At 37.8% G+C, this 144,179-nt stretch overlaps 2 protein-coding genes across 6 annotated transcripts; one reads left to right on the top strand and one right to left on the bottom strand.

The window, feature by feature from the left end:
- Window positions 1-27,238: 27,238 nt before the first annotated feature.
- On the bottom strand, window positions 27,239-36,806 carry TIGD4 (tigger transposable element derived 4). 2 transcript variants are annotated; one of them, XM_044224863.1, is made up of 3 exons: window positions 36,631-36,806; window positions 30,271-30,355; window positions 27,239-29,935 (listed from the first exon to the last, which is right to left on the bottom strand). In XM_044224863.1, the coding sequence occupies exon 3, from the start codon at window positions 29,472-29,474 to the stop codon at window positions 27,939-27,941; it is 1,536 nt and encodes a 511-aa protein (XP_044080798.1). In that variant the 5' UTR covers window positions 29,475-29,935; window positions 30,271-30,355; window positions 36,631-36,806; the 3' UTR covers window positions 27,239-27,938. The 2 variants fall into 2 exon arrangements, with proteins under 2 accessions (XP_044080798.1, XP_044080799.1); XM_044224864.1 differs by lacking the exon at window positions 30,271-30,355.
- A 228-nt stretch (window positions 36,807-37,034) lies between these two features.
- Window positions 37,035-141,770, top strand: ARFIP1 (ADP ribosylation factor interacting protein 1). 4 transcript variants are annotated; one of them, XM_044224861.1, is made up of 10 exons: window positions 37,158-37,285; window positions 64,929-64,970; window positions 68,626-68,727; window positions 87,032-87,140; window positions 92,067-92,162; window positions 93,738-93,850; window positions 99,740-99,961; window positions 108,129-108,286; window positions 115,527-115,701; window positions 139,876-141,770. In XM_044224861.1, exons 3-10 carry the CDS (start codon window positions 68,635-68,637, stop codon window positions 140,029-140,031), a joined length of 1,122 nt encoding a protein of 373 aa, XP_044080796.1. In that variant the 5' UTR covers window positions 37,158-37,285; window positions 64,929-64,970; window positions 68,626-68,634; the 3' UTR covers window positions 140,032-141,770. The 4 variants fall into 4 exon arrangements, with proteins under 4 accessions (XP_044080795.1, XP_044080796.1, XP_044080794.1 ...); XM_044224860.1 differs by lacking the exons at window positions 37,158-37,285; window positions 64,929-64,970 and adding an exon at window positions 37,035-37,150; XM_044224859.1 differs by lacking the exon at window positions 64,929-64,970.
- The last annotated feature ends 2,409 nt before the right edge of the window (window positions 141,771-144,179 follow it).

The raw sequence follows: 144,179 nt of genomic DNA, 5'->3' as shown, positions 1-144,179 counted from the left end.
AAGCTTTAAATACTGAATGGGCATAGGATCAGGGGGGAGGTGTTTGGGAGAGTAGATAGAGCCTCCTGATGGTGACTATTAGTAACAAGGAAAATGAAAAGTGGTATTAATGGAAGGCAGAACTTCTAAATCTTCACTGAGGCAGCTGAACCACCAACCAGAGGTAAATAGCCTCTTGCTTCTGAGGAATCAGAAGCAGCATCCCAGGGGGACCTGCCACACACTCAAAATTTCTTTTAAGTGTTCTGCTTAGTCTTTCAAGTTCTTGTGAACTTAGTATTCTTGTCTATAATATGTTTGTCTTAACATAGAACTTAGGTTACATATTAATTAAATTCTTTAATATTTTCCCCTCAAAGCTTCAAGAAAAATATGTGACTTCACACATCCCCACCTTCTCTCCTGCTCTCCAGAGGGATATGCAAATTTTCAAGCATTCATTCAGCATGTTGATTACGCACCTTCTAGGAACCAGATGCCAGTATAGAGACATGAGTAATGACTAGCAATCTCCCTTCTCCCTCATGGAGTGGTGGTCTCTATCTAGTCTAAGTAACATAAATCCTAGCAGGCTGAGAACAAACATGGGTGAAGAAATATGGATGGAATCGACTTAACAATCACTAGGACTTAAAGAAAAAACAAAGTTCACACCAAATAGGAGAGGCAGACAGGAAATGGAGAAAATTAGACCCAAAAAGTGGGCAGAAAATACATAAAGACAGACCATATGTATGATGTAGCTCTTAATAGACATAGGTCTGAGAGAGAGCAACAGCAGTAATGAACTCCACAGGGGAGATGTTGCCCTGAAGAGGGTTTTACAGGATGACTAGGAGCTGACAAGGCAGACAAGAAGGGAAGGGCATTCTAGGCAGAGAAAGACTCAGTGTTGAGAACCTGCCTGGTGTGCTGTGTGTCTTGAGTAAGGAGGGAGTGGAGAGAAGCTGCCTGGAGAGATGAGTGCAAGCCATATGTGGTCCCATTGTCTGTCTGTCACATTGGTGCTGGGACTTTATCTGAGTGCAGTGGGGGAGTCACCAAAATGTTTTTAAACAGGAGAATGAAAAAAATTAAATTTGTTTTCAAGAAGCAAAACTATGGAAGCAGGGGGTAGGTTAGTCTCAGGATGGCTGGAAAACAACTTCTGAGACTAGCCAGCTAGTCAAGCAAGAGATAGGCAGAGTCAGAGGAGTGCTCTGCATTGGCAAGAAAAATGCAGGGATGACCAGCATGTGGCTGATGTTTAAATCTAGGAAGCTAGGTGAGATCAGAGGGAATAGACAGAAAAAAGATGGGGTCCAAGGGCAAAACCCTAGGCATGCTGGCATTCAGTGGTTGTAGGGTTGAGGAAGAAGAAACTATTACAGGAGATGAAGACGGAGCAGCCAGCAAAGGTGGGAGGAAAATGGCACAAGTGTGCTGTCCTTGAACCAAGTGAAGAAAGTGTTCTAAGGAGGAGAGTGACAAGCCACCAGACAATGCTGCTGATGGATAGAGTTAGATGAAGATTGGGAAATAATTACTAGATTAAGCAATATGGGGTCATGGGTCCTGTGTTCAGAGCAGTGTCTGAGTGGAGATTCAAGCTATGATGGGAGAGAGAAGTGGACATCTGTGAGTGTAGACCATTCTTTCAAGGAGTTTTGCTCTAGTGAATGAGCGGAATACAGCAGTGCCAGGTGTGGAGCTGGGATCAAGAGAGATTTTTCTTAAGATGGGAGAAATAACATGTTTGTAGGCTGATGGAAATGACCTTGTAGAGATGGAAAAACTGAAGGAGAAAGGAGAGGAGAATTTAGTAGTGAAAATTCTAGGCTCTAAGGCACTAGAGGTGAGTTGGCCTTAGCTAGGAGCCAAGTTCAGCAGTAGAAGCAGGAGAGCACACAGAGAACACAAGTCCAGATAGGGGCTTCACATTTAATTAGTTAAACATTAAATAAAATTTAAAAATTGTTTCCTTCAGTTGCACTAATCACATTTCAAATATACAGTAACCACTTGTGATTGAGGCTACCCCATCAGACAGAGTAGATAAAACCTTTCCATCATGGCAGGAGGTTCTCTTGGACAGTCCTGGTCTAGGGTGAGGCCCTGGGAATGAACGGCAGAGGTCAAGTGGGTAGAGGTCAGGGCCTATGGAAGAGAAGTCAGGATGTTCGAAAGCTGATCCGTGTGTACCTTGAGATGGCTAAGACTCAAGATGGAGTAATACTGGGGATCATGAAGGTGAGATAGATATAAAAAGGTGAGATAGATATTAAAATTCTGTTGGTAAGCAAATCAAAGCTGAGCAAGCATGGTCTAGAAGATGCAAGGAGGAGGAAGATGAGCCCATCCCACCTCCAGCCCCTTGGGAGAGATCCAGCCACCACTGCAGGGGGCCCCGGAGAAAGGCATCGTCCCTAGGGTACAGAGCCAAGTTTCAGTTAGGGAGATGAAGGGAACATTTAAAAGAGAGGCAGAATCAAAGGAATATTTTGTTAATGACTGACCCAGGTTTCAGAGGGCAGGAGCTGGGGAGGAATGTCAGATGAGGTCAGGAAATAGGGTAAGGATTAGACTCCTGGGGATGAAAGGTGACCCGAGAGTCCTGGGTCTTGTGAGGCTAGGGGACATGGTGAGGTCAGTCCTGATATTCAGTTGGCAGATTGGGAGTGACCCCAGGATCTTGACAGGAGTTGGACAGGCTCTAAGATGCCCCTGGATGGCTCCTGGAGAAGGCGTGATTCTGGCACAGACGTGGTGTAGCACCGGGACACTCTCCTGGCCACTGTCTAATGGGAGCCTTATTCAATCCTCACAACACCACTAAGGGAATACAGTTGTTATTCCAATTGTACGGAAGAAGATATATTCAAAAGGCAGGTAGGATGTAAAATCAGCAGGACTTGGTGAATGGAGAGCCTTAATTTGCGGGTTGAATCTGGTCTTAGTCACCAGTGAGGAAGTTGAGAAGGGAGTCTATTGAGATGTGACATTGGAGGAAGCGGATTCCCAGATTCCCGTTGGACAGGTTTTTCAGTGGCAGGTGCAGGCAGGGGGTTGGACCAATGGAAATGAGTTGAAGATGCTCAGAAATACACAAGGAGTTTTGGCTCACAAGGCCGGGCAGGAGAAGTTGATTTGGAAGTCAGCAGTCTGAGCCACAGCAGACTTCTCAGTCTCAGGGAGACTTCCCAGGTAGAGGTCTTACTACTGCAGGGAAAGCGGAATTGTTTTCTAGGGGTGAGAAACAAGAAGAGATTAGAAGTGGATTTCAATTTAGGAACTTGACAAAATCCCAGCTGCTGCCCTCAAACTACCCGTAGAATGTCTTTTCCCTTGCCGTGCTCTGAAGGAGTCTTTCTCAATTTTATTGCTCATGGAAGGCTGATGCTTTAGAAATATTGCTTTAACAGTGACCTCTAGTGTTACAAAGAGATCTCTGCTAACCAACTGAGGCAGGCTGAGAGCAAAAATTCCTTAACCTTAGAATCATTGCATAGGTTCATTTTGCCAGAAGGTACCTTACTAAATTATTCAATCCAGCTTTCTGCCTTTAGGGAGGATGTAGCTTAGACAATTCCAGGTCACTTGCCTTCAAGGCAGGTGTAATGGAGTTTGAGAAAGTTCAGAGAATGGTAAATAGAGTAAAGAAGGGGGGAGATGTACTTTCTTGCGAGAATACATTTTTTTTTTAAGATGAAAAGGAATAGACCACAAACTAGAAAGTTGACATGTCTAAAACACTGAGCTAATAGAATGAACAAATCTCCAAGTGCACGATCTAAGAGGCATCTCTTTGAAACTACAAAGAGGTCACTTTAGCACAATATTGGCTACTACTTTGGGAAATGTACTTTGTACTAGGGAGGCTGACAGCCACCCCTAAGGTAAGAACCATTGTTATCTCCATTTCACAGATAAGGAAACCAATGGAAAGCAATCAGAGCAATCAATTAATTAACCAAGGCAACACATCTGGAAGGGGGCAAAATCAAGATAGAAGCCTAGGCTTTTCCACCCCAAGTCTGTGCTCCCAACCTATAAATGCAACAACCCCTTAATAAATAAGAATGCTGATTTAGATATCGGATGCATATGAATCAGTAAATTGGCAAAGGCTAACAATGTAAATTGATTCAAGAAAAGTGTGGATGTGGACATGGCGGTTTGGGAACATAAGGAATCTTTTTAGGCACGGGGGAAGAGAACATTCCCTTCCCTTTCCCACCCAGAGTTCCTCAGTCCCAACAAACCCCTGATTGGACCCCATGTGCTGGTTCTCATGTCCTTCCTTACTAAGTACCACATCTATGGACCTTTGGGGAAGAAACTCTGTGCAGACTGAGCCATGCGTTCAATGTTTAAGAATCCTCACTAGCAGAAAAAGCCTTGGTGTCTACTCTAAATCCCTTGTGTTAATGCCCATTTTCTTTTATTCTGTCATCAGTGAAGATGGAAAGATTTGACCATAATCCTGTCTTACCCTTTCTATAGGTAAGCACCATTATTAAGTCACTCTCCAGCCTTCTCGTCTATCTGCCTTCAATATCCATAGTCCCCATCCTCTTGACTATCTCCACAAGTCTTGTCTATATCTTGAGGCTCTTATGCCTCGTATGGGAGCATTTCCAATCTTAAAGACATGCTTGTGTGTATGTATTTAATAAACCATAAAATGTCTTTCTCCATAATATTTATACAATGTTTCTCATTTTCAGAGGACTTCGATATACCTTCTGTCGCTTGATTCTCACTTGTCTGTCCCTGTTTAACAGAAAAGAAGGTGAGCCTCCAGAAAGTGAAATGATTTGCCCAAGGTCCCCTAAGGGGATAATGGAAAAAATAAGAAGGTTGTCAAGAAAAGATGGTGCTTGTTATCTGATGACTCAGAAAATTTTTGGAAAGCATGTAAGGGTTGAAAAAGAATCCTCTTTGCCTTTTCTGTTTATTTTGGTAGCTATCAGCATGTAGTAATATAAAAATCCACCAAACCAGATGGAACCTAAGCATATCCCTATCTAGTCATCCTCAGGGCTTTCATCTCCAAACTGGAGCCCAGAGCCTCCTCTTCAATTTCTAGGACTTTGTTAGCCACCAACCCAGTGTCCCCTAATGATTATCATGGTGCCAGTCACTGGTTCGATCACCCTACCTATACCAACTCATGTAATTCCCACAGGACCCTGTGAGGTGGGGGATCATTTTACCTCTCATTTCACAGATGAGAAGACAAACACAGAAACATTAAATAATTTGTGCAAGGTCATTCGGGTGGCCCTGGTACATATAAAGGTAAAGTTAAGTAAAAGTCATTTATATTCTGCTATTAAGCCGTAAATTGTCATTACAGACTATGACCCCTAATAACGCTGTGGGGAGGCGGGACAAATACGCTTCCTTTGACCATGAGGAAGTTGAATCTCAGCGAGGTTCAATTATTCAGTGTCTGTCGCACGGTGGGGCAGGGCCCATATCCATTGGCAGCCTTGATCAATTTTTCTCTATGTTAGCAATGGCTGCTGCCCCAGCTCACCAAGAATCCCTACCACCCCTGCTGCCCGGAACCCGCCCCTGCAGGCCTTCCATATATCCCTAACCAGGCAACTCGGTGTGTGTGTGTGGGGGGGGGGTGGTCCCTGCTGGCTTTGCTCAGCCCCAGCAGCCCAGCCCTTAGGAAATGGTGTGGGATGGGAGTGGCCTTCGGAGGACGGGCTAGGGGCCAGAGAGGACAGCTCAGGTCAGGAGGCTTTAAGGTGTGTCTGCCGCATAACCGGTTTCGCTTTCCTTCTGAATTAGCATCCAAGAGACAAAAATAGGGTTCAGGAACAGCAGAGAGCATATTTTCTGCTCTGTTTATACATTAGCTGGAGAAACTCCAGGTGTCTGAGCAAGGGAACAGCCCTGTCCATGAGGAGTGATGGTTCCCCAAGGGATTTAGAGGGCTAACATGTGGGGAGAGCCAGAGGGTTAGAAAAGAGGACAAAGGGATTGCCCTCCTTTCTGTTGGTGGATATGTGATGATTCACGTTCATGAACCCCTCCAGTGCGGTGCCAGTGCTGAGGCCTTACCCTGCGCTCAGGTAGTATCTGTGTACTTTCTTGACTGATTAAGGTAAAATGTAGGCTGTTTTAAAAAGAGTGGGTGAGAGTCTGCCTTCAGCCTTGAATTTAGTGGGGGCTTACTATATTATCTTACATGTTTCCAGATCGAACATGCAGGGGCCAGGGAGGGTCACCAAATAAGGAGACACTTTTTTGGTTAAAAATTTTAAAAAGAGGGGTGCCTGGGTGGCTCAGTCATTTAAGAGTCTGCCTTTGGCTCAGGTCATGATCCCAGGGTCCTGGGATCAAGTCCCACATCGGGCTCCCTGTTTGTGGGGAGCCTGCTTCACCCTCTCCCTCTGCCTGCTGCTCTGCCGGCTTGCACTATCTCACTGTCAAATAAATAAATAAAATCTTTAAAAAGTAAAAAATAAATTTAAAAAGAGAGAGAGAGAATCTCTGAAATGGGCCAATAATTATAAATACCAGGGGCAAACGCCTGTAGACTGATGTAAGAAGATGAATGGTAAGAACATGACTGTCTTAGAAAAAGACCTGAACGAAACTGATTCTTCCAAACGGAAATCCACTGAGTTGGCTGGGAGCCCCCTCACGGGCATTACACGTGGAAAAGAACAGCAGACGAGGCACCCATCTTCCTCAACAAACACACTCCTGCTAGTTCCCTGGGCACAAGGAAGCCAGCAGAAGCAAAAAGCAGGATGAACGGCCCAGGGTAAGGAGTCAAGATGATGAAACACGACCAACAGGCAAGAGCCGGAGAACCAGCAAGGGGTTTGCAAAGACATGTCCCAAGGTCGACAAAGAGATGCCAACCAGAATCTCTTGCTTAATGTGATGACCTTGTTCCCCACAAATGCTATCAAAGAAAGGGGATTGAGTCATAAAAAGGTAAAAGATGTTTGTATTACTTTCCCAGGTGGCCTGTCACTGGGTGACTTAAAGCAACAAAAATGTATTGTCTCCACGTTCGGGAGGCTGGAAGTCCAAAATTGAAGTGCCGACAGGGCCGTGCTCCCTCGGAAGGCCGTGAGGGAGGGTGCTTCTTGGTTTCTTCCGGCCTCTGGTGACTCCTGCCATTCTGTGGCTTGTGGCAGCATGACTCCAATCTCTCCCTCTGTCTTCACGTAGCCTGCTTCCCTCCATGTCTCTTTGTGTCCTTGCTTCTTTTTATAAGAACACTGGCCAATAGATTTAGGGCGGCTCTAAATCCAGATGATTTCATCTTAAGATCCTCAACTAATTACATCTAATTACATCTGCAAAGACCTATTTCTAAATAAATCCACATTCTGCAGTTTTGGGTGAATGTGAATTTTAGGGGGGGAATGATTCAACCCTCTACAATGTATGACCCATAGCATAATATGGACAAAGGGGGAGCTTATCCATTTATAAGACAGAACATTTATTATTTTTTATTAACCTGTTATTCTTACTACAGCTAACTCTGTAATGATGGATGACAATCAAAAGCAAACTTGACCTTTATCTGTATCCTGTGGGATGGTGGTTCTCGGGTGAAGTATCACAAAACAGCATTGCTCAAAGGAGTTTTCACAGGCCAAGGCATCTTTCCCCATAAAGTCTGCAGGCTCTGAGTTGAGACACCCCCCGATCCTAGGGCCTCTAGCTGCCCAGCCTCTGCTAAGAAGAGACATTGAGTAGAAACTTCTTTTAGGTATAGGATTCCACCCCCCAGAATCTTTAGGGCCCAGAAATAAAGGCAGCCTCAGAACCATCAGTGAACAGGCTTTAGTTTACAGGAAATATTCCAACTTGAGGGAAATGTCATTAAGAGGGTTATTCCAGGGGCACCTGGGTGGCTCAGTGGGTTAAGCCTCTGCCTTCGGCTCAGGTCATGATCTCAGAGTCCTGGGATTGAGCCCCGCCCCGCATTGGGCTCTCTGCTCCACAGGGAGCCTACTTCCTCCTCTCTCTCTGCCTGCCTCTCTGCCTGCTTGTGATCTCTGTCTGTCAAATAAATAAATAAAATCTTTAAAAATAAATAAATAAAGAGGATTATTCCAGTTTTGTTAACAAATATATGAGAAACAGAGTTTACTAGAAAATGAAAAGGTGAAATATGAAAATGAACATTCCTGCTCCATTTTATGGTATCCCATTGAGTATGTAACCACAAGCATCCAACTAACAATTATATACAATGTCATATTGTAAAATAAAATTTCAGGTTGCGATTCTTCTGAATGCAAAAATGTTGTATATATCTGTAAGAATTTATTTCTTCTGTGCTTGCTGTCAGACTACCAACTGTCCTTGATGCTATGCCCTTTTTACTGTTTGGAGGTCAAATTCCTAAAGTGCATTTATAATATGATTTCATTTTATACTTAAATCCAAAATTTCAAGAGTGCAGACACTTTGCAAATCAAATTGTACCCCCTCTTTTTTTCCAGAGGCAGCTGTCAGTAGGCAAGATATTCCAAAGGCACTTTAAGATCAGGCGGATAGAATGAGTGCAGAGGTGGGAGGCATACCCGGACTAGGCAAAGTCATTCTGCCCAGGACACTGGGCTTTCTTTTTCCTAGGCCTTTACTCTGATTGACGGCCCTGTGACAAAAGCTGATAGCAAAGGCAGGGTCAATAGATTGTTATTAAAAGAGCTTTCAAATGTCAAAGGACCTGTCTTCCTCCAGATGGAAACCCTCACCCCTGTCACTTCAAGGAAGTCTTGACTACTGTCTCTTTCCAAGGTGCTCCAAGGGGAGTGGCATACGGTCTAATCATGTTTTATTTTCATTATGTCCTTGACGTTTCTCTTATGTAATTTGCTTCTGCGCTTCCTTCCCTGCACATTTAGGGAAAAAAGACAAGTCTCATGTGCCTTACTGGTTTTGTAGGCTGCTTATCATTAGAAAAGGATTATGTCAAGTTGTCTTCTAATCATTGTTAATATTTCGAGCTTTTAGAAAGCAAGGTCTTATTCATTGCACTTATAATGTTTTCTAATTATAACCAGGGGCCTTGTTTACCAATAACCCAGTACAAAGTCATGTTCTAAGTAATATTTATGTGGCTGACTTGCTTTCCAGTCAACTCTCATGGAAAGTTAAGAGCACACTTCCATATGTGGGCACAGGCACATGGGTATCTCTGGCTGATTCCCAATGACACTTTTTATCTGCCTCCACGGGGACACATAGTTTAACATCTTGCATCATACTGCCTGAGCCTTGCAGTCCAGAGAAGGAGTTGGCACAGACACAAGGATGGCAAGAGTCTAAAAAAAAGAGAACACTTACCAGTTTCTCCCTGGTCTTTCTTGTGCTTTTGCATTTCACACACAAAATATATTACGTCCTTGGAAATGTCCTTTTTCCCTCTCCCCTCCTACCATCGTGTCAGAGTGTAATATATCATACCGTAAGCCAGATATATAAGCATCCTTGTGGATTGAGCTAGCCAGTAAATTAACTTATGCTAAACGGCTGTCTGCCCATGACTGTCAGCCCTATCATCCTTGTCTGTCTTCTTTTCCCTTTCCCAGACACTGCATTTCACCGTGGATGACATTTCATTTCATTCTCAATACTGTTTCATCTCCTCGCAATGTATGAAATTCTTCACTGAACTGAACACTTGCTGACCCTTCTGAAAGGGACAAGGATACATGCACACTCCAAATAAGTTTGTAATATAACACTGTTCGGCTTCCTTTCCAGGTTCTCCCAAGCTAGTCTACTCTTCAGAGTTCTTAAAAAGCATCACCTGCCCCACCTGGGCTTGACTTTCAAAACTGGACTTAAGCCCTCATTACTGATGCCCACCTGCAAGGATCAGCGGTCACATGAAAGTCCTTAATGGGCTAGAGAGCAGAGGTCATCTAGGAATGAGAAATCAACAGAGATTTCGTAAGCACGCACAGTGTGACCTTAGATGCTGGGCATGTCTCAAAGCTCCCTTAGGAGCACGTGATTACTATGTGCTTTATGATAAGAAGAGATCCATATTCTAAGCATAACAACTTTCTGGAGGTCTTCTATAAATATACAAGGGTTCTAAGTTCTCCCTAGCTCCTCAGATAGAGAATCACTTTTTCACACAACTATTTATTGAAGCCCTACTAAGTGCCCGGGTATCTGTTAAATATTGAGAATACAATTGCTGAAAAGGTAGGTGTGGCTGGCGATCTAGTTAATGTTTCTTTGGTGCAATTGCTTTGGCACCTCTCAGAGCTTGTAGTCTGGTGGAGGAACTGGAGAGAGAAAACTATTAAGGAAGGGGGATGGGAAGTACAGAACGCTGTGGGAGCGCACAGAAGGAGGGAATTAGGAGAGCTTCTCGGAGGAAACACTATCAGAGCTGAGACCTGAAGGGTGAGTAGGATTTAGATTAGGGGATCATGAGAGGGCCATGTGAAACTCGCCTGGGGATTAAACATTGGCTAGGGTTACTGCAGTAATCACTCACTTACACACACGTACCCACATGGTTCTCTAAGTATAATTGACATCTTACTATTCCATGATCTCCTAAAACCTGAGATGTAGCTGCTGGTCCTATCACCCAGCCTCCACAGCTCAGGCGCATCCACATCCTCTCCTGGCATCATAGACCAGGAGCTCCTCGGAGGAGAAACATCGAACTCTTTTGTAGAGCTACAGTTAGCAAAACGCCAAGAGCGAACACCTATAATAGTTTCTAAGCTGGTGTAGGACTCATTTCATTGGATCCTTGCAATTTATTAACTCGCTTAACAGGTAAAGAAACCAAGGCTCAGAGAAGTTAACTGAGCGGACCATAATCACTCAGCTTGTAAGTGGAAAACTGGGACTCAAATCAGGACCTAAGAGGGGTTAGTATTTGTAAAATGCTCTGGATTTTAATGTAAAACATCTGGATCATAGTAGGTGATACACAGGCAGGAGTTAAGGAAATCATGAAAAATGTTAATAAAATAGGCTTTCTGACTCCAAAAATAGAGCTTTTTCTCTTGATCACAGTGGCTTCTCTTGTGTCCTGTGGAGTAGTAGAGTTCTTTGGGGGCTTATTAGGGGTTACTTTAGGGACTCCAGGAGAAGGCAGAGAAACTGGGGCTTGAGACCCATCCTACCCTACCCCATGCCCACAACCGGAATAGTTCCCCAAATAGTTCATTGCTTGAAGACTTTCCTGTGGGGAGGAAGGGAACCACCTCACGAGGAATACAGTCTGCCTGTATTCTCTAAGTACTCTCTGAGGCTGACAGGGATGCGATTGGGAATTTGTAACCCAAATATGAGCAAGAAAAACAACAGCTTCTAACTTCCAAATGCATTAAGTCCCATGGGAGAGAATAGGTGCCCGCGGGTGGATCGCAGACAGAAGTAACCTCATTTCCTGGGAGAGAAAGACCTGGGACTTTTAAATTCGAGAGAATTCTGTTTCAGCCTTAAACCTTTCACTGGCTAACTAGGTGAACCCCAGTTTCGTCATCGGTAATAATGGAGCTAAGAAATCATCTTTACAGGATTGTTATGACAGAGCCCTTGTTTTCAGCTCGTATCCCTGATGCCCACAGCAGTACCTGGCATACAGCAGGTGCTCAGTAAATATTTGTGGAATGAATGAAATGACATCTGGCTCATGAAAGATGCTTTATTTTCTTTCTGGGAAGTTGAATCAACTGGATAAAGACCAAGAATGTCTGGGGGGGTGGGGTGGGCAGTAGAGAGAAATAGTATTAATAACGATCACTTACTCTGTGTTCGTTCAGGTTACGACTCTACATGTTCATATATATTAACTCTGTGCCCTGAGGAAAGTTACTGAACTTCTCTCTGCCTCAGTTTGTACATCTGTTTAATGGAAATAATAGTTGCAACCTCATAGCTTTGCTGTGATCATGAAAACAGTGAAGCCATACGTTAATTCGTAGTACAACTCCATGTATGTGGTAAGCACTCAGGGTGATTTGACCACAATCAGGTTGTGAAATCCCAAATACTCCATGTTTTACTAATGGGCTGTTCTCCTGAGTTCAATAAATAAATGCTTTATTCTGTGATGAGATCAATATGGGCAGTAGGAGCATTTATGAGAGGATGCAGGATTTAACTGGGTCTTCACTAAATTTGATTGGGCAGAGTAGAGGGGGCAGGGCATTCCGGTAGGAGAGAGATAGATAGCCGGCTATGGGGTTAGACTCATGCTCTGAAGTTATGCTTAAATTCCAGCTCGCATATTCACTAGTTTCCTCGCCCATAAAATCAGGATACTATTTGCCCAGGGTAATTACTATTCAGACGTTATCTGAAATGATGGACATAGAAAGTGCCTACCACAGTGCCAGGCACTCGGTAAGCATCCAAGAGAGCTATCATTATTATTCTCGAGGAAAGAGAAGGGCAGAGATCGAAGTTTGTGAGACCGTGAGAAGACTAGCTGATTCCATCCAAGAATTCAGCTAGCCCCTGGATCGCATTAACCTCATTAACTTAGTGACATTTTTTCACCTGTATCAGACCCTATTTGCTTAGCACAAATCTGGTTTAAGGGACGCCTGGGTGGCTCAGTTGGTTGGACGACTGCCTTCGGCTCAGGGCGTGATCCTGGAGTCCCGGGATCGAGTCCCACATCGGGCTCCCAGCTCCATGGGGAGTCTGCTTCGCTCTCTGACCTTCTCCTCGCTCATGCTCTCTCTCACTGTCTCTCTCTCTCAAATAAATAAATAAAATCTTTAAAAAAAAAAATACAAATCTGGTTTAAGTGGAACCTCAAGTTTTAGTGGCTTGGATTTGTGGAGTCTGGGGAGTGGGAAGTGATTTTGAGTATACTACTTAGGATAAGGGTTGAACTCAAACTCGTTAATGTTAAAGTTACCGTGAAATGGAATTGCTGGAAAGTAAGCCAAATAGAAAGTTTAGTGGAGAGGCCGTTCGTTCTTGGTTCACACCCTTCAACGTAGGCAGAGCTGTGTTTCTTTGAGGTCACCTTGTGGCTGGGCGGGGGGGTGGGCAGGCAGCAAGCAGTAACAGGAGCCAGCTTACTTTCCAGCCACTCCTTAATGTGCTCGATATAAACTTCTAGCTCCCAAAATAATTTCCTTGACCTCAGTGTTCTCTTGGACTCTTGGTGTTCCCTCCTGGATCCTTTTCATGCTAGCTACCCCAGATAGTCGACATTCCAAAGCACGAGTTCAGGCCCCTCTGACTTTTTCTTTGATGTTTACAGCAGGATTTGATATTTTAATGATCTGTAAAAGTTTCTTTCTGAGGATTATAGGCACATTTAGAATGGAAGGGTGATTTTCGATTTTTCTCTTTGGAGCTTGGTGCAATCAAGGGCGGAGGTTGTTGGCTTTATCTGCCGCCTGCACAAGCCCTAGGTGAATCAAAAGACTTTTCTCCCGCAATCCAAATTTGGAAACAATGTAAATGGACATTCTTTATATTGACGTGGAAAATATCCCAACTAAAAACCTTCAGTGAGGGATGCCTGGGTGGCTCAGTGGGTTAAGCCTCTGCCTTCGGCTCAGGTCATGATCTCAGGGTCCTGGGATCGAGTCCCGCATCAGGCTCTCTGCTTGGCAGGGAGCCTGCTTCCTCCTCCTTCTCTCTCTACCTGCCTCTCTGCCTACTTGTGATCTCTCTCTGTCAAATAAATAATAAAATCTTAAAAAAAATAAAAAATAAAAAAAAATAAAAACCTTCAGTGATTCTTGCAGCCTGTGTTTATTACCCTGCACTTCACCCGTCCAGGGCTGAAGCCTTCCTGGATGCCTGTAGTTCACGCCACACTCTTCTCCACATTCTGGCAATCCTGTTGTCACAGGGACTGGAAACTTAGCATGTCGTGGCTTGTCTCTTCCCGTGTGTTTATTCCTTCTTCCCAAATGGATGGCAAAACCCAAGGGCAGAGACCAGGTCTTTAACTCTTCTATGTCCCTCCCCACAACCTAACCCAAGACACTACAGAGAAGGCTCTCAAAATAATATTTTACCCCTATGTGACATTCTTCCTCCTGGTTCTGAAATAGCTCCGCTAATAATATGTGTATGACTGAATCATTATTTTCTTTGCTCCAGAAATAGAACACATGTCATTCCTGGGATGTTGGCTTGGAGTCCGTAAGTCTCAGTGATTGAACCTTCTGTCTCTGAGCCTTGAGTAGATGATACTGTCAGAGAGTGTTGCAACGAGCGAGTCCTGGTTACAGAGATTCAGCCTGCTACTCATTCTGGACTCCATGTTCTGCTTCTAGAGAGCACAAGTCCTCAGACTGTTTTATTTATTAATTGGATTTGGCAAAAGGAGTTAATTCCTTGTTAAAAGAAAAAACAGCAGCAAGCGATTAAAAATAACATTCAAAGAAGACAGCTAAAAATAATGTGCAAAAGAAGAGTAAATTGCTTAACTCAGATGCAAGTTTAGAAAAAGAATTCTATTAACATTTCTTTAGGTATTTTTTGGAAACACTGGAGTGTTTAAAAAAGAAGAGTCAAATGTGGGATATGAGCTCAATCTCCTCTGAGACTGAGGGTTTTTTTCCCTTTTAAAAAGTTTTGTATGGCTTTTAATGATGACAACTATAAATAGTGGGAAGATGAAGCAGAGGTTCTTTTCTTTTCTTTTTAAGATTTTATTTATTTATTTGAGAGAGAGATAGTGAGAGAGAGTCTGAGAGGGGAGAAGGTCAGAGGGAGGAGCAGACTCCCCATGGAGCTGGGAGCCCAATGCGGGACTTGATCCCGGGTCTCCAGATCATGACCTGAGCTGAAGGCAGTCGCTCCAACCAGCTGAGCCACCCAGGCACCCATGAGGTAGGGCTTCTAAATAGTCAATCTTCTGGCATTTTAGGCAAGTTTTATATACATGTCTTTTTCTGAAGAAAACCTGAAGTTTTATTTGGATTCTCAAAGGAGGCTATTAATCAGAAGAGATCTAAAAACATGGGTAGGGATGCCTGGGTAGCTCATTTGGTTAAGAGCCTGCCTTCCCGCTCAAGTCATGATCATGAGATCCTGGGATGAGTCCCCCAGTCGCTGGCTCCTTGCTCAGCAGGAAGCCTGCTTCTCCCTCTGTCTGCCACTCCCCCTGCTTGTGTTTCTCTCTCTGAAAAATAAGCAAATAAAATCTTTAAAAGAAATAATAACAACAACAAAAAAAGGGTGTTCTTCCTATGCACTACTCTGAACTTAACAGGAAGGATGAAAACGTTTCCAAATTACCTTTATTCCAAGTACCTCTCAAGTCTCGATATATTTGTCATCTATTTCAAAGTAAAATTTTAAAACCTCTACCTTTAACAGTCTCAAAATGAAAAAGAAAAAAAAATCCACAGGTGGTATTTATTCAAAGGCTAAAGTGTGTAACGATTCCATGTGCCTGTTGAGCTCCACAAGGATTTCTGGAGTTGTTCTTGAGAGCTTTAAACACCTGGAGCCCTGTAGGAGTGGGACTGCTAAGTCACCAAAAGGTGGTGGCATCTTAGCTTGCCTGATTAAAAATGCAGTGTCATCGCCCCTAGGCCCCACAAAAAAAATCACTTGAAGTGCGTGACAGATTCCCACTCAGTGAAACCATTCTCTGAGCCGTTAATTAGGAACTGTGCCTTTCCTAGGCTCAAAGAAGGTCTCAAACTGCTCAGCATAGTGTGCCTATTACACACATTATTGACAGTTTTTTGTTTTTTTTTTTTTGGCCTGAACTTGTGGGGAAAATTCTTACAGAAAATAAAAATCAAAAGAGCCATCCTCCACCCAGGGGCATTGTGTAGAATACAGTTAGTTTTTAAGATGTCTGGTTTCTTGTTGGGACGCCTGGGTGGCTCAGTTGGTTAAGCAGCTGCCTTCGGCTCAGGTCATGATCTCAGCGTCCTGGGATCGAGTCCCACATCGGGCTCCTTGCTCGGCAGGGAGCCTGCTTCTCCCTCTGCCTCTGCCTGCCTCTCCGTCTGCCTGTGCTCGCTCTCTCTTCCTCTCTCTCTGACAAATATATAAATAAAATCTTTAAAAAAAAAAAAAAGATGTCTGGTTTCTTGTTAATTGCATATATGGGAAGTGGAGCCATGGAGAAGAGTATGTTCTCAGCGGAAGTGATTTTAAAGACTCGTACTCCTGTGATGTGTTCATGGTAAAGCAGTGAATGACACTCCAGCTGAGATTATGGTCACTCCAGTGACAACAACAGAATTTGGAGAAGACAGCAAATAGTTCTAAAAATATTTTTTCTAAGGAAAGAAACTTGCCTTATCTGTGCTAAAACACACTTTTTTCTATTCCTTCTTTTTTTTTAAAGATTTACTTATTTGACAGAGAGAGAGAGAGAGCAAGCACAAGCAGGGGGAGGGGCAGTGGGAAAGGGAGAAGCAGGCTCCCACTGAGTAGGGACCCTGACCCAGTTCCTGATCCCAGGACCCTGGATCATGACCTGAGCTAAACGCAGATGCTTAACAGACTGAGCTGCCCAGGCATTCTTTTACTATTCCTTATACTCCAGTCTTTCATATAGTATAGCATATCTTATTACTACATTAGGTAAGAGGGGAAAAAAGGAGAGGACATCATTTATTAGAGAATATTTTATTTTATTTTATTTTATTTTATTTGACAGAGAGATAGATCACAAGTAGGCAGAGAGGCAGGCAGAGAGAGAGAGGGGGGAAGCAGGCCCCCTGCTGAGCAGAGAGCCCAATGCGGGGCTCCATCCCAGGACCCTGAGATCATGACCTGAGCCGAAGGCAGAGGCTTAACCCACTGAGCCACCCAGGTGCCCCGAGAATCATTTTTTAAAATATACATTTATTTTGCCTCTTGTCATTTTTTTTCTCCTTAGGTGTTTTCAAATCCTCCTTTTGAGGCTTCCACCTTAAAGTAGCTTTCAGATGGATTACTTGTTTCTTTTCTAATAGCACTTAAGACGCATTATTCTAAGTAAGAAGTTAATTTGCAGAGAAGCCATTTGAGAGCATTGGCCCAACATTACTCAAGCCTTCCCATGAAAAATCACACCTCAAAACAGAATTGGGAGGAACCCGGCTATTATTCCACCTGTACTTCCTTATTACACATTATAGTCATCCATACTTCTAGAAAAGGGGCACAAAGGGAATCAAGAACGTAATAGAAGATTGTTACAACCTGTTTTATTGTTTTTGTAAGGATGTATGTCTTGGGACGCCTGGGTGGCTCAGTTGGTTAGGCATCTGCCCTCGGCTCGGGTCATGATCCCAGGACCCTCAGGTCATGATCCCAGCACCCAGGACCCAGGATCCTGGGATTGAGTCCCATGTCGGGCTCCCTGCTCAGTGAGGAGTCTGCTGCTCCCCCTGCTTGTGCTCTCTCTCTCTCTCTCTCTGTGACAAATAAAGAAAATCTTAAATCAAAAAAGAGATATATGTCTTATAGTATGATCTTACCTGTTTGTTCCATATGTTTGTTCTTTCCTCCTAGGTTGTAATGTGTATTATTAGCATAAAGGAAATGGCATCACTATTTCACCATCTGAAGAGGGGCTGAGACTGGCATCATTTCTGCAAGGTGATCACCAAGCCAAATTTTGGCTGCTGCTGTCAGAGGAAGACTTCCCTGAGCAGGTGTGCAGAGGACAGTTGCCATGAGCCTCAGGCCCAGGCAGTGGGTGCTGCCCGGTCTGGTGCTCATTCCAGTGGGTTCTGCCCCATCTGCACAGCCAACTCAGCTCCCATAGTTCTTGACCTTCAAATGACATCCCTCTCAGTTATCTTGGCTGTCACCTTCCTCATGACCTTGTGGCCATGTTGATGTCTCTGCTCTCAGGCTTTCGTCTCTGTTCTCCCTACTGCAGTAGGAACTGCTTTTTCTCTTGGGAGGAGACTCCACTTCCTTCAAATTCCATTTTCTTGCTGACATTTTGAATATTTTCCAAGTCCCATTATCTTGCTTTGGCCTAGGCTTTCGAAGACCAAGATGGGAAGACTTCTTTTCCTTGAACATTTTTTTCCTATAAATGGGGGAACAGATGCTTACCTAGCCCTGACTACAGGCCAGTCCCTCCAAGGCCTGGTCTCTTACCAACCTCACCACAATTTTCTTCACTCTAGATTCTTTCAATTCTTTAACCCATTCAGGCTCCTTCCCTTTCAGAGCCTTTGCCCAGAATGGTCTTCTCCTCTCATCCCCTTTGCCTAGTGAACTCCTGCTTGTCATTCAAATCTCCAGTCTCAGCTCCTGACGCTTCTTCAGTGACTCCTCTCTGACCTCAAGACTATGTCAAATTCCCATGTTATATTTTAGAGAAGCAGGTACTGCTCCTTCGGAGTATTTATTGAATTTGTAATTTTATATGTGTTTGTGTCATTATTTAGCAGTGTCTGCTTCCTCCACAAGACCACTGATTCCATAAGGGACGTTTTTTTCAGTCTCACCATTAAATCCTCAGTGCCTAGCCTCAGGAGTGTGATAGGTTTTTGTGAGATAAGCAGTCATTTTTTCCCCCTCACTACAATCTTTAGAGTCGCTAGTATTGAATTGCTTCTATTTGGAAAACTCCTGGAGTAACTAAGTTAATTAGGTAAAATTAACCTGATTTTCTTAGGATTTTATATGATTTCTCTAACAGAACAAATGGTCCGATTTGGAAGAAAAAGTCTCAAATTTTAAGTTCTGCAGCCTAAGTATAAGTAGATGATGTAAGAGGTTGTTAGCCTTGGAGTAGGAGTAGGCTTGTATTGTACAGACTACAGTTCAGGGGGCAACTGTATGGCTCAGTCAGTTGAGTATCCAACTCTTGATTTTGGCTCACGTTACGATCTCAGGGTCATGGGATCAAGCCCCATGTTGGGCTGTGCACTCAGTGCTGAGTCCGCTTGTCCCTCTCCCTCTACTCCTCAACCCACTCATGCTCTCTTTCTCTCTAAAATAAAATCTTTATAAAAAATAAGGTTTGGTGTGCCTGGGTGTCTCAGTGGGCTGAGTGACTGACTCCTGATTGTGGCTCAGGTCATGATCTCTGTGTTGGGCATGGAGCCTGTGTGGTATTTTCTGTCTTCCTCTCTCATTGCCTCACCACCCCCCCATCCCTAGGCATGTTCACACCTGTGCTCTCTGTCCCTCAAAAAAAAACCCAGACAAACAAAAACCTTTACTTGCCCACAAGCCTCATTTCCATTCAGTAGCAAAAAACAACAACAAACTTAATCTTTCCACATAAATATAACTGTCTTTTGGTTTAAGACTTAATTTCTTCATAGAATTTATGAAGATTTTATGAAATCTTCATTTTCCTGTGAAGAATTTATGAAGACATCTTGAGATTTAAACTCTTCCCCAGAATTAGTCTTGGTACGGGTGCAGGAAATTGTTATGAATAACAAAGGTATTACAAAAAGCTAAACTAGTCAATATGTAGGAGGGGGCTTTCCCTTTGGGAAAAAGAAGATATGATCCTTGCCTCCACCACACACAAAATAAATTTTAATATGCAAACAAAACTTGTAAGCTAATTGGTGAAAATACAAAGGAATATTTCATGGCCTTCACAAAGGAACAAGAAAAATAATCAGTAGAAAAAAAGAAATCTGTTGATAAATGATAATGAAGTGATCTGACTAGAAAACAGATTGAGTTAATAAGAAATTTTGGTGATGTAACTAGGTATAAACCAGTAAAAAATCATTCATTTTTTTAAAATCAGAAAATTATAAAGAAAATACTCCATTTGCAGTAGCAGCTAAACTACAAAATACTTATGGATAAATTCAGAAAATAAAGCATAAATACAATAATCTGAAGTACACATAATAGTAATTACGAATATTGGTAGATAGATATGTGTATTATATATATTTTCCTATACTTTTTAATTAAAAATTTAGGATTAAAGTATGTCAAATGAGTGATTACTCTCTTGGATATCATACATGAGTTTTTTTTCCCAAGTTTATTGTTGGCTGACTTTACAATAATTTAAGAAATTAATGTAGGAGCACTGCATAAGTCAGAGTCTGGTCATCATTTCCTTTGTTTTGTTTCCTTTTTCAGTAACTAATTTGTTGGTTTAATTTAATTTGGCAATTAGTTGTTGGTCACATGAACAATATGAGATTCTCTTATTCACTTCTGGGTATACAAGTGAGGGAATTATCTCTGCAAGTTAAGAGATACCATTCTGGATCTTTTTGGGGAAATGGTTTCCCAACTGGGCAGGTAGTGACAGGAAAGGGGCTCTTATCTCTATGCGTGTTACCTATTTTGCAACATAGAAAATAAGGTGTGGTGTCAGCCAATAACACAGGCAATGACTTTGCATTAATAAAGAGAGTTCAGTGGCATACAAAGAGGAAGTTAGGGGAAAACAAAACAAAACAAAAACCCTGTCTTTATTGAGAGTACAGGAAACAAGACTATCAGCAACTTTGCATGTAGTTCTCCAACTGAGCATATATTTAATTTATCGACAGCTTATTTGTATTTAAGAGGCACTGCTGGGGAGATATATATGAAGGCATACTACAACAGCCCCACGTTTAAAAAAAAAAATTAAACATGATTTTGTTGGATTCGATGACTAAGAAAAAAACAAGTAAAAGTGGATTGAAGTGGGGCCCTATCCTTTCAATTTTTCCCCCTGACATATTGGCTGACTTCTCTTAACAAGGAAGCTGACTTCTTTGAACTTAAATTGGGCTAATGCATGGAGATGAACATGCAATCTGTAGTAGATTAAACCAGCAAATCTAGTTTTTCACCAATTTATTACTACGCGACAGGTCCTGTTTCACTTGGCAAAGAAATTTCTAGCCTGGCAGTGAATGGTAAGATGTTCAACAAGGAGAATCCGAAGAATAGGAGGTTGTAGTTCCAGAATTCGCAAGTCAAATTTAGAAAATATCCAGTTCAGGCAAGCAAATTTGCATATATGTGCAAGTAAAAGAAGTTAAAAGAAGTTTGGACCTTGACATTACACTCAACATTACACGTATTTTCTACTAAAAAAAATTTTTTTTTTTTTTTTTTAACATTTGTTTCTTCATTTGAGAGAAACAGAGGTGGGGAGGGGCAGAGGGTGAGGGAGAGCGAGAATCTCAAGCAGCCTCCTCGCTGAGTGCGGAGCCCTACACAGGGCTCTATCTCACAAGCCTGAGATCATGGCCCGGGTTGAAATCAAGAGTCGGTCGCTTAATGGACTGAGCCACCCAGGCACCCCTCAAATAGTTCCCAGTCTTTTGTTTTAAGCTGCGATAGGACCAAATCTTTTATCTGCATTCTGAAACATGAAGAGCTGTTCTGAAAGCCGTTTTGTAATCTATCTGATAATAAAAGCTGACCTGATATGAATTTGTCAATAAAAACAACAAAGCTATTAAGCTATTTATAACCTTTGTATATCTGACTTCATATGAGTATGCTTCACTGCAGAGTTATTAATGTTTGTGGGCTGCTGCTTTAGTATCCCCTCGGAATGTTACATAATATGAGGTATACACATAGGGCACCTGGGTGTCTCAGATGGTTAAGGGTCTGCCTTCAGCTCAGGTCATGATCATGGGGTTCTGGGATGGAGCCCCATGTTGGGCTCCCTGCTGATCGGGGAGTCCGCTTCTCCCTCTCCCCGCTGCTTGTGCACTCACATTCTCTCTCTCTCAAATAAATAAATAAAATCTTTAAAAAAAAAAAGTATACACATATATTATTTTTTTCTAGTCTGATAAATTCTTAACTCTGAAACATATGTCCCCAGGGTTTGGGATAAGGGATGGGGCTGTATACACTGCAACAAATATCCTGAATATTTTTATTTTGTTAGGATAAATTTATATCATGTACAAAACACTTTTAAGTCAGATTTTTGGGTTTGAATCCTAGTTCTGTTATTTATTAGCTATAGCTATACTTAAATTTTCCTAGCAATAAAACGGGGAGGATAATAGTTGGAATTATTCTGAGTATTAACACAGACAAAACACCTCGGTTTGATAATTAGTATTTAGTATACACCAACTATAATAACTAAATGTACCAATTTATTTTTCTCACAGCAGTGCACCCATTTCTCTATGTTCTTGCCTACATTTGGTATTAACATTTTTTTTTTAAGATTTTATTTATTTATCAGAGAGAGAGAGAGGGAGAGAGGGAGCACAGGCAGACAGAGTGGCAGGCAGAGGCAGAGGCAGAGGGAGAAGCAGGCTCCCCGCCGAGCAAGGAGCCCGATGTGGGACTCGATCCCAGGACACTGAGATCATGACCTGAGCCGAAGCAGCTGCTTAACCAACTGAGCCACACAGGCGTCCCTCTTTTTTTTTTTTTTTAAGATTTTTATTTATTTATTTGACAGGCAGAGATCTTAAGTAGGCAGAGGGGCAGGCAGAGAGAGAGGGGGAAGAAAGCTCCCAGCTGAGCAGAGAGCCCGATGCAGGGCTCGATTCCGTGACCCTGAGATCATGACCTGAGCTGAAGGCAGAGGCTTAACCCACTGAGCCACCCAGTTGCCCCGGTATTAACATTCTTTATAATCTTGTCTAATTGATGGCCCTTCCCCCAAAAGATGTCCCATTTTTTTTCTTGTGTTTGATTCCTAGTGATGTTGACAATATTTCCATACTTTATTAGTATTTTTATACTCAACTATTCTTTTTTTATAATTTTTTGTGTTTATGTTAGTCATCATACAGTACATCATTACTTTTTGATATAGTGTTCCATGATTCCTTGTTTGCATATTATACTCAACTATTTTTGAGTGTCATACCTTTTTAAAAAGATTTTTCTTTTAGTATGTTTTCTAATACTAAAATACTATTTAAAATTTATATTTACTTTTTTTTCCTAGTGTTTTCAAATTTCTGTTTTCCTTCTTTTTTTTTCTTTCTTCCTTTCCTTCCTCCTTCATTTTTTTTTTCTTTCTTGACTTCCTTCATTTCTTTTAGAGTTTAATTCTTTTAGGATTCATTTTGATGTATTTTTTTAATCTTATATTGTTAGCCATTTAATATCAGTTATTGAATAATCCATCTATTTCACCAGTGATTAAAACGCATTTTTATCATGTGCAAATTTTTTCTAGACATCACATATTATTCTTTTGATGATCTATTAATTCTCTTTGCCCACACCATATTGTTTAAAACTCAAGTGTATGTCAAATACTCTATTTTTATTTTTCAAAAATTTCTGAGATACTGATATATATTTATTCTTACAGAAAAAAATCTGAATTATTTTGCAAAATTTTTAACTTGCATTAGGATTAACTCAAAAGAAATGAACATATATTTCAATATTGAGTCTTTCCATTTATTCAAGGCCATGAAAAATGTCCTCATGTCTTCTTAAAGTTTTGTAAAATTTGAGAGCCTTGCTAATAGCCATAGCTGATTAACAAGTTCTGAAATATACATACCCTTTTAGTTTATAGCAAGTTGGAAACTGATACAGCAAGTCACAAATTGGTTAATATCTGAATACTTTTTTTGAGAGAGAGAGAGAGCACACAGGAGAGCTCAAACAGGGAGAGGGACAGCAGGAGAGAGAGAATCTTTTTTTTTTTTTCTAAGATTTTATTTATTTATTTGACAGAGATCACAAGTAGACAGAGAGGCAGGCAGAGAGAGAGAGGGAAGCAGGCTCCCTGCTGAGCAGAGAGCCCCATGCGGGACTCGCTCCCAGGACCCTGAGATCATGACCTGAGCTTAACCCACTGAGCCACCCGGCGCCCGAGAGAGAAAATCTTAAGCAGACTCCATGCTGCTAGCAAAGCTGGACCTGGAGATGGATCTCACGATGCTGAGACCATGACCTGAGCCCAAATCGAGTTAGATGCCTAACTGAGTGAGCCACTCAGGCGCCCCACATGTGAATATCTTTATTGGTACTAGGTAGGTGTTATGCACTGAATGTTTGTCACCCTCCAAATTCATATGTGGAAGCCCTCAGTGTAATGTTCCTTGGATTTGGGGGAGATAATTAGGGTTAGATGAGATTATGAAGATGGACTCCTCACGATGGAATCAGCATTCCAATAAGAAGAACTGCCAGACATCTCCACCACTCCCTGTGGTGTGATGGCATAAAGAGGTCATGTGAGCATATGGTGAGCAGATGACTCTCTGCAATATTTTGCTGAAGCTTTGCAAAAGGAAAAATAAAGGTTTCTAAGTCACCTTATTCCTTCATTCAAAGTGAAAATGTTTTAGTTCTACAGATAAATTGCATAGTCCTGGAAATGTTGACTTCCCTATTCTATTGCATAGAAGAATGCCAATGAGAAAATTGTCATTGATGTTTTGTGACCACAAAGCTAATGCCTGGGCATATCCGGAAGTAGCAGCATGGAGGCGCCTTTCTAGTCATTCTTTATAGTTGGGGGACACTTTAGAATTTGCTAAATGCATTTGCATGCACAATTTTCTTTCGTCCACAAAATAAATTCAAATGACGTGTCAGTCTCATTTTATGGATAGTACAAACTGAGATTTAGAGAATTGAAATATCTTTTGCAAGGTAGCATATAACTAGAGCTAGATTTAATTTATTCCACTGAATGAATTTTTTTTCTGAGAACTTACTGTGTGCAAACCATGGTCTCCAACCTAGTTCTCTCCTCTGGCAGTAGGAATTCTCAGCAATTAGTGTAGCTTCTTGACTGCCTTATGTCATGCTGTACTTAGCTAGGTAGTTCTAGGTACCCCCAAAGATCCAGACCACCATTGAACTGTGAATCCGTTGGCAGATATGGGTGCTACCTCCGCTAAGGAACAAATCTCTCTCTGTCAGTTTCCACTTGGTCCCTAATGAGTCAATGATTGACAAGGGCTTCTCTCGACATCTGAGGTGTTTGCTTGGAAAGCTCTTCTTCAGTTCTCCTCCCCTATTCTTCTCCTCCTCCCAATTATTCTTTGTATACTGTAAGTGGGAGGTTTTACATTCGAACTTAGGTCCAAATGAGAAGTCAGGCAGGCAACATGAAACCCTCAGGTCTTGGTTTACTCATTGTCCTACTCTATCCTGAATCAAACCTTTCAATAGTGAAGTAAATCAATGTCCCAAATTCAATATGATTTGTTGTTTGTTGAAGTAGACAGAAGGGAAAACATTGTTGCAACCGTAGAAATTTAGAATGGCAAGAACAATGAAAATAATACATTTAACTGAAAAGCAGGTGAATTGTTAAGTGAAGTTCTTTTCTGAAAAGACAAGTGACATTTAGTCCCAGCTTTGTATTAACTGTGTGTGGAGAAGATAAATCAGGATTGAGGTATGCCGTGATTGTCTGTTCTAGGAAAAGTGAATTTAAAAATTTTTGTTTTTAAAAATTTTAAAATTTTATGCCTGGGTGGCTCAGTGGGTTAAGCCTCTGCCTTCAGCTCAGGTCATGATCTCAGGGTCCTGGGACAGAGCCCTGCATCGGGCTCTCTGCTCAGCACAGAGTCTGCTTCCGCACCCCCCACCCCCCACCAGTCTCTCTGCCTACTTGTGATCTCTCTCTCTGTCAAATAAATAAATAAAATCTTGGGAAAAAAAAGATTCACTTAAAAAAATTTTTTTTTCTGAAAACTGTTTAAATTTATATAGCTTGTAAACTACACAGAAAAGTATACAACATTGGGGCGCGTGGGTGGCTCAGTGGGTTAAAGCCTCTGCCTTTGGCTCAGGTCATTATCCTAGGGTCCTGGGATCGAACCACGCATCGGGCTCTCGGATGGGTGGGGACCCTGCTCCCTCCTTTCTCTCTGCCTGCCTCTCTGCCTTCTTGTAATCTCTGTCTGTCAAATAAATAATAAAAATTTTTAAAAAAACTTTAAAGAAAAGTATACAACATTAACAACTTAAAGTTTACATTTAAATCTGCAGGCATCTTTTTCTTATTCTTTATAGGAGCCTTGTCTAATTTTACCCCTTTTAGATTTATTATACCCCAGAAATGAAAAATGAATCAGGTCATATAGGAGAAAAACCGGTAGGTACTTTCAGCACTTTGGGCATATTCAAGTTGTTTCAAATATTTTCCTTAGAACTCCACTGGAACCTCTGTGTTACAGTGGTACAGAATTACCAAGCCAGAAAGTCCAAGTGTTGTATTAGTAACAGTGTTCTCAGGAGAGATCTTGGAAACAGAGCTATCAACATAGATTCAGCAAATTCTCTGAACTTTTTCACCCTCAGGCCTCTAAACTCAAGGGGAAAAAACAACAGCATTTTTTTTTTTCATGGAGTATAGAAAAGAAGCAGTGTGGTGATAGAAACACAAGGACTAGGTGACAGGGAACTACTGCATTTTGGTTTTGGTTCTGAGATTTTAACCACATTATTTTTTCAGGTTTCAATTTCCTCATCTATAAAAGCAGAAGTAATAATTCCTATGTCATAGAATATCTGGAATGATTAAATAAAAATATTTGATATCAAAACGGTATGGAGTAGAGAAACAAAGAGAAAAGAATTACTAAAGGCTCAACACAGGCCAGATGCTGTAGCTACATCTGGGGCTCTTCAGAGAGATTAAGATCCATGATTCAGGTCCACAGTTCAACTACACTAAAACTTTAAATTAAATCATGAATTAAAATACTTTGATTAACTTAAGTAATCTATATTATGATCTACAGGAAATTTTCTTAATTTGAATATTTTTTAAGGCTTGCTATTACTAGATCTCAAAAGCTGAATAAATCAACAATGGAAAATAAAAATACTTTCTATAAGTATTTCCTTCCAAATGTGTTTTTTTTTTGCAGACTAATAATTCATAATAAAAATAATCCACATAACATTTTACACTTTTTCAAAGTACTTTTCAAAGTGTACCCTAAATTATGTGTAATACATTAAATAAGTATGCCATTTAAAATTTCACAACAGAAAAGTCTGACACGTTATATTTTTCTACTTTTAAAGGCTACTTTATGGATGGAGAGTAAATAATTTCCACACAATATTTTAAAATACTCTGTAGACAAAACTTCCTCAGACAGAAATTTAATTCAATATGTTAGCCATTGAATTTGAAAGAAAAAAATATTAAATATATCAAAATATGCTGAAAAGATAGTTTTCCCTGAAAATAAAATTCAGTAAAATCAAGAAAAGAAAATGATAGATTAAAAGTTGCATCTGTTAAAATTAGAAAACTAAGAACCACATAAAACACTTTCTTTTTTAGTAACTACATATGTCTTCATATATACTTTTTAAGACTAATGTTATTAAAATATTATAATTAAAATATAAGAGTTCATAAATGTTTCAGTAATAGATTATTCTACTAAACACACACATATACATACAAATATTTAGGAAGAATCCAAATCATTTGGTTATAGATGACAAAAAGCATCTGATAAGGTCATCATCTTTCATTTGACCTTCTACAGAAGTAACTAGAAAGTAGTGAGACATATATTTTTAATCACTTTGGTGTATAATTGGGCCAGATTTTATTTTCAGTACTTCTTCATAATTTCTTCTTAGCAAGATAAGCTAGTTACAAGAAAAATAATTTAAAATTAATACTTGATACAAGGCTAGAATATATGTCATTATAAAAATAAATATCTAAGTAATAGATTTTTTATTTCTAAGATGAGGTAGATAAATTAAAATATTCCAGAACATGATCTGCACTTAAAGAAAATTGCAATCACCAATTCAACCTGTATGAATCAAATAGTTGAAGAGGTCTTTATTTTTGACATTTATATCAGGTATTTCAAGTACAAGGCCTCTGAAATACATTTTATACTCCCCCAAACCTTGCTAAATTGAAATTCATATTTTTCATTGACTTACTCATTATTTAATCTACCTAAGGAACTTTGCTAACCAGGTCAAAGACATATGCAATTAAACCAAACTTTTCTTCTTCTTTTTTTTTAATGTTTAAGTGGTATTTTCCCTTTATATACCTCGTAGAGTAAAATACATCAGGAAAAACTATTACTCTTCAGATATTGTACCACAAATAATTATTTAGATGATGAGTTAATAAAAATTTCAAGGTCTGCTAAAGAATTATGAAGCTCATCATTTATATCTTGACTTCTAAGAAAATTTTTAAGAGTATCTAAAGCAGTTAATGCCTCATTTTTGGATGGCAAAGGGAGTTCAGTTCCTAGAGAACCACCATCATCCTCTTCATCAGAAGTATAAAATCCAGTTTCCTCTGAGTGACTTTCTTCGGTCCATACCGAATCAGTTTCTGGTGCAGCTTCACATGTCTCCAAATCATCATCAAGGGCAGCATACTCTTCTATAGATAAACCTTCAGGAAATTCCACACCTGCTGCCTGAGCATGGGCAACCAAATCAAGACCAGCGTCTGTCTCTGCATTGGCCTTGTCACTTTCTCCCTCTTGAGATTTGAATCCTGCCTCTTCATAGCTCTTAACAATAGTCTCTGGGGTTACAGCCCTCCAACAAAGGTGCAAAGTATCAACTGCATCTAGTAGGGAAAATGTAAATTCTTTGCTGCCTTCAACAGAGCTTAAAAATTTCTTGATAAGACAATGTCGATATTTTATTTTAAGGCTTTTAATAACACCTTGTTTCATCGCTATAAATTTGGAAGATAAACATGATGGAAAGAATGCTAACTCAATGGACTTTAGGTTCTTTACCTCTGGATGTGAAGGAAAAGAATCAACAAAAATCACCACTCTTCGTTGCTGGGCTTGAAATTTCTCATCAAGCTTCCGCATCCATCGTTCAAATACGTCTGAGGTCATCCATGCCATTTTGTTAGCTTCATAACACACAGGCAATGATTTTATACCTTTGAAACAATGTGGATTTCTGTTTTTTCCAATGATAAGCAAAGGAAGTTTCTCTGAGCCATCCATGTTTGTCCCAACCACCAGCGTTATTCTGTCTTTGCATAACTTTCCGATGGTGCATGTCTCTCCTTTAAATGCAAATGTATTTGTAGGCAACATTCGATAAAGCAGCCCAGTCTCTTTTATATTGAAAATGTTTTTAGGATGATAATCATTTAAATAATAAGGAAGTACATTTTGATGCCAGACAGTTGAAGGGTCTACTGGTACACCCGTAGCTTCTACGGGTTGCGCTCTGAATACTAAACCATACCTAGATTTAAAGCGATCCAGCCATCCATTACTGCACTTAAAATCATTATGTCCCAGTTTCTGGGCAAAATCATTAGCTTTTAGACGCAACATTGGACCATTAACTGGTACATTCAGACACTGAGCAATTCGATACCACCTCATTAATGCTTCTTCCAGATCTGTGTAAAAAGCAGTTCTCAGTCTTTTTCTCTTTGGATCAAATCTCAGAGATTCAAAGGCTTCTAGAACTTTGTCTTTATTCTTCATAATAGAAGACAATGAATTTTTCTTTATTCCATATTCAGCTGCAATTTCTGCCTTTTTCTTGCCACTTTCTACTGCATTGATGATGTCGATCTTTTCTTCAATGGATAAACTTTTCTTTTTCTTCACTGTCACGGGCAGGGCTGAGGCATCCTCCGAAGCTTCTGCCATCTCCGCCAGTGCTTATGCAGAGATCGTTCGTCTTGCTGGTGGCTGTTTCTTTAAATTTCTAAAAATCAGTAAGTAAATGTATTTTCAAAGGTCCTGAATAAGAAAAACGTTACACACAGCTAGAGCATTTTAAAAGAGAAACTTCCTTCCCAGGACCTGTGCGGCTCAGTTTATAGTTTATTCAGTGCTCCAGAAGTCAAGCTAAAATAGAAATCTCATTATGTCAAACCTGTCCAGTCCTGCTGATATATTTTTGGAACTTCAATCCTTTAAGATGATCCATTTTATCCACACGCGCATTCAACCTCCTATTAATTCTCTGCAGAAGGCTTCTGAGATAAGAAGCAAACGCATTCAGTAATTTTCATGCAAACTGTTACCCATTAATTTCCAAGTCTCTTCAGGGTGGAGAAGAAAGTGGCAGAATCCCCTTCTAGGATTGGAGGGTATATCTTCTGCCTCTTGAAAATAGAAAAAAAATAAATAAAGAAAGAATGAATGAAAAGAAAAGAAGACAAGAGAAAGCTATTTTAGGAACGATGTGCCAATTGAATATAAAAAAATTTATACTAATTAGTTATGCTTTTGATAATAATGAAAAGAATCAGAATATGTTTCTGCGAATGTAATAACCAAAGCTTCCATGAGAAATGCTTACCTCCTAAAGGGCCTCTGTAAAAAGCCCTCTAGCTCTGCTCTGTGCTTTTGAATTCTCACTTGCTTTCAAGTGCTTTGTATATATATACTTCTGAAATAATTCAGGCAAATTTAATCTGTTTTAAAAATGGGCGCTTACCAAAATTAAAGAACTAAAAATGATGCTGGATAGATCTTTGGTGGCTATTTTTCACATGAAGTCACAACTGCCCCCTCTGACTTCTCTAAAAGAAAAACACAGACAGTAGTCACAAGGTTCAACTTTTAATAGCACATGGGAGACAGCGTCCCCTTTATAGGAGTCGGGTAGAAAAGCTTTCACTAAAAATCCAATCAAGTGATTCCATTACAAATTTTAAAAATCTAAATATTGTTTTATCTAAACGCTTACAAACCTTGTAACTTTGGACCAGCTTGACACATTAGCCAGATGCACAGAGGCCAGAAATAATCAACAACATGTAGAGGAACAAGCAAATGTTTAAGAGGCTATAATCCAGAAAAAGACCCAGACCAGAGTAAGAAGGAAAGTGACCACGGATCTTAACATCTCAGGACCTCTCCTTCCCTATCTGTAAAGTAAAGGACTTATTATACTGGAAGGGTATGGGCTTTGGTATCAGACACACCTGAGTTGACAAGTGATTCTGCCATTTAAACTTACGTGATCCTGGGTGGTTTACTTAACCATATGAGGCTTCAGCTTCCTTATTTGTAAAACAGGTGTAACTACAGTCCCTACTTCACAGGGTTATCGCGCATTCGAGGAGATTCCACAAGCGAGTGGAAAGCACTCAATACAGCACTTGGCCCCTTACAAAGTGTTCCATGAATGTTTGGTGATGATACCATCATTACTCTCTCTCTAATGCCCCCGTGGCTGTGCTGATCCTTTTAATTCAAAGATTTTTCAAAATCCTACTTGCAAACAGAAGCAAGAATCCCACTGAAATATATACTGAAAGCAGGGATTCTCATAAATCAAACAGTACTGTGAGAACAGTCACAGTCACGGACCTAGATAGGCTTGCCCCTACTTTCCCAGGTGGCACCTACCCTACAAGAGTCTACAGGCTCAGGGCCTACTGCGGGCCAAAGTAACAAGCTAATTTGATGAGCAGGTGTTACTACTGTGTGAAATAGTGTGAGCACAATGTCCCTCAGGTTTTTTCGCTCTGTCCTGCCAGGTTTCAAGATGTCATGTGCATTTTTTGCACAAAATTTTTGGGCAAGAGTTTTTGTCAAAATTCCTCTGCCTTTGTTGTCTAAAAAAAGTAATTTTTATCATAGGAATGACAACTGGTAAAGGAGTTTCCTGATATTACTGTAAAAAAGTACTACTAATAATTACAATAGCCCAGGGCTTTAGTTTCTAAACACCTTTATTTCCTGTATTCCGAACAACTCAGGAAGAAGATAAAACTGAATTTCAAAGCTCATATAGTTATAATGCGGTTGAGTGCAGCCCAGAATCCAGGCTTTGTAATGTAAAGTCTACCATTCTTTTCACTGTATTAGTGGCCTCCTCTGATAATAGTTACACACTCTATGTCCCCAGCACCAAGTCAAACCAAGGTAGCACTTTCAACGCCTGTCTGAACCTAATGAAACAAAACCAAACAACAAAGACAACAGACAACAACAACAAAACCCAAAACAAAACAGAAACAATATCAAGCCTCTACAAAAGAATAGAATAGGCCTTAATGAATTCTGTGAACACAAATAGCAACTGTATCCCACTGCTAAGTGGGCTGACCTTTCTAAATAAATAAGCTTTGATCATTCAACTAAAAAATAAACAACAACAACAAAAAATCCCTTTCTCATGTATGGGACCTCTCCACACATTTTTCTGTAATTTCTATAAATCTACAATTACTTCAAATAAATATTTTAAAATATCTCACTCTTATTAGGAAGATACCAACCTTCAGAAATTGAGGTAGCAAGAACAAATTTTTTAAGAGAAAACCATGCAAAACTATGTTCTAAGGGAAAATGGGACTCTCCCAACTTCTCTCTTCTTTCTTCTGTTCTTTCCCTTCTTCTTTTCTTCCTTCCTTCTTTTATGCCTTCTGCTTTATTTCATCATTTCTCAGAAATAAACCCTATCACATCAAATAATGAGGATTACAGAAAAAGTCACTTGAATATCCTCCCATATCCCCTCCCAAATAAAGCAACATAATATACACAGAGATTAGTGATTATCTTGATCAAATTGAAAATAATGATATGTTTATTTAGGAAGATATTATTTGTTTTCTGAGAGTTAACAGCATATATTTCCTTCCAAAACAGTAGTGAAACCTACAATTTTCCATGGTAACATAAAATACATCTTTATTCCCAAAACAACCTCATGCCTAATGAAAAACCAGACAAGCCAGACTTTTTCCCTAAAAAAGAACAAGGCATCAATACTCTTTAATCAATGAAGCTAACATTTTCCATGCTCCCACAGTATAATGTCTGGGGTATTTCTTGCAGGGAGTAATGGCAGGAGGCGATATTTCTCAGAAGTACCCATTCTCTCAATTAAGATCATTAATCATTCTACTCCTTGAAAATGCTACAACAGAGAAATATTGGACTACGCGTTAGATGCTATTTCTTCTATCAATGGTAAAGCCAACTAAAGAATAAGAAAAGGCAAGTCACTAAAAAAGACCTATCAAGAGAACACCAAGAAAACAATAGTCAGTTCTACTGGTAACAAGAGAAATGTAAATCTTCTTTCAAAACAGGAGACCCTTTTTCTTTTGTTTTTGTTTTTGTTTTGTTTTTGCCTATCAGAATGGCAGTATCTAGCATTTGCCAGAATGTCATAACATAGTTTGTGAGGAGGAATATAAATTGGTACAAAGCTTATGAAGGGCAAATTGGTAATATGATACAAAAACCTTAACAATATGGGTAACTTTCACTGAACAAGTTCACACCTAGAATTTTATCCCCAACAAATAATTATAAATATAAAAAGAACCTGGCTTACACATGTATTCATGATCTATCGCTGCATTTAGTAGCTTAAAACAATACCCATCTATTATCTCACAGTTCTGCAGGCCAGAAGTCCAGGTGAGCTCAACCGGATGCTCTGCTTAGGATCCCGCCAGGCAGAAATCGAGATGTTAGTCCAGAGCCTCTTATCTGGAGGCTCTGGAGAAGAATCTGCTTGCAAGTTCATTCAGGTTATTTGCAGAATTCAGCTTCTTGTGGCTGGAGAACTGAGGTCCCTGAGTTTTTTGCGGGCTGTCAGCAGAGACTGCTCTCAGCTCCTGGTTCGGGTCCTTGACTCTGGCCCTTTGCATTTCGGCAATAGAGAACTTTCCTCCTGTCAAATCTCTCTTATGTTTTGCATCTCTCTGCCTTCATTGCTGCAACCACAGCAGGAGAAAACTTCCTGCTCTTAAAAGCCTCCCGTATCAGTTTAGGCCCATCCCGATCATCTCCCTTTTGATTAATTTAAAGTCAACTGATTATAGCTGCAAAAATCTCTTGTGCATGTAATATAACATGATGAGAATGATGTCCTATCATGTTCATATGGGAGGAAATTATACAAAGTGAGAATCATCGGAAGTCATCTTAGAATTTTATCATACAACAATATTCCTCACATTGTGGTTTTATAATTACAGACCAAACAGGAAAGAACTGAAATGTATAAAAAGGACTAAGTAAATAAATTAATATATAATACTGAGCCACTGAAGGAGAATATTTAATGATATGAAGGAAATTCCATAATATTTTAAGTAAAAAAAGCAAAATGTGAAACTGTATGCCAACAAAACTAGCGTATACTAAAAGTTACATGAGTGTAGAGGCTGATGGCTATTCCTACAGTGCTTCATGTCCAGCAGACAGTCGGTTCTAAGTAACAGTTTCTTAAATAAATGTAGAAAAAATATAAATGCATAGAAAAAAACTGATAAAATGTTGCATATTAATTCTAGATAATGGAATTATGAAATACTTCAGTTTTTTTCTCTTTGCAGTTAAAGTAATTTCTACTCTTATGCTCCACTCAGACTACTATTCACAGACTTCTTTAGATGTTCCATTTATCGCTATCCTCTATTCCTCTGTTTCCAGAGAATTACACTGTGCAATCATTAATTAAATATGTCTCCATGAAAAGGGACCTGATGATGGAGAGTGATAAAATTATTGTGACAATACCAGAATTCCCCTAGAAAAGATCTGAAGGTAGCACCTTTTTTTTTGCAGCATACAGTACTCAACATCTAAAGTGAAGAAAAAGGTTGTGTGCACATTTAATTCATTCAGAAAGGAATAATATGCTCTAACCTGTTGTCCCCCTTCACTTGTGGTCAATAAATGAAATACAGATTTCCTACAAGCCAAGTAAATAAATGGCATCTGATTTTTCAAAAGCTGAATAATAGCCAGTAACAGTACAAAGGTACATTAGTAGATAATCCCCATGTCATAAACATACAGAGCAGACAACTATTACCTTTTTCCTTACCTCTCCAAACATAGATGCTAATTTAGAGAAAAGAAGTAATCTTCTATTCTCCTAAAGAGAATGAGCAGGTAGAATTCCCCAAACTCTAGGGCAAAGAAAACAAGAAAGAGGGGAAAGAAAGAAAGATCTCCATCTAAGTAGGGTTAGATTTAAAATAAGGTCTTTCTGTCAGCATCAAAAATTTCCTCCAAAAAAAAAAAAAAAAATAAAAACCAGCTACTGTTTCCTTTTTCCAAAATAAATTACGTAGAATTTCACAGTCTTCCATCACCAGCTGAAGTAGCTTCCAGTGTTTTCTTCCAGCCAACTTACATTCTAATTTCCCTTGGGGCAGCAGAAATCATGGGAAGACTAATCCTGTGTGGAGCCTTGCACTATGTAGGAAGAGCAGTCACGTGCAGTACCGGAATCACACTGGACTGGAGTACCTAACATGATTAACGGCGCCTTCGCCAAACAGAAATTAGCGTGAGTTCCAAACAGTTTGGAATCCATCTGAATCTCTATCAGAAACATTGGCACCTGCCAAGGAAACTATCCAGCTAAGGACAAATAATGAAAGCAAGTGTCCACCTTTTCAATTTAAGAAACACCTCTGAGTCTAACAATTTAACAGACTAATGAAGCTAAGCATTCCCGAACTCAAAAGACGCTTGGCAGGAATCCTTAAGGTGCCAGCCAACTCAAACAGTTAAGTACAGATCATTCAGGCACCACTGAGCACTGCCATGCTCCTCTTCCTAATTACCCTTCTGAAACTAAGAATACTTGAACTTAGCTATTAAATGTCATTCTGTTCCTATGCAATAAGAGCAGTAATTATTCTAGATTGGGATCCTTTTCTTGTAATTGAGAAGACTAACAGGATGGCTTTGAACAGAAAAAAAGTCCACAGTAGGCTATAGAACTGAAGTTATGGTTTGAGTGATATACATTTACAGTTTGCGTGATATACATTTGCTCTTTTTGTTAAGGACAGAGACACTTAAGATGAGGGTCCTTTGTACACAGATTCATGTTTTGAGACTTCAATACTGTTTTTGAGAAGAGGAAGTCTCCTGGAGATCTCAGCTGATAAATAATGTTATTTACTTTTGAAACATTTGTGTCAGCACGGGTATTTCCTATTCACGGATATGGGGAAGATATTTGCACAGGGATATATGATTCACTATTCTGAAACTCCCTAGAATTTGTAAAGGCAAAGGTCTGCCTTTGGGCACTGAGCCTTTAAAAATGTCTCATCAGCTAATACGACAAAAGCAGGTGAGAAGTACAGTCTAAAGAAGAGTAAATCCCACGGAATGCACTGTTATCCTTCGCATTTCTACAAGTGAAAAAATGAGCATGCAAGGCTTTCAAACGAAAAACAGCTCAGAACCTTGATGAGAGATGTGGATGGACAACTGTAGGTACTCTATGCAAATGAGCTTAAGGTATACCTATTACCACTGTGCAGCCATACATTCCCTCCATTCAGCGCCGGGAGTAAGGAGAGTATCCACAGCACAGGCTGGGTCTCAATTTAGTAAACTACAAAGGGCTCAGAGAGAAAGGATTTCTTGGCGGTTTCTGTAGATAGGGCAGTGATCTACCTACAGGGCGAGCAAATAAAGCGGAACTCAGTTATCTGGATAAAGAAACAGGAGCAGGAACGAAAAGTATAAGGGGTCCACCGTCGGCGAGCGAGCAGGGCAGAGTGATTACAAAGACAGCAAGTCAAGAAGTCAGGGAAGCCAGGCTTGGAGGTCTGGTCTTCCTGAAGGGGGTGGGAGTGAGTGACGTGGCCGGAGTGGCGCGCTCCAGACACCGGGGAAGAGAGGGTGAGGCGCCCGCATCCCGTGTGTTCCCTTAACCCCGCATTCCCGCCACCCTCCACTCCCCGCGGGGCTGAAACAACCTTCTACGCGCTCTCCCGCAGCTGAGAAAGCTTCGGCTCTCCTGTGATATGCGTGGCGGCGAGTTACGTCCACCTCCACCCTCCCGCCACCGGCTCACCGTCTGCTGGGGGGACGCCTAACGCGTGAAGCTGGGGTGTATGAGTGAGAAAGAAGGGATGCTGAGGGCTCCAGGAGACCTCCGACCACTCAAGACCAGGCCAGCTCGCCCTTCTGCAAGCTCCCGGCTCTGGCAGGTGCACCGGGACCCGGGTGCACACCCCTCTGTGATCGGCCGCAGCCAGAAAATTACCCGGGCAACAGCACCCGCTGAGCCCCGGATGTGGTTGCTAGGGCCGCAGCGGGAGGGGCGGGGCCAGCCTCCAGGAGAGGGGCGGAGGAGGCCTCTAGGGAGGCGCGCTGGCACCATCGAGATGCGGCTGGGCCGGGCCAGATTGAGGGAGAGAGGGGCCGTCCATGGCCAAGGACACGCTACTTCCGGTCTCCTCACTTCCGGCTCCGCTGCTCTCAGTGTTGGTGCTGCAGGCCGGCTTGAGAGGCAGCCTGTCTGAGTGTCCTCGGCGGTTGGTCAGTGTGAGGCTGTGACAGCTGCAGTTGCTCCCCGCCCCCGAGGATCCGAGGTGCGTGGGGGGAGGGGAAGAAGGAAAAGGCCCAGGTTGCGTTTCCGCTCGCTTGGTGCCAGGTTTGAGGCGATTCCCGAGAGCAGCGGCAGGGATAATCCTCGACGTGAGAGCTGCCAAGTTCCCCACAGACAGGTGAGGGCGGAGCCGGTCAGCAGGGAAGGGACGGGGCGGGCTAGTTCGAGGTAGTTGGCGGGGGCGGACACGTTGCTTCTGGAGCTTGCCATTCCGGACTTTCACTAGACACTTCTGTCCCTAGGCTGTGCCGTATCTGCCCAAGTATTCGGCCTTTCGTTTCTGCCCCAACCCCCTGTGTCCCGAAGCAGCCGGTGAAGAGGGAGGACTGGCCCTTGCAAGGTTGCACTCTCTCTCCTTGCATGCATTGGATGGGAAAAGGGGTGGCGGGATCCAGGTCTTTCTCGACTAAGTCTCTCGGAGTGGGCCACCTTCAGGTTTGATGTCCAGTCTTTTTTTTTTTAAACCCTCCTGCGCCCTCTGTATCCCCTACTTCCTCTCTCCCGCAGTGGGAGGAATGGAGATGGTGATAGTCCCTCCAAGAGGTTCACGGGGCAGTGGTGCAGGGAGGAGCCTTCCTAAGAAACGTCCCAAGCCTGAGGACGGCCAAGGAATGCTGGAGTTTGGGAAGGAAGTCGTGCTGTCGTCTTCTAGTCGGCTCCTTTTTGCCAAGTTACTGTTTACGTGTCTAGGAAAAGGAAAGAGGTTTTTTTGTTTGTTTTTGTAAAGAACAGTTTCTAGACGCCTTTCCCTTTTACTTTATTGCTTCCTTTCTTTTGTTTTTATCTCCCTCTTGAACCCTTTGATCTCAGAAAGTTTATGGTTTACACTTCCTACAGATCCTCAAGCCATCCCCTTTTGGGATTTCTGTCTCCTCCCTTTTGTTTTTTCCTAGATTAAAGTACGGAATTTCTCTAACTCGGTTCTTACTTTTTTGTTTTCCTTGCTCAACATGACCAACACCCTCTCCTGACCACTCTAACACTCCTTATCTGAGAAAATAGAAAATATTTCTAATTTTATTTTTTGAGTGAAAATCTCTGCGTTAGTTACTTTCATTCCTTTTCAAATTTATAAATGCATTTGCCTTAATCCTGGTTTATGCCTTTGGGGCCCAGAGTCTAGGAGTCCATAACTTTCAGGGGTCTCCTCATCCCCATCCCTGAAATAATACACAGAATTTTGAGTGCATGGGCAGGAGGAGTTGGGGGACAATGTCCATTAACAAAAATCAGATCCTCAAAGGAGATTCAAATCCTCCAGATAGATTAAAAATCATACCTTAGGGTCTTGTTCAAGTTAATGACAACTTTTTTTGTGGAGCTTTTATTTTTACAAACTAAATAGCTTGTATTGGGAGAGTAAAATGCAGAGATTCTAACTTTATGCTGAAATCTCTTAACTGCTTCAAAATGTCCGTGTTTCTAAATTTTTTCCTAGACCTAGAGAAGGAAGCAAGACTGCCCACTTACTTAGTTCCTGATTTGTGGTTTTGAGGTTTCTTTTTAGGGATAACTAACTGTTTGTGGCTGTGGCCGATGCTGTGGAGATCCAATGGATTTATAAATTAATGTGTTTATATTATTATTTAATACATATTAGATACCACCAACCTACTTGGTACAGTTCAGAATAAAAAATTTAAATTTCGGTTGTCCTTTGCTTTCATTTTCTTGTTTTCCCTTGAGACTTTGGCTTTGCTAGGAATAGCAAAAAAGATGTTTCAGTAGTGTAGTTCTTAAATTTTTGGTATGTTGCTGCTTGTCATCTCCTTTCCTTCTCTGTATTAGGTGTTTTAATGGTTGTTCTTTCATGTGAGTAAGTTAGTATCCCTCCAAACTTAACTTACTAATTTGGTTGGGAAGTGTTTGCCGGTTGAGGGTTGAAGTTCTAAATGTTTGATACTTGTTTCATAGAATGTTAGAACTTGAAGAGACCTATGCAGGTTATCATAGTTTGTGAAGAGTCATTCTTCTGCTCTTCTGAAGAGATTCTTCTGCTCACAGAATTATTTTCCTCTAATCTAGCATCAGTTGGGGGAGCAGAAAACATAACTTTATAAAGAGTAGATTATGCTGAATTTGTTTCTTCCTAAGCTTATGACAAAATCAGCAGATAGGTTATATCTGACACTATACCAACAAATAACATTTGTTTGCTTACTGTGTACCAGGCGTTATGCTAAATGTTTTACGGGACTATCTCATCTAATCCTCACAGCAACTTTGTAAGATGGCTAAAATCTCCATTTTATAGATGAAGAAACTAAAACTAAGTGATTAACTGAAGCCAAAGTAATCTGCTCAAGAGCACACTGGTGGATCCAGGATTGAATGTAGGTTGTTTGCTTCAGACTGAGCTGAGTACTACTCTAGGCTGCTTCTACTGTATTTTCTTTATATCATTTTTGGCATGACTTGGGGGTATCTCACCTTACTTCCCATCAACTGTTAAGAAAAGAAGATCTTTTCCCTTATTAATCTTCAGGAGATGAACACCTTTTTGAATGTCATACCTAAAAGTTATGACAGAAAGAAATGAACTTGGCAAAAGTCTATGGAATATTTATTTGATAGAGTTTTCCCATGGGGATGGATATAAATCTGTGGGTATGTTGAGTGTGTTTTGTATTATGCCATGAGGAGTGGAAAGTGAGAAAAAGATTTTAAGTAATAAACTTGGCTTTGTAAGAATCTGGAGGTATAAATACATCCAAGAATGATAAATTTGGGTTGGAGTAGAGAATAAACTCAGGATGAAGGAAGAAATAAATTCAGCAGGGAATTTTTTTTTTAAGATTCATTTGTTTATTTTTAGAGAGAGAGGACCAGAGGGAGAGAAAATCCCAAGCAGACTCCAGGATGAACGTGGAGTCTAACTTGGACCTCCATCTCACAATCCTAAGATTAGGACCGGAGCAGAAACTAAGAGTCAGATGCTTATCTGACTGAGCCACGGGCGCCCCTCAACAGGAAATTTAAGCTAAAATATGGCTATGGATGAAAGAACTAACTATGTATATACAGAGTGGAAAGCGCTATTCCACATAATATGAAAGGTGATGACTTAGGGACCATGACAGTCTGAAAGTCAGATATGCAACAGCATTAGTTCTAGGGTATATGAAAAAGACTATAAAACAAAAGAATCTGAAAATAATCTTGTTATCTTTGGTCTACTAGCTTTAGTCAGCCATGGAAACCACTGAATAGCTATTGCGGATTCTCAGCTATTGTCTACAGAAGTATATATATATTTTTTTCTCTTTCCTTTATTCCCTTTCTCTTTCTTATTATGTTTTTTATTCTTCTCTTCTTCATGATTTCTAAACCTTTGTCTTAGGGTGTTGCTGGAAGTAGCTCAAATCTTTTGTGAAAATATGGCAACATCTTTGCCATATTCTCATCTAAGTTTTTTATTTTTTATTTTTTGTATATCTGTGATAGCTTGGGCTATTATCTCCTTGATATTCAGACGTGATCTTTGATCTTTTAGGGAACTGTGATGCAGTTTTTGAAGCAGGATCGTGAAAACAGTGGAGTTGGTGATGAGGCCTAAATATCCAGAGGAGTCAGTTGACCCACTCATTTCTGCTAGCATGAGATAGTATTTTAGAACAAGGTTTCCAGACTTTTCTACATCATCGTGGAAATGATTTACTTATAGGGCAGATTATAGCCTGACTCTCCTGGCTCCCTGAAGGCTGAGGGAGGGGTCAGTGTTTCAGCACATCTATAATTCATTCTTGGCACACCAGTTGGAAAGCTTTGCTTTGGAGAAGAGGAATATGTTACTCTTTGTTTAATACCTTTTGTTTATTTAGCATCTAATAATTTACAAAGCACTTTCATACTTTCATTTTACACCAGTTTTTTTAATACTCCATTTTATTCTTAGTTTTACTGCAGTCATATCAAGTAGGTAATATTACCATGTTAGAAATGAAGAAACTGAGCTTTGAGATAAAGTGCTTTTTATGAGGTCACACATATAATAAGGGGTGGGTCAGGAATTCAAATCCCAGGTGGAAAGAGTCCTTGAGAGTTAAATCAGTGGCCTGTAACCTCCAGGATGGCCAGGACCCTACCTGTTTTGTTTAAGTGCTACCTTCAGGGCCATTAGGGCAGTGCTAGGTACATAGAAGTCCATAATATTTGTCATTTGCTAAGTGCTACTTTGGCTAGACATTATGGTTTATAGATGCTGTATGTTAGGTATTCTTATTTTTATTAACAAAAGAAGAAACAGGTATGGAAACCAGCAGAGGTAATTAGTCCAAGGTCATCCAAGCTGTAAAGGAAAACCACAGACTCATAACCAAAGTTGCTAGCTCCAGAGTTTGTACTCTTTTCACTATAGTGATTGATTTCATGACATTTTAGGGTAGAGATTGGGTTCCATTTAAAGTGTGTGACATTGATGGCAAAAGGTAATGGTGGTAAAGGGAGCTAGGCAAGTGGACTATTAAGTGTTTATTTTTGGCAGTTTTGAGGTTGAGTTCTAGAGATGGTGGCCGTCTTTTTAAAAAGATTTCCAAGGTATTTTGAGTTGGGGGTGGGATAGAAAAGTAATGTGCTACAACTCAGCGACTTGGGCCATTGGTGCTCTGGGTGCTTCTACTAAAAGGGTTAAAAATATAGATCCTCTTCGTATATGACTAAATATCAATTATAGGTTATTTCTTAAAGGTAGGTCTCCAGATTATTTTTATTTGTACTTTCTGTATTTACTAATTTTTCTGTGTGGCATATTAGTGACTTTTAAAAACATTTTAATTATACAAGTAACATATATTCTTCAAATTCAAATAATATCATAAGCAGATGGAATGAAAGTTTCTAGGGTTCTAATCCCTCTGTCATCCACACCCACTGTCAGTTAATTTGCAGGGTAATTGCTGGGGATTAGATGAAATAGATGAGGAATTTCTAAACTAGCTCTAATACTGTAGCACTAGCTACATGTGGCTATTTAAATTGGTTAAAATAAAATAGGAGTAGAAATTCAGTTCCTCGATGCCACCAGTCACATTTCAGCAGCCACATGTGGCTAAGTTGCTACTTTATTGGGTAGCGCAGGTATAAAACATTCCTGACAATGTGGGCCAGCTCTGCTAAAACTTTAAAATACTGTATGATTAGTGACATAATTGCTCTACTGTTGAACCAGGATTTTAAACATCTCTGTATTCCCCATGGTGCCTAGCAGTTTTTGTTTTAGTTGATGAAATGCTATGCCGTATTCTCTTTCAGCTTTTTGTTTTAATAAATCCAGATGGTCAAAGTCTAATGTTTTTCTTGGATATTTGGGGATTATAGTTAGCTGCTTTTCTAGGATAAAGATGACAGCTTTTCTAAGGGTGTATTTTCTATCTCCTCTGAGCTCTAGACCTGTATATTTTGCTTTCTGGTTAGCACCCTCTTTCAAGTATAATAAAGGTATCTCAAATACAACAGGTCTAAAACTAAATTGATTATCCTTCACCGCCACCCCCCCAAAACAAAACAAAAACAAAACAAAACCCCAGATATTCATCCTCTTTTTTTGTTCTTTATTTCAGTGAACAACTCCATTATCTTTCCTGTTGTAAAATCCAGAAAACTAGGAGTGGTTCTTAATAACTCCCTTTCCTGTATACATCCAGTCTATCAACAAGTTTTATTAATCTTACTTTCTGAAAATCTCTTGAATCTGTTTACTTCTTCCCATTTCCACTACCACCACTTTAGTTTGTTACCATTGTCTTGCCTGAAATTTCTACAGTACCCTCCATTCTTGTCTGCCCATTTCTGTTTTTTCCCCTCTCAAATCCATTAACCATCCTGGAGGCTTAGTGGTTTATTTTGAAACACACATCTGCTTGTCACTCTTCTCTCCACCTCTCCAGTCTTTCTATGGCTTCCCATTGCTTCGAGGATAAAAGTAAAACCCTTTAACCATGGTTAACTCATCCTCACCCTCCAGCCTCATCTTTTACCATCTTTTACTTAACTCTCCACTTCAACTATGCTGGCCTCTTTTTAGTCCTTTGTACTTGTCTTGCCCTTTGCCATTACAGAGCCTTTGGCAAATGCTTTTATCCCTGTCTGGATCACTTTTTTACATTTCACTTCTCTTGTTAGCTCCTAGCTGTCCATCACACTTCAATAGAAGTTTTGTTTCCTTAGGGAATACTCTACTCTCCCAGAACACACATTTACCACAGTTAAAATTTACATATTATGTGTGATTGGATGATTGTCTTTCTTTTCCATTGCCTCCAAACTTTTTGAAGATAGGGACCAAATCTTACTTTCTTTTTTGGCTCATTCTTAAATCTAGCTCAGTACCTGATATGAATATTGAAAACTAATTATTATAAAATATAGCGTAGTATTCTTAGATTATATTATAATAAACTCTTATTTTAGAACAGTTTTAGATTTATAGATTTATTGCAGATAGTGTAGAGATTCCTTTTACCCCATGCCCAGTTTCTCCTATTATTAACATACTGCATTAGTATGGTACATTTGTCACAATTCATGAACCAGTATTCATATGCACTAACCTGTGTTCAGATTGCATCAGTTTTCTCCTAACGTCCTTCTTCTACACCAGGATACCACATTACATTTAGTTGTCATATGCCCTCTTGGTTTTGTTTTTTTTGTTTTTTTTTTTTTTAAATAAAGATTTTTATTTATTTATTTGGCAGAGATCACAAGTAGGCAGAGAGGCAGGCAGAGAGAGGAGGAAGCAGGCTTCCTGCCGAGCAGAGAGACCAATGCGGAGCTCGATCCCAGGACCCTGGGATCATGACCTGAGCTGAAGGCAGAGGCTTTAACCCACTAAGCCACCCAGGCACCCCTGCCCTGGGTGACTCGGGGTTTTGACTGGTTCTTAGACTCCTTGATTTGATTACAAGTTGATAGTTTTAAGAATTACTGGTCAGGTATTTTGTAGACTAACCCTTAATTGAGATTTGTCTGATGCTATTCTTAGGATTAGACTGGATACTGTGTTTTGGCAAGGAAGACCCATAGAGGTAAAGTGACATCGCCATCGTATCAAGAATAAATACTATCAATGTGCCCTACCACTGTTGTTAACCTTGGTCACCCGGCTTGAGATAGGGTTTATTAGGTTCATCCTCTGTAAGGTTACTGGTCCCCGCCACTTTGCATATTGTACTTTTTAGAAGAAAGTCACTGTTAGATGGAGTACAAGCTTAAGAAGTAGGAAGTTATGTTCCATCTGCTTAATAGTGGAGTATATGTGTGAATTTTTTGGAATTCTTCTGCAAGGGAAATTCATCTCCTTGTCCTCATTTATTAATTTATTCAATCATTTATTTATTTTATGCTTTGACTTATAATCCAGTACAAGCTCGGATTGCTTCAGCTTTGGCTGTTGAGAGCTCTTTCAGTTGATTTTTATATTCCTTTGACATATCCCCATCATTGTGAGAATTTTGTTGTTTGGTTTGTTGGTGATGGGTTTTTTTTGTTTGTTTGTTTGTTTGTTTTTTCCAATTTATTTATTTTCAGAAAAACAGTATTCATTATTTTTTCACCACACCCAGTGCTCCATGCAAGCTGTGCCCTCTATAATACCCACCACCTGGTACCCCAACCTCCCACCCCCCCGCCACTTCAAACCCCTCAGATTGTTTTTCAGAGTCCATAGTCTCTCATGGTTCATCTCCCCTTCCAATTTACCCAAAAGCACATACCCTCCCCAATGTCCATAACCCTACCCCCCTTCTCCCAACCCCCCTCCCCCCAGCAACCCACAGTTGTTTCGTGAGATTAAGAGTCACTTATGGTTTGTCTCCCTCCCTATCCCAACTTGTTTCATGGATTCTTCTCCTACCCACTTAAGCCCCCATGTTGCATCACCACTTCTCATATCAGGGAGATCATATGATATTTGTCTTTCTCCGCTTGACTTATTTCGCTAAGCATGATACGCTCTAGTTCCATCCATGTTGTCGCAAATGGCAAGATTTCGTTTCTTTTGATGACTGCATAGTATTCCATTGTGTATATATACCACATCTTCTTGATCCATTCATCTGTTGATGGACATCTAGGTTCTTTCCATAGTTAGGCTATTGTGGACATTGTTGCTATAAACATTCAGGTGCACGTGCCCCTTTGGATCACTACATTTGTATCTTTAGGATAAATTCCCAGTAGTGCAATTGCTGGGTCATAGGGCAGTTCTATTTTCAACATTTTGAGGAACCTCCATGCTGTTTTCCAGAGTGGTTGCACCAGCTTGCATTCCCACCAACAGTGTAGGAGGGTTCCCCTTTCTCCGCATCCTCGCCAGCATCTGTCATTTCCTGACTTGTTGATTTTAGCCATTCTGACTGGTGTGAGGTGATATCTCATTGTGGTTTTGATTTGTATTTCCCTGATGCCGAGTGATATGGAGCACTTTTTCATGTGTCTGTTGGCCATCTGGATGTCTTCTTTGCAGAAACGTTTTGTTTTTTTTTTTTAGCAGATCTGTACTTTCTGGCACTACTAGATGTTCCAGGCTCATCTTGTATATTTCCTGCCCAAGTCCTAGAAATCAGCCATTTCTCCAAGGAGTGCTGGTTCCCTTTATTGAAGAATGGTATTAGAAATCCATGCTTGGCAGCTGTGTGTGCTAATTCTTGCTGTGGTTGCTTCTAAAAAATATACACCAAATAGAATCTAATAGATTCTTCCAAGATGAAAGAAAGAGAGTCACTTTTCTTTAATATTTAGCGTGATAATCAGTTTCTGGTATAGCAGCAATACAGTAGTCTAAAGAAACTAAGCAAGTTTAGATTAAAAAAGCGATTTTGCTGCTTCTTGCTTTTAGTTTTCCGTATTTACTTCCTTACCATTGTCTTTGACTCACCAGTCAGAACTCCTTGGTCCCATGTATTATAATTATTTATACTGTTTCTCCAACTTTTTTTTACTAAAGTACCCCTAGAAAGATGTGTCCCTTTTCAGATTTTCTCTCTTTTTTTCCCCCAGTGTTTCTTTGGAGACTCCTATTTTATTACAAAAATTCAAGAAATTTCTTAGAAGTCTTATATGTATTGTTTTATTCAAGTGAATTTTGCTTTACATCCCATAATATAGTATTTTTTAAAATAGTATGATGTGCTCTGTTTGTCCTGTTTATGTCTGCTCTATTTATATCTTTCTGTGCCTTGATCACACCATTTCAGACTCTGCGTGGCATGTCAGTACCTTAATTTGAAAAACTCCTGGTTTCTGTTCAACAACACTTTTCCCATACATAGTTAGTGTTAGACTTCCAGACTTTCACTCATTGGCATCATGAAGACTGTAAATGCAGTTTTTCTTTTCTGGTATCCATGGCATCTTTTCTTTCCTCTTCCAGTGTCCCGGCAGATCTGGTACCTCCTGTCTTCTCTTTCTTGGGTCCTAGGAAAAATCTAAATCCATTTAAGTATTGTAGGGCATAGAATTCCCCCTCATTAAATTCTGTTTAAAGTCCTTATATAATTTCCCTCTGCATACATCTAGTTCATTCAGTTTATGGAGATTAAAATGTGATTTTAATAGCAGAATTAAAAACAGTCCCAAACAGTTGGATGAATTATAAACTTCAAGGGATATTATTTATACACTTTTTATAAATGCTAATTAATAGTTCACTTTATAGGTCATTTGTTCTTACACTTCATTATTTAATGAATACCTCTGGCTGATTTATAGAAGTAGAGCCCCAAAGATGACCTGAGGCATTTTTGGGCTGCAGTACAAACTGGCCCATGAAGCCTGAGCATTAATGGTTGTTTGAAATTTTTTTTTTAATTTTTTAAAAATTAAAAAAAATTTTTTAAAGATGTTTATTTATTTATTTGACAGAGATCACAAGTAGGCAGAGAGGCAGGCGGGGGGTGGGGAGCAGGCTCCCTGTTGAGCAGAGAGCCTGATGTGGGCTCAATCCTAGGACCCTGAGATCATGACCTGAGCCGAAGGCAGAGGCTTAACCCACTGAGCCACCCAGGCGCCCCAATGGTAGTTTTGTAACAGCAGTTTATCATTCTGTTTTGAAAACAGTTTTTTTCAATTGTATTTATTCATTTGATAGAGCATGCATGCACACAAGCAGGGGTAGCGGCAGAGGAGGAGGGAGAAGTAGGCTTCCCACCGAATAGGGAGCCTGACGTGGGTTCTGTACCAGAACTGTGGGATCATGACCTGAGCTGAAGGCAGATGCTTAACTGACCGAGCCAACCAGGTGCCTCTATTTTGAAAACAGTTTTTAAAGATAACTGAATTTATGTAAAGATCAAAAAACACGTAAGTTAAACAGTACAGGTTACAAGTTTTTAACTTTTTAAATCTTTTTGTTCCCATGTATATTAGTTATCAAAGTTGTGAAAGACTTCTAAAAAATAAATATGAAGGTTACAGCATTTAAAGAATATAAATAAAACATAGATTTAGTACTTACCTCTGTAATTCTCAGAAATTTGATTTGTTTCTCTATATGCCTAGGATTATTTGGCCTTTTCTTGAGCTGGATAACAATTATATATTTTCCTAACAGGTGCTGCTGAGGAATACAGGGGAGCACATGAGAACTCCTATTTTGCTTTTTTCACTTCATATATTTGCTGGAAATCACTCCATATCATAGAGAACTTCCTCATTTTTTTAACAGTTGCATAGTACTCCATTCTTTGGATCTGCCATAGTTTATTCAGTCATTTTCCTATGTACAGACATTTAGGCTGTTTCTAATATTTTATATTTATGAAGAATACTGCCATGTCTATATATTTTTGTATTGTTGGAGGTGTATTCCCAAGATAGAGTCCTAGAATTGAGATTGTTGGGTCCAGCAGTAAATCCATATGTGATATTCTTAGGCATCACCAAAATTCCCTCCAGAATGGTTGTACCAATATGTATTCTCATCAGCAAAGTATGAAAGTGACTTTTTCCCTTATTTCCTCACTAACAGAATGTTTATTGTTATTTTAAAAATTTTTTTGCCAATCTAATAGGTGAGAAATGGTATCTTGGTGCTGTTTTAACTTGCACTTGTGAGTGAATTTGAACACTTTAATATTTTGGAGGGCTATTTTAATACCATTTTTTTGTGTGTGAATTTTCTGTGATAAAGTTTAATTTATAAATTAGGCATATTAAGAGGTTAAGAACAGGGTTTCCGTAGGTGGCTCAGTTGGTTAAGTGTCTGCCTTCAGCTCAGGTCATGATCCCACAGTCCTGGGATCAAGTCCCACACTGGGTTCCCTGCTCAGTGGGGAGTCTGCTTCTCCCTCTGCCTGCAGCTCCCCCTGCTTGTGCACATGTGTGTGCTCTCTCTCTCTCTCTCTCTCTGACAGATAAATAATTTTTTTTAAGATTTTATTTATTTATTTGACACAGAGAGAGATCACAAGTAGGTAGAGAGGCAGGCAGAGAGAGGGAGGGAAGCAAGCTCCCCGCTAAGCAGAGAGCCCAATGCGGGCCTCGATCCAAGGACCCTAAGATCATGACCTGATCCGAAGGCAGAGGCTTTAACCTACTGAGCCACCCAGGCGCCCCTAGATAAATAATCTTTAAAAAATATTAAACCAACAGTAATAAAGTAGAACAATTATAACAATATACTGTAATAAAAGTCATGTGAATGTGGTCTCTTTCTTTCTCCAAATATCTTATTATACTCTACTGTACTCAACCTTCTTCCTGTGGTGATGTGAGGTGATAAAATGCCCATGTGACGAGATGAAGTTGATGTGAGTGACATAGATGTTGTGTTAGGTTGCTATTGATCTGACGGTATGTCAGAAGGAGGATCATTTGCTTACAACCACAGCTGAAACAATAATATCCCTAAAATATACAGTAGTCTCCCCTTAGCTAAGGTTTCACTTTCTCTGGTTTGTTGCCCAAGGACTTGATGAGAAATGATGTTGAGAAAGTCTCCCTTGAGTCCCTTCTCCTTGAATGTTGCATTTTGAATGGATGTTGAATTTTGTCAGAAGATCTCAAAATCCGTGAAAAAAACTATATTTTCCCTTAGATTTATGAATATAGTATATATTAATAAACAAATCAGGAAATTGAACTAGTCTTATATTCCTGGGAAAATCCTACCTGTTCATACTGTATTTTTCTAATGTAGTATTGGGTTCAGTTTACAAACCAAAATTGTAAAATTTTTCCCTCCAGTGTATCTCAAAAGTAAACATTTGTTTCTTTGTATTATAGTACCTGACATTGTAATTTTTTATCTGTCTCCTTAATTCAGAGTACTGATAAAATGTGAATTCGATTTTACTCTTCTTTCCACTTAGTGCCTAGCAGAGTTTTTCATTTATAGTTGGCTTTCTGTAAATGTTGTTGAATAAGTTAGAAGCTGAAGTAGTCTATTAAACTTTTTTTTATTAAACTTTATTTTAATGAAATCTGGGTATAGTGTTTCACTTAGAGAATGAACAGTCATAATCAATTCAAAGGAGCACTGGAGAGGGAAGTAGAAGTAGTCTGAGTTCTGGTCTAAAACTTTGGGTTTATGTAGGCCATTAATAACTAATATTTTGGCTTCAGCTATCTTTGGATATGAGTTTTTTCATCTGTCAAATTAAGCTGATCCTCCAATCTTTTAAATTTTGTTTCATATCTAAAATAATTGTATGAATTTATTTCTTAATCATTGAGGTCTGTATTTCTATATTCTGCATACTTTTTTTGAATTGCTTACCTGTTATAATCAATAGATACTCAACGTGATTATAGATCATCTTCTGGAGCACATTATGACGGCAGATAAATTAGTCATGTTACAGAATATTTATTAAGAATATTGGTGAGATTATACAACTTTTTAAACTAAATTATTTAATGTGTGCTTAACACATTTTACTTTTAGGTATGTCTGACTGCAGCAATGATACTACAACTCTTGGGGCATCTAAACCAGGCACAGAAGTAGTCAAGTCTAATTCTGAGGTGATTGGATAGTATTCCTATGTTTTTTGAAATCAGGCCATCTCAGTCAAAGTTTTAGACTGTCCAAATTGACTCAGTTGATTTAAACATATGACTTTGTGAATAAACTCTTTTACACACATAGACATAGGGAGTGGGAAGAGAGATTTCTGCAGTAACGGGAAGTAAGTTACAATTTACTTTGGGCATCTGAAATTCTAGAATACACTTGTCACATAAAGATGAATGTAAAAGTTGGGGTCAAAGTATAGCTTTTAGGGGCACCTGGGTGACTCAGTCATTAAGCGTCTGCTTTCAGCCCAGGTCATGATCCTAGGAACCTGGGATCAAGTCCCGCATGGGGCTCCCTCCTCAGCAGGAAGCCTGCTTCTCCCTCTCCCACTCTCCCTACTTGTGTTCCCTCTCTTGCTGTGTCTCTCTCTGTCAAATAAATAAAATCTTTACAAAAAAAAAATACAACTTTTAAGTATGAAATGAGGTTTCTGTTGAAATAATGTAGTAATAGGTTCATATTTGAACTTGTCTACTTCCATATACTGTCTTTAGTTAGGTATATATCACAGTCCTAGTATAGAATTCTTTAAAACAACAACATCCTGAGTTCTGGACTTTACTTCTGACTCACTGAATCTGAAGCTACAGTGATAGGCATCAGGCCATGTGGTTTTTGGCTTTTTCTTTCTTTTCAAAAGTTCTACAATTGATTCTGACCACTTTGATGTTTCAATGAACCACTAGTTCATTAAAGAGGAAAAATATGAAAAAAGTAAATTTTGTATTAAATTCAAGTTATCAGATGTTTTTGAATACCTAATACTTGTAAAACTTCTCATGTTATAATGCTTAACGATTTACAGAGTAGCATTTTCATGTTGTCCCGTTTTCAACCTTAGAACAATTTGGTATCATTCAGGTAGGCAGTAGAACAACTGTTACTTTCCCCCCTTACTTTTTGAACATACTTTCAGAGATAGTGACTGACTTAGAGGAATTGGCATGGCTGGAGCACCACGTGGGGTCTTCTGACTCCAGAGGCAGTGTTTCTGAACCAGGTTGCCATCAATATACATGCACAGTGCCAGGTGCAGTATTTTCTCAAGTAAGCCAAGACACTGTGAGTCTGTGTGAAAGCTTTAATGTGGGATTTAGAGCTAGGTAATTCTAGTCCTAAAGACAAAGATGAGTTCTGGTTGGCAAAATAAGTATTATCTGTGGAGGATTCGGGATTCTTTGTGATTTAAAATACTTTGGTTATTTACTGTTTGTCAAAACAATGTTTTAATTATATTTAGTTCAAAGAAACTAGGGAAGTGTGTATATTGTATTTATCTTAACTGATGGATTTGATTCTTTATGATCAAATCTCTGAATCTGTGCTGTTGAGAGATGATCAGAGGAAGTTTGATGCTGTGAATTACAGGAAGGATTGGCAGCCCAGCCAATGATATGATTCATAATAAATGAAAGTATTGTGTTTTTGTGGTTTACCAGTTTGAGTTTCGGCTGAGAATGTCACTCACATAGATGCTAAACTAGCTATTTTAATAGAGAGTTAAACCTGAATGATGATGATCTGAAGAAAACCACTGCCAAGTAATTGTGAAAATTTGTATGTATATTAACATTAAAATCCATGTTACGTATTCCCTGCATTTTTCACCATGTCCAATGTGCAGTGTTCACAGGTGATTTAAAAAAAAAATCGGGGGGCGCCTGGGTGGCTCAGTGGGTTAAGCCGCTGCCTTCGGCTCAGGTCACAATCTCGGGGTCCTGGGATCGAGTCTTGCGTCGGGCTCTCTGCTCGGCAGGGAGCCTGCTTCCTCCTCCTTCTCTCTCTGCCTGCCTTTCTGCCTACTTGTGATCTCTCTCTGTCAAATAAGTAAATAAAATCTTTAAAAAAAAAAAATTGGGTGTGTGACTATAGTCTGAATTTATGTCCAGATTTTAAAAAGTATTATGTGAGTTTACAGTTAAACAAAGAAGGATTTAATGATATTTTTTACTTTAAAATTCCTTGTTTATGGTGTACATGGATGGCACAGTTGGTTAGGTGTCCGACTCTTGGTTTCATCTCAGATTGTGATCTCGGGCTTCTGAGATCGAGCCCTGCATCAAGCTCCATGCTCAGCCTGGAGTCCACTTAGGACTCTCTTCTCTCTCTCCCTCTGCCCCTGCCCCCTGCACACTTGCTCTCTCTCAAATAAATAAATAAATCTTCAAAATTCCCCATTTACGGGGGCCCTGGGTGGCTCAGTCGTTAAGCGTCTGCCTTTGGCTCAGGTCATGGTCCCTGGGTCCTGGGATCAAGTCTCGCATCTGGCTCCCTGCCCTGCAGGAAGCCTGCTTCTCCCTCTCACACTCCCTCTGCTTGGGTTCCTTCTCTTGCTTTCTCTCTGTCAAATCAATAAATGAAATCTTAAAGAAAAAAATAAAATCCCCCTTTTATACTGGCATTATATAAGACTGATGAATTGTTGATCTTTACCTCTGAAATACATAATACATTATATGTTAATTAGTTGAATTTACATTAAAAAATAAATAAAATTCCCCGTTTATTAGTATTCTAACTTGAATCTGCTCTTTTTCAAAATCCAGATGAAAACTTTTTCGGGGGGTCAGATTTCCTTACAAGAATTTTTCTTTGAATGTATCTTTGTATGTATTATGGCCATTAACATCTTAAATGTTTTATGCATCAGACTTTTCAGTAATTCAGACTAATCTTCAAGCTTGGTGCATCATTGGGGTCAATTTAATGAATGAATTCTCACTCTACAATTATAAAGGATGTATGGATGTTGGTTTCTTAGGAATAGAATATTGAGGACATGGGTGATAGTTTTGATTTCTTTAAAAGCAAAACAAAACAATAAGGGGTTTGGGGTGGCTCAGTGAGTTAAGTGGCTGACTCTTGGTTTTGGCTCAGGTCATGATCTCGCTATCCTGGGGTTGAGCCCTGCATCCAGCTGTGTGCTTGGTTTGGAGCCTGCTTCAGATTCTTTCTTCTTCCCCCCTCCTTCTTCCCACTTGTGCGCGCTCTCTCTCACACAAATAAATAAATAAAATCCTTAAAAACCACAGCAAAAACTCTAGCTTTTTGAACTGAGCCCAAAACATTGTCAACCCTAAACAAGAAGAGACTTAAAGTTCATTTAGGTTCTGTAAGGTGAATTGCCTTGCTCACAATCATTCAGCTTGTAATTGTAGAACCTAGGATAATTTTCTAGCTCTCAAAGAAATGATCTGTTAAAATACCCGTCTCATCAGTGACCATAAAAATGCTTTCTTCTGAGCGCCTGGGTGGCTCAGTGGGTTAAGCCGCTGCCTTCGGCTCAGGTCATGATCTCAGGGTCCTGGGATCGAGTCCCGCATCGGGCTCTCTGCTCAGCAGGGAGCCTGCTTCCTCTTCTCTCTCTCTGCCTGCCTCTCTGCCTACTTGTGATCTCTCTCTGTCAAATAAATAAATAAATAATCTTTTTTTAAAAAAAAAAAGCTTTCTTCTTTTATGTGTGTGTGCTTTTAATGACATCAGTGTTTTTTCTTTTTAAATTAAAACAAAAGAAAGAAAGAAAGAAAGCATGAGCTTGGCTTGCTTTGTACTCTAGTCCATTCTTGATTACAACAGATGAAGGTGGCTTGTGTTCTTTGTGTTTTTAATATTTAAACTTCCTACCTTGAAATATGTTTAAACTGCTGATTCTGTATCTGTAGAAGAAATAATGGTTTAATAGGCACCATTCACAGAGAGTCTGTTAGATGCCAGACACTGTACTGAGTTTTACATATGTATTATCTCATTTAATACTATAATACCCCTCTTTGCATTTGAGGTGTTCTCCCTCATTTTACAGATTAAGCAACAAAGACCTGAAAAGGCTAACATAGCTAATGAGGAACAGAGCTGTGATTTAAACCCAAATAAAAGTGGAAAATATGAGTAAATTTAAGAAACTAAATAGGGAAAATATTATTTAAAGGTAAAAGCAAGGATATTGGGAAAAAAGCAAATAAGGTATACTTTTAACAAGAAAAAAGGAAAGAAAGAAATGTGTGCTAGGTATTAGCATGTTCTAGGGTTTTTCCTGAATTCTTCTTTTCTTCAGTATAGTAACACTAATACATACACCAATTTCGATTATCCAAAAAATATATACAAATATTGCATTTTTCTTTTGTGATGCTACAAAGGGAATGCAGATCCTGCATTCAAGATACATGTTGATTAATAGAGGAAATTTTAAAATAAATAAAATGTAGAGTAATTATGTCTTAACAGTGATACAAATAAAGAATTGTGGCAGTTCAGAGGAATATCAGCCAGGGATGTCACTGCAGGGGTGGCATTTTAAACTGAGTCTTAGAGTGTGAGTAGAATTTTAGCCTATGAGTGATCATGGTCACTGCTTGAACAAAGGCATAGAGAAAGGAAATTCAGAGGCATATAAGGGAAAGTGGGAATAATTAAGTTTGATTTAATAGGGTATCTGAAGAAGCATAGTTGATGGAAAGAAGATAGTCCCAAGTCATGGAAGGATTTTGAATGTCAAGAGAAGTTTGCTTTTATGTTGTAAACATACTGAGAAGGGAGACAGATGTTAGACATATACATAAATAGGGGTGCCTGGGTGGCTTAGTTTGTTAAGCGTCTGCCTTCAGCTCGGATCATGATCCCAGGGTCCTGGGATCCAGCTCCAGAGGGGCTTCCTGCTCAGTGGGAAGCCTCCTTCTCTCCTTCTCCCTCTCCTTTTGCCCCTCCCCCCAGCTCATGTGTGCGTGCATACACGCACGCACACACACACACTTTCTCTCTCAAAAAAAATCTTTAAAAACATTTATACATAAATAATTTTATAATTAATGTAGTCTTTACTGCTATAAAACAGGTAAAGGGGCTAAAGAATGATGAAAATTGCTGATTTCCATTGGTTGGTCAAGGAAGGCCCTTCTTAGATGATGTTTTAGCAAAAACCCGAGTGAGATGAGAGAGAGTGTCACATGAAAATCTGGGAGTATGAACTTCCCAGAAAGAGGACACAAGAGCAAAAATAAGATTGGTGTGTTTGAGGGGCAGTGGTGAGGGCTCTGTGGCTGGAACTGAGTGTCAATGGGAAAGAGTGGGAGGAAATGTGGTTCCTGTGGTAGCTGGCAGCTGAGATTGGCTTCATACAGAAACAGGAATGACAGAGGGTGAGAAAGTTGGGGGAAGATTTGAAATGCAGTAGTCAGGTAGCACCTAGTTGAAAATACAAGACAAATTAGGTGTTGATACTAATATATTAAAACATTTTTAAGGGAAATTTGCAGTATGTGAAATAAAGGTTAAGTAGGAAATGAACTTCCATATACTTATCATCCAGATTCAATAATTATCTGAATTTTACCTCATTTGCTTTAGCCATTCCTTTATCATAGGTTTGAGAGTGATCTTTCCTTTTTTTTAAGAATTTATTTATGTATTTGGGGGCACTTGGGTGGCTCACTTGTTAAGCGTCTGCCTTAAGCTCAGGCCATGACCCCAGGGTCCTGGGATCAAGTCCCGCATCAGGTTCCCTGCTGGGCAGGAAGCCTACTTCTCCCTTTTCCCACTCTTCTCCCTATCTCTCTCTGTGTCAAATAGATAAATAAAATCTTTAAAGAAAAGAAAAGATTTTATTTATTTATTTGAGAGAAAGCACAAATGGGGAGCAGCAGAGGGAGAGGGAGAAACACTGCCGAGCAGGGAGCCTAACCTGGAGCTCCATCCCAGGACCCTGAGATCATGACCTGAGTCAAAGGCAAACGCTTAACTGACTGAGCCAGGTGCTCCGTCATCTTCCTTTTAAAATCATGAAATTACCAAGATAGATAGACTAAAATATAAAAGAACAAAGCTACAAACAATAACATTTGGATTCATTTTCAACCCTGTCTTGATACTGGTCTGTTTTAGAAAAGCATAAGGAGGATATCCATAGTGAAAGAGTTAGCAAGGGTAGTTGTGCTGGTAAGTATTAGTGTTGACAGACCTATTCCAGTATTTGTCCTTTTGGAGCCTAGCTGAAACCAGTGTGCTATAATTATGACTTTTTTTTTAAAGATTTTATTTATTTATTTGACACAGAGAGAGATCACAAGTAGGCAGAGAGGCAGGCAGAGAGGGAGGGAGAAGCAGGCTCCCCGCTGAGCAGAGAGCCCCATGTGGGACTCGATCCCAGGACCCTGAGATCATGACCTGAGCTGAAGGCAGAGGCTTAACCCGCTGAGCCACCCAGGCGCCCCTAATTATGACATTTTTATGTAATAGGGTATTTTCAGTTTTCCAAGCAATTTCTATTTGATTCTAATAAAAATTCAATTTCTATTTGATTCTAATATATAGGTGAGGTTAATAATCTCATTTTATAAGGAGGAAATTGAAACTTAGGAAAATAAAGTGACTTTTATAAACTTATGAAAAGGGACAAAGCTGTTCCTTAAATCTGTGTTTCCTGGTATGTTGATTAGTTCTCTGTAGACTTCACACAGGAGGCTTATTCACCTAATACTTTTGGAAGGCAGCTATGCTCACCACTATACCACCTAATACTTTTGAACCATGCTGAATTAACACTTTATAATAAATACATTAACTACTTTTTAAAGAAGGTCATATTTTTACTAATGCAGAAGGAAATTTCAAAGGCTATTTGAATTATGAGTTTAATGTAATTGCTTTCTCTTTTTGTAGGCAAGCAAAAATGTAAATAATTTCATCTGACACAGAAGGCATTTGTGCTTTTTGGTATTGGAACAAAGTATGTTCTCTGTTGACATGCATAATTAGTCCACTAAACACTGCAACCTTCATTGTTTGAAGCCATAACTAGAACAGTTAGAGTTAAATATTTGTGGCTACTTCCTCTTCTCTTTTCACACAGTTTACTTTCTTCATTTCTCTTTTGTCTCAGATTGACTGGAATTAACAGTTTAGTCCTTTAAATATGCAGAAAATATAGCTATGTGTTAGAACAGTGTACCTGCTGAATATATGCACCAGTGAACGGAGCACAGGAAATATTTCACAGTACTTTTTAATGATTTTTCAAGTACCTTTTTGTAAATAGTAGATTTCAGAAAGAATTGGAAAAACTTCAAGCTTAATATTATATCACTTTATTTTTGCTTGCTCAGTGGTAAATTGGAGTAGAGAACAATGTCAAATGTGTGTGTTTTGGGAGATAAAGTACCTTGTGTAGTTGCAGAAGTCCAGAGCTTTGACAGGTTCTTTTACATCTTTTTAAGAAAGTTTCTACCTTGTTTCTAAGCATTGTAGAAAATAGGTTTTACCATTAATAATGTAATAAATTGATAACAGGAAGAAATACATTTACAGTATGCCTTCTCTTTCATTTTTAAGATAGGTTTTTAGTCTGGGTAAATTTTTGTTAATGTGGTATCTTATTTTCCATACGATGTTCACCTGTAGATGCTGACTGTCATATGTAAAGCCTTTATAAATGTTAATGTCAAGATATATTTTGAATAAGAATTTGAAAAACACCAGTTGTGCCAGAAAAAAATTACGGGAGCTTTTTTTCTTTTAGCCTAGGTCTTTGGTAACTACAGAAAAGGCTATAGACCAGGAATTGTATAGACGGGGAGAAGTGTTGCTGTGCATCCTGAAGGTGAAGATGAAGTTAGTAGGTATTTGGTTGCCTACCTGGCCAAATTGGAGAGAGTTGGAGGAGAGAATGGTATGAGAAGCAGCTGGAGGAATAGGTAGGGGAATAGGGGAGTAGGGGAGTAATCCTCCCCCCTGCCAATGCAGTTGGTCCATGCTTTGGAATGGGTTATCATTATTTTTATTACATTAGAAGTAAGAATTAAGACTCATGGGACCCACTAGTGTAAGAAGCAGTTTATAGCATTAGGCTCTTTACAGAGTCTTCCAACCTTGACACTGGGACATTTAGCTAGATGATTTTTTATTGTGGGGGATTATCCTGTGCATTGCAGGATATCTGTTAACATCCCTGTCCTGTCCCTTCAGGGTGCCAGTAACACACCATCTCCACCATTAAAATGTGGGGTATGTCTTCAGACATTGATAAATGTTTGGGGCAAGGGGTATGCAAAATCAGCCTTGGTTGAAAACCATGGAGTTATTAGGATCATTGATAGCACATACATATTTTCTGGCAGTTGATGCCATTTGCAATAACAGACTAAGTGTCCTGAAGCTCCTGATTCAACATGTCCGAGGTTAATTCTGCATTTGCCCACAGTGGGGAGTGGGAAGTTCAGGATACAGCTGTCTCTAGGACAGTGGTGTTAGCAAAAGACAGCACTAATGATGTAATTGGAAGCTGATGCTTCATTCTAGGTTGTTGGAAATGAGGATCAGATAAAGACAGTGCTACTCTTTAACTGTGCATGATGATATGGAAATAGAAGAAACAACAGTACAAGTTGTCAACATTAAGAAAGTAGTAGGTTGACTCACGTAAATATCTGAATGCATATATTTGGTTGGCATGGCCCAATGATGTATTTCAGTCACCTTTGGAAAGGTAGTATAATGTAGAGGTTAAAAATCAGGTCTCTGAAGCCAGACTGGCACATTCAAATCCCAGTTCATCACTTGCTAGCTGTATGTCATTAAGCAAATTTCTCACTCTTTGTTTTCTTACCTGTAAAACAGGAATAACAATGCTACGTACATTAGAAGGTTGTGGAGTTGAATGAGATAATGCACATAGGGCGATTAGAACTAGATCAGTTAATATATGAAAAAGAGAATAGTGCCTGACACATGGAAGTACTCCGTAAGTGTTAGCTCTTAAAATTCTTATAGGGCTCCATTTGCAGAGGGTACATTACTTAAATTATTTAAGTTCCTTAATCTTCCTAGTCCTTGTTCTCTTCATCTGTAAAATTGGGAAAATCTCATCTACTTCACAGGGCATCTGTGAGGGTTAAATGAAATAATTAATGTGATGTGCTTAGCGCAGTGCCTGGCATGTAGAAAGCAGTCGATGAAGATCAGGTTTTCAGTTATTGTGTTAGATTAGGGAACCATGAAGTTATCAAACAAGTTTCATAACATTCTAACATTCTGAAAATTTCTAAACCCTTTTGTAGTTTTCACTTGATACCCCGAAACATTCCTAAGACCGTTTTCTATTTATTCCGTTCTTGTAGCTCTGATGTCAGGTCTTAACACTGCAGGCAATGAAACCAACTCCAGTTCATTTACATGGAACAGACATTCGCTAAGGATAGGAGGTAGCTTACAGAATTGTCAGAAAGATTGGAAAGCCGAATCAGGCTTCTTGTCTAGGACTTTGCACCAAATCATGACTCAGCATTGTTTCAGTGTGGGTTCCAGTGCTGCCATTGCCTAGCTTCACATGCAGCTGCTCGTACTGCCAGCCCTCCGAGCTGTGGTGCGTAGATGCCGCCGCCAGCATGCCAGCCCAGAATTTGAGCTTGCTGAAACTTACGGCTGCTCCGGAGGGCATTCCTGTCATCCCTCCTTCTTAGCACTAGTTTCTGACTCTAAGTCTGGGGCAAGTGCCTTTTATTTGACAGAACCTAGGTCATATGGTAGTGCCCCCAGAGCTTGGAGAACAAAGAATAATAACTTAGACAGTACTTCTTATAAGTCAGGCACTTTTCTAAGTACCTCATATATATGTTTTATTCTCACAACAATTCTGCAAAGTAGGTACTATTATCATTTTACAGATGAGGAAAGAGGACTTCAGAAACTTGCTTAAGGTTACATAGCTAGTATGTGGAACCCAAATAATCTGCCTTCAGGCAGTTGCTTGATTATCTGGTGTTTTGAGCTTTTATATAGTGGGACACAGGTTCTGCCTTTCCCTGGCTTTACAATTTGGAGGATTTCCCCAACATTAGAAGGGGGCTGTGGCTGGGCAGCCAGAAGTAGTAGTACTCACACACACGCACGTGCATGCACACACACACACACACACACGCACAATACTTGGCTGAAGTCTGATTTGGCAAACTAGTTATTGCCTTGACTGCTAATTTAAAAGATCTAGAAGTGTCACTGGATCTGATAAACAGGGATTTTTTTTTTAGCTCTTCTATTTTTTATATACTCTCTTAGAATGCAAGTGCTTATGATTTTCAGACTGGCTTAAGCAGAGAATATATCTGTAAATATATAATCTTCAAATGTAAATATAAATCTGTAAATATATATCTATAAATATATAATCTGTAAATGACACTTAGGACTGTGTAGTGATTTTTATAGTGAGAAGATATTGGTCTAATATATTTTTGTCATGGAAACATACTTTGGAAAACAACAAACTTCATTTGCTACTAGGTTGTAGAGCTGCAAGTCAGTCCTTCCTTAAACACAGGTACTATGATCAGGACATAAACCTACCCACCACCAGACTGGGCTCTCTGAGTAGATTTGGGGCTACCAGGAGAAATGGATCCTCATTAGAGATGATAGAATGGAATTTTACCCTTCCTTTAAAAAAGAAAAAAAAAACAATTTGAGATAAAATTTTCGTACGATAAAATGCACCCACTTAAATACATAGTCCATTGAGTTTTAACGAATGTATGAACTTGGGAAACCATAATCATAATCAAGATAGAGAATGTTTCCATCATCCTAAAGTTTCTGTGTCCCTATGTAGTCAGTCCCTCCCTCCCCCTGTCTCAAGGCAACAGCTGAGATTTTGTATGTGCTAGAATTCTGTATAAATGGGATCACTTAGTATTTCTTCTTTTGTGTCAGGCTTTTTTTGGCTTAGCATAATGTTTGGAGATTAATTAACAGTTACCTCGTACATAAGGAATCCATTCCTTTCTGTTGCCAAGGAATATTATGTTATATATACATGCTACAGTTTGTTTATCCATTTACCTATTGATGGACACTTTTTTTCTAGTTTGGGGCGTTTATGAATAAAGCTGCTATGAATATGCTCATAAAAGTCTCTTTTGGAGATTTTAATTTCTGTGGTGAATGATTAGGTGTAGAATGGCTGATTATATATTGGTATGGTCAAGTGTATATTTACTTTCATAAGGATTTGCTAAAGTTCCTCCAAGTGAAGTACTTTTTTACATTCCCTCCAACATGTAAATTATGCAAATCCCAGGTGTTCTTTACCAACACTTGTCAGTCTTTTTAAACTTCAGCCCATTATCGTGGGTATATGGTTGTATCTTAATTTGGGTTTAAATTTCATTTCCTTGATAATTAGTGATGTTGAACATCTCTTCATGTACTTACTTGCCTTTCATATATTTTCTTTTGTAAATTGCCTATTAAAATTTTAACCAGAGTTTGAGTTTGAGTTTGAGTTAATTTGTCATCTTATTACTAAATTGTAAGACTCATCATATTATTATGTACATATTTACATATTTTGAATACCAGTCATTTGTCAGATACATACATTACATTTATCCTCTTCCAGTCTGTGGCTTGCCTTTTCATTTTTTTTTTTTAATGGTACCCTTTGAAGACAAATTTTGATGAAGCCCAGGTTATCAGCATTTCTCTTGTATTGTTTTATGCTTTTTTGTCCTAAGAAATATTTGCCTACTTCTTTCGTCCTACAATCTCTGTCTGTGCTTACATTGCCCATCTGTTCATGTGTGCTGTCTACTTTGTCCCTTATAGCCCTTAGCATATTCATCATAGTTGTTTTAAGTTCCCAGTCTGATAATTCCAACATCCCTGCCATATCTGGTTGTGATGCTTGTTCCATTTCTTCAAATTGTGTTTTTTGCCTTGGGTAGGCCTTAAAATTTTTTTCTTGATAGATAGGATATAAAAGGAGTTGCTATAAATAGATCTTTAGCTATGTTGTAGAGTATGGGAGAAGGGAAGCATTTTATAGTCCTACGATAGGACTCAATCTTTTAATGAGCCTGTGCCTCCAGAATGTGAACTTCACAAGTGTTTCTCAGTTTTTCTCTCCCTTGCTTAAGTGGGACAAGATAACTAGAGTGTGCTGGATTTGGTTACTTCCTTCCTGTGGTTGGTTAGGGGCTGATTGTATCTAAGCAGGTTAGGTTCTGGTTTTTCCCTGAGGCTAGGCCTTGTTAAGAAGAACAGAGTAGTGGGGTGCCTGGGTGGCTCAGTCGTTAAGCATCTGCCTTCCGCTCAGATCATGATCCCAGGGTGTTGGGATTGAGACCACATCGAGCCCTGCCTCAGGCTCCCTGTTCTGCGGGGAACTTGCTACTCCCTCTCCTACTTGCCCTGCTTGTATTCCCTCTCTCACTGCGTCTCTCTCTGTCAAATTAATAAATGCAATCTTTAAAAAAAAAAAAAAAAAAACACTAATCCCTTTCATGAGGGCTGTACCCTCATGACCTAAGTACCTCCTAAAGGACCCAACTCCTAATACCTTCACATTGGGCGTTAGGATTTTAACATGTGATTTTGGGGAGTGGGGGCTACAAACATTCAGACCATAGCAAACCTTAAATAACATGAATCTTAGAAGAGATTCTCATTTTATTTCTAAAGGATGTAGTTATTCCCCAAAGCCTTTCATATAATTATTTTGAATGTTTAATTTAAATTTAAATTCAATTGCAGGGGTGGGACGCCTGAGTGGCTCAGTGGGTTAAAGCCTCTGCCTTCGGCTCAGGTGATGATCTCAGGTCCTGGGATCGAGCCCCACTTCGGGCTCTCTGCTCAGCAGGGAGCCTGCTTCCTCCTCTCTCTCTGCCTGCCTTTCTGCCTCCTTGTGATTTCTGTCTATCAAGTAAATAAATCTTTAAAAAAAAAAATTCAATTTCAATTTCAGTTTAAAGCATGAGTGAAGTACTATGAATGGTTTTTATCCAGGGAAATGACATGGAGTTTTTGGTTTTGAGCCCTATTCTGCCAATTTTCATATTGGCTATTAATTTTTACTTCAGTAATTAATGTTTAGTAAGTGATGTTTCTAAAAGTAGGTCATTCTTTGTGGGTAAGAGAGTGAGCAGATAATAGCTGGAATATTTGTATATCTCTTGGCAAATGAATATTCCTATTACTGCTTTATGGCATAAAATTGTATTTATTATACTTTTGATTTTCAGGACATTTGTTATAAACTAAAACAACACATAGTTTTACTGTTATAATTTTCTCTGCTGTGTCTGCACCATGAACTATTTATCCCTTTCTGCATCTCTTTTGCAGTGTTTTCTGCCCTTTAATTTTCCATTGGATGCTTCTCTTCAGTTTCTCTTTCCCTCTTACCAGTTCATGCCATCAACATCCCTATACTGGTAACTCCCAGATTTATGTGTTCTGTCTGAGGCTCTAGACCTGCATTTTGAAATCCCTCATGTAATGGTAGACTTGGAATACCCCACATTCTCAAATTCAGAATGTCTACAACACAACTCATTTTCTGACCTTTGCAAAGCCAAATAAACCTCTACTTTTCCCACTTCGGTGAGTGACGTGTTTGTCTTTCTTATTGTCCAAACCACAAAGTAGGTATGGGGCAGGAGGAGGCATAGGTCATCCTAGATGTTTCTTCCTTTTTTGTCTTCCACAATCCAATCACTCTATAAGTCTTTTCTGCCTTTTTTTTAAATAAAGATTTATTTATTAGAGAGCAAGCACAAGCAGGAGGGGCAGAGGGAGAAAGAATCTCAAGCAGACTCCATGCTGAGCGTGGATCCCAACTTGAGGCTCATGATCTAACAACCCTGAGATCATGACTTGAGCCAAAATCAAGAGTCGAACACTCAACTGACAGCCACCCAGGCGCCCCTCTTCTGCCTTATAAATAACTCTTGAATCCACCTTTTTCTATTCCCACAACCTTAAATTAGATCATTGTTATTTCTTGAACAGTAAAATAGTGTCTTAAATAGTTTTTGTGTGTGGAGTTTTTTCCTTCTTTCCCTTCAGTCTAATCTCCCACAAGACTGCTCTCTAAAATAAATTGATCAGGATCTCCTGCTGCTTTCTTCTTACCCTTTTTAGAATGAAGTCCACGCTTTGTCTGGCATTTTGAAGCCCATCATGATAGGCTGCTGCATATTTTTCTAGCCGCCTTGTTATTTTATTTTATTTTATTTTATTTATTTATTTTTTTAAAAAGATTTTATTTATTTATTTATTTATTTGACAGAGAGAAATCACAAGTAGGCAGAGAGGCAAGCAGAGAGAGAGAGGAGGAAGCAGGCTCCCTGCTGAGCAGAGAGCCCGATATGGGACTCAATCCCAGGACCCTGTGATCATGACCTGAGCCGAAGGCAGCGGCTTAACCCACTGAGCCACCCAGGCGCCCCTTGTTATATTATTTTTAAAAACTTAATTTTGATAAGATTTCATACTGAAAACTTAAACTCTTTACGCAGATTCACCAACTGTTGTTTTGTCCCATTTACTTGAACATTTTCTCTCTGTGTATATACAGCTTCCTTTTCAATCCATTTGAGAGTGATTCACAAACATCATGTCCCTTTATTTCTAAGAACAAGGACTTTCTCTTATAGAATCTCAGTATGTTTATCAAAATTAGAATATATAATTAGAAAATTGATACAGTGCTGTTGTTTAACCCACAGTTGTTCTAATAATGTCCTCTGCAACTGTCTTTCTCCTTGTTTGTGAACCAGTCCGTATTGTACATTGTACTTAGCTGTCTTTGAAGTCTCTTTCATGCAACATTTCATCTCTTTGTTTCTCATGAGCTTAAGCTTGTTGAAGTATACAGGCCAGTTTTTTTACTGTTTCCTTAATTTTTAGTGTTTATTTTTATTTCCTTCCTACTGCTTACTGTGAGTTTAATTTGCTCTTATTTTTTTTATTTTCTTAGGGTACATCCTTAGATCATTGGCTTAAGATCTTCTATTCAAATGTAAGCATTTAAAAGCTATAAATAGCTCTCTTAGGTGCATCCCACAAACATTGTTTTTGTTATCATTCAGTTCAGCATATTTTTTTTCCCTCGTGATTTCTTTTTTGTCCCATTAATTGTTTAGATGTACTATTTAATTTCCAAATTTTGGTGATGGGGTCATGGATATCTTATTGCAATTGATTATAATTTTTTTAAAAGATTTTATTTATTTATTACAGAGAGCGAGCGAGCATGAGATGGGGGAAGGTCAGAGGGAGAAGCAGACTCTGATTGAGTCCCGATATGGGACTTGATCCCAGTACCCTGGGATCACAACCCAAGACAAAGGCATATGCTTAACCAGTTGAGCCACCCAGTTGCTTGCAGTTGATAGTAATTTAATTCTACTGCGGTCAGAGTACATATTTTATATCATTTTAATATTTTAATATTTTAAAATTTATCGAAGCTTATTTTATGCCCCCAAATATGATGTTTTGCTAAACATGTCATGTTCATGTGAAAGTGATGTATATCCTGCCATTACTGAGTTCACTATTCTATCAGTAAACTCAGTGTTTAGATCTTCTGTGTCTATACAGATTTTCTTTATCTAGTTCTTTCAACTAGATAATTGCTATGAGTTTCATGGTAAGATCTCTGTGACTATGGACTTGTGTGTTTCTCCCTTTAATTCTGTCAATGTTTGTTGCATTTATTTTGAAACATATTATTGGGACCAACATACACATTTATGATTAGTACATACTCCTGATTAATTGATCCTCTTATCATTATGAAATGTCCCTCGTAACTCTCCTAATGAAGCTCTAAAACAGATACTAATAAAGCTGCATTGACTCTCTAAGTCACCATCATCTCTTGCTTAGATTATTTTGTTAGCCTTCTAATTGTTCTTATTGCTGCCATTGTTCACTTATAGTTTAATTCAGCACAGCAGGAAAAGAATAATCTTTTAAAAACACAAGTCAGGTCATTTCATTCTTACGTTCAGAACCTTCAAGTGACTTCTTACTTCACTGAAAATAAAATCCAGAGTTCTTATGATGGTCTTTAAAGCCACACAGGTTCTTGCCCCTGGCTGTCTTTTGACATTTCCTCTCTCTTCTTTCCTTTTTCTTCCCTCAAGGCACTTGGCCTTCTTGTTTTTGCTTGAAAAGCTGAGCTTCTTCCCACCTTCTTGTCTTTGTACTTACTATTCCTCTGCCTAGAATGCTGTACTCCCCAATATTCTTATGACTTACTAACCTCTTCTGAGGTTTTCTCTGACCACTCTGTTTAGAACAGCACATGTGCACATACATATACATGCCCGTTAGCACTTACGACTGTGACATGCATATTTATTTGCTTTTCCCCCCAACTAGAATGTAAGCTTGATGAGGATAGAGTCTTGTCCGTTTTGTTCACCACTCAGTCTTGCGTGTCTGAAATTGTGCCTGTCACATTAAAGTGCTAGGTAGATCAGTTGAACCAGTGAGTATATGAGTGAGGAATTACATTGTAACCAAGTTGCTTTACTTGCAATTTCTAGAATATACCAGACTCTTTTCCACGTGCTCCTATTATTCCTTATATTTAGAATCTTTCCTTTACTGTATCCCATTTTGTTATCCTGCAAGATTCAGCATAAATACCATTGCTGATTAAGTTTTCCCTCTTAATGCTCACCACTACATTGTTGAATGCTTCCCTCTGGTGTTCACCCCACTGTATTATAGTTACTTATTCATTTTTTTGTCTGTATTACACTTTAGGTTTATGTCAGCCTAAGACCTGATTTCTATTTTTGCTTTATCCCATGTACATTACTGGAAGATAGTAAATACCTGTTGAATCACCAGCTGCTTTTAAGAAAAAGAAAGTAAGAACTTACCTTACAATTGGAAAGAGTGGTGATTATTTTAGATAGCTAAATCTTAGTCTTCCAGGCTGAATTGGAGACAAAATAACTAGTATCTCTTATTTTCAAGAGGCAGATACCTAACTCCAACAGCCACAGGCAATCTGGTTGTATTGTAAGGATGCAGTAGCAGTGAGGAAAATAGGAATCTCAAAAGAATCCAAGATGCCAAGAACATTCAATGGAAAAAGGAAAATCTCTTCAACAGATGGTGCTGGGAAAGCTGGGTTATCCACATGCAAAAGAAGGAAGTACATATCCCTTATATACAAAATCAGCTCAGATTGGATCAGAGATCTAAATATGAGACCTAAAACTATAAAGCTCAGGGCGCCTGGGTGGCTAAGTGGGTTAAGCCTCTGCCTTCAGCTCAGGTCATGGTTTCAGAGTCCTGGGACCGAGCCCCATATCAAGCTGTCTGTTCAGCAGGGAGCCTGCTTCCGCCTTTCTCTCTGCCTGCCTCTCTGCCTCTTGTGATCTCTCTCTCTCTCTTTCTCTGTGTGTCAAATAAAATCTTGAAAAGAAAAAACAACTATAAAACTCTTAGAAGAAAAAAACAGGGAAAAACCATCATGACATTCTTTTGGCAAAGAATTCTTGAATATTATACCAGAAGCACTGGAAACAAAAGTAAAAATAGGCAAATTGAACTACATTAAAACTGAAAATTTCTGTGTATCAAAGGACAAAATCAACAGAGTACAGAGTCTCTGTCATCAAAGGACAAAATCAACAAAGTATCTCCCATTCCATAGGCTACGATATTGGCAAACCATACTTCTGATGTGGTTATATCCAGAATAAGGAAGAACTCCTATAATTCAGTTATAAAAACACAACCCAACTTAGAAAATGGGCAAAGGACGTCAATAGACATTTCTCCAAAGGTGATATACAAATGGCCAGTAGGCAGATGAAAAGGTGTTCAGTATTACTAATCATCAGGGAAATATAAGTCAAAACCATAAGGAGGTATTACTTCTTACTTGGTACAATAGTTACTACCAAAAAATAGTAAATATTGTTGGGAAGTATATGAAGAAATTGGATCCTTTGTGCACTCTTGGTGGGACTATAAAATGGTGTGACCATTATGGAAAACAGCATGCTATTTCTTCCAAAATTTAAAAATAAAGTTGCCATATGATCTAGCAATCCCTCTTCTGGGTTTATTTCCAGAAGAATTAAAAACAGAATCTTGAAGTGATATCTGCATACCTGTGTTTATAGAAGCATTATTTACAATAGACAGAAGCAATCCAAGTGTCCATTACTGGATGAATGGATAGATAAAATGTGGTATATACATACAATGGAATATTATTTAGCCTTAAAAAGGAAAAATTCTGATACATTTTAACAACATAGTTGAATATTGAGGACATTATGCCAAGTGAAATAAGCCAGTCACAAAGTCAAATACTATACAATTCCATTGATGAGGTATCTAGAATGGAATTTTATAGTAGTGTGAGGCACTGTGAGGCAAGGATATTGCCCACTGGGATTTACAAGTGACATTTTTTTAAACAAGAAATCTAAGTTGAGTGCAGTTTCAAATGCCAGATGCATATTTTATTAGATTGCTGTCATGTTTATACGTGTTAGGTAGGTTGTAATTATTTTTTAAGATGCTGTAATAATGACTTTTAAGTGCTATAAACATGAATAGTCTTCTCAGTATTTGCCTTTTATGATTTGGTGTTATTTACAACTTTCTTTTTTTTTTTTTTTTTTTTTTTTATTAAGGAGTCTAGCATGGCTCAAGAATCTCCCAAAAATTCAGCAGCAGAAATTCCAGTGACTAGTAATGGAGAAGTTGATGATTCTCGTGAACATGGCTTTAATAGGGTAAGAATACTTTTCTTTCTCTTAATACAGAGAATCATGATAAGCCCTTAAATGTTGAGATGAAAGTAATAGAGTTTAATATAGGAATATTTTCTTAGACTGGCTGAAGTGTTAGGAATCTGTTACCATGTAGGGATGACTGTGTGAGTCATGTTAGTGAGTTGTCAAGATTAAGCTCCCAGCCAGTATTTAGGCTTTGATGTTATCATCAGTAATTCTGTTGTATGACCAGAACAAGAGTATATCTGATGACTTCAGCATATAACTTTATAAAACTATTTAATTTTATTTGTGATAAGAAAAAATATTAACTCTAGGTTATCCTTTCAAAAATTGGCACTGATTTCTTTTCTTTGTGTCCTTAGTACATAATTCCTAAGGAGGCGTCTCCTGACTTTGCTATTCACTTTCTAAAGTGGCATATTGACTCTGTGGAAAATGAAACTTGAGGTGCTTTTAATTTTGATTAACTCTCATTAAATTGAAATTTAATGCATTTTAATGGAAACACCATGGATTTGGAGATAATGTGGGTGCAGATTTCCACTATGCCATTTCTAGCTGTATAATCTTAGGCAAGTATTTATTTAATCTCTTCTAATTCTTGTTTCTAATCACTATAAATGAGAATCTTACTTTCATGAGGATATTGATATTAAATAAGGTAAAGTGAGTAATATACCTAGGATAGTCCTAGAAATGATGGTGATGATTATTATCTCTGGAGAGATTTACACTAAATATCTTTTTATGACATTTGATACATGTGTACAACTTTACTTTTTTTTTTTTTTTCCCCCACCATGGGGCTTGAACTCCGGACCATCCAGGTGCACCTGTACAACTTTAACTTTAAAAATATAGTGTTTAGGTGCGCCTGGGTGGCTCAAGTCATGGTGCGCCTCTGCTTTCGGCTCAAGTCATGGTCCCAGGGTCCTGGGATCAAGCCCCACATTGGGCTCTCTGCTCAGCAGTGAGCCTGCTTCCCTCTTTCTCTGCCTGCCTCTCTGCCTACTTGTGATCTCCATCTGTCAAATAAATAAATAAAATCTTGAAATATATATATATACATATATATAGTGTTTGTATTTTTGAAAAAGTAATAGTTGAAAGAAACTTACTTTATAATTCAAATAAGACTCTTCAGTTTGTAAGCTTGAGAATAAAATCTTTTATTTTTTAAAATCCTTTATTTTAATAAAAGGTGATATTTTAGATCAGGATTTCTTAATCTCAGCACTATGGACGTTTTGGGCTGGATAAACTCCTTGTTGTAGAGGGCTGACCTCTGCATATAGGATGGTTAAGAGCATCCCTGACCTGTTCTTCTAGATTCCAATAGCACCCCCCAATTGTGACATACAGATATGTCTCCTGCCAAATGACCCCTAGAGTTGAGGAGAAACCAGTTTCAGATAGATTGTTATAATTGATTTTAGTAAGTCCCACTGAATTTCACTTATTTTTGCCTTAGCAATTTTTTGGAAGCAATGATTGTGTCTTCAGACTAAAGATTTATTTTCATTGCAAGTGTTTTATCTTGGTTTCTGAGCCCCTATGACCTAATATAGAGTGACTCACAGAAGGAAGAGACCTTAAGTTCTGAACATAAAAAGGAAGTTTTCACTTCAGGTTTAGTTTTTCTTGTGTTTTAAAGTACTAAGAAATCTGCATAATAAGCTAATTCAAGTTACTGTCATTAAACTTTAGCAATTACTTTATAAACTTCTGTTAATTCAAATAACTCATTACACCAAGATTTTAGTTAATGATTGATGCATTTTACTTTTGGTAACAACTCCTTTTGCAAACCTATTCTGCAAATACATTTTTTTAAAGATTTTATTAGAGAGAGCAAGAATGGGTGTGGGAGGTGCAAAGGGAGAGGGAGAAGTAGACTCCCCACTGAACAGGGAGCAATCAAGACTCTGAGATCATGACCTGAGCTGGAGGCAGACACTGAACCAACTGAGCCACCCAGGCGCCCCTTATTTTGCAAATATTTATCAGGTATCTGCTGTGTACCAGGTACAGATAGAGTAGTGAATAAAAACCACAAAAATACCTGCCAGCAGGGAGTTGGTATTCTAATAGGCAATCTAGGGTATTAATTTTAGCCATTCTGATGGTATCTCACTGTGGTTTTCATATGCATTTCCCTGATGACTAATGATGTTGAGTATACTTTCATATTCTCATTGACCATATTCTCAAAAACCATTTATCTTTTATGAAGCCCTTTCTCAAGTTTTTTGCCCATTTTTCTGTTGGGTGTGTGCGTTTTTCTAATAATTGGTAGGAGTTCTTTATATATTCTAAGTCATTTGTTTGGATATATATATTTCAGATATTTTCTTTCAGTCTGTGGCTTACTTTTGCACTCTGTTAATGGTATCTTTTGATGAACAAAAGTTGATAATTTTTAATGAAGTCCAATTATCAGTGTTTCCTTTTAGGGACTTTTATGACTCTTTTGAGAAATCTTTGCCCATCCCAGTATCATGAAGATACTCTTTTCTTCTGAATGTTTGTTGTTTTGCTTCTCACATTTGCTCTGTGATTCATCTTGAATTAATTTTTGTGTAACGTAGGGGTCAAGGATTTTTGGTTTTTTTTTTAACCCCTCATATGAATATCTAATTGCTATTCACTGTTTATTGAAAACATCCTTTCTGCACTGGAAGCTTTTGCTGTTAATCAGGTAATCATATATGTTTTATTCTATTTCTGGACTGTTTTATTTCTTGGTCTTTTATCCTTATATTATCCTTGTAATAATACCACACTGTAAGTTAATGACTACAGTAATTAAGTCTAGAACAAATATTATCTTTAACCCTAGCAACTAGTGGTTAATTCCTCTAGCTCTTTCTTTTTCTGGTTTGCCTTATACTTAAACTTATTCATGACTCCTCACTTAAGAACCTTTATTTGCCTTTGGGCCGCCTGGGTGGCTCAGTCAGTTAAGCATCCAGTTCTTGGGTTTAGCTCAGGTGATGATCTCAGAGTCCTGAGATCAACCTTGCAAAGGGTTCTGCACTGAGTATAGAGTCCACTTGAGATTCTCTCTCCCTGTTAAATAAATAAAATTCTTTTAAAAGTGGGGGGATAACTGGGGAGGTTCAGTTGGTTAAGTTTTAAGTCTTTATTTCAATTTAGGTCAAGATCTCAGATTCATGGGATAGAGACCTGCCTCAGGCTTTAGGCTGAGCAAGGAGTCTATTTGTCCCCCTCTTGCTCTCCTACATCCTCTCTCTCTCAAAATCTAAAAAAAAAAAGAGGAACCTTTATTTGCCTTTGAGTGGCACTGAAAAAAGTTTTTATCCTCTCAAATTTTAACCTTAGAGTTGAGTCTTATTAGAGTGAAGTGAATTAAACTGTAACATATCTGTGTAAGCTCTTTGCTATCCAGTCAAAGCCAGCTAACTTACTGCTTTTTAAGTTTACTTACTGGCTAATGTCAAATTCTCTTTTTGGACATTCCCCTGCAGTGTTATTTCACTTTTGGGTGGTAAGAGAAGGAAAAAAGATGTTCTCCTGGAGGTCTCCTTTTATTGGATGTGAACTTTACCTGTGGGCAGAGTTCCTAAAGAAGCAGTAATCCTTCAAGTAGTGCACCCCACTTCGCTTCCTGAAGAAATTAAACATCATAAAACTTGTTTCTGGTTGTACCTGCTCTCATTAAAAAGATATTCATCATGAGAGTCTCTTACATATTTAATATCCTTGAATTAAAATAACATTGGCTGTGTGATCCCTTTTACCATGAGTGAAAACAATATCTTAAAAACATCTTTCAATCATTTTGAATAAATTATACTTAAGACCTCATAGGTATATTATTTACCTCTATTTTGTCATACTTTCCGTCCTTTATTTTTCTGAGCAATAAAAGGAAAATTGCTTTTAACTTCAGGTCCCTATTCATATTTTAATATTGATAAAGTTTCATACAGAAAATAAGTGTGAAAATGTATTACTTATCTTCAGACTATTTTATAGGACTAGTAAAAATGTCTTGTGTAAAACTGGATCATAACCAGAGTTTTGAGGTATTTTACTTATATACATCTTCCTTTTATACCTGTTTGTTGTTTAAAATCATATAATGACTTTTATTTAAAAGTTTGTTGATTTATTTATTTATACCATACTACATAATACCCTTCAAAAAACAAAGTCCTATAAAATTAAGGTGTTAGTTTATTAAGTTGTCCTATCTTGACTGGCCAGTTGGTGTCACTGTGGCATAGGCAGTGAATGTTTCTGTCCTGGTTTTTTGTCTCCTTGCAGGTGTTTCATTCTTTATTTGGTTTCCCCTCTTAGTCTGTCCTACAAGAGGCCCTGTTTGGAAGCTAACTCAACATTTACATTCTAATAGAGATTGTAATGAAAGAGCTTGTCCTAGAAATCCCCTGGTAACAGCTTAACGTATGTTAATATTTTGAGGTGTGTTACTCTTTTTCAAGATAAGGGGCAGCAACTATATAGAGAGATGATAGAATAATAATCTTAATATTATAACAGTTTTTTACAGGAAAATTTTTTTCTAAATAAATATTCTTGTTTTTTAAAGATCAGGCAAATTTAATCTTAGAAGAATATAAATTATTCTTTGACTTGTAAACCATATATTTTAATTTATTCTGTTAAAGTCCTGGTCAAAATATTAGATTAAAAACAAGCAATTCATGACATGAATTAAAGAGAAGCAGCAAATACCAGCTCCACAAAGTTGAAACTTCTTGTTAAGTTATACTTGCCAAATTCAGTGAAATTATCCTAGTAGATAGAATTAAAACAAAAACTTTTTCTGTGGTAGGCCCAAAACTAAAACCCATAATTTAGTTTTTTCTACCTGTGGACTTTTTCTCTAGAAAAATATACATATACACAAAACTGCCAAATTTTGCATTCAGTTTTAGAGAGTTTAGGACTCCCTGAACCCTGCCTATGGGTCCTTAGTTTCCTGGGTCTTAAAAACTTCTGGTCTACAAGTTTTGAATTAAATTGCAGGATTTTAGTTTAGTAGGAGTACTTTGCAGATCCCTGAATCCCACCTTTACAGTTGAGGAAAAGGACCCTTGAGGTTGTGATGAAATTACCATTAAACTGACTGTACCAAAGGCTTCTGTGACTTGATTATAAGTAAAGTGAGGGCAAAAATGTTTCCATTTGTTCATTACCTTGTCTGCAGTGCTGCCACGTAAGAGATAAGCAAGGCTTTCATTAAATGTTCAGTGAATAAATGAGTGAATGAAAACACATGTTAAAGCCAGATCTAGAAACATGTTTCTAGACTTCTGTGCAACAGGAAGATGTACTATACTCTTAGACTTGATACATGCATCTTGTGTCCTTAATTTCCCAGCATGCGTCATCATCATTGCTCTTGAAATTTTGTTTACGTGGTCTTTGTTGTTATTGTTCTAAGGTTTTTGTTGAACTAAGTAGTTTCTTCATTCCCCTGTACTTATCAGTCTGGATAATAAACTCTAGCAGTCTGGAGAAGATTTGGGAAGGAACATAAGAATAAAAATGGTCAGAACACTTGTTTTGGACATATTTCCTCCCCTCACCTCAGTGCTGTAACTGCCCATTTACTGATCTGCTTTTCCCAAGAGATTGAAATCAACTTTAGGGCAGAAACAGTGTGCACACAGCACAGTTGATGATTTCATAGTAGTTGCTCAATAAAGGAATGAATTCCAGTATGAAGACTTTAAAAATTTATCATGTTTTCTACTTCAACCATCCTCTCCTAGAGTTTGAATAGCATATGATGACAGTTTGTCTCCATATTATTTATTATTCAGTATCACACATCTGCATTACGCACATCTGAAAAATTTAGTAGCTCCATCAGTAGCAACACTGATTTGATGGGGACTATTTCCAAAGGCCAGTTTTTACCAGATGTGTGTCATGTACCCTTTCAGAGGTATGGCAGATGTTTTTTCAAGGATTGTTTAACCCATGCAAATACTTACTTTTCAAATAGAGAATATATTCTTAGTACTATTACCACAAATTAAGTTTTTAAATATGTGTTTATTATATCTACATCTTTTATGTATTAACACCCAATTGGAATTTCTACTGAAAAGTGTGAATAAGGGGCGCCTGGGTGGCTCAGTAAGTTAAAGCCTCTGCCTTTGGCTCAGGTCATGATTACAGGGTCCTGGGATCGAGCCCCACACTGGGTTCTCTGCTCAGCAGGGAGCCTGCTTCCTCCTCTCTCTCTGCCTGCCTCTCTGCCTGCTTGTGATCTCTGTCTGTCAAATAAATAAATAAAATTATTTAAAAAAGAAAAGTGTGAATAAATACAATTTTTAATGAGGGGCTGAAGCCTTATCTATCCTAATTATAAGATATTGTGCCTATAAAATAGATAGTAGATTCTGTCTTTATTTATAAACAAACTCTATCTTGAATAAGTTTTTTTGATTTCTAGTAGCAGTTGTTTTGAATGTAGATACATATGAATGTTCCCACAGTGATGTCTTTGAATTCAGCATTCCTTTGATGGAGGTTGGAAAGTGATATCATTCTTATCAAATTTCAGTACTGTTTAAAATCTAGTTTAGGGGGGCATGAGGGGGAGTGGGTGAGGCCAAGAGGGTAGGCAGAAAACTATTAAAATATAGTGATTCTGTAAGTTCTTGTTAAACGCTTGTTGACTGAATGAGAGGGGAAGTGGGAGAGATAGAGAGGAGACAGATTTTGTGTGTTTGTGTGTGTGTGTGTTGATAAAATGGAGAAAATAGATGAGTCGGGAGATTTGCTAACTTGTTCAAGTGGAATAACAGATACAGTAATTTGTGACCAAAAAGTGAGTTATTAGACTTAAAAATTCCAGAATTATTGCTTCCTGAGTAATGACAAGGTCCCAAAGAGTGGCCATGGGAATTCCAGTGGCTAAGAAGAATGGGGGATGAAAGATGAAAGGAATTTAAGATGAAGAGGTTAATGAAATCTGAGATGAGGGCGCCTGGGTGGCTCAGTGGGTTAAACCGCTGCCTTTGGCTCAGGTCATGATCTCAGGGTCCTGGGATCGAGTCCCGCATCGGGCTCTCTGCTTGGCAGGGAGCCTGCTTCCCTTCCTCTCTCTCTCTGCCTGCCTCTCTGCCTACTTGTTCTCTCTCTCTCTGTCAAATAAATAAATAAAATCTTTAAAAAAAAAAAAAAAAGAAAGAAATCTGAGATAAAGTATAGGTTGGATTGTACTTCATTAATCTAATCTATTTTTTGTCTGCCCTCACACCTTTTTTGGCCCACTGTCCAACTACAAATTACCAAACCTATGTCAAACTACCAAATTTGGGCTTCCTACAAGTATACCAAGGAGAAAAAAAAAATCATACACACAGTAACAGACTGTTACTATACCACCCATCTTTCAGTATCAACATAGGTAGGCAAGCTCATGCAATAGATTTTATTTCATTTTAAATATTTCACAGTTTGTATTTTAAAAAAAAAAAGGCAACAGACTACATACTGTGTCATTATAGGCTATGTTTTTCATGAGCTATGAAAACTCAGCTTGGACCTTATATATCAGTTTGGAAAGAATTGCAGACTGAACATAGAATCATTGCATTCTTTGAAAGTGCCCAAGTGCATGCAAAAGATTGGGTACATCCAGAATAATGGTAAGAGTTGGGGATAGAGCAGAAAACCTGGATGTGCCGAAGCCCTCAATAAATATTTGAGGTTGGCTAAAAAGAAAGTAGATGGCCATGTTAAGGTGGGAAAGAGGGCAGTGAGGTAATGCGGCCCACAAAGAAATGTGGGATGGGAGTCAGTAATGTACAAATATGCAAAAACAGTTCTCTACAGCAGAGTTCCTAAAATGTAGACAAAGGATTAGCTGTGTCAGCGTCACCTGGCTTATTTGAAATTCTGGCTTCTTGGCTTCATACTCCAATTTAATGAGATCATAGTGGACAGCTGAGAAGAAGCTGAATTTTATTAATACATTCTCAGGTGGTTCTTACCCAAACTAAAGTTTGAGAACTGGTAGTTTAGAAGTATCAGTGGAGAGCTGAGAAAATGCTTACCTTGCCTTTTATTCGCTTGAGAAGTAGATTGTTGGAGAATAATCATCTTTGACTTGAGGTAATTGTGGAGAGGTAGAGAGGCCACTATGAGAAGGTTAGGGCATTGCGATAGTTTACAATAGGATTGGGGATGTGGAGATCTGAATAATAGCTTTGCTTCTGGCAGATATTCCTTATAGGCAGCTGTTAAATAACAAAGGGGATTTTTTTAAAAGATTTTATTCATTTATTTGAAAGAGATCATGGTGGGGGGGGCAGGAGGGGTGAGGGGAGGAAGCAGACTCCCTGCTGAGCACGAGCCCAATGCGGGTCTTGATCCCAGACCCTGGGATCCTGACCTGTGTGGAAGGCAAACACTTAACCCACTGAGTCACGCAGGTGCCCCAACAAAGTAGATTTTTAAATTACCAAAATTCAAGGAATACTTAACAGAAACTTTTCAGTTTGTTTCTTTAAAAATTTTGTAAATGTTTTGGAAGGTGTTATCCATTTTGAGGAATGTTTAATTTGAGAAAATTGCTAGTAAATGAAGTATTAGTATTATATCTACTAGACACTAGGAATAAAAACTGAAGGGGAACAAGATAAGCAACCTGGTCATAGCTTTTACAGTATGCAGGAAGAGAGAATATAGAAATTAATTAATTTACAAATTAATTTTAATATCATCTGAAAAGTAATATGCTAGGCCAAGTATAGCATGGTCTGAGGACTGGTGGGAAGAATATGAAAAGATTACCTGAGGCATTGCTAAGCAAGCTGAATCTCAAGGGTGAGCTGGCCAAATGTAGAAGGGTGAGCTATGTTCCCATCAGAGGCAACTCTAAAGAGCTGAAAAGGTGTAGTACTATAGAATTGAAAATTTGCTACTGTTGGAGTAGAGAATGTGGGGGCAGATGTGTGAGAAATGAAGCTAGAGAAATAAGTAGGGGCCAGAGCCAGCAAAACCTTAAAATCATGTTGAGGAGTTGGGGATTTTACCTAAAAGGCAGAGGGAGTGAGGGATACTAAGTGATATAAAAATGGTAGCATCTCAGTCAGATTCACATTTTAGAAAGCTCTCTCTGTGGGGCGGCTAGGTGGCTCAGTTGGTTAAGCATTTGGATCCCAGGATTCTGGGATCCAAACCCCACATTGAGCCCCACATCGGGCTCCCTGCTCAGCAGGGAATCTGCTTCTCCCTTTCCCTTTGCTGTTCCACCTGCCTGTGCTCTCTCTTTCTGTGTCAAATAAATAAAATCTTCTTTAAAAAAGAAAGAAAGTCAAAGAAAGTTTTCTTTGCCTACAGTTTGAAGAATGAATTTCAGGGGTGACAAGACTAGAGACCTGGGAGGGAGATGGATCAGTTAGATTTCCAAAAGGAAGTGGGGAAGTGAGACTTAAGCTTTTTCTCTTGTAGAGAACCTAGAACCAGTAAAGAATAACAGATCATTTTAAAAGATGGAGATAAGAGGAAAACAGAGAGAACATAGTGTAAGGGAACTAAGGGACAAGATAATTCTTACGATTTATAGAGTACATAGAGAATCCTCACAGATTATTGCTGGTTACAGGACACACTTTGAGAATTACTCCTTTATTTAAAATTTCTCTGCTCACCCTGTATAAAGAGGAGAATTAATTAATAAATCTCTAGTTCTGCTTATCAGAATTATAGTGTGCATCTATTGAGGATATGTATTTTAAAGCAAATTGGCTAAACAGTTTGTGTTCTTTATTTGTTGGTTTTATAAAAACTAGTTCAAAAGTAAATTACTCTGTGAAATTATAAATTCTAAAGTTATGTTTTTTAGCTTCATTCCTGTTCTTGCCTCCATGAAAATCTGCAAAATGAAGGCATTTGGTTGAAAATTAGCACCCCTGGGGCACCTGGGTGGCTCAGTGGGATAAGCCTCTGCCTTCGGCTCAGGTCATGATCTCAGGGTCCTGGAATCGAGCCCTGCATCGGGCTTTCTGCTCAGTAGGGAGCCTGCTTCCTCCTCTCTCTCTGCCTGCCTCTCTGCCTACTTGTGATCTCTGTCAAATAAATAAATAAAATCTTAAAAAAAAAAAAAGAAAGAAAGAAAGAAAGAAAAAATTAGCACCCCTTCCCGTTGTATGGAATCTCTCACTACAAATACTATTTTGTGTCCTCAAAAGAACTTAAAATGTACATGAAACTTTTTTACCAAATATAGTGTTTTTACTAAAAGCATTATATTTATTGTTTTAGCTTAATTGTTTGAAAATTTGTTTTTAAAATATTAAATACTGCATATTAACCTAATGCTTTAATAGAAAGTTAACTTTATATTTATTCCATTTTATTGTATAATTAAGCATGATTTTGCTAAGTCCTAAACTTTGGCTTGAATGTCAGTGACATAAAAATGCAAATTAGGGATTTTATGTTGTTGGGTATAGTGGGCTCATTGTTGCTGAAATCCACTCTGGAAACCATAAGGGTAAATGCAGTAGCAGATACTTTAAAAGTTACTAAGCAAGGCACAGCTTTATAACTGAGTCACTTAAAAAAAGAAATTAAGGATCATGATAAAAGCACATTTTAGGTTTTTGTGAGTTATGAGGCTAAATTATATTACTTAGTATGTATTTTACAAAAAAAACAAAAATAGTCAACAAGCTCATAAAGTACAGAGTGTTAACCTCACAAGTCCTACGTTCCTCTCACATAACCCCGTATCACTTTGTGTTACATTCAACTGCTAGACAACTATCAAATTGATAATTCTGTTCAGAATCTGAATGGACCCATTTGTACCACTTGTGGTTAGGTTCCTTCTGTTAGTGATGGTTTAGGCATAGAAAGGCCTTAGTGCTTGTCAGATTTCACAGCTATTTTACATAAAGGCTTTTTTTCTGGAAGAACTTTTGTTTGTTGAGTAAAAGATGCCTAAGAGATAATTGGGAGGGGTCTGAGTGAGATGTAATATCCTCGGAAAACTAGTTGTGTCTTCCAGAGGCGGTGCATGAGAAGACGGAAGGCATCCCTGTAACTTCTTGAGAACTTAGATAATCAGAGATATCATGTTTACTGTGTAACTTCTTACCAACTACTACTGCTGTATCTCTTTTCTGGGAATTTACACCAGGCTTTGTGATTGGACAGATGATTCAAATGAGTAATGTTCTTTCCAGAGAAGTTCCAAGAACACAGCAAACACCTGAACCTGTATGCCATTTTTATTTTGTTTTCATGTGCTTTTTTTTTTTTTTTAAAGAATTTATTTATTTATTTGACAGAGCACAAGTAGGGAGAGCAGTAGGCAGAGGTAGTGGGAGAAGCAGCCTTCCTGCTGAGATAGGAGCCTGATGTGGGACTCGATCCCAGGACGCGAAGGCAGATGCTTAACCAACTGAGCCAGCGAGCCACCCCCACGCCCGCCGTGTGCTTTTTTATTCTTCAGATTTTGAAGAGTGTCTTTGATACTTCTTTTCTTAGAGCCAAAAAGTTATCAAGACTGTGAGCAAGGCAGCATTCAAGGAAACCATTCCAAAAATAGGTTGACCTTAATGACCAAACTTGAAAAGTATAAAAAATGTCTTGGTAGTTTGACAGTATTTATTTTGTAAGTGGTGTATTTGTCTTTCAGAGAGAAAAGATTGTCTGGTTTTAATGTAAATATGAATAAAAGGATCATTAATATTTAAAACTAGAAACTACTGATTTAGTATATTAAAAAATAAACTGGAAAGGTAAAGATCATTTATTCCATGAAATGAACAGACTCAGAGATTTGGTTTAAAAATAGGAATTAAATAAATCTGAGTGTAATGATTTTTCTTTTCAATTCTAAATTTAGATGAAAAGGATTTTGTCCTGTGACAAAGAAGTTTTAAGTGACATTAGGAAATAAAAAGGAATGAAACAGTTAATTTCTTTTGACTCTTAGGAAATTACAAGTTGAGAGTGTATTTGCTTTAGTGTTTAAACTTCAGCAGATTGTGAAATAATAATTTTTAAAAGGCATTTCTTTAAATCTTTTAGAAAACATAGGAGCTAAAATAAATTCTAAGTCTCCAGTAAACTGCTTGTAGTTATTTACATTTACTATACATTACAGTTAATATTGTTTCTTAAAGCCTAGCCTAACTATATTACTAGTTAGTGACTAAATGACACATTTTTGTGTCCCAGTTTTTTCATCTGTAGAACAGTAGTGATAGTACCACTTAGCAGTATTATCAAGATGAAACAGATTTTATATAGATTTTCTTTTACCACATTTTAATTAAATGATGCCAATCTCCCAACAACACAGCTCAGATTTAAGTCTCCCTGGTATATTAACTATAATTAGATAAAGGACACTCTTCACTGCTAGCACTAGAGTCCATAAATCATTATGTGAATAACAGAGGTGAATCATGATTATCGACTAATCATGTCACTTCTTTCAAAGTCTTGGTAATCGGTCGCTGCGTATCTGTTACTCGGTTCTTACAAATGGCAAACCATGTGGTGGTAGTACCTTCTTGTCTCATCATAAATCCATGTGACATTTTCTAAATGTGGATGATCAGAAGGGAGTGGATGAATAAAGATGGAAGTGCATCAAACAAATGAAAAATGATAACACTGAAAAAAGTGAAAATCAGTCAAACCTAGATGGAGTTTTGGAATAAATAGCTGACTTGTAGGGATGTTGATTGACACTGCCATTGCTGGAGAGACTCTGGATTTGATCCGGAAGAACTTAGTGAAGGCTCACTGATTAACATAAACAAGGAAGGAGCTTAAACATTGTGACGAATTTTTGAAGGTTGTGGAATAATCAATATTTTCCATAAATCAGTTTGCACAGGTTCAGCTTGCTGGATCATTTTTACAGTCCTACACTGGAATGCAAAGTGAGGACTGCCTGTACATTAAAGTACTTAGAACAATTCCTAGCACATTGTAAGTGTTCAAGAATGTTTTTCACTGTAATTAGCGATAACATTAATTGGTTGTAATGATGGTTGTAGTGAGGGAGAGGGATGCCTAACATTAACTGTGGGGTGCTTTATCTATATTAATTATCTCACCTGATTTTCACAGGTGTCATAGAACTCTGAGGTAACTTTTAGACTCTTTTTACAGCTGAGCAAACAGACTAAGAAAGTTTTTAAGTACTTGTCTAGGATTCACATAGCCACTAACTAGGAAAGCTGGTATTCCAATAAAGTCTGTCTGAATTATCTTTCCAGATTTTTCATGTTTCTAGCAATAGTTGGTTCTTGATGAGACTATGACAGTCTTTAAAAAGTGATTTAAGAGTCTTTGCTATTGATAAACATCTTTAAAATATGCCATAATAAATTCAAAAGATAATTGCATAGGGAATCTAATTAGGATGAAGAAAGCAAGAAAAAATGTTTGCAGCTGACTTGTATTTATTATTGTGTTTTTGTGCTGTTATTTATGGGCTTTTTTATCCCCATAATGATTAGCAATAAGACTTTTAAAATTAAGAAAAAAATTGTTATAGCTTTGCTTGGATAATATATTGGAATAGATACCCTTTTTAAGGCCAATTCAAAGAGATGTCCTTGGTAAAGTTAATGTTAATTGGTTTTCTATTTTGGGGTATACCTGCCACCTGCATTGGTTTATATAGCAGTTTCTTTTGGTTTTGCTAATGAAAAACTCTGGATGCTGAGTGTGCATAATTTTTAACCACTATTTCTTAATGTTTTTATTAAATATTAGATAGAAAAGAGTATTGACACAAAATGTATAAGACACAGAGAATAACAATAGAAATGAAAGGCATCAATATTGGGAAGGAAGAGATCAAACTATTTCTGTTTACAAACGATGTGGTCTTGAATATAGAAACTCCTAAGGAATACACACACATATACTCACACACAAATTATTAGAACCAGTAAGTTCAGCAAAGTTGTGAGATACAAGAGCATTATTGCAAAACCCAATTTATTTTTAAGGAATAAATAATGCAAAAACAAAATTAAGAAAAAAATTTCAGTACTCAGGAATATGTGCAAGACTTGTGTACTGAAAGCTATAGAAGACTGTTGAAAAAAGCTAAAGATCTAAGTGGAAAGACATCTCATGTTTATGGATCAGAAGACTTAACTTATTAAAGTGCCAGTGCTCACCAAATTGATCATATTCAACATAATTTCTATCAAATCCTGTTTTTTTATAGAAATCGACAAACTGGTCATATGTAAAATCAAGAGATCCAGAAAAAGTTTTGAAAAAGATAAACAGTCTTAGGGCCCACTGATTTTAGAACTTACTACAAAGCTACATTAATCAAACAGTATGGTACTCACATAAGGAAGATACAGGCCAGTGGAGCAGAATTGAGAGTTCAGAAATAGACCCTTACATTTGTGTTCAGTTGAATTTCACCAAGGGTGGCAAAAGTTTTCAATGAGGAAAGGATAGTCTTTAAGAAATGGGACAACTGGATATCCATATGCAAACAATGAAGTTGAATGCAGACCTCACGCCATACTCAGAAATTAACTGAATGGGCGTCTCGCTGGCTTGGTCAGTGGATCATGCAACTCTTAATCTTAGGATTGTGTGTTTGAACCCCATGTTGGGTGAAGGGATAACTTAAAAATAAACTCTTAAAAAAATTTAAGATGAATCAAAAATTTAAATATAAGAACTACAGTTATAAAATTCTTAGAATAAAAACAGATATAAATCTTTATGACTTTGGATTAAGCACTTGAGTTCCTTAGATACAACACCAAAAACATAAGCAACAAAAGAAAAAATAGATAAATTGGACTTAATCAAAATTTAAAACTTTTGTGCTTCAAAGAACACCATGAAGAAAATTAAAAGGCAACTACCAGAATGGGAAAAAAATATTTGCAGATCATACATTTGATAAGGGAATTGTGTCTTAAAGCTCACATGGTTCACTCCCAAACATTGCTTCCAGGAATCTGCTCACCCAAAGTAGCATTTGTTGCCCTTCATTCTGTATCTCTCTTACCCTGCCTTAAAAAAAACAAACTTAACTTACTACTTGTTACTTACAGCACTTTTATTGGCATACATTTATTTGTTTATTGGGCTCCTTCCCCTTCCTTCCCCCATGTGAGTCTAATTTGGGCAGAGACTGTTTCTACACTGCTCTGTCTCTAGCTAGAGCAGGGGCTGTTATTGGTGTTCATTAAATGTTGGGACAATGAATGTATTTTTTTTAAATAAATAAATAAATCCTTTATGTTCCAGAGCTCAAGCAGTACTTTCTCTTTTCCTATTTGGCCCTCATAGTTTAGTCCCTCTTCTGAATTCCTGAGATACCTCTTGTCTTTACTTTGGCAACAAGTTTAACTTTTATATTAGTATTTGTGTATCTTGTCTCTCTGATGAGGCAAGGACTGTACCTTAACCTTTTTCTTTGCCTAGAAGGTCTAGCATACAGCTGGAGTCAGCAAATACTCATTAAATTTAAAAATAAACCTATTGCTATAGCTGCTTCTTAATCTATATGGTTTTGAATCACAAGTCCTTTCAACAAATTCATTTATTCATTCAACAAATATTTAGTGAATGTCTGTATCTCAGGCACTATTTCAGGTGCTAAACATACAGCAGTAAACAAAATAAGCAACATCCCTGCTTTCATGAAGCTTACAGTATATAGAGAGAAGAGATAAAAATAATACAAATACTGAGTGACGCCTACTATGGGAAGTATAAAACTTCCCATAGTGAGCAGAATAGGGAGTTCCAGTGTAAGGTTGTGAGAGTTGCTATTTTATTTACTTTTTATTTACTATTCCTTTTTTTTTTTTTTTAAGATTTATTTATTTTAGAGGGGGGAGAAGATGGAGGGAATTTCAAGCAGACTCTCTGCTGAGCGTGGAACCCAACACAGGGCTCAAGCCCTTGACCCTGCAACCATGACCTGAGCCGAAATCAAGAGTTGGCCGCTTAACCGACTGAGCCACCCAGGTTCCCTGAGAGCTATTGTATATGCTGTTGGGGGAAAGCTTCTCTCACTAGAGAAGCAAGCCCTGTAGATGTCTGGTAAGAAAGCAATCAGGGTGAGAGGGTGTGGAAGAGGAAGTACAAGGCTCTGAAACAAAGATAGGTTTATTGTTTTTTGACATAACTGTGCAGCAGCTAAGGCTCATTCTGGTAGGAGATTAAGTCAAATCATATAATGCCTAGAGAGAATTTAACAGTCTGGGTTTTCTTCAAATGAGATGGGAGGCTATTGTAGAGTTTTCATGTGGGGTAATTTTGGTTGATGTGTGGATTTAGTGGTGTGTGTCTTGGATAGAAGCAGGGAGACCAATTAAAAGGCCGTTGAAGTAGTCCAGTTGAAATATGGTGCTTGCTTAGACGAGAGTGGTAGCAGTGGAAGTGGTAAGAATTGGTTTGATCCTGGATATATTTTGAGAGTAGATCTGATAGTATTTGCTAATGGTTTAGATGTGGACGTAAGAGAGAATCAAAAGATTTGGGCTAAGATTTTGATAGTAGAGATGCTGTTAACTGAAAGGAGTGAAAATGTAGGTAATATTATTTTGTTTTGTCTGTTAGGAGTTGGGGATTTACTATGGAATCAGTCAGTTTGGACACATTAAGTTTGAGATGCATGTTTGTTTGTTTATTTATTTATGTATTTATTTATTTTGAGATGCATATTTAATATCCAAGTCGAAATAGCAAGTATATAATCGGATATATTGGAGTTAAAGAGAGGCCCAAGTAAGACACCTAAATTTGGATGTTGTCGAGGTATAGATGGTTTTTATAGCCAGAAGAATCAATTAGATCACCCAAGAAGTGGCTATAAGAGAAAAAGTCCTCTGACTGACCCCTGGGGCACTTCAGAATTTGGAGGTTGGGGAGATGAGGAGGAATCAGTAAAGGAGACAGTGGAACATAACAGATACTGTAAAAGGAAAGTCAGGAATGTCTGAAGTTAGCTGGGGGGTTGAAAGTACAACAGGGAGAGAACTGTTAATTACCTATGTCAAATACTGTTTGATAAGTGATAAATTTGGTAAGTCAAACTTGCTGTTTGATAAGATGAGAATTGACTTCATTAGTTACTAAATCAGGGCTTATCATACCAATCAAATAATTGCCTAGGCAAAATGCGTTTCTCAAGAAAAACCCTTCCCAGCACTTGCCAGTTATGTATCTGTTAAATTTAGACTTTGCTAGGGAGTCTGGGTGGTTCAGTCAGTTAAGTGTCCAACTCTTGTTTTCAGCTCAGGTCATGATCTCACCGTGGTGAGATCGAGTCCTCTGTCCGGCTCCACACAGAGTCTGCTTAAGATTCTCTCTCCCTCTCTCCCTCTCCTCCCTTTCTCTTTTTCTCTCTCAAATAAATAAGTAATAAATAAAATCTTTTTTAAAAATTTAGACTCTGCCAATTAGAAAATTTAAAATGTTAGTCTGAGTTTTCATATTATAACTGTATATTATATACAGTTCTTAATATTCTTTAATATTACCATATTAAGAAAGGATTTCAAAGACATATTTTTGTTTTAGTGCATCATTTATCAGTATTGTGGGAAACCAGTGGAATCCATTCATAGACTCTGATTATGAAAATTGGGTAATTCCTCATATCCAAGCCAGAGGAAAAAAGGACTTTTGGAAGTGTTTCTTAGCATTCTGTTTTTTTAACTGTTAAAACAGAGTGTGGATATTTATTTATTTTATTATTTATTTTTTATATTTATATTTATTACTGTTAAGTTCCATTTAGAAGCTAATTTGCATTTGGGTTGACTAATATGAGTGTTTAACATAAATTTAAATAGCAGAAAATTTCCTTTACCTCACCCTGATTGAAATCCAAGAGCCTTGCTTACCTAACTTTGAAATCAAAGGAAAATTAATACTGCAAGTGAATGATTCATTTTTACTGACCATTAGCCAGGCTCATCATGATTGTATTAGACATCAGTTTTTACATAATAGACAGATTTTTTTAGTCATCTTAATTCTGTTCTTTAAAATTATTTTTCTGATGTATTAGTAGCTTAGGAATTTGAAAATTGAATTTTGGTATCTGCCTGCTGCTTAGTTCTAGAATAATGGAAGTATTTTGTATTTGACAGCAAATCTTGCTGAGTTTACTGCTGGTTATACATCATTATAGAATGCCACAACAGCGTTCTCTATATAGTAGAGAAAAAATTGTTTAAGATGTGAGTTAAAGGACACCCTTATGCTGACTGCCCTGTGGTGTGAGATTTTTTATGAAGATTTTCTCTTTTATTCAAATGTTGCCAAGGATTTGAAGCGTTCATTACCAGCTGGACTTGGTCTCTCAGAAACCCAGATTACATCTCATGGCTTTGACAGTACCAAAGAGGGGGTTATTGAAGCAGGAGCATTTCAAGGTAAGAGCCCACACATTTTTAAAGATGGGTGGGGTGGAGGATGGGAGAAGTACATCAAAAGCTACCTTTATTAATAAAGCATAATAAATTCCTTTGATTCTGTGATAAAACACTGATTTTATAAGCATAATTTTTTTCTCTTCAATTTAAATAATTTAAGAATTGTTTTAGGAGTCTTCTTTATATAAATAGGTCAATGTGCATTATTTCACTGATGATTAAAGAATTGGTTTTAAAATACTAAAGTAAAAACTGAAAAATTCTATCAAAAATGCAGATTTAAATTATTTAAGCTTTTAACTACAAAACTTATAACTATTAAGTCAGTATTATTTTATATACATATATATTTCCTATTTCAAAGCAAAAGAAAAATAATTTTTATTTTTCCTATTAAACATTCCATGTAAGAGACCCCCCAAAACCACCCTCAGATTCAGTAATTTGTTGAGAGTACTCACAGGACTCAGTATATAGTCATATTTATGATGATGATTATTATAGCAAACACAATTAGCAAGGGCCAAGGATGCCTGAGGCCGTCTGGCAAAACTAGGCATAACTCGCAAGGGTCTTCTCCCATAGGATATTAGAAAGCAGTCATTGATTATGCTTAATTCCCCCAACAGACTGTGACAACATGCCATGAACTATTGTGAACCAGGGAAGCTTGTTGGAGCCTCGGTGCCCAGGGTCTTTATTGGAGATTGCTTGTGTAGGCACCCTCTGCCTAGCATGTACCAACATTCCAGACTCCCCAAAGGAAAACAGGCATTTAGCATAAACCACGTTGTTTGTATAAACAGTTTAGGAGGATTGAACCAGTCTTTCCGCTCTAGGAATGGAGGGAATCTTCCCAAAATTTAAGTTTCCAGATGCCAACCAAGGGTCAGTTGTGTAAGACGGTCTCTTTAAAGATAAACAGACCTGCTAAGTTAACTCTTTTCTGCACACATTTCATATATAGTTGTATCTTTAATGTAAGGAAAAGTTGTGTCCTTTTTAATACTCTTGCATATAATAACCTTTTTCAAGTGTTTTTTCATTTTCATGTGAGTGGAAGTAAAACCATGTAAACATTGGGATATAAAAAATGAATTGTTTTCTTTCTTTAGCTTTAGTTAAAATGGTAGTTGTATTTGATGTTTGATGAAGTATATTAATTTTAACACTTCATTATAGTTTCATAAAATAAAAAAAATCTCTGTGCCTTTCCAATCCTTAGCCCTCTTGTAGATAATAGTAGTCTTTATTTTTATTATACTAATAGTCAATACTTGATTCAGAATAACTTATATTTTGAAATATATTTTTTCCTAAATTGGCCCTACAAATAAGCGTTTAAAATAATCCAGAATAACAACCTCTGCTTTAGGCTGTAAAATGAATGGGCTATCTAGTGACATCATTTTTCCCCCTTTTCATTCTTAGGTTCAGAAAAATAAAACCGCAGAAAGGTAGCTTACATGTCAATATCTCACTAATCATTTTGTAGCATTCTGGCTAGCATATCTTCTCTTGAGGATAACTTTGATTCTGAAAGTGCCTTAAATTATGAGTGCTTAAAGGATAAAAGGCGTGCATAATATGACACCATTTTTGGATCAGTCACCAATTCCCAAATTTATATGTCAATAGAGAATGTAAAAAATGCTTTTACTATTAAGATGTGTTAAATATTCTCAATGATTATTTAACTGACATTTGGTTTAATCTTTTTCCCCTTAAGCAGAGTAGTAGTATACAATGATTGAAACCAACTGACCATTTAAACTGTTGTGTATAAGCATGGAAATGCGGATCAGTTTCACTTGCTTATTGATATAGCCTAGTCCTTCAACGTGGAATAAAAAATATGTTTCATGAGTAATTTATGTCTCTTTGAATTGGCTTTATATAATTTTTTAACATAAGCTATTGTTGATCAGTATATTAAAAAGAATCATTCTGCCTTATGCAGATTAATTATTTATTAGAAAGGTGTGGTTTTTGGTTGTTTTGTTTTGTTTTGTTTTGTTTTTTCAGAAAGTTGTACTTGTTTTAAGTGTCTTTGTTTTAAAACATTTACAGATAAATTGGAATGAACATGAGAAAAAGCATATGATTAAAATTTTGAAGTTGGTCTTATGAAAAAAAAGCTAAATGAGTTGGGGCTGTTTTAGGTCTCTGGAGAAATGACTGAATAATAACTTAATAATGATTTTATTACTTAAACAGTTGCTTCAAAAAACATTAACCATTTACTTTTCCATCTCTAGAACATATTTAGGAGAACTTATACTTAAGTTTGGCCTACCAACAACAAGTATCGAAATCTACTAATTCCATATAGTGGAAATCATGAATAAATCAAAGCTTGTTAGAGTGAAGTATACTTGATATCTGAGTTTTATTTTAGTGGGATATTGATCATTACCTACGTATATTCATATTCCTGATCTTAAATTATTCCTAAATTATTAAGGTGAAATGGAGCTAATTCCTCAAATTTAGTCAATAAGCAAGATTTTCAATTTTTAAGAATTATTTTTTATTGAATATTAGTGAATGATTTTAGTAACTAATTTAGCCTACATTAGTGGTTTAAAGGGTTTAAGACACAGAGAAAGAGTAATTACCATGAAAGGAAAAGGAAAAGGCTGAAGTACCGAGTTACCAGGGCACCATGTCTTTTGCTGTTTTAATTTGGAAGATTCTGTATCATTTGTTACATATATTGTACACATCTCCTTCTGTGTCATGAGATTATTCCTTATGCAGGATTAATAAACAATAATAACTAGAACAACAGAACTTTGTTCCTGAGACCATCAAAAAGTAGAATTATAGTTTTTTTTTTTTTAACATTTACCTATGTAACAGAATCCCTTGTGCCTTGGATAGTACTGATAATCTTTGTTTAAAATGGTGATTAGATTGGATAACCTATTAAAATGCCTTCTAACGCAATAAGTAACTGTTTTCTGTGTTGAATTTAATAATTAAGATTTTAGGGTGTGAATTCAGCATCTGAGTCTCTGATAAGCTGTTTTAACCCCTCTGGGTTTTATTTCTCCTATAGTTTAAGTCAGGCTTAGTTGATTTCTGTCATCCCTTCTAGTTTTAAATTCAACAGATTTAAAGAGATAAATATCTCTCACTTTGAAAGGTAGTGCCAGTCTATTTAGGTCTATTGTATGTTTGGGTTTTAATGTTAGGTCTAGTTCAAATTAGTTTTCATATTACTAAAACTGATGACTATTTCTCCATCAAACTGAGTATATCTGGGATGTAACCAATTATTACGAATTCTAAGTAAAGATATTTGATCTTGATTTCTATCCTATTAGAACATTTAAATTATGAATTTGATTCATTATATGATTTCTAGGGAACTGGGAGAGAGTGTAGTTGAAATAAAAGTATCTTACAGACATGAAAATATTCTCAGCTAAATGTGGAAGGATATTAAGTTTTTCAACTTTTAATTATCATCCCTTAAAGATGTACAGACTTCAGAATTTAAAATAAAGAAAGCAATTGAAGTTATATGGCTTTCTTTGGTTTAATGCCAGACATTAGAACAATGTTGGATAGTCAGTTTTCTCACTTTGTAGATAACTAAGCCTCAGGGATGTTAATTAATTTGCTAGGATATTCCTGATACTATGTGGCACATAGAGCCAGAATTTCAAATACAGAGTTAAGAATTTAAAATTCAATTGTGTTTCATTCAAAAATTGTATTTTCCTATGATTCTCAAACTTAGTTGATTTTTAGAATAATCTTGAGTGGCCTTTTAAATACCACAAATGCCTAATGTACTGCATGGTGTCTATAGTTAATAAATACTGTATCGTATACTTGAAATTTGCTAATAGAATAGATCTCAAGTATCCACGGAAAAATAACCAAAAGAAGTGATGGATATATTAGTTTGTATACATACATGAAAACATCCCACTGTACACCTGAAATGTATACATTTTTTTGTTTAATATATAGATGTATAGATTTTTTTGTTTAATAAATTAAAAAAATTTTTTTGTTTAATAAATAAAAACATCTATAGATGTATAGATTTTTTTGTTTAATAAATAAAAAAAAATTGAATAAAAAAGGTAAAACTGTAAAAAATAGGAACAAAAACCTACAGATATCCCTGGATGATCAGTAGATCTTATGCAGCGTCCCAGCTATGTTTTAAAAGCTTCATTCATATGATTAAGTAGAATATGCTATTGTACTCTACATCATCAGTTCTCAAACTTCAGAATACATACAGATCACCTAAGCATCTTGTGAAAATGCAGATCCTAATTCAATAGGTCTAGGACTGGACCTGAGTTTTTACATTTTTAATGAGCTCTCGGGAAATTCCTGTTATAGGTCCCCTGCATCCACAGTAGGAGTAGCAGTGATCTACACTTTTTGCTGTTGCCTTTATGATGAGAAGTTTTGGACTACAATTTCTGTGAACACTGTGACTAGTTCACAATTTGTGAATTCTAAGTTTGATGCATTATTACATACCTTGTTTATCTACTTAAAGAGCTTTCCTTTGAATGTAGGAGTAGCAGGTTATAAAATATTTACTTAAACTTTAAATCGTTCAGCTATGGAACTTTAATCACATTCTGTTAATCCATTTGGAAATAGCAGAGTCCAGGTAAAGTCGTGTTTAGATGTGACCTTGCCAAGTTTCTTCTCATAGTTAAATGTGTTTTGTTTGGTTTCAACACTTCCATGAAAAGGTTATGCAAGAACTCCACCTGGTCGCATCCATTTATTTTTAGTCCCTTCCTGCAAGAAAGCAAATATATTAATTCCAGTTTTTAACCCAATTTTTTTAATATTTTAAGGGCAGTGTCAGTAAACCAAGATTCAAAATGTGTGGTATGTAGAGAAGAAAGAGGATTTTCACAGTTAAATGTCTACCCTTTCCAGGTTCCCCGGCACCACCATTGCCATCTGTTATGTCTCCTAGCAGGGTTGCAGCTAGTCGACTGGCTCAACAAGGAAGTGATTTAATTGTTCCTGCAGGTATTCACTGCACTGATTGGATAAAACCCTCTTGCTACTTCTGAAACTAAACTAATTCGCTCAGTTTCGTAATCCCTTGCTTTATATTCATAGGTGTGTGTAATTCTGCCTTTTCTTGGTGGCTGCTTCTTTTTTTAACAATAATGGAAATAATCTTTCTAGGCATACCTATTTTTCTGGCCTTTCAGTGTTATTAACTATGTATCTTAAACATGAAGTTTGATTCACTTTGAGATTAAAAAACATTGTAAAATTGGATTCATTTTACATCATGCTTTCTCAACTCTGGAAAAATGTAGAATAACTTACTTGATCCTCTCAGCTTTGCAGCTCTGCTCTCTTGTTTTCAGTTAAACAAAAAAAGAGCCTTCAACAGTTGGCTTGTTCATTATTTGGAATGGGTCAAGTGGAAAATGTTGTATCTTCCTATTTTCAACTACAGTTTACAGATAGCTTGCAGATTGCAACAAAATGATATGTAATTTGCCAATTATGCCCAGTGAAAAGTACTTGGGGAAAATGTATTTCTTTGCATTGAATTTGCTCTATACTTTAATATTACTGAACTATAAAAACAGGAAAAATTTGAACAACACATTTCTTTTTAACATATGAAATGTTAACATTCTGTATTTTGTTTCTATGACAATTTTATAAATCTTAAATGTATTTGATTTTAATATACCATTCTTGATCTTAGGCTTGTGGTAAAGTTGTAGCAAAGGCTGGTCTGACTGTAGGAGTAAGTGAGAAGAGAAATTTTTGCTCTGACTTTAAAAGCCATTTTTTAGGACTTTTTCTCTTCTCCTTATTTCATTGTTGTTTTCAAATTATTATGAAGTTTTTACTCTAAGTCATTAGTATCATAAGCATTTAACTCTTTTCTTCTATGAAAAATATTTTACTATAGAAACAATATAGGTATAAAGTTGCTTTTATGTCATAATTTCTTAATTGTTGGAGCAATACATTGTCAGGGCTTTATACTGCCTTTATTAATTATGGCTTTTTGCAGGAGGGTGGGTGGTCTTGGAAAAAAAAAAAAAAAACAGGAGGTACAGTGTAGGTCTTGTTTTAGCCTAGCCTTTCATACTGGTGGTAAGGTATTTTTAATGACTATTTGAAATTTGAATTACATTTTTAAATCCTCCAAAATTATAGTAACCTCTTGTTGCTCTGTTCTGCATCATATGATGAAAGGAGATCACTGTGAAGAGCACATAACCTTTCCAGATTTTTACTGACACAGTTTTTTTTAGGGTCATTAGGTTGTAAGAGTAATTGTGGAAATTTTGTTTTCTAGAAGTAAAGAGCTTATTTAGAAGAGAAGGCTGGTTGCAGCATTTTTTTTTAAGATGATAGACAAACCACAAAGCATTTGTGTTTAATTGGCAGAAATATTTTTTAAGCGTTTGAAAATTGTCCTCAATTATTCCAGAAAGTTCTAGTCCTTCACTTTGTGGAAATCTTTTTAAGTGCATAAGTAGTTTAATTTGAATAGCATCTATGGTTTGGGTTTTTTTCCCTACTCGTCTTTATCTAGTTTGTGTTTTGTCTTCTGTTATGATCATGCAGGTGGCCAGAGAACACAAACCAAAAGTGGACCAGTTATTCTAGCAGATGAAATAAAAAATCCTGCAATGGAAAAGTTAGAGCTTGTTAGAAAATGGAGTCTAAATACCTATAAGGTTTGTATTTTTTTAATGTTTCCGCCCTGACTAGCTCTAAGAATTTTCATTCTTATGCAAATTGTATGTGATGCAAATTATTTGCAATTATATGAAATTATAGGAGAGAATAATGCCATCTAACTATAAAAATACAATTAGAAAGTGAAGTATTTTGTTTTATCGATCTTTGAATAAATGTAGTTTCAAAAGTCAATAGCAAAAGAGTGAAAAAGCTACAGAAATGCTTATTAATTCATAGAACATAATTGAAGAAGAAATGTATTACCCTGGAATATGTTTACCTGTAGAACTGCTATAGACTTGTCTATCCCTACCTCCTCTTCTTGATACCTTATAGCAACTGAATGTCAGAGTTATAGTCATTTTTCAGAGTTGGAATTCTCTGATCTTATTGTAATAATTAAGCATTAACTGTACAGACAGCACCACATTGCAAAGAGTTAAACTTCAACAATGTATTGATGTTGTTAGTTGCATTGCTTCAGAGTAATTGGTGACTATTCTTTTGTATGGCCTCTGTAAAACAAATAAGCAAATTATTTAAGCCATAGTATTTTTGATGTATTACAAATAGCTCAAGCAACAGAGCCACTTAGGACCTTTGAATCCTAACAGGGACAAAACAGTTTAAATAACAGTTAGGGGCACCTCGGTGGCTCAGTCAGTTAAGTGTCCATCTCTTGATTTCAGCTCAGGTCATGATCTTGGGGTGGTGAGATAGAGTCTCACGTCAGGCTCTGAGCTCTATGCACAGTCTGCTTGAGATTCTCTCTCTCCTTCTCCCTCTTCTCCTCCCCCCGTCACAATCATGCTCTCTCTCTCTCAGATAAATAAATAATCTTTAAAAAAATAATAATTTAAAGAACATTGATGTGGGCGAAAACCCTAGCTACTCAAGTTAGAGCATTGGCCATAACAGTCTACATTTGTGAATTGTTTGTGGATGTAGTAGTTTATAACGCAGCAACGGTCTGTATTTTTATACAGAGCACATGTCTGTGTCTTCTCAAGAGTAATACAGAAGTAAATTTATTTTTTCAGTTAATACTTTAAGAATATCTGAAATCATCTACAAAAGTACAGGTTAGGTTTTCTTAACATGATAAAAGTGCCCTGAAACATGCTCATGAGTCTTTCCCAAAATTGTTTTCCTCATGCCACTGTAGCCCTGAGAAATGCCAATGATAGTTGTTAAAAAATGGTGCCAGTGTAGACTGTTCTCATTCAGGACATCGTATTTAATTATTGCTCCTTTTATTATCAAGGATCTGGATTCTTTTATTCCATATTGTCTCTCCCTTTGTATTCCCTCATATCACAACAGTTCACCCATATATCCAGATTTCTACTTCATCTTCTCATTGATGCCACATATCTATTATCATTAAGTGGACTCTGGCTCCTTAATATTTCACTTTATCCCTTTTTCTCTGTTCCTTTTTCACAGCCATTGTCCATGTCTTTGTTACTCTCACATTACTGAAATAGCTTCCTGATAAAATCTCTTAGACTACATATTCTGCAGTCTAGCTTGCCTATGCTAGCTTGCATATTCTTGCTGCATATTCTGCAGCAAGGTTCACCGTTGCTTTAAAGTGTTCATTTGATCTCTGTTGTCTTAGAATGGCATGGATCTGACCCACCTACCTTCCCAACATTTTCCCCTATTGCTCCTCTTGCCCATCAGTGACCCATACCAAATTATCCAGAGATATCCTAAACAAACTATGGTATCTCATACATCTATAACTTTGTTCATGTGACTGTATTTGCCTACTACTTGGAATTTCTTTTTGCTCCCTTTCATTTCACATATTTGTCTTTCATACCAAACTGAGCTTCATTCATTTATTTATTAAATGTATTTATTCAACCATTCCTTTGTTCATTTACTCATGAAATTTGCTTCTAACTAGTAACATTCTGTGATCACACATTGAAACCTAAAGAATGCAGTCCTTAGCTGTCTCAGTTAATAGAACATGCGACTCTTAATCTTGGGATTGTGAGTTCGAGCCCCACATTGGCTGTAGGTACTACTTTTTTTAAAAAAAAATTAATTAGTGCGGTGCCTGGGTGGCTCAGTCATGAAGTGTCTGCCTTCGGCTCAGGTTATGATCTCAGGGTCCTGGGATCGAGCCCTGTATCCGGCTCCCTGCTCTGCAGGAGACCTGCTTCTCTCCCTCTTACTCTCCCTGTCTGATCTCCTCTGTGGATGTCTCTTTATCTCTGTCAGATAAATAAATAAAAATCTTAAAAATGGATAAATAAAAATAAATAAATAATTAGGGGCTCCTGGGTGGCTCAGTCAGTTAAGTGTCTGCTTCAGCTCAGGTCAGGGTAGGATTGAGCCCCATGTCAGGCTCCCTGCTCAGTGGGGAGTCTGCTTCTCCCTTTCTCTCTACCTCTCCCCCCTCTCATTTTTTCTGTCTCTCTCTTTCAAATAAATAAATAAAATCTTTTTTAAAAATAATTAATTAATTAATAAAAATAACTACCACCTTTAAAAAAGTTATTTCTGAACCAAGTCTTACTATTACAAATTACAGAATGTAAGATTTTATTCATTTGAGCCTTCCTCTTGTGTCCCTTAGTTCATGTTTCCCTTGTTCCCTCCTTTTTTCCTATATACTTATTATCTGTTCCCTGTTTTTTGGCTACTTCTACAGTAATTTTAGTTGAATCATTTTTTCTTAAGATTTTATTTGTTTATTTGGCAGACAGATCACAAGTAGGCAGAGAGGCAGCCAGAGAGAGAGGAGGTAGCAGGCTCCCTGCTGAGCAGAGAGCCTGATGCAGGGCTTGATCCCAGGACCTTGGGATCATGACCTGAACCGAAGGCAGAGGCTTTAACCCACTGAGCCAACCAGGCACCCCAAGTTGAATCATTATTAAGATTCCATATTTAGGGGCGCCTGGGTGGCTCAGTGGGTTAAGGCCTCTGCCTTCGGCTCGGGTCATGATCCCAGGGTCCTGGGATCGAGCCCCACATCGGGCTCTCTGCTCTGCGGGGAGCCTGCTTCCTCCTCTCTCTCTCTGCCTGCTTGTGATCTCTGTCTGTCAAATATATTAAAAAAAAAATAATTCCATATTTATCTCTTATATGGTAACATACCACATCCCGCCTTTTTATAAGTCTGTGTTAATGAAATTGACCAGCCTTTAAAATGTAGCACAGGTGGCATAATACTATACGAAGGAGTTATCATTCTCCTCAGAATGATTATTTTTAACTGAAAATTTTTTTCATCACAGCTTAATTGGGATGTTGCAACTAAAAGAAGAGGGACACCTGGCTGTCTCCGTCAGTAGAGCTTACGACTCTTGATTTTTTCGGTTCTGAGTTCAAGCCCTGTATTGGATCTGGAGCTTACTTTAATAAATAAATAAATAAATAAATAAATAAATAAATAAATAAATCGGGCATACCTGGTGATTTAGTGGCCTGCTCTTGATTTTGGCTGAAGTCATGATCTTGGGGTCCTGGGATTGGGCCTCCCATTGGACTCTGCACTCAGTGGGGAATCTGCTTAGGATTCTTTCTCTTTCCTCTCCCTTTGCCCCTCCTCCCTCTTGTATGCACTCTCATGTAAATAGCTCGAGCCACAAATACACTTAGTACCTTTGAATCTTAACAGGGACAAGACAGTAGAATTTAAAGAACAGTTAAGTGGATGAAAACCATAGCTGCTCAAGTCAGAGCATTGGCCACTACACTTTCTATATTTTGTGAATTGTTCGTGGGTGTAGTAGCTTGTAAATCAGGAATTGTTTATATTTTTATACAGAGCACGTACCTCTTCTCAAGAGTAATACCAAGTGAATTCACTTGTATTTGTGGCTCGAGCTATTTGTAATGCATCAGTCACTTAAAGGCTTTTCCTTACAGAGACTGTTTACACTTGTTTATTGGTTGTTAATTTTGGCTCTAAAAACAGGCGGTGATTTAAACCAAATATATAATTGGAGCAATTTTAAGTTTCAGGTCTGACATATAAGTAAGTAGTATTTTTATATATTATTTTAATTGACCTGATTTTATTCATAAATTTTAAATCCAAAATTTATTTATTTTCTTTTTTTTCTTAAGATTTTATTTATTTATTTGACAAACAGAGATCATAAGTGGGCAGAGAGGCAGGCAGAGACAGAGAGGGGGAAGCAGGCTCCCCGCCAGGCAAAGAGCCTGATGCAGGGCTCCATCCCTCAGGACCCTGGGATCATGACCCAAGCTGGAGGCAGAGGTTTTAACCCACTGAGCCACCCAGGCACTTACTTATTTATTTTCTTACTGAGTCTCATCCACAGGAATTCTCACACCCAAAATTTAAAAAAATTATTTAAAAATTTTTTTAAAGATTTTATTTTTTATTTCTTTGACAGAAGAGAAGACACACACAAAGAGAACACAAGCAGGGGAAGCAGCAGAGGGAGAGGGAGAAGCAGGCTCTTTCTCCCCTGAGCAGGGAGCCTGATGTGGGGGTCAATCCCAGGACCCTGGGATCATGACCTTTGCAGAAGGTAGACATTTAACCAACTGAGCCACCAGGTGCTGCTTAAAAATTTTGTCTGTTAAATAAACAAGTAAAAAAAAAATCTTTAAAAAAAAAAATTTTTTTTTTTTTTTTTTTTTTTGAGAAGAATAGAGTAGGGGCACCTGGCTGGCTCCGTCAGTGGATCGTGCAACTCTTGATCTCTGGGTTGTAAGTTTGAGCCCCACATTGAGTGTAGAGATTACTTAAAAAAATAGATAGATTTATATGTATTGACAGGAAAAAAAACATCTCAAGGTATTTGGTCATAGGAAATTGACCTATGGGATGTATGTATAGCATACCACAGTCTCATTTTTACTTGAAAAATATATGAGTGTAGAGGTTTAAGGAAGAGTGTAGACTATCCATCAAACTGTTAATAGTTTTGTTTTATTTAGTGGGATTAAAGGAAGGAAGAGGAAATTCACCTTTTATTTCATTCTTATTTTAATTTTTGGAATAGATATCAGTTCTGTAACCAAAACTGTGAAAGACAAGATAAAAGAGCAAATTTGCAAATTTAAAAAATTGTAATATTTTTCACTTCTTTAGAATATTTTTGTTAACTTGAAATGGTGAAGAGTATATTAATGCCCTGTATGGTTGCTCTAAAAATATATTGTTGAGTAGTGAAGTTGCTTATAATTTTTTATTGCTAACAAAAATTTCCTGTATCATTTCTGGGGCAAGACAGAATAACATAATTTAATACTGTTCTTTCTGGATAGAAGTAAAAAAATTCAGGAATCTCTTACCTCTACCTCTTTCTCTTCTTTCCTCCTTCTCTTCCTCTGTCTCTTTGTTTCTTCCCTTTTCTCTCTCCCCACCCTTCCTACCTCCTCCTCTTACCTCTTTCTCCTTCCTTTCTTCCTGTCATTCCTCCTACTCACACACATACACACACAGCTATTTAAGAGGAAGATAGAAGGAAAAAAAGCATTTGAAAGCAACAGGAGAGTAGAGTTTTGATATGCTTATTATTCCTATATTAACAACCCACTCGTGTTCTTAAATCAATGCTAAGTATCTCAGTTGTTGTAAATAATCTACGCAAGTATAAACCTGAAATATGGTTATGTGAGGGAGCTCAATCAATAGATATAAATTAGCTAAGTCTTAAAACTTCCTCTGATTAATAATAGTTATTGGGTGTGTCTGGTAAGTTTATTTTGAATCTTGGCGAACTTCTTAGTGAGGTGACAGTTTTCAGTTTTTTAAGGGTAACTTGTTTGAAGCAAAAAATGGTATATGCCAAATGCTGTAGCATTTGTACTTTGGATTGCTATATTATTCCTTTCTCTTTTGTTCTTTTTTTTTTCTTCCTAAACAAAGTGCATCTTTCCACTTTTAGTGCACTCGACAAATTATTTCTGAGAAGCTAGGCCGTGGATCAAGAACTGTGGACCTTGAACTTGAAGCCCAGATTGATATATTAAGAGATAACAAGAAAAAATATGAAAATATTTTAAGACTGGCTCAGACATTGTCAACCCAGCTTTTCCAGATGGTGCATACCCAAAGGCAACTTGGAGATGCATTTGCTGACCTGAGTTTGAAGTCACTAGAACTCCATGTAAGGTTATTTTAAATAACTTTTGGAAAGTGTGGAGGAGGAGAATGGCAATAGTATTCTAAGATGTAATTTGTTATATTTCTGATTTGCTTAACTCTTAATAAATTTGGAATTGGTATTCTTTTAAAATATTTCAGGTAATTTTTAAGAAGGCCCAAATGTCTAGAGATGTCAGCTAGAGGTTTCAGGGGAAGGGAACTTAGTTAGAGGAACAAAAAGGAAAGTACTCAGCCTGCCTTAGTCTAGGTACCTATTGAAAATCTCTTCTCTATTCTCAAAGTGTCTTGAGCAAATAGTAACTTGCTTGACTGGATTCATGATCTTTTATCATTAATATAAATTGTGAGTTTTTAAAAATTGAGAATTTTAGGGGCACGTGGGTGGCTCAGTGGGTTAAGCCTCTGCCTTCGGCTCAGGTCATGATCTCAGGGTCCTGGGATCGAGCCCCACATCGGGCTCTCTGCTCGACAGGGAGCCTGCTTCCCCCCACCTCTCTCTGCCTGCCTCTCTGCCTACTTGTGATCTCTGTCAAATAAATAAATAAAATCTTTTAAAAATTAAAAAATAAAAATTAAGAATTTTAGAATAATTATAAAATTTTTTTGCATATATCTCTAAAGTATTCAGCAAAGCATTCCTAAGAATTTCTTATGTTACCTTAAGTGACTTCTTTGATCACTTTTTTTTCCCCCTACCCTGGAGCCAAAAAGGTTAAATCCCTTGCCTACAGACTTTCTAACTTGAAGAGTTAGATAATTTAGAGCATTAAATTATTTGATAATATCTATAATCTTGGAAAAGAAAGTTTGGCTAGAGATAGCAATCTATCTCATAATAGTGAGGAATGCTTAGATTCAATTCTAACTGAGTCACTAAATAGACAAAAAGAATTAATCTAATAGCTGATTAGTTTAACAGCTGATTAGTTTAACAGCTGTCCACAATTTCAGTGTAACGAGCTGGGTGCCTTATAGTCATTGTATCATGTAATTTACCTAATAGTACTGCAAGAAATATTAACGCTATTTTATAGATGAGGAAACTGAAACCGAGAAAGGTTAGGTAGTATTCGTAAGATCACAAAACAAATAAAAGGTAGAGCTGTGGAGCACCTAGGTAGCTCAGTAGGTTAAATGTCTACCTAGGCTCAGGTCATGATCCTGTTCAGAGTCCTGGTATTGAGCTGATGTCCTCCGCACTCTCAGCTGGGAGACTGCGTGTCCCTCATCCTCCCCCACTGGTCCTTTCCCTGCTCATGCATGTGCCTGTGTTTGTTCTTTCTCTTTCTCAAATAAATAAATGCATAAAAATCTTTTTTTTTTTTTTTTTTAAAAAGGTAGAGCAAGATGCCTGGATGGCTCAGTCAGTTAAGCATATGCCTTCCGGCTCAGGTCATGTCCTGGGATCGAATCCTGCATCAGGCTCCTTGCTCGGCTGGGACCCTGCTTATCCTTCTGCCTGCTGCTCCCCCTGCTTGTGCATACTCTGGCTCTCTGTCTCTTTGACAAATAAAAAAATCTTGAAAAAAAAAAATGAAGAAAAAAAGGTAGAGCTGAAAGTCATATATATGTACAATTTATGTTTTATATATATAAATATACACATATTTGTTTTGTTTTCATAGCCGAGGACATATATAGACAGTGAGGCCAGGAGAGGGTGGCTCCGGGTGGGGCTTGCCTGTCTGTGTGCTTGGGGTGGAGCTACAGCAGGCCTGTCTATATTTCTCCATGATCTCTCCTATCTCTTTAAGTGGAATCTTTTTTTTTTTTTTTTAAGATTTTATTTATTCATTTGACAGAGAGAACACAAGTTGGCATAGAGGCAGGCAGAGAAAGAGGAAGGGAAGCAGGATCCCTGCTGAGCAGAGAGCTGGAAGCGGGACTCAATCCCAGGACCCTGAGATCCTTATCTGAGCTGAAGGCAGAGGCTTAACCCACTGAGCCACCCAGGCACCCCTTTTGTGGAATCTTTAGAGAGAAAAATCCCCACAGTATGGAAAGAGGTAGCCAGAGCATAGGGTTTCTGGGGAAGTGTTAGAGCAGTGTCATCAGTGATGCTGCACTCAGTAGACCCTGTTAATTATAATAGTTAATACCCATTGGGGATTTACTATATGCCAGATACTATTCTAAGTGGTTTATATATGTATTAGCTCATTTATTGCTCAGTATTAGCTAGTAGGTACTTTTGTTAGCTTTTTCTAGATGTCAAATCCTTTTTTTTTTTTTTTAAACAGAACTGGTGGTTAATACTCAGTATTCAAGTCTGTTAGACCCAGTTTTAATTTTTTAGTTTCTTATTTGATCATCTCTAATCCTTTGTAAGGATTGATAATTCATGAGTTTTATTACAATGAAAAAATTATTAATTGTTTTAACAGAATAAAACTTTTTTAAAAAGGTATTTTATTTATTTGAGAGAGAGAGCAGAGTGAGTCAGAGAGAACATGAGTGGGAAAGGGCAGAGGGAGAGGGAGAAGCAGGCTTCCCCTCTGAGCAAGGAGCCGGACACAGGGTTTGATCCCATGACCTGAGCCAATGGCAGACACTTAACTGACTGAGCCACCCAGGTGCTCTAGAATACAAGTTTCTATCTTGTAACTGCCGTACGGGTCCATTGGAAATCAAGGACACAGTTTGGGATCTTAATGATCTTAAAACAGTTTGCTATTTCATCATCTTGGAAATTATTTCATTACTTATCTTTTATTTCCAACCATGTTAAAAGTTACTAAGATGATAGCGAAACAAAAGTATGATGGCATTGCCTTAAAAAATAATGTAATAGATAAATATCTTTGTAGTCTTTTTTTTAATGTTTATGCAGCATAGTTGAAAATTTAGAATTTTTCAATTTTTTGCCCATATAATGGCAAAGAGAAGACAATACCAGAGGAAGATATTTCATAGTTATTAGACAAAATCAGAAGATGACTGCAGAGAGACAGCAGCATTAACTCAACAATGATGGCAAAATAGTTAATACAAGTGAAATCCCAGTCTGAGTCTTCTGATGACAATATCCTAAATGAATTATCTTAAACTCAAGAGTCAGTGAATTTTTAAGGACAAAAAAGAAATATGGTGCTGTATTAGTTAAGTTCTGTAGGCAAAGAACCAACAGGATATGTAGATATACAGAGAGATGTATTTTAAGAGATTGGTTCATAGGATTTTAGAGTCTTGGTACATGTAAAACCTGTGGAATAGGTTGGCAGACAGGAGAGAATCAAGGAAGAGTTGCGGCTTAAGTGCAAAGGCGGTCTTTTAGCAAAATGCCTTGTTGTTCCAGGGAATTCAGTCTTCATTCTGTTAAGGTCTTCAGTTGATTGGATGAGGTCCATTGCTATTGTGGAGGGCAGTCTGCTTTACTCACACTCCAATTCAAATATTAATCTCCTTCAAAAAAAAACACACCTGCACTGAAATATCCAGAATAATGTTTGACCAAAATCTGGACATCATGGCCTAGGCAAGTTGGCATGTAAAATTAATCATCACGGGTATTTTTATCTAGTTAGTCATAGCTCATGTCTATCTAGTAGACATGAGCCCATCATTTAACATTTTTCTTTTTTTTTTTTTAAGATTCTGCATATTCATTTATTAGCACACATGAGAGCACACAAATGCACACACTAGTAGAGGGAGGGACGGAGGGAGAGGAACAAGCAGACTCCACATTCACTGCAGAGCCTGACTCAGGGTTTGATCCCATGACCCTGAGATCATGACCTGAGCCAAAATCAAGAGTCAAATACTTAACCAACTGAGCCACCCAGGTGCCCCCATGCAACATTTTTCACTAAGAATTTAGACTATCCTATTTTGCTAAAAAGACATACTATATTCTTTTATGATGACTTAGGTATCAAAATAAACTTCATGAATTTGTTAGTGAATAAATGCTAAAGGCAAATGTATATGCAGATGTGATTTGAAGGAAATAAATAATGTAAGAAATAGAAAATTTATTGGATTGGACATACTCATCAGTGTTTATAAATATAAAAATCATGGTAAGCTAGAACCTGTTGGTGACTGCATGAAATTTGGAATCAGTACTTATAGGATGGATATTTTTTAAATCAGGATATTCCAGAGAACCAAAACCAATATGAGATATGTACATAATACACACACACTTATTTTAAGGACTTGACTCCCATGGTTGTGGGACTTGGCAAGCCTGAACTATGAATGGTAGGTCAGTAGTCTAGAAACTGAGGCCAGATTTCTAATGTTCCAGTGTTAAGGAAGAATTCTTCTCTAAGAAACCTCAGTCTTTTTGCTCTGAAGGTCTTCAGCTGATTGAATGAAGTCCACCCACATTCTGGAGGATAATCTCTTTAAAATCAACTTCAAATCTTACATTCTGGAGGTTAATCTCTTTAAAGTCAACTTTAAGTCATATCTTTAATGTTTGTTATTGCAAATTTTAATCATATCTACAAAATCTGTATCTTTATAGCAACATCTAGATTGGTATTTGACCAAACAACTGGCCACATTAGTCTAATCAAGTTGACACATAAAATTAACCATCACACTCTACTCTTTTTAGCAGCGCATATAAACATATCCTTAAACCATACTTAATCTCCATCCAAATAAAGGCAATAGCGAAGTCTTAGCTTCACCTAACATGACAGGACTCTCCTGCATGCTACCAAAGACAGACTAGCCATTTCCCCAGAAACTGGTGCAGAGTCCTTGAGTGACATTTACTTTTTCCCTTTGTATCCTATACTTTTCCTCTTGGTCTCCTATAAGTTAAGTACTATGATGTAAAGTTAATAGTATATCTTATGTTGTATGCTAAGGGGATAAGAGAGGGAAGAAAACAAAGTTATGCTTTATGCATACACATATTGATAACAAAACAAATATTCATAACAATTGTAGTCTTCATTTCTATAGATGGTCACAGAGTCTTAGCTTCTTCTACTACCCATTCCATATTTTATTAGCTCTCAGCTAATACCTCAGCCTGTCATTTCATTGCCTCGTGGGGTGACACAAACCTTTATTCCTGAAGCATCCAGGCAATTAGTAGTCCTGGCTGAAATGGGTTGTCATTTTTCACTGACATTAATCACAGGGCATGGTGTAGGTAGGAGTACTAGGAGATGCCCTAAGAGGTTGCCTACATTCTAGGTATATTCTTACAGCAGTCTAGTTTCCTTTTTGTTGGTCATCAGGCTCAATCACACAAGCCAGCAAAGTAACTCTTCCTTGCCTATTGAGAAAAAGTTGATAGCGCAGTGATGAAGAGCTGGTGTCCACTTTCTCCTACCTTATGACATACTAACAGACTCATTGACAATACTTAGCACAGGTATGGCACATAGAGGCACTGAATAAAATATGATGGTTATGATAGCTGTTTTGGGATTGTGGCATTGGGAGTTGAAAAAAACTTTAACCATTAGTTCAGTTCTTTCATTTTCTAGAGAAAAAACCAGTATCCAGCAGAAGAAAAAACAAATCTCCTGAACCTTTTTTGAATGCCTATAATCTGTCAGAAACTTTAAGGAAGTTACCTCATTACACTTCCTGTCAAACTTGTAAGAGAACTATCTTCATATTACTACTAAGAAATTGACATACGAAGAATTTAACAAAACTGATAAATTCAGTCATTAGCAGAATCAAAATGTGAACTGCCGAACTCTTTGACTCCTCTCATTTTTACCATTTTATCACATGCCTCTGACTTCCAGTTCTGTTAAAGCATGGCACTTTACCTCATTAAATTATTTTTTCTCAATTTAGAAATTCACATCTACATCAAGATAAGAAAAGCTCACATAGCCCATATTATTGTCAATTATCAGTTATTGCTCTGTATTTAAATTAACCCACTTGTTATTAATTAAGTAATAATTTATAGTACTAAAACTGGATGTTTTAGATCTAGTCAGATGTTTCTGTTATTTGCTCCTACTGTGTACATTTAAGGGGAAATAGTGGTCATTTACATCTGGTAAATGTTGTAAATGAGGTAGGAGCAGCTAAAGAGAAAAAAAATTCAAATGTTTTGAGACTTTTCTCCCTCTATATAAATCAAGCAAGTGTTAAGATTAAGGAAATTGTATTGGCCTTCCCTGTTTAGTGGCAGATTAGAACCAAAATGTATAAACCCTTTAATTACTTTGTATTTAGTTTATTTGTAATTGCTAAGGCAGTTTATAATGTATAAAATGTCCCTGTCCAACCGAAAATACCAAAACAACTTATCAACTAAATGAGGTTGATGAATCATGTTTTATTTATTTTCAGTGCCAAAAAAGCATATTTATTTGTGTTTCTTATAATGCATTTACATATGTATATTCATTTCTTTCTAGTGTCCCAGTTGTTTTGTATCTTTTACTTAATATATCTCTTGTACCTTACTATAAAAAATAAAAGCTTTTTTATTCTAGCCTGTTAAGTTTAAATTAATACATTAAAATCTTAAGTTTTATATTTTTTTCACAGAAGTACAAGTGGGATTTACATCCATGAAACAGAACAGTGGCAGTTTAATCTTCCTGTTTGCTTTTTTCATTGTAAATATAGTATTCCAAATTCTGCTACACAGCTTTTCAGTCTGCTGCTATTTCATCTTACTATGTTACAGGGGGGTTTTTTGTTGTTGTTTTTTATCAAAAGATTAGCCTTCTAGGTTGCATTTTCCCTATGGCTAATTAGGACTTGTGGCATTTTCAGTGTTAATAATGTGAAATTGTGGATATTTAAAATTTTTAGAAGTGAACAGTGTTGGGGCACCTGGGTTACTCATTTGGTTGAGCGACCAGCTCTTGATATTAGCTCAGTTCATGATCAGGGTCCTGGGATGAAGCCTCAGGTCAGCATGCAGTCGGCTTGAGATTCTCTCTCCCCTTCTTCCTCTACCCCTCACCTGACTTGTGCACGCGTGCACACTCTCTCTCAAATACATAAATCTTCTTTTATATTTATTTGAGAGAGATCGAGCAAAAGAGAGTGTGAGTAGGGGGGAGGGGCAGAGGGAGAAGGAGAAGCAGACTCCTACTGAGCAGGGAGTCTGATGCAGGCAGCAGGGAGCCTGATCCCAGGATTTGGAATCATGACCCGAGCTGAAGGCAGACAATCAACTGACTGAGCCACCCAGGTGCCCCTCAAATACATAAATCTTTAAAAAAAGAGAGAGAGAGTTACATGGACATCTCTTAAATGGAAAATGCTTTTAGCACAATAAAGATAATTCTACTTTCCTGCTATTTATTTATATTGGATATTTTATCACCTAGAAATTATATCTATAGCACTAGCATTAAACTTGCATTTCCTAAGATTTCATTTCATATTACATTTTTACCATCTGAAATTAAGAAGTATTTCATAACAAACTTCAGAATTGTCAAATTGAATGATACATTCTACAATAAGCTATGATCAAATCTTTTATTTGTTCAGATGCATCCTGATAATGTTAATGCTTTCCAGTCTTTCACTACTGGAAGTTTAGAGTTAGTACTTACCATTTCTGAAAGAGTCACATGTAACATTTTCTAGGCCAAGACTCAGTTTATTCAGAGCAAATGAACTTGAACTGGTGTTGAGTGATCCTTCCCCAGCTGTGCACTTACATAGACCTGAGCTTGGGAGTCAACTAGTCACTGAGTTCACAAAGAAATGTGCATTGTTAATATTTATACACCAAGGAGATTATGTCAAAACACAAAAATTGCAATCTGTCTTATGTCTGAAAGTTTTGGTCAATTGTTAACCTAATTTGGTTGTGAAAGTTACAGTTTCTCTGATTAATAATCTGCTATATTTTTCTTCTTAACATCTGTGCTTACAGTATAGTAAAAACAAAACATGGAAATGAAAATATTCTTTCTAGTACAAAGTAGTTTAACTTTTTAAAATTATTTAATTCTAGCTATACATCTGAGCTGATGACAATTTTGGTTTACTGAACTTTTTTGGTAATTATATAGCTAGCTGTGATTTAGATTTGCTTATTTAAACATTAAAAGAAGAAAACTATAGAAGTTAGAAGTTAGAAGAAAACTTCTAATATTTTAAATATTTTCTAAATCAAATATTTTCCCATTAATGATATATTTGAGGGGTTTTTTTTGTCACATTCACTAATAAGTGGATATGTTAAGGTGATTTTTTTGTTTTAGGAAGAATTTGGCTATAACGCAGATACCCAGAAGCTACTGGCTAAAAATGGAGAGACTCTTCTTGGAGCCATTAATTTTTTCATTGCCAGTGTGAACACTTTGGTGAATAAAACAATTGAAGATACATTAATGACTGTGAAACAATATGAAAGTGCCAGGTAGGTATAAATTTTCATTATATTATCTCTTTGCAGATGGTACATAATTCGGTTAAGGTTTTAAGTTGCATATGCTAGGAATCAACTCTGGCTAATATGGGCAGAAAAAGAACACAGTAGAAGGTTGTAGGATAGCCCATAGAACTAAAGAGAAAGGCAGGCGAACAGATTCTGGAAATAAGCAGGAATCAAAATCAAGATAATGCATCAGAAGAATCTAATTAGGACCCCGAAGCTGGGTACCTCTGGTACTTGGATGTTGCCACAGCTACCATAAGTCATTTCCAAAAGACCCCTGAATATTTTGCTTTATTGCCTAGAGAGTGTCTCACTGAGCCCTGGTCATGGGCCCACCCCTGCCTGTTAGAGAATAGGGAGGTAGAGGATCTCCTAGTTCCAGCTTCATTAGAAAAGAATAAGGCCTTGTGTTCTACTAGTTACTAGATGCCCTCTATAATCTGGCCTTAAGCTTCTCTTCATTCTTATTCCTGCTGCTTCCCAGCAGAAGCACTACAATAGCCAGACTTACAGTTTCACTCTATTCAGTACACAAGCTCTTTTCTGCTTCCATGGTTTTGTTTATGTTGTGGATACCAACATCCTAGCCTTCCACTTATCTAGGTTATAATCAACTTCAAACTCTTTCATAGTTTACCTTTTGTATATACTTATAGCTGTTTATAATGCAGTGTTTTCATACATTTTATACACACACACACACTCATCATTAATTTCTCTATCTCATAACCATCCTGTTAGGTAAGCTAGTACATTTCAGCAGATCAGCAATAGCATTTCCAACTTTTGATTCCAGGTCCAATTTTTCTCCCATTCATTCTATTCTAATTTACTTTTTTTTTTCCTCTCAGTACTTGAAATCCTAATTTCTGTTATATTTTTTATAGCATAGTTTAAAAATAAGTACAGACTATACCTTTTAGAAGTATTACTTTATGTTTTGGCCCCTTAACCTAGTTTAATGATGTGAGAAAATGGCTATGAAAACTCTAAACTCATCTAGTTTTTGAGTGCTTCACATATTACCTTAAGCTTCACATAAGTAAAAGCCCCAAAACCCTTGGAAAGTTAACTTTTAATCTTTTCACAAGAAGGGATGGTTCTCTGTTATTCTGTGTTTGTAATTTTAGCACTCACATGTAATTTTTAATGACTTGGAAATGAAGATCAAGATAAATATCTGTGGTTATTTGGTAGGAGAAGGGAGGAGATGGGGCTGTGTGCCCTGTTTAGGTTTTAGACTTGGTTTTTTACTTTTCTGTATTGTTTGAATTATTTACCAACACAGTACTAAAATCAGAAGGTGGAAAAAAATAAACAGAAGGAATCCATCAAAATAGGCTTTCCCCCAGGAACATTGAAGGAATTTCTCAGTAAGATACCCTTTAGTAGGAATCCCTTTACTAACACTCTTAGTAATTGGTTCTCATCTCTATTTAAAATCTTTTCATGGACATTGTCTGTATTTTTCAAAAGAATAATCTGTGTATTTTTTATTTGTATAAATTTTATTTCATTCTTTTCCAAATCTGTTCCTTATTTGTGACATCCTAATTTGCACATAGTAAGTACTCTTTTCCTTTTATCTCTTTCTTTTAAGCATTATTATTTTCCAGTCTTTCAGATTGTTTTCATATTTATGGGTTTTGAAGAGGAAAATTCTTTTGTTCCCAAATTACCCCCACCACCTCCTAGTCAAGAATTTCTTGAATTTAGTTTCTGTTTCTATACTTTGTAATTGTCCACCTATTCTGAAAATATTTCTAGTACCTAAAATATATTTTTGATTAGTATGTTTTAAAGAATGTTTTATTTTAGCATATAATATTTCTTTTTAGCCATCATTTCTAAGGTGCTTTTAAAAATATTAACCCTTGGGGCCCCTGGGTGGCTCAGTGGGTTAAGCCTCTGCCTTCAGCTCAGGTCATGATCTCAGGGTCCTGGGATCGAGCCCTGCATCAGGCTCTCTGCTCAGCGGGGCGTCTGCTTCCCCCTCTCTCTCTGCCTCTCTCTCTGCCTACTTGTAATCTCTCTCTCTCTGTGTCAAATAAATAAATAAAATCTTTAAAAAATAAAAAATAAAAATAAAAATATTAACCCATTTTACTGAGCAACTGACTAGCTGGCTTAGTTGGTAGAGTATGTGACTCTTGATCTTGGGGTTGTGAATTCAAGCCCTGTGTCGGGCATATAGTTTACCTTAAAAAAATTGCTTTCTGAATATTAAGCCATAATAAAGAAGGACAAATTCATTAGATAAGTCAACAGTATGAGTCATTTTTTTCATTGGTAGAGGAGAAAAATAAGCCTCTGGAGGTTAAAAGGTTTGCTCATTTGGAGCCAATTTCAAAGCCAAAATGAGAGCCCATTGGCTTTCTACCTTTTACTTTTGATCATTCGGTCTCAAACTTGAATTGGATTTATCTCAAATTTTCGTATCTACTTAAAAAATTATGATATACCTGGCTGGCTCAGTCATGTGACTTGGGTTCTCAGGGTTGTGAGTTCAAGCCCTACACTGGATATAGAGATTACTTAAAAATAAAATCTTTAATAATAATAATTTTCACATCTTATACTGAGATACCTGACTTAAAGTACAGTGTGATAAAAGATCTCAGTCTACGGGCTCAGAGCCTGATCTTGATTTGGGCTCAAGTCATGATCTGGGGGTTGTGAGATTGAGCCCCACATCAAGCTCCGTTCTCAGGGCAAGTCTGCTTGAGATTCCCTCTTTTACTCTCTTCCTCTCTCTCAAATAAATAAAATATTTTTTAAAAATTTTAATCTGTCTTAATATATAGGTTTATGTGAGACTTCAAACAGAGTTATAAATCAGGTTATATGTCCTTGGTAAGTGGTTAACAGGAAATCTTTAACAACCTCTGTGTGTAGTTTAAAAACTAACAACAATAATGACCTCACCCCATATTTCATTTTTTTTAATTGAAATTACAATGTGATTTTATTCATTAATCTTAGCTTGGGTTTGACTTTCCTGTACTGTTTATTGAAGTAACTGAGGAATTCACTAGTTGTAAATACTAAAACATTGCCTGCAGAGGGATAACGTTTAAAAAGAACCTGGGGCGCCTGGGTGGCTCGGTGGGTTGGGCCGCTGCCTTCGGCTCGGGTCACGATCTCGGGGTCCTGGGATCGAGTCCCGCATCGGGCTCTCTGCTCAGCAGGGGGCCTGCTTCCCTTCCTCTCTCCCTGCCTGCCTCTCTGCCTACTTGTGATCTCTCTCTCTCTCTGTCAGGTAAATAGATAAATAATCTTTAAAAAAAAAAAAAAAAAACTCTTAAAAAAAATAAAAATAAAAAGAACCCCAGATTAAAAGTTTCTCAGTAGCTGAATTTTCTTCTCTGTCAGAACCAGAATTTACTGACTTTAGGGTATGGGTCAGCTATTTGATCAGCACAGAAAGTGGCAATTTAGGCAGATGTCCAGGTGGCCTTTTAAGGCTTCCTATTATGCATTGTGTACAAGTAGTTCCTAGCCCTCTAGTGCTCCATGTTTAGAAAATCTCGTAACAGCCCATTCAATACTTCTCCACAGCAGCACCAACAAGTGAGTCAATTGTGGTCAAGACTTTTCAGATGTGGACACCTGTTTCTCTAGAAGTTTTACACAAGCCATAAAGTAACCAACTCTCATTAACTTTATTGATACGGATTCAATTCATACTGGCAACCTTGAAGAGTTGCATTTTGAAAATTTAGTGTGCTTCTCTTCATGGTGGCAGTGAGCACTGTTAGAGAAGCTCTCATGGGAAGTTTTTCTTTGCTACCATCTACAAACTCTGGATTTAAAAATTAAGGGATATCAGTTCAGTATTATAAATTTGATTATGTTTATATTAATCTTATTATTTAGAAATGTGCTCCAGGGCTGATGAAGGATATTTGTCTTCACATTAAATACCATATGTCACTATTTATTTTTGTCCTACTTTTTTTCTTTTATTTTTTTATTGTTATTAGTATATTTACGTCTGGCTAGCCCTCTTCTAATTTGGCCATTATAATAAGCACTCTAAAAAACCTAGTTATTCCCAGGAATCCTAAGTACTCTATATTTTTTTGTGGAGGTTGTTATTCTCATTTATAGATGAAAAACTGAAGCAGAAAGAATTATTTCTAGCTCAAGACATTAGAACCAGCGAAGGTCAGAGTGGTCATTCAGTTTGGCTAGAGAACTCATGGAATTTAACTTACTTGTTTATCATTACCAAGTCAGTCTTGCCTCCTGAATCCTCAATATCTATCTCCCCTTCTTAGCCCCACTGTCACTGTCTTGATTCTGTGACTCATTCTCTTTGCCCATGGTCTTCTAATTGGTTTCCTTGTTTCTGCTTCTTAATCTACTCCAGTCCATCCTCCATTTCTGACTATAGAGCCGGCTTTCTATTCTGAACAAGTAGAACATGTCACTTTTTAGATCAGAGTTCTTAAATGGCTTCCCATCACATCACTTGACTTACCAGATTAAATCCGATCCCGTCTTGCCTACTTGTCTGCTTTTAATGCCTTCCAATATCATGTTCCAACTTCAGGTTATGACATACAGAATTACTTCCCAGATGTATCATGGTATCTTACAAATCTTTGCTTTTTTCATGCTTTTCTCTTCCTGGATTGCTCTGTTTCCCTGCCACAGTCTACCTCAGAAGCTTTTACCATCCTTTAAAATTTGATCTTAGTGTTTTAATTCTGTTCTGAGATACTTAAGTCAGGAGTTCTTCCTCTTGATTTTCACTGTACCTTATTCTCCCTCCCTCATGGCAGTTACCATTATCTCATTTTGTTGTAGTTGTTTAAGAGCTTCTCTCCCTCTAGACTCCAAGTTTCTTGGAGATAAACTTAATCTGTTCATCTTTATAGCTCTGGTTTCTAACAGTGCCTGGAGCTCACTTAATACTTGTTGAATGAATCAATGTATTGGTGAATGAATGATTCTCTTTTGGCCCTAAAAGATCAAGTTTGGTAAATCCAGTACAGGTAAAAATAAATTCTCAAGTCACATTGAAATATAGTTTATGTTGTTTAAAATATTTTTAAAGGGGATACCTGGATGGCTCAGTCAGTTTAAGGATCCGCCTTCCGCTCATGTCATGATCTCCTGATCCTGGGTTCGAGCCCTGCATCGGGCTCCCTGCTCAGCAGGGAGTCTGCTTCTCTCCCTGCTTGTGCTCTCTTACTCTCCCTTTCTTTCAAATAAATAAATAAATACTCTTTAAAAAATACAATAAAATATTCTTAAATGGCGCCTGGATGGTTCAGCCAGTTGAGTATCCGACTCTTTTTTCAGCTTAGGCCATGTTCCTCAGGTTTGTGAGATCTAACCCTGCATTGGGCTCCATACCCAGCCAAGAGTTTACTCGCATTTCTCTCCCTCTGCTTCCCCCCCCAACCTCATGTGCACATGTTCTCTCTCTCAAATAAATAAATACATCTTTAAAATATTCTTAATTGCCAGATTAAGAGATAAAGATTATACTCTAGATATTGAATAAAGGGATCTGGTGCTAGGGCATAAGCTTTGTGATGCTGATTTTTACTAAATCAGAGATCACATTGATCTTAATTGAGAACTGAATAGTAGAGACTCCCAGATAAGTCACCGTTTAATAAACAAGGTAGTAGTGTGCTTACATAGGTGCTGTGATAGAGACAATATGAAGTGCAGTGTGATCTCAGAGTGGTGGTGGGAGGTACCTGTTTTAGTGGCAGGAGAATACTAGGGAGTAAGCATCAAAAGGAGCACAAGGTGTTAAGTGCTCTGTTATAGATGTCATTGTTAGGTTCTAAATACTAATGTTACAGAAATCCATCCAGAGTTGCTCTGTCCTGTATGGTAGCTACTAGCCACATGTGTGTTGAGCCCTTGAAATGCAGTTAGCCTAAATTGACATGTGATAGTTGTGTATTATATACGGTGGACTTCAGAGACTTCATTACTACTCCCCGAAAAAGTAAAATAGTTCATTAACAACCTTTTTACATTGATTACATGTTGCAATGATAATATTGTAGATACCCTGAATAAAATAAAATATTATTTAAAAGGCTCAGTCCAGTAAGAGTCCGACTTCGGCTTAGGTCATGATCTCAGTGTCCTGTGATGGAGTCCTGTGTCAGTCTTCCTGCTCAGCGGGGAGCCTGCTTCTTCCTCTGCCTGCCACTCTCCCTGCTTGTACTTTCTCTCTTCTGTCAAATAAATAAATAAAATCTTTTCTAAAAATAAATAAATAAAAGGTGAAATAGTTTTTGTTATTTTAATGTGACTGCTAGAAAATTTTAAGTTACAGATGTGACTTGCATTGTATTTCTGTTGTGCCTTTCTGGCCAGACTATACTGTCAGGGCTGCTGGCCCTCAGTGTAACTTCCTTTTTACCAGTTCAAGTATGTCATCATAAAGTCTGCTATCTTCATATGCTTTGCCTTATTGGTATTAACCAATTCCCATGTGAGATCTGTCACTTGATCTTGTTAGCATTAGGTTTTGACATCTGTTTTTTAAACTGGTTTTTAAATTGTGAAAATTCTATTTGTCAATTAATACTGTACTTTGAGAAGAATAGTTAATGAGGGGCGCCTGGGTGGCTCAGTGGGTTAAGCCGCTGCCTTCGGCTCAGGTCATGATCTCAAGGTCCTGGGATCGAGTCCTGCATTGGGCTCTCTGCTCAGCAGGGAGCCTGCTTCCCTCTCTCTCTCTCTCTCCCTGCCTGTCTACTTGTGATCTCTGTCTGTCAAATACACAAATAAAATCTTTTAAAAAAAAAAAAAAAGAGTAGTTAATGAGATTAGTAAGGAGCTCCCCCGCCATGCTTATATTAATAGCTCTTTGTATTAAAGAAATACATGATTTTAAAAGTATAAGATGTGGGTCACCTGGGTGGCTCAGTGGGGTAAGCCTCTGCCTTCAGCTCAGGTCATGATCCCAGGGTCCTGGGATCGAGCCCCGCATCAGGCTCTCTGCTCAGCAGGGCACCTGCTTCCCTTCCTCTCTCTCTCTCTGCCTGCCTCTCTGCCTACTTGGATCTCTGTCTGTCAAATAAATAAATAAAATCTTAAAAAAAAATATATATATAAGATGTAATGTATATATGAGAATTATCTATTAATGTAGTACATAAGACTGTCATATACATCCAGCTTACCTCCTAAACTTATTTCACTCCATTTTTGTAATATGCTTCACTTACTCTGTTCTTTCCAGGATAGAATATGATGCATATCGCACTGATTTGGAAGAACTGAATCTTGGACCACGTGATGCCAACACTCTGCCAAAGATTGAGCAGTCACAACATCTGTTTCAAGCACATAAGGAAAAATATGATAAAATGCGTAATGATGTTTCTATCAAGTTGAAATTTCTAGAAGAAAATAAGGTAAATTTAGTCTTTACCTTCTGAGATAAATTTTTGTGGACTTTAAAATAATGTCACCCCAAAGAGATATAAATAGAAAGTTTTTTGTTTCTCTTAGCTCTCTTTCATTACAGTTGCACAGTGGAATTCCAGCTATAATGAGTGCTTGAGTTTTTAGAAGAACGAAAAATATATTTACCTTTCTATCATAGAAATCATCATCAGCCCTACTGTTCCAGTCTTTCACGTGTAACAGTTGGCAAAAATTTGATGTTCAACCATTGACCTTCAGATTGGAGTTGTTTTGGGGCACCTGGATGGTTCAGTTGGTTCAGTTGGTGGTATCAGACTCTTGATCTCAGGGCTGTGAGTTTGAGCCTGTGCTGGTTGTAGAGATTACTTTAAAAAAGTAAAATTTGGGGATGCCTGGGTGGCTCAGTTGGCTAAGCGGCTGCCTTCGGCTCAGGTCATGATCCCAGGGTCCTGGGATTGAGTCCCACATCAGGCTCCTTGCTTGGCGAGGAGCCTACTTCTTTCTCCCTCTACCTGCTGCTCTGCCTACTTTTGTGCGCTCTCTCTCTGTCAAATAAATAAATAAAATCTTAAAAAAATAAATAAATCTGAAAATTAATAAATAAATAATAAAATAAAAAGTTACACATTGATAAATTCTGCTTTGAATATTTTGAGACCTTTTTATTAATGATAGGTACAGATTTCAGGAAGGAAAGAACATTCTTCCTAGTAACTGGTAAATGAGGAATGACTAAAGGGTCCAGCTATGAGCTATAGTTAGCATAACCTAGAAGAAACAAGCCAAGAAATCAATTTTCCACATTATTTTTGTATAACATGAACCTGTCTAAGAACTAGAACAGTAAAAACTGAGATGGACCTGCTGTAGGCTTCACTTGGAGACAAATTCATACCGTAACAGGCTCCTGAGTTTTAGTTTAAGTAAAGGACAGCTTCCTGTGTTTAACATTTTTTTTAAGATTTATTTTTTTTGAGAGAGAGAGAACATGCATTCTCTGGAGCCCAGTGGGGAAGGAGAAAAGAAGAGAGAGAATCTCAGGCAGACTCCCCACTGAATGTGGAGCCTGAACCAAGGCTCAATCTCAGAACCCTGAGATCTTTGAAATCAGGAGTCTGACGCCAAACCAACTGAGCCACCCAGATGCCCCTGTGTTTAATGTTTTTAACGTGACATACATATTGAGTTCTGTGACGGGATTACAATTCTGGAAACAGGAGACCCAATAGTGGCATAGCCCAAGAGTAGGTGGAATGGTTTAGTCCTGTGGAGATGGGATATTTCTACTGCATATTGGTGGTATTTTCGTGCTTTTCATATCCTTTCAAGTCACAGTAGGTGTTCAGATCTACTTTCTTTAGGTACCCTCTTAAAATTATTCTTCACTTGTTATTGTCTGTTGATATCCTCTTGTTTTCCTTAACATTTTTTTTAGAAACTCTTCTGGCTACCATAAAAGCTGCAGAGTATTACATTTCCTCAGGATCTGCCAAGTCCTGCACTACCACTTAGTTTTTTCGCTACAGTGGGTAAAAAGTATTTCCCAAAAACCATTACCATGGCAGTAAAAGAAACCTTAGCAGATCAGACAAATTGCCCAGCATTATTCCAATAAGAATATAGTCTTCCAGCATGCCGTAGCTGAGCATATAATGTAACATTCCTTTTAGTCCATTCATATATATCTGTGTAGATGTCTCTCTCTATAGATATATATGTAGAGAGAGAAAGAGATCAGTTGCATGGCTTAGCATTTTAATAGATAGGAATATATCAATATTTAGATGTAGATTTATATTTTATATAAAAATATTTTTATATATTCCCCTATAATAGATCAGCACTATACAGGATAGGGCTAAGTGAAGTATGCTAGCTAGCATTTGAGAGGCTTTATCCAAAGCTAATTGGAAAGGAAACAAAGGAATTCATCTAATTTAGGCATTCAGAACCTCTTCAAATAGAGAAATTGATTTTAGGAAATCTATAAAATGGTAATTGTGTTCTTTTGGAATCTAATGGTATTGTGTACTATTCTGGGGATAATAAGATTATGGGTAATTTTTGTTTTCTATATTTATTTCTATATTTTAGATGGTTGTGTTGCCTTTATAAAGAGGGAAAGAAATTGGGGTGCCTGGGTAGCTTAGTTGGTTAAGTGTCCTTGATTTCAGTTCAGGTCATGAGCTCATGAGATTAAGCTTCAGGTCACGCTCCACACTGAGTGTGGAGTCTGCTTAAATTCTCTCTCACTCACCCTCTGCCTGTTCCCTGCCAAAAAAAGAGAAAGTAATGTTGAAAGAATCAGTATCCTAAAGCAAACAATGCTTTATTAGTCCTTGCCAGCATAAATAAAATAGGAAAATCACACAAGGATAAATAAACAATGGCCATGTGATTGCCACTTGTCTTACTTACTATAACTACTTTTGAGACTTAGGAGACACCCAGACACCCAGATGTAGACATGAATCAGAGAAGGCACTTCTTATTTGTCAGTTACTATGCATTTTACATACATTCTTTCACCTAATCCTTTTAACAATCTTCCTACTTTAATTCTTCCAGTAAATAGTAGTGAATATATACTGGGAATATGTCAATGAACAAAAAAGACAAAATCTCTGTCCTTTTGAGGTTTACATTTTCATGAATCAGATGTGCTTGTCATCCATATTTCACAGATGAGTGAATTTGTTTTACATCACCTTCTGTGTTCATATATGCCCTTCACTTCTGATCTTTTGAACCTTGGTTTCCCTGATCTGTCCACTCTAAAGTCGTTTCTCATTTATCAGGAAGAGTTGACATACCTAGGCTCTAGGAGAAGTTCTAGATTCTGGGAACATCAAAGTTAGTATTTGAGCTGTGGAAAATAGACTGAAGAAATGATTTGGGGCCTGTCTCCATCTAGTGCATTACTGCCTAAAGTAGCCGTGTTTGTTGTATCTGGAAAACAGCTTTCATGCTAATGTGAGAAATAGAAAGGAGGTACAGAGGCGGCGGGTAGAACAGAAATTGTGTACGTCTCTGCCCTTGCTTGGCCTCACTTGTTTTATGCTGTGCTGGGCTCTGCTGTGCCCTAGAGCGGAGCAGCGTAGGCTAATGAATAGGCAAGGTGGACTGTGTCCTTTGTAAAAAATTCCAGATTAATAATGTGAAAACCTGAGTTCCATACCCACCTTTGCCTCCTGCTTATTTCATGATCTTGGACGAATCTCCAAGCCTCTGTATTTTCCTCTAGAAAATGAGCGTAAATCATGCCTTGTGTTAGGTGAGTGAAAAGACAGACTGTCCTCTGTAAAGTACCATTCACCATTATTTGTAGGATTCCTACTGTGTGCCAGGCTCTTTGCTAGGTGAAGGGATAAAGAAGAAGGAAGATAAAATTCATGATCTAGGGAGTTACAAAAGCATAGGATGGGCTTGTTTTCTAGAAGTTATCACCTTCGCACCTTCCCCTGGTGGCTTTTAAACTTAACCTGTATCCTGCCTACTTTGTTTCATGTTTGCTGATATGAGCAGAAATTGACATTAGAAAAGATGTGGCAGGAGACATGAACTGTATTTATTTCAGCATATTAATTTAAAATACTAAATTTATATCATTTGGCATTAGTTAAGTAATAGTTTCTCAGTAGCAAAAGTAGTGAATTAACCATAAAGGTTCAAATCTTCAAGGAAATCTTTAAGAGACAGGATTTCAACCTAGCCTTGAAAGATCAGGAGGACAGGCCTAAGAGATGTGGGAGGAAAACTTGCTTGGCAAGGGCAGTGGCCGACATGTGCAAATAGAGGAACATTTGTGTTTAGCAGAGAAGTAGACTACCATTATAGGACATAACCTTGATGTGCTTTAAAGGAAGAGAGAATCAGAAAGGTAATTGAAAGCCACATTATATTGAGCCTTGATCCCATAAAGATTGAATTATAGCCTCAAAAAGGATGCATACTGAGCAATGAGGGACCAGCCAGGTTTATAAAGTTTTAGTGTCTTTCAGATGCCTCTCATAACCAACTATATGTAGTTGGCATTAGAGAATTTGTAACGTTAGGGGGCTTCTGGATGGTTCAGTTGATTAAGTGTCTGCCTTTGGTTCAGGTCATGATCCCTGGTCCTGGGATCAGGTTCTTTGCTCAGGGGGGCCTGCTTCTCTCTGTCCGTCTCCTGCTCCCTCCGCTTGTGCGCTCGCTCGCTTTCTCTCTCTGTATCAAATAAATAAATAAAGTCTTTAAAAAAAGAAAGAAAGAAAGAATTTGTAAAGTTAGGAGTAACAGAAAAAAAATATGACTTAACAGGGTGCCTGGGTGCCTCAGTGGTTTAAAGCCTCTGCCTTTGGCTCAGGTCATGATCCCAGGGTCCTGGGATCGAGCCCCACATTGGGCTCTCTGCTTGGCGGGGTGCCTGCTTCCTCCTCTCTCTCTCTCTGCCTGCCTCTCTGCCTACTTGTAATCTCTGCCTGTCAAATAAATAAATAAAATATTAAAAAAAAAATATGACTTAACATTCTTCAGGCACTATAGCTTAAAGGCAGATAGACAGTAGAAGCAAACCAGTGAAAAATTTCTTAGCCAAATGAGAGTCTGACCTATGGTTATTGCAGTAGCAGCAGAAAGGAAAGAATACAGTGATTTCAAGGCTGTGTGGCAGGGGTTGGAAATCAACAGAGGAAGCTAGTTTGGCTGGAAGGTTGTGAGGGATGAAGAGCGGGTATTTGTTCCAGTTAGCCTCGTGTTTAGTTTGAGACGATGACAAAATACTCACATGGAAATAGTTGGTAGGAAGTTAATGATGTGAGTTTGGAGTTTGGATGCACAGGGTCAAGGCCTCAGAGATAAAGATTTGGAAATCATTGCCTTTTGAGAATAACGTTGTCATATGTTTTTTTTGTTTTGGGGGGTTTTTTTTTAGATTTTATTTATTTATTTAATAGATCTTATTTACTTATTTATTTAATACTTATTTATAATTACTTAACATTTATTTATTTATTTATTTATTTAACAAGTAGGCAGAGAGAGAGGAGGAAGCAGGCTCCCCGCTAAGCAGAGAGCCCGAAGTGGGACTCGATCCGAGGACCCTGGGATCATGACCTGAGCAGAAGGCAGAGGCTTTAACCCACTGAGCCACCCACGCGCCCCTGTCATATCTTCTTTTGACGTTTTTTACTATGAAAATTTTTTAAACCTGCCTTTATTCTCAAGGATTTATGTTCTTAGAGAGTCTAGAGATAGTCTTTGTTTTCAGCTTTCCACAGTTGTCAATAACCTGAGTTTCACTTTGAACCCTGTATTTGAACCCTAAAATACAATCAAAGAAACCCTGTTCTTTTTATCTTATTTAACTCTTCAAAACTGTAGAGATAATATTGATCTCTGTCACTTTAAGCAATCAGTAGCTCTAATTTGGATGAAGACAGATTCATGAGAAAACTTTTTTTTTATTGTTAAGCAGCCTTTTTACCCTTTTATTTTTAATAGCTCTAACAAAGGGAGGAAAAAGCAAGGCTTTAGGCCTAGAAACTGTCTGTCATCCCTGTTTGCTTTCTTGGCAGTGTTAAATGCCTCAAATCTTGTTTTTCTCTTCTTTTGTTGAACTGTAACTGAATTTGTACCTTAATATCTCCTTTATACATAGTTGTCAGATAACCTACTTAGCATTTGGATTTTAACATAATATAATATACTCTTCCTATTTCTTAAATGTTGTGTGTTGAATTTTTAAGAACATAAAAATTTATTTGAAACTTCATTGAGTGTGCTAGTTTGTAATTTGATAATGTCCTGAAGGCTACTGCTTTTTTTTTTTAAAGCTGTTTTTACAGCTTTTGCGGGGAAGAAACTTTCTTTAGGTTCTCATTTCATGGCTTTTGGAGTGTCTTCCCATAGCAACACTTCTTTTCTAAAATGAGAGGCCAGATAACCAAACAGCTAAAATGGTGCATAAAGTAAAAGCAAATAATCACTGAATAAAGGACTAAGAAACATTCCAGTGACTGTTGTAATAAATTTTCATAGCCAAACATTGTGAGAATGTTTTGTTTGTTTCATTCTTAGAACTTTAAAAAAGATTTTTTTTTTGAGAGGAATTTAAAGGTCAAGTCTGAGCTATAGTTTAGAAAATTGATTTGTTATATGTCCTTAGTCTAAACTTCCTTATCTCTGACAAAACAGAGGAAATAGGTGTATAAAATACACATATTCCTGTGTTTGTGCTGATAGTGCACATATCTCTTATGTATAACTTGCTCTTAATGGAGAAACTTTAATTCTTCTATTATGTGAAATCCATACTTTATCCACCCACTGCTAAGATACATTGTGTTTACATTTAACCTAAACAACTCTTATTAATCTCTGATATTCTCTTCCTTGTTTTACTAAACGACATTTGAGTTGCGTAGCAATAAAAACGAAGTTAATTAGGCTCTTCTAATGTTTCTTTTCATCATTCTTTCTCCTTTTCCACACCTTTGAGTAATGTAACATGAGCTATTTTGTGACTTAAGGCAGTTTATTTACCTTTTATTGTTCCTTTCATGGTTCAAAACAAAATAGACACTACTTTAGTAAAGTGAAGAAAATAGACATTTCTGGTGTTTTGTAGACTTTGTGAGAAAGGTACCATGCCTCCTTTTATGGCCCTCGTGATGCCTAGCAATGATTTTAAATATATAGTAGTTATTTTAGCAAATGTGTTTGCATTTCTTCCCAGAATTAGAGGCACACTGCAGGGAAGATAAAGAGATGCAAGAAAATGAGAGTCGGCCACGACAGGATAGAAGGGCAAATCCTGATTACTGCATTCTTTGCTTTAGTGAGGGCAAAATATACTCTCTCAGAAATGCTGCTTTTTTGGTGCCTGGGTGACTCAGTGTGTTAAGCCTCTGCCTTTGGCTTAGGTCATAATCTCGGGGTTCTGGGATCAAGCCCCACATAGGGTTCTCTGCTCAGCGGGGAGCCTGCTTCTCCCTCTTCTCTCTGCCTGCCTCTCTGCCTACTGGTGATCTCTCTTTCTCTCTGTCAAATAAATAAATAGAATCTTAAAAAAAAAAAAAGAAAGAAAGAAAAGAAAAGAAATGCTGCTATTATCTGCAGTGTATACTGTTGCATGGAAAGAGGAAGCAAAAAAATAGAGAAAAATCTGCACATGAGTGTGAACAATTCATGTTTATTTTTTTAAAACAACTTTTTATATGGCTTAGAATCACATAAAATACGAAAAAATAACTTAAGATTTATATTTCCTGAAAGATAACTATAATTCAACTTGGGAGTGTAAATCTCATTTCAGGGCTACAAATGCATTAGAGGAAAAAAACCTGAATGTATCAAAAGATTCAACAAAGCATGGGTGGCTCTTCCTTAGGCTCAGGTCATGATCTCAGGGCTCTGGGATTGAGCCCCGCATCAGTCTCTCTGTTAAGCAGGGGGCCTGCTTCCCCGGCTCCCCACCCCGCCTCTCTATTTGTGATCTCTCTCACTCTCTGTAAGAATAAATAAATAAAATCTTAAAAAAAAAAGATTCAACAAAACAGCTTAGGGTATAAATAAAAAGAATCTTAACTTTTTTATATTCTTATTTTAAGAAAGGTGAAATATACTCTTATTTTAAGGTAATGTCAGGGGCGACTGGGTGGCTCAATCAGTTAAATGTCTCAGGTCATGATTCCAGGATTCTGGGTTTGAGCCCTGCATCCGGCTCCCTGCTCAGCAGGGAGTCCACTTGTCCCTCTGCCCTTCTTTGTGCTCTCTCTCTTTTTCTCTTTGTCTGTCTCAAATAAATAAATAAAACCTTAAAAAAAAAAAAATTAAGGTAATGTCAGCCAAGCAGCTATAACTGTAAATGAAGGGTTCTTTTTCCTCTCTTATATTTCAGTGACTTGAGCATGACAGTGGGGACAGGAAAAGATGAGCCAGACTTGGGAATATATCCTGGACACATACTTGATTAATATGGTTGGACTCTTTCCTGGACGCATGTTTGATTAATATACTTAATTTAAATATCTTTTTAAAAATCACAGTCATTCTTAATCAGGTTGATGAAAAGACTTGTTTTCACTCAACACTATGTTTCATATATAATCATAATATAATAGTATTCCTGTATATTAGGATTTCTTTTTTACTATACTCTTAATACAGCATTTTTTCTAATATATTAAAAAGTATTTCATGTGTATCTTATAAAGAATTTAATTTTTCAGAGAGCAGTCTATGAAATAAAATGGGAAGCAGGAGAAGGAGAGAATACACAGACAACAAAACACCTAGAACAAAGTAAACGTTCTCATGTAATATGAACCAGCTATATATGTAGTTGTGATGATTCAGTGGCTGCAAACAAATACTATAATAGGAAATACTTGAAACCCAGTACATTCTTTTAAAAATAGGCTATAAATGTTTGGGAAAACTTGGAAGTCAAAGGTATTCTTTGTTTGCTAAAGCTTCTCTTTGAGAGGTAAAAAAGTAAACCTCTAAATTTTAAAAATGGATATTTCTTGCCAAATTTTAAGAAACATGTTAATCATTACTTAATATGTACAAGCCCATACATTCTTAAAATCTCCTTCTCCATTGTCAAAGGAAAAGGACCTACTCTTGATACTTTTTAATTATTCATACCAATCATTTACTATCATCTTTATTTCTATAACTGGAGGTACAAACAGTTCTCTTGGTATTTGCTTATAGGTCAAGTGAAATTATGTTCCACAAGTAAAAGGACCCCACTGATTCTAAATAAAAAATTAACATTTATGGACTGAAATGTGGAAGTATGTATAATAAGCAACTCAACACTATGCCAAATATGATTACCTACATTTGGATTTTATGAAACATTCCCTTTTTCATGCACCTTTACTTCCAGACTTAATTCCTGAGTATATTTCATCATATAATTTCAGGTTGTTATTCTTTTTTTCATTCAAGTAACAAACTTTTGTCAGATCTATATGTGTACCAGGAAGAGTTCTGGATATTGGTGATACCCAGTGAGCAAAAGCAAAAACAAATTCTACCCTCAAAGAGTTTGTAGCCTAATAAAAGTAACAACTGTGATCAAATCACACCAAACCCTGTATATAAAATCTAGGATGTGACCAGTGCTCTCAAGGAGAGGTACATGGTTCATTAAGAGTGGCTAGGGCAGGCTTCCATGAGAGAGTGATGTTGAGCATTAACTAGGTAAAGTGAGAAGCAAAGAATATTTTTAAAAAATAGCATGTGTAACAGCCCTGTGACAGAAAAGGGTGTGGTGTGCTCAAAGAACAAATACGACTAGAACCAGGGCAACTAGAGCATAGAGAGATGACTGGGAGGCAAGCAAAGGCCAGACCATGCAGGTCTTATAGACTAAAAAGCTATTTTAGTCTATAAGACTAGTCTTATAGACTAAAGCTATTTTAGTATCGATAGGAACCCATTGAAAATATTCTTGGTAAATGGTAAGTCTGAAGTATGGCCCATAGATCTTAGAACCTAAAAGTAAATATAGTAGTTTAGACGAGATGATGAGAGCTTGTTTAGGGTGGTGATAATGGAAATGGAGTGAACTGAAGGTGTTGAGAGATACTTAAAGAGTAAACCAAAAAATATATATATAAAATACTAGGAGCAAATTGATATATAATTAGTAGCTTTAACATTTTATTCCTTTACTCATCAAATATTTATTGGTTGTTTTTTAGGTGCGAGGGTTAAGTAGTAGAAATATAATGGTCTTGCCATTATAGAGCTTATGGTCAAGTAAGAGAAATAGGCATTAACAAATAATTGCATAAATACGAACTATGACAAGTGTTATAAAGGAGAAATTGAGGAATCATGTGAGTATACAGAGGGGACTTGGCTTGGCATGGGGTATTGTGGAAGCCTAGAGTAAGTGACATTGGGCTGAGCTCCGGAAGGATGTAAAGGAGCTGACTAAAGGTGTGTGGAAGAAGCAGATTTTAAATGGAAGGAATAGAATATGGAGTTGAAGGGGGAGGGAGAAGTTCTTAAGCAGCCTCCATGTCCAGTGAAGGAGCCCGTCTTGGGGCTCAATCTCAGAACCCTGAGATCATGACCTGAACAGAAAATAAGAGTTGGCCAAAAAAAGAGAGAAATCACAAGTAGGTAGAGAGGCAGGCGGAGGGGGAAGCAGAGAGCCCAATGCAGGGCTCAGTCCCAGGACCCTGAGATCATGACCTGAGCCAGAGGCAGAGGCTTAACCCGCTGAGCACCCAGGCGCCCCTGCATATGGATTTTTTAAAGAAAAATAATTGTTCTATCATAACAAATTTTGATGAAGCTTTTCTGTTAAGTTTATAAACTGTTCTTAGTTACATAGGATCAGAATTTTTATAAATTGTATAAAAGATTGAATTCTTAATCTTAAAAAAAGAAGTTTTCCGAGGTGATATAGAACCATACTTATGATCGAAAACTATTTTATGAATGTAAAGGTGAGTGTGAACAGGCCATTGGTTTAACTGTAGGTTTTTGTTGCCTAGTGTCCAAAGGCCAATGAGAACAGGGTCACCTAATAGATAAAAGGAAATATTCAGTTCCTTAACTATTCTTCTATACCTGAGTTAATTTTTTTTTTTAAGATTTTATTTATTTATCAGAGAGAGAGGGAGAGAGCGAGCACAGGCAGACAAGAGTGGCAGGCAGAAGCAGAGGCAGAGGGAGAAGCAGGCTCCCCGCCGAGCAAGGAGCCCGATGTGGGACTCGATCCCAGGACACTGGGATCATGACCTGAGCTGAAGGCAGCTGCTCAACCAACTGAGCCACCCAGGCATCCCCTGAGTTAATTTTTTTTTAATGTTTTATTTATTTGAGAACAAGCATGGTGGGAGGGGAGGAGCGAGAGGGAGAAAGAGTCTTAAACAAACTCTGTGCTGAGCACAGAGCCTGTCTTGGGGCTTGATCTCAGGATGCTGAGATCCTGACCTGAGCCAAAAACCAAGAGTCAGACACTTAACCCACTGAGCCATCCCAGGCACCCCTGTACCTTAACCTTTAATTTTTATCTAGGTGCTCAAATGCTATTTTGAATGATTTGTGGTACTTAGTATTTCCTCTAGCAACTTGAAAGTTTAAGTTTCTTTCTTCCCCTTTTGGTTACTGTGCTACCACAGCTTTCTCCAGTAAAGCACATACCATACTATGCTGTGAGTGAATGTTAGTGTGTTTCTTTCCCTAGATGTAAGCTGCATTGGTGCACCTGCAGAGCATTTCCTTTCTGCAGCCAGTGAATTGGTGAACACTGATCTTTGAGTAATCTGCATATGGAGGAGTTCTCTATAAGTATTTTGTGTATCTGTATGTATATCTATCTGATCTGTGGTCTAGATGATCATATACCAGTGTACAGATGATGACACTGATGTTCAGAAAAGTTGAATAATTTACCCAGTCTCAAAACCAGATCAGGATTCAAATCTAGATCTCTTTCAAATCTAGATCTCTACAGCCCTGCTTTTAATTGACTGTGATGCTATAATGCTGCTCCAAGTAAGGTTCTTAAAATAGCAGAGGGAGAAGATGGTAGATGACAGAAAACAGAAGCCATATTAGTCATATTGAAACCTGGAGCTATTGGAAGGAAGGGAGGAAGGGGAGGGAGCTAATGCTTTGTAGAACAAAAGGGCAATAGATATTTTTGCTAAAGGGGGAGAAAAACCCGTGCATTGAGAATTTTAATGTGCCATTAGATAAAGAATTACAAGACCTTAGCACTGTTCTGAGACCTGTCATTACTGGAGCTTGTGTTGCATCAGTTATCTGCTTTTCAAAATAGGACTGCCCTTTTTTCCCTTCTAAGGTGCTTTTTTTTTTTAACCTGCTTGTCCGTGATTTGTTGAAACCTATCCCAATGAGTCAGAAAAATAAAATCTGTTCTTCCACCTCCACTTGTAGTTCATATTTGTCTTTCCTACTCTTACTCCCTTCCTAATGCCCACACCCATATTTTTGATAGTGCCTTTTTCTCAGCTGGTAGCTGCTTTGACATGACAAGCATTTCCAAAGCTATTGCAAAGTAATAAAATTATACTTCACAAACCTAATAAAAGGGCAAGACAGATATAACCTTTTCTATTTGTTATTTTTCTGGTTTCTTACTTACTAAAAAAAAAGATCAGTGATGGGCAGAGAAAGCATGTAATTACACATTTTTAAATAATGCCAATAAAGAAGAGAGTTAATTCTTTACATGTTAGTGGTTGGAGACTTCTTACTAAAGAACAATTTTACGGGTGCCTGGCTAGCTCAGTTGGTGGAGCATATGACTGCTGATCTTGAGGTTATAAGTTGAGATCCCATGTTGGGTGAAGGTTACTTAAAAATAATTTTTTTTAAAAAGAATGATTTTGTTTCAGATTTTCCTCACATGTTTAAGCCGAGATGCTATCCCAGTATTGTTCATTTAATATAAACCCTTACTTTATAGAATTATTGGGAGAGCCAATAATTGCTTTGAAGAAACTTAACAGTTATAAATATATTAAAACTAGGGGTGCCTGGATGGCTCAGTGGGTTAAGCCTCTGCCTTCAGTTCAGGTCATGATCCCAGGGTCCTGGGACTGAGCTCCTGGGACTGCTTCCTCCTCTCTCTCTGCCTGCCATCTCTGCCTACTTGTGATCTCTGTCCATCAAATAAATAAATAAAATCTTTAAAAAAAAAGAAAAAGTAACTCTTCAGGGCATCCAGATGGCTCAGTTGGTTAAGAATCTGCCTTTGACCCAGGTCATGATCCAGGGCTCCTGGGATTGAGCCCCAAGTCAGGATCCCTGCTCAGCAATCCCTCTGCCCCTCCCCCCAACTTGTATGCGTGCATTCTCTCTCTCAAATAAAAATAGAATCTTAAAAAAAAAAAAAAAAACTCGTAACTTTTATTTGAACTAGAAATTGCCTCTTTTTTAATTGTTTCAGTGTCTCTGATAAGCACGTGTATAATTAATCCAGGGTGCCTGGGTGGCTCAGTCGGTTGTGCATCCAACTCTTGTTTTGGCCCAAGTCATGCTCTTGGGTTTCTGGGATTGAACCCCAAGTCAGGCTCCACACTCAGCAGGGAGTCTGCTTGAAATTCTCTCCCTTTGCCCCCCCCACCAAAATAAATAAATCTTTTTTTTTTTTTCTTAAAAGAAGGTATGTAATTAATCTAAATTTGATTTGAAAGAGAAATTCATTTGGTAGAAATACAGTGCCTTTTTATGGCTTTGATGCCTGTGAAGTAATACTTTTAATTTTTTAGTCAGTAAACTTTGTAAATGGTATTTATCTTCTATTGATATATGCTGTGTAGGCAGGAGAAAGTTTTCAGTGTAATCCACTTGGCATCAACTTTCAGTCCTGCTCTTAAATTTCTCTTACCCAGTTTCTATTTAAAATCTCAGCTTGTCTCTGCCTTAGTAGTCAGTGTTGAAGTTTGTTTTGCCCTTTAACAATTAAAGTATTGTATGGCATATTTTAGGTCATTCACCAGATGTTGCTGTAGTGGATTTGCTTATGTCTGAGCTGGGTTTCTCATTGTTTGGCAGATCTTTATGAAAGTTCTTTGTAATTGAGTTCACAAAGATTTAGTGTATTTCTAAATTACTGTAATTGTTTCCGATGTTAGGTTTTGAAAATTTGTCAAATTTGTCATCATCCTGATTCTCCCTGGAATTGTTACCTCTTTTTTGCTCCTTTTAAAAATCTCTGCTTTTCTGTGGTATTTCATTTATCCTTATAACCACTTTAAATCATTTCTATGTTAGGACATGCATAGGTAAATTCAATATAGGGTTTTTTTCCTGCTCTGTAAGTATGGAAATGGTATATTAAAGTTTAATACTGTATTATTATTCATAATTTTAGAATGAATTAACTTTTCTTTCCTTCTTCTGCTCCAATCATTGTGTTAGATTCTTGTCCCGAGATTATTTAAATGTAACTTTAGAGCCAACAACAAAATTTGGAAGAGGTTAAAGCGTATCTTCCATACATTTCTACCCTTCCTTTAAGTGCTCTGCCATACCCTTTTTGGTCTGTTTCAAACTTTGTTTAAAAGCTTTCCAAATTGGGGCGCCTGGGTGGCTCAGTGGGTTAAAGCCTCTGCCTTTGGCTCAGGTCATGATCCCAGGGTCCTGGAATCGAGTCCCACATCGGGCTCTCTGCTCCGTGGGGAGTCTGCTTCCTCCCATCTCTCTCTCTCTGCCTGCCTCTCTGCCTACCTGTGATCTCTGTCTGTTGAATAAATAAATAAAAAGCTTTCCAAATTGTGTATTGCCTTATGAATAGAGTCGGGTTGGAATAGGTGGAAGAACATGGACCTGTCTTGGGAGAAGACACACTACATCCCAGCCCATCTGCTTCCTAACTGTCTAACCTTAGGCAAATTACTTAACTTTCTGAGTGTTTTATTAACTGTAACATGGAGAGAACAGAAGCCTGTACAGAGTAGACGGGATGGTCACATATCCTCTGTCACATGCTTCATAGGGCGCCTCGGTGGCTCAGTCAGTTAAGCCTTTACCTTGGCTCAGGTCGTGATCGCTGGTCCTGGGATTGAGTCCTGAGTCAGGCTCCCTACTCAACAGAGAGTCTGCTCGTCCATCTCCCTCCGCTCCTCCCCTCTGCTCTTGCTTGCAGTCTCTCTCACTCTCTCTCTCAAATAAATAAAAATCTTTAAAAAAAAAAAAAAAGTGCTTCATAAAAGTGATACCCACCATATCAAAATACAATCTACCAAAAATACTTGGCTCTTTTTTTGATTCTCTGTGCTCATCGCTTCTCATGATCTGATAGCATAAATATAAACAAATGTTAAGTTGAAAAAGTGTAATGACCCTAAAACATTTCCTCAAACACTTTTGACATTTTGTACCTTCTCGTAAAAGTACAGTCTGACCTTTCCCCAACCTTACTTTCTTCATCTCTCTTTCTAAACCAATTCCGTTTGAGAAACCACAATCTCTCCTAAATTGACCTTCCTAAGGCCAAGTAACCATTGCAAAAACTAGTCATCTTTAAAATTTTATTTGAGAAAAAAATAGAAAATCAAATTGTATTTGCAACTGTTTTTCTAATATTATTTGTTCTTAAACATTCTGAGGATTGAACCCCAAGTCAGGCTCCACACTCAGCAGGGAGTCTGCTTGAAATTCTCTCCCTTTGCCCTCCCCCCCCCGCCAAACTGGCATCAGTCAGAACCACATTGATGTTATATGAATACATATTTTAGTGCAAATTAGTTCAGGAAAAATTTAAAGAAAATTAAGCAAAAATGGTAGAAAAGCAAATGTGTTTAATTCATTTAGTATAGAAAACATATTCATATTGATGATTTATTTTTATTTCCATTTACTTTTGGTTTAGTAATGGTTTGATTGGTTAAAGAGTATCAGTTTACCATTCCTATTTAAATTTGCATCTGATTTGTAAGACATTCTACCAAAACTAAAACTTGTACTCAGACACCACTTACATGATCAGTGCTAATAGAAAAATGAGGTAAATTATCTGTTTTGGCATAAAAAGGCTTCTGAGATTAAAGTAACAATGAAATTGTATACGCTATTTCCATAATTAAAAAGCTGTGAATGCCCAAAGGCGCTCTCTATACCAGGGAACTGCTCTGAAGTGTGTATATATTTTTAAAGGCTTACACATCAACCTTCTCACAATTACTGGGAGAATGTTTTTGTGGAAATGGGTATTGTATCATTTGTTGTGAAAACTAGAATTCAGTCTTAAAAAGCACCCTCTTCCCTTGATTTCCCATGGATTAAGTTTCAGCGGGAACATTTTGCATACAGGTAATGCACTGAGTTTGAGGCTTTGTTCAGTGGGCTGCCTGCCTTCCTTAGCTATAAGAAGACGTGGTCTCTGTGTTGTGTTTTTCAACTACCTCAAGGTGGTATGGAAACTGACTCTTCAGTTGCCATATGTGACTTTTGTGTTGACATTTGTAGGGTCAGATAAAAACTCTGTGATGCTCTTTCCACTTTGTTTCGGACTGTAACTTTCAGACCGCTGTAACAGCTTTCTCCAGGTATAATATGTGAAACAGACCCTGTGCTCCACTCTCATTGTCTCCTTTAATTATAAAACAGTGAGGATTAAGATTCAAGTCAAAAATTCTTGCGACCCAAAGAGCAATAAAGTAATTGGCTGGAACCTATTTTTGAAAATTAGAATTTCACACTAAAAGTACAGAAACCCCATAGTTGCTCTGTAGCTCCAGGAACCGAGGATCATCCAAAACTAAAAACAAAACACCAACAAAACAGAAAGGCTAAATCATGTTTAGTAGGGCAAAGTGGAAGATTACTTTGTGACCCAGGTAGGTTACTAGTACAAAAGCCTTTAAAAAAAAAAAAACCTCTAAATAGGGAAGAGTATTTAATTAATGGGCTGGTTCATAAACTTGTATGTAAGTTTTCAGTTGAATTTCATAAATCTCCAAAAAGAGAAGCTAGTTTTTGTCCTTAAAAATAAATAGGAGGCAGGGGGATGGGGGTGGTGCCTGGGTGGTTCAGTGGGTTAAAGCCTCTGCCTTCAGTTCAGGTTGTGATCCCAGGGTCCTGGGATCAAGCCCACATTGTTGTCGGGCTCTCTGCTTGGTGGGGAGCCTGCTTCCCTTCCTCTCTCTCTGCCTGCCTCTCTGCCTACTTGTGATCTCTGTCAAATAAATAAATAAAATCTTAAAAAAAAATAGTTGTACAAATTTATACAACAATCAACAGTGCTCCAGAGTATTAATTGTTTTAAGTTTTCTCAGTCTCCTTATAGAGGATATAAGATGGCACCCCAGTGTAGCTGGGGCACAGGGATGCGAAGCAACTGGCTCCAGGAGTCCCAGACAGACCAGGTTCAGCTACCCCCACTGACACTAAGAGACCAGTGGTGGTGAAAGGAGAAAAGAATTTCAGTGCAGCCAACAGCAGGAGACAACATCTCAAAGACTTGTCTCCGAAGTGCTGAAACTGCTTCTGGGTTTATATAAGGAGAATGTGGGACGGAGGTGGATGGTTACGTGCAGGTGGGCAGTAAAGGTCAAGTCAGTAGTCGCAATGGGGTCAGTCACGTGTGGTCCTGCTGGCTTACAGCAGTCCTTCTTGCTTGAGGGGTAGTTTGGGTTCCTATCACGGGATGTTTTGCCTGCAAGGTATCTTGCCTGACTTAAGAGATAAGCTAGGAAGAACTTAATTAATTAGAAATTTTGAGGTCACCATGGAGGCAATTGAAGCCCCTTTCTTCAACTTAGTTTTAATTTGCACTTTGCTGTTTTCTAATGAGGCAGCATATCTTTTCAGCCTTAATTGACCAATCCTGTTTTCTCCTCTGTGAAATACCCATCTGTGTTGTTTGCTCTTTTTAGTTGGATGGCTTTTGTCAGAGTTTTGCACATTTTCTGAATACATATCCTTTGTCAGCGTAATGGAGATATATTCCCTCGGTTTGTAACTTGTCTTTTCACTATCTTTGGATGAGCAGAAGCTCTAAATTTTAATGAATTTAATTTCTCAGTCTTTTCCCTTACGGATTTTTATCTTTGAAAAGTTGTTTCCTATCTGATGTGGTTTGGGAATATAGGTGAGGTTCGGTGGGGTGGAGTCCAGAGCCCATGACCAAGTAAGAATTCTTGATACACCTTTGGGGCAAAAGGTTGGTTTTATTAAAGCACAGGGACAGGACTGGAGGGTAGAAAGAGCTGTTGCACGGGGGTCTTGAGGAGTGGTGATTATCTACTCGGGTTTGGGGGGAAGTTAGGAAAAGGGAGCTTTCAAAAGAACTTTCATATGCTACAGAGGACTGACCCACAAGATACCACAGGCCTTGCCGTTGTCAAGTTAAGGTTGTGTTCCCCTCTAGCAAGGCATTAACTTTAAGAAAGTTGGGGGATTCCTGGAAGAATGTCACACAGGTCCCATTGAGGAGGGGTGGGGTGGGGGGAGCTTGTAGGGTGTCAGCTTATGCTCTGTCTTCAGCTAGCCTTCTGCTCCCTCATCATTTCTAAGGTCATCTAGGAACTTTTCCATCCTCTGTCAAAACATACTGCTCCTGGACCCCTCCTTTGACCAGTCCCTGACAGCCTTCTCCAGAAGCTCTGAAACTCAGCCACACAGGCACAGGTGACTGAGAAGAGCTCAGTTTCAGAAAACATTTTTATGTAAATAGGAATCAAATAAGAGCTAGCCTGCAGTGTTTCATTTTACTTATTTTTCGCTAGTTATCATTTTAGTTGACCAGTGCCTTACAAGAAAGAGATTTTGGGGGGCACCTGGCTGGGTCAGTCATAAGAGCATAGGACTCTTGATCTCGGGATTGTGAGTTTGAGCCCCACAATGGGTGTAGAGATTACTTAAATAAATAAAACTTTAAAAAAGAAGAAGAAGAAAGAAAGAAATGAGGAAGGAAGGAAGGTAGATAGATAAATAGATTTGGTCCTGAAATCAGACTCCACTCATGTAAGGTAAACCCTGGTTATAACCTTAATTAGAATAATCTGACCTTTTCCTCGTCTTATGCAGAGTGCCAATGTACCATTTTAAAGCTGTTTTAAAAGCGATTGCAATGTGAAATTTGTCTGCCTGGACATAGAGAAAGGTCAATATGAATTAGTAGAATTAGTAGAAGTCTGTATTAAGCATGTTTTAAACTAATTTTTTATGTAATACTATTTATTTGAGTATGTAATACTATTAATTTGGAAGAAGTACCTCTGTGGTGCCCAAAAAATGTGTTTATTTTAGAAGCAGAGAACTGTGGACTTATAAATTGACCCTTAAAATTTCTTAGTTGGGGCACCTGACTGGCTGAATTGGAGCAGGTGACTCTTGAGCTCAGGGTTGTAAGTTCAAGCATCATGGCGGGTATAGAGATGACTTAAAAATTACATCTTGAAAAGAAAAAAAAAATTCTTCTAAGGGGATCTGTCAGGCAGAGGAATTCCTTCTGCAGCATCCCAGGCTGTTTTCTGCCCTTGAACAGAAGGCTGGGTCAAGGCAGTCAGTGTTGGTAGCCAGCTGTGCCCCTGCATCTTCTCAACAACATTTATTTGCTTAGCACACACACCCCTTTTTTTTTATTTCCATTGTGCTAGGGTAAACTTCACATCCATTTCTGCCTTTGGAAAGGAGAAAACTCTTTCTTCTTTTACACTCCTAGCACTTTTCAAACACTCCTGACACCAGGTGTGTGGGGTTTTTCCCACACCATCTAATTCTCCATCCAGTTCACCGGCTGGGTATTGTACGGGTCAGTTCGGTGCTGACGCTGCCCTCACCCCTCCACCTTCTGACAGCAGTCGCAAAACAGGTTGTCGCCTGTGCTTCTAACCATACATGAAAGGTTTCCATAACCTCCTCCTCAACTAGGATTGTATGCTAGACTGTCTCACAGAACCCAAGAAAACCGTGTGCTTTTAGGTTACCAGTTTACTACAAGGATGATTGAAGGATACAGATGAATAGCCAGATGAAGAAGTGCACAGAGGTCAAAGTCTGTAAAGGTCCTAAGCACAAGAGCCTCTGTCCCCATGGATTTGGGGGTGTACCACTTTCCTAGCCTGTGGATGCATTCACCACCCAGAAACTCTCCAGATCTCATACTTCAGGGGTTTTTATGGTGGCTTCATTACACAGGCATCATTGATAAAATCATTGACCCTTGGTGGATTATTCAACCTGTAGCCACTGTCACCTCCACAGAAGTAGGCAGCTGGAGCCGAAATTCCCATCCTCTAATCACCATTTAGTTCCCCTGACAACCAGCTATTATCCTGGTTTTCTAGAGCTTTCCAGAAAAAAATATTTTTTTCTCATTAACATAAAGTCAGGTGTGGTTGTTTATGAATAAAAGTCATTCCTTTCACCTTTATAGCACTTGGGGCTATTTCAGGAACAGGAGAAGACACTAAATAATATAACAAAAGATGCTCCCTTCCCTCTTAATCACTTAGGAAACAGGGGTTTTAGGTGCTTTGTGCCAGAAATGAGGACAAAGACCCAAGTATATATTTGTTATTCTGAATCACATTATCATAGTGTTCTTACAAGTTCCAAATCAGTTTCTAAATAATTGAATTATTATTTTACCAAGAAAAGTCAATATGGTTTGACTATCTAGTAGGTAAATGTAGATTCCACTGAAACTGAATGAGGGCTTACTCTGTGTCAGACAGTGTGCTAGGTGGTACCTCATTTCACTTAACCCTTGCAATGACACTACATATGCAGTTTGGTAATGGGATCCCTGATAAATGGATAAAGACCTTGGCCAGTGAAGATAGAAGCAACCTGTACCAGATTTCACAAAGAAAACTGGGAAGCAGTACAGCATGCCTCCTGATTCCAGAGCTCACTCTTGCTGTAAAGAACGATACAATACTAGTAACAGGGATACTTTCCTGAAGACCTAAATGAATGACACATACAAATTTGGGGAGGCTGCAAACAGTATCGAACTATGCCTAATGCAGTTGTCAGGCCTTCCTAGAACATTGGAAGTGAAGTCTTCAAGGATACTATATTACATTTACTCCAAAACGGCAATTAGATCTTGGGATGGGTTAGTAGCATATATGCCTCTCTTGTTTGAACCTCTCTTTTAGGAATCTGTTTCCTAGCTGCTCTCTCTCTCCGTTCCCTCATCTCAAAACCACCCCTGACTCCTGACCTCCCCAGGTACTTTTCTTCAGTTCCTTTACTTACCTCCCAGCTTAGCCTTTCCTCTTTCCAAGCCTATCTTCCCCCTTTTGATTTTCCTCCATTTCGCTGTGCTTTCTAAAACCCTTCTTCATTGCTAGGAAACTGCATTCTTTTTTTTTTTTTTTTAAAGATTTTATTTATTTATTTGAGAGAGAGAGACAGTGAGAGAGAGCATGAGCGAGGAGAAGGTCAGAGAGCGAAGCAGACTCCCCCATGGAGCTGGGAGCCTGATGTGGGACTCGATCCCGGGACTCCAGGATCACGCCCTGAGCCGAAGGCAGTCGTCCAACCAACTGAGCCACCCAGGCGTCCCGGAAACTGCATTCTTAACCTTTTCATAGACATACCACTTATGTTTTGTTGCATAGCGAAGTACCCTAAACTTGGTGGCCTAGAACAGTAATGATTTATTATTTAGCTCAATTGTTAGTTTGGGAAGATGGGTTCTTCTGGTTTCACTCTCAAATGGAAGGCTTCCTGAGCCGTGGGCATAGCTGGGACGGAGGCTCTCTCTCCCTGTAGGCTTCTCAGAGGAAGGCTAGACTGCGTGTCCTCGCAAGGTGGCGGCAGTTGTCCAAGAGGGCAAGCGCTTGCTTATCAGGCTTCATTTTCTAATATTACATGGCCAAACTCATTGCAGAAGACTTTCCAAGGGTGTTAGACAATACTGAGAAGAGTGATTCTTTGGGGCCATTATCGTAGCAGTCCAGTATAATCAAATACTTTGCTCACTTCCTAAATTGCCATTTAGAAACCTGCTTTCCCTATGATCATCCTGTTTCCTTAATAATTGCCCTTAGGTTGTGGCTCATTATCCTTTGAAATATCCCCCATTTCTCAGAAGCAGAGGACAAGGGACTTAGAGTTCTGCTGTCCCAGTGCTCCTCTCCAACCCTTCTTGAAAAACCTTATTCTGCCCATAAGTGCCCTTCCCCACTTTTTTAAAGTTAACCCAATGTACTTTTACTACCCATTTATCATACCAATTTTCTGCTGCTGTGTGTGCCTTGTATTCTTAAATCCCTAGTATAGTGCCCGATACGTGGTGTTCAGTGTCTCATGGTTGGCCTTGTATGTGCTACCAAAGGTTCTCATTATAAAGGTTGCAGGCCTTAAATGTCTGACCAGGTAAATTCAAGATCTACCCCTTTTATTTCATACAGACATTTTTTAGTTTTCATTATTAATTGCTATGTGGTCCTCTTAAACTATCTGTGCTAGAATTTTTTTCTCTTTATCAGAAGAGAAAAAACTTTTTTTTGTTTTAGACAGCTTTCAAGTAAATCAGCAATGCCCGATTCCCCAAAGGTCTGAGAGTTGGTCTGACCTCAAGGCTTGAGATACTCATTTCCTGGGATGCCAGTACTTATTATTGTTTCTGGCCTCCCTTCACTCTTTCCCCACCCACTAAGGATACAAGCTCATGAGGGAAGGGATTTTTTTTCTGTTTTCCTAGGAACAGTGTACAGCACATGAAAGATATTTAATTAATACTAGTTGAATGAATAAGTGAATGGAATAAAAAATATCTAAGATATTTTGAGGAAACAACATTACTGAAAGTGTGCATGTTGCAAGCCCTTTGTTTTTTTAAATATTATGTATGCACCTAGAAAAATTCTCAAAGGAAACACGATAAAACATTAATAGTGATTTTTCAGGTGGCGGGAAGTGGATAGGTGCAAAAAGTATGGATTGGGAAGTTTTACTTTATAATCTGGAGTGTGTGTTATTTTTAGAATACTTTATAATATTTTAAAATAAAGACTTTACAAATTAAAAATATCCAATATGGAGGTTTGTGTTATTTCCTTTGTAGAGGTAGATGGATAGCGAAAAGTCTAGAGAGACTATTAGTATGTTTTCGTGTGCTATAATAAAATGAGTGTAAAGGTCATACCTCTGTAAAATGCCATGTCCTGTTTTTCCCTTAGCATTGTATATCAGATGTTTTTACATCACTAAAAATTATTAAAGCTCATTTTTTAAAAAGATTTTACTTGTTTTCAAGAGAGAGAACACAAGCGGGTGGAGGGGCAGAGGGAGAAATAGACTCCCTGTCGAGCAGGGAGCCCGAGGCGGGCCCCAACCCAAGACCCTGGGATCGTGACCAGAGCTGGAGGCAGATACTTCACTGACTGAACCACCCAGGCTTTAGGGGCATAAAGCTCAATTTTTTTTTTTTTTAAGATTTTTTTTTTTTTTTAATTTATTTGACAGAGAGAGATCACAAGTAGGCAGAGAGAGAGAGAGGAGGAAGCAGGCTCCCTGCCAAGCAGAGAGCCCGACGCGGGACTCGATCCCAGGACCCCGAGATCACAACCCGAGCCGAAGGCAGCGGCTTAACCCACTGAGCCACCCAGGCGCCCCCGTAAAGCTCAATTTTAATAAATATTGCACTGGATGGATAAGTCAGTATATTTTATACTTTATCGTTGAACTTTCACAGTTATAAATGAGGGCTCAGGAAACAGTTTTATTCATAAATCTTTGTAATGCTTTGCTGGTTTCTTTAATAAAGATTTACAGAAGTGGCTTGGTTTAACTTGGTTAAAACATACTGTTACCTTTAGAAGTACTAAAACACTTGAAAATAACAGAGAGTCTTGTGAACTTTAAGTACATTGGCTTTCTGGGCAGCACTTGCTGCCACTTGGCTTGATTCCTTGCAGAGAACCTCAGTATTTCAAAATATCTGGCCTACTCTGTTTTACATAAAGCTTAGCCTTAATGATGTCCATTTCTGGTATATAGCATATATTAGATAGATAGATAGATAGATAGATATAGATATATTTATATATAAATTTATATAGCATATATTGTATATAAAAATATATATATATTTATATATAAATTTCCCTCTTCAGTATTTGATTTTGAATATATTTAGTTTGAGGTGGGATTGAATAATTTTTTTCTTTTAAGATTGTATTTATTTGGGGGCGCGTGGGCGGCTCAGTGGGTTAAAGCCTCTGCCTTCGGCTCAGGTCATGATCCCAGGGTCCTGGGATGAAGCCCTACATTGGGCTCTCTGCTCAGCAGGGAGCCTGCTTCCTCCTCTCTCTCTGCCTGCCTCTCTGCCTACTTGTGATCTCTCTCTGTCAAATAAATAAATAAAATCTTTAAAAAAAAAAAAAGATTGTATTTATTTATTTGACAGGATTTAGTAATATTTTTAATTAATGCCCTCAGTAGCATTCAAATATGGTTAACAGAATACACAGCTCCTTAAACTGACCTATTCCGTTTAGGGATATTAAGAAGTCATCAAAGGGCTCAGTGATCCCGCAAAGTGATATACTGTCAGGGGTGTGTGTGTGTGTGTGAGAGAGAGAGAGAAATACTTGGTCATTGTTAAAACAGCTTTTCCTGATGACCTGCGCCATTGAATGAGGACATGTGATAAGTCACCTTCTATTTCATTGCCGTTGGTGTTAATGCTTGGTCTCATGATTCTTCGTTCCCAGGTGAAGGTGCTGCACAATCAGCTGGTCCTTTTTCACAATGCCATTGCCGCTTACTTTGCCGGGAATCAGAAGCAGCTTGAACAGACGCTTAAACAGTTCCATATCAAATTGAAAACCCCTGGAGTAGACGCCCCATCTTGGCTTGAAGAACAGTAAAAATCACACCCGGAAAAAAGAAAGAAAGAAAAAGAAAAGTCACGTCGTTATATTTCTAAACACACCTAATAAGAATTAAGCAGAGTTGGGTTAAGATTAGGGAAGTGGTGACCACAACCATTGTAGTGATTCTTGCACAAACAGCTTTAATTTTTTCCCTTTTTCATACTTTAACAACTGAACTGTTAAATTTGATGGGAAGGTGGGTGATTTTAATGTAAACATAATTTCTATAATCTGAACACAATTTTCCTTTCTGAGAAATCTTTTTGTATCGTGAGGGTTGATGGCTATTTCTGTAGTTTGAAAACATCTAATATAGATTTGCACTGACCAGATAAAAATTCAAGGTTTTTGGTCCTGGAAATGGGGGCCAGTTGTAACTTTTCCAAAGGGAGGTTTACATGATTTGTATCAACATCAGATATTTTATATATGAATATATTAAACATCTTTAAGAGATTCATCTTCATGTATCATCTTAAAGAAAAAAGAAACTATTTTGCAGAGTAAAATTATATGGTGTTCCTGCAGCGTCCACACACAGGCGGCAGCTCTAATGGATGACTGATTGGCTTGTGGAGTTGTGGCAAATACCTTTTTAAAAATGATTCTGTACTATTGTAATTTTGTTTAAACTTTTTCTTTCTTCCTTTTTTTTTTTTTTTAAAGACGCAGGAATCACACTGTCATTTCTCTGAGGCCTTTGAGTTTAAGAGTTTGCATCACCCAAAGTCACTGGGCAGTTATGTTAGCAGTTTCTTTGCATTCATAATGAAACCTGCTTAAGAGAATTATTTTTGGCAGGTGGACTTGGGAATAGAAACTCTTGATGGTTTCTAGAGTCGAAATCTGTGCTTGGAAAGCGAGATTTCGGGTAAATTCCATTTTGACAGAAGTGAGTTCCTAGACAGCTTTCCTTGACTTCCATATGTAACAATACCGGTTAAGCCTTAAATCACAGATATGTGCCTTCTCAGAGATAGTAATTCTCATCCAACCAATGTACATAATCCATAAAGAAACCCCTTTCAGATAATGTTCGGTGTATCTGTTCCTTCCTTGGAAAGGAACACCGTGTATCAGTGTTGGGTTTCTTTGTATTCCTTAAACCGCATTTCAGGTTTATGGTAAAAGCAACTTTTGAATTTGCTGTTTGGATTTGCTTCATTCCTTGCATGGAATGAGAAGACGGAGGATTTTTTTTCATTTGAGTAACGAAAGGTAATCTGGGACAGTGCAGTGGTAACAAGAAGAAAGGGGATTGGAAAGGCCAGTACTGTTTCAGTTGCTCAGCACTGTTGGGTTTGTGTTACGTCTCTGACCTGTCCGCTGTGTGGTTCTATCAGTCATGTAAGCCTTTTATGTATAAGTTCTCTCGATTTTTGTCATAGACATAAATTAATACGTCTTCATTTCTTTTGTGTTGAAATGAAGTACTAAAAATAATTACTGTTATACATGAATTTTGTGGACTGTAAGATTTGTTATATATGTTCAAATGCCTTGTAGCTGGCTTTTTAATTAATATGCCTGTTTTCAGTGCTTACTATGTACAATGTAATGTGATTGTAAATCATAAACCTATTTTAAATCATTCCTTCCTGTATATTTGTACTCTGACAGAGCCTTATTTTATTCTTCCAGCAGAATTACTACTTGTGATAGTTCCTGTACATTCCCCAGAATGTGCCTCTGGTGTGAATTTTGTATTCTTATTAAAAGTATTTGCTGCACTACCTTCTTTCTCTGGCTCTTCATAATTTAAGAAGCAACTATCTGGAAAAAGAATAATAACAGGGGCACCTGGTTGGCTCAGTCGGTTAAGCATCGGCCTTCAACTCAGGTCATGATCCCTGGGTCCTGAGACTGAGCCGCACATCGGGCTCCCTGCCTGGCACGAAGCCTACTTCTCCCTCTCCCACTCTCCCTGCCCTGCTTGTGTTCCTGTTTTCATTCTCTCTGTCAAATAAAAAAATAAAATCTTAAAAAAACAAAAAAAAAAAGAACAGTACCAAAAAAATGGTACTTCTGTCATTTATGACTGCTTTTTCTCAGTAAGTTTTTTTTTTTTTTTTTTACCTCTTTAGGAGTCTCCTTTGAGAAGAGAAGACGTCCACTCTTATCACCTATCAGTGACAGTTTTAGCAGCTCGGAATTAAATAGTTTCAGGAACAGGTGATTTTTTTAGGAGAAACGAAAAATACCTGATTCTGAGTAGTGGGTGCAAAAGAAAGAACACATTAGCCAGTAGTATATTTATTTTGTTAAAGTGATTTATATTGATTGTAGAAAAAAATTAGAAGATAATTGCAAAAAATTGAAGATAAAATAACTTCCCACGTCTGTAAGTACTGCATGGAACCACCCTACTCCTGAAGTTAAAGATTTAGTTACCGATTATTTATATTATAAGGTCTAGTTTGAATATCCTTTAACATGCACACATTCATCTTTGTACTCTTACCTAGTTATTTCCTTAGATTAGATTCTTAGAAATGAAAATGAGCCCTCTAGATATATACTTTTAAGACTTTGTGAAGTAGTGCTTGGTGGCTTTCAAGAAAGATTTTGCCAGGGGTGAGGCTGGCTCAGAGTGGGTGACATCTGATCTCAGGGTCTTGAGTTCAAGCCCCACATTGGGTACAGAGCCTACTAAAAAGAAAAATAAGTTTATTTGAAAAAAAATGGACTCAAATCATGCAACACCAAGTTAAAAATGATTAAGTTCCCTCCACCAACAGGAGCTAGGGGAGAGATTTTTATAGACATAGAAGCAAAGTGAGGAAATTACTGGATTACCTATAGTTTAAACCATTGCCTTATTTTGGGGAGGATTTAGTGGCTTTGTGATTGGTCGTCCTTGGGTTTTAATTTAACCTTGAGGTATTTCAGGCTTACATTTTGGTTTGTTTGTGTAGGCTACTGAGTCTTTAAAGCCACCTCAATCTAATGGTCCCCTTGTTTAATCAATAACCCCCAAAGCTTCCAAATCTTAGGGCCCAGGAAGGACCCGGGCTTGCAGAAGCAATTAAGCTGAAATCTACTAGACTTCAAGAATCATGTTTTCCGTATTCAAAGTACAATGCACTGATGGTGTAACGAAAGCTTATCCCAAAAGAGTGTGAAAGTAGAAGCTTCCTTAGAGATGATCTGTTTAAGGTCCTTTTTTACAGGTAAAGACATGAAGGCCCCAAAATTTATTAAACTGGCTTAGCCAACCTCTGTTACCAAATGTAATGCCAGGTAAGTTATTTGCAACTAAATATATGGTTCCCCCTTTAAATTCTGCTATTTCAACTGTACAATTAAATCGAAGTGTCAAAAGTGTCATTTCTTCTAAAGTACAATGTGTATTAAATGTATCTTCAGTTGAAAAAATAATCCATCCACCCCAAATGGATTCATAGTAGGTATATTTCAAAATATATATGATACATTTCAATCCCCTGATCTTAAAGTATTCTGAAAAAGAAATGTGAACCTGGAAAGTGCTATATAAAGTAAAATTAGATTATGGGAAAGGCTAAAGATAAGTGTCTTTTAATCATGCAACTGTTAATTTGAAGAAAAATGTATCTACCTCAAAATGTGCCCCAGTCTCCTCCTTCCTTTACTGGATGTGAAAAATAAAAGCAAATTATCTAAATTAATAGTTCAGTGTAACATTTGTATATAATTTGTACTAATTTTTGTGAAACACCAAGAATGCCTATACTTTGTAATAATATTTCAAAATTATCTTTTTCCGGGTAGCTCTTTTTTGAAACTTTCGATTGCTGGAAAGCCTTGAGACCCTGTAAGATCCTTCATCACTCAACTCTAACCAAATGTAGGCATTTAAGAAATCTGACTCCCCCTCTAAGGTTGCAAACTTTTATATAGGCTCGGACAATGATCCAGCTGTAAATAAGCTATTTTCTGATCAAAAGGCCAGTTATATTTTGCATTTTGCAAGCTTTTCCAAGACATTGAATTCTACTTCAGAAACCAATGTTGCAGCATATGTTAACTAACTAAAATTTAAATTAAAGAAAAAGAGGAGGGGAGCCACTTGGGGGATTTGTTTGGTTAAGCATCCAACTCTTGATTTCTACTCAGGTCAAGATCATCAAGCCTCCCTCCTGCATCCATCCACACTTGGAGCA

The sequence above is a fragment of the Neovison vison genome, chromosome 11, assembly GCF_020171115.1.
Source record: "Neovison vison isolate M4711 chromosome 11, ASM_NN_V1, whole genome shotgun sequence".
NCBI classification, from domain to species: domain Eukaryota; kingdom Metazoa; phylum Chordata; class Mammalia; order Carnivora; family Mustelidae; genus Neogale; species Neogale vison.
Note: the sequence above shows the minus strand (reverse complement) of the source record. Positions and strands in the feature narration are given on the sequence as shown.

Bases quoted from the DNA above. Each gene is read 5' to 3' on its own strand.
- ARFIP1 (XM_044224860.1), top strand. From the start codon at position 68,635: ATGGCTCAAGAATCTCCCAAAAATTCAGCAGCAGAAATTCCAGTGACT. The intron at 99,962-108,128 runs GTAAGGTTATTT...TTTTTGTTTTAG, and splicing joins TGAAGTCACTAGAACTCCAT to GAAGAATTTGGCTATAACGC. The intron at 108,287-115,526 runs GTAGGTATAAAT...TGTTCTTTCCAG, and splicing joins AAACAATATGAAAGTGCCAG to GATAGAATATGATGCATATC.
- TIGD4 (XM_044224863.1), bottom strand. From the start codon at position 29,474: ATGGCAGAAGCTTCGGAGGATGCCTCAGCCCTGCCCGTGACAGTGAAG.